Raw genomic sequence first — 102946 nt, 5'->3', positions numbered from 1 at the left:
GAACCGGAGACAGATGAAATTAAAAGCCTGCGGAATAAGCATTAACCAAAAAGGGGAAAAAAAACAAAACAAAAAACAAATATCGGAGACATGTATGTATGTATGTATAAATAAATAAATAAGAAAACTATTACAGTGGAGTGAAATAATTCAAAGGGTTCCCCCAGTCCTGACAAACTATGTTCACATTTTGCAGGTGGGCGACAGTGCCCACACCTTTGCGCTTCGGTTACAGAACAGCTTCAGTCCTGTCCTTCCACTCTGCCGCGTTCTGAATCCTCATAAACCCTTCTTTCTCCATCTGCGTCCCTTTCCCTCCGGCTCTGGACATGGGAAAGCCGGGGGAGCGGACAGTCTGAGCGGAGCGGGCAGAAAAGTCTTCAGACTCAGGCGTGGAGGTGGCCGGGGCTGGGGAGAGTGTGGGGCAGCAGCCTGGAGGGGTGGAGACAAGGTGGGAACAGCTGGAGAGCGGAACAGAGACTGGTGGGCCAGGAGAAGGGTGGGGAGGCTACAGGATGGCTGGGTAATCCGTGGCACCGCGCTCACATTCTGGTGGCGTCTTCGTCTGAAAATCTGCCTCGTCTTATCAAGAGTGGTGGTCTGGAGGAGAGAAAGGGGACATTTTAGCCTACACAATATGATACAGATGGTCATGTTAGACAGGTGTGCTGCTAGTGGCAGCCTGGGAGCTGTCAGTCAGCAGGAGTGATGTGGCTTTACCTTATCCAGTACATGCCTGGATGCTGGTAGAAGTCCAACGACCCTGATCTTTGGATGCAAAACTCATGGTCAAGCTGAATGGAGAGAAAACAATGCAACTCAATTTAAAGCATTCAAGATGCCCATACACAAACCCCCGCCTGAACCGAGGGTGACCCTAAGATTGATCTATACTGTATATAGAACACAATGACGAGAGACCTAGATTCAGTATACTTTACAGGCTATCAGCTATTTAACAAACTAACGAGCAGGGGAAATAGAGATTAAGCCTAAACCTAGACTAAAAAGAATCTTGATTGCAATCTAGTTCAAGATTTATGGGTCCATGAGTCCATCGTTCTATAGGCCTGATTGGAGGACAATACTTTCTGTAACCTGTGTACTGAATGAACTGATCTGGCAGCAGATCCCAGCTCACCGTGATGACATCCACTCCCGGCATGGTGCAGCTGGGCTTGGGGCCAGTGTTAAAGTGCTTTTTGATCTTTCCTGCCACTGACAGCTGGTGCTCATTCTCTGATAGGCCATCGTTCTGTTGGGAGAGATAACACAGTGCGGACACTTCATTACATCAGATTCCACGCTGAACAGAAAACAAAAATTACTTAAAGGTTTACAACGAGTCTTATGTAATGCAAACGGAAGGGTGAATATTTTACCAGCACAGCTAATTCATGGTTACTGTTCAGTCTTCTCAAGCAGCTATAGCTCTTTCAAGCTGCTATAGTGGGTTGGACTTATGTAAACTAATTACATAAACTAAGTACCGAAATATTATTATGAGAAAGTCATGAGGATTTATTGTTGTTTATAGAGAGTGTATCTATATGAAGTACTCACAGTGACCCAGGGATGTTCTAGCACCTGCAGAGCTGTGTATCTCTGATCCACTTCCACCTGCAGCATAGACGTGATCAGCTCCTGCAGGCACACACACACAAGGCAGAGAAATAAAAAGTGTAAGTGGTGACCCAAATGACTTTGAAGATGTTTTATATTTTATTATACTGTAGGTTATACTAGGGATTGCCAAGAGTTGGGTAAAAGGAGATGACCCAACCCTTTTTGACCTAGTATCTGATTTGAGATACATTTAACTCACCTTTGCTGAGTCCGACACATTATCCCAGTATGGGAGAGGGAATTCTAACTGGCCGAGCAGAATCTGGTCAAACAGGGCTTCCTGGTCCTCTGTGCTCCTGTGGAAAAGAGAAATGGCAGCAAATCACATTATAAACAAAAATCCAAGAAACAGCACGTAAGCTTGAATATGGTTCAAAATAAGTGCAGTTCTCCTAGTAACCACACGAGGGCACTACTCGCCATGATGTCTTACATAAGTAATGTATATTGCACTTCCTACACTGGCTAGCATACTTCACACAACATCATAATCCCAGTGTTTGCATAAGGAGTGAAACAGAGGGCCCACAAATCAACTGACACACAATCTGGATCCGACTCTACTCCATATTATCTAAACAAAGCAGCAATGCTCTACATTTTTATGTTTGACATTTTTATGTAAATAGCAATGATCTTGTTCTTTGTGCAAGTCAAACACATAGTAGTTGCAATGTCCCTCATATGATGCCAGTCTTTCTCAGAGTGGAAAATCAAGATTATAGATAATAATGCATTTAGACATTAATAATGGAACAGTAATAAACATACCCACGAAATGGTGGAAAGCCACATAGTAGGATGTATGTGATGACTCCAGCTGCCCATATGTCAACCTTAAGGCCATAACTACAGCAAGATAAGAGAAAGAGTTTAGTCTAAATTTCAGAAGAATGCTCTTTTGGTAGATGTAATAAAATGTAGTCTAAAAAATTAATAAATAAACAAAAAAAAAGTTTAAAAAAGAAAAAAGAAAATTACAATAAAATGTAGCATATTTTTTTACATATATATATGTAATTACAGTGTTACAGTAAAATATAAATGCAATGTAACATAGTGACAAAATGTTAGATGTAATAAGTGTTTAAAAACATCTAAACGGTAATAAAATATACATAAAATTAAAAAAAAAGTAATAACAAATGAAACACTTACATACAGTATATAAGTATTTCAGTAAAAAACTATGTAATATATGACCAGTCCAGGTAATGCTTTAAATATTGTGAGATGTTATACTCTTGAGATCCTATATGCATTTTTAATGTGCAGTTCTCACCCAGTCTCTGCAATGATTTCAGGTGCTACATATGTAGGTGTTCCACAGACAGTGTACAGTGGTCCGTCCACCACTGTCGCCAAGCCAAAGTCTCCGAGCTTTAGAGACTTGCTTCCATCCTGGTGCTCATAGACCTGAAGAGAAAAATAACAACAATATGTGGTTTAGTGCACAGATCACATGACTTCTCTCTTCATTCACATTCTTTCAAATCAGTGACTTGGCCTGATCTCAAACTCCCCCGACACGGTTGATAAACACAATGCAGTGCTTGCAGCATTCGCAGCATTCCAAATTCATAGCTGAATTTCACTGATGCTAAAACGGAAAGATGATCCACTGGCAACAACACATCCTACTCCTACTCTGGTCAGCTTTTTCTGTTCTGCTGGGTTACATAATATCTGTGGTAATGGCGTTTCAAAAGGGCCTTATATTGAGTGGCAGAAGGTAGAGCTGTCTCTTTGAAAAAGCACGCTTCCAGCCACACAAGCGATTATCTTCGGCTCACACAAGGAAAGAACGAGTGTGAGGAAAGCCTGCTCCACTGAGCTCCACTGGTTTACTGCCTGCATAACAACGCGCTGAGGTGCTGATTAAGTTCGAGATGGAAGTAACAAAGTGGACAAAGCTGCTAGCATATCGTCGACGTCATGCAAAAACCACATCTCCATTTTTGCTGTTTTTATTTTAGACATAATGTGAATCTGGCATGCTGTCAAAATGTCATAATGAACAGACCAATAGAAATGTTTCGAAATATGGCATGACAGTGAGAATATCATTATTATTTTGTTTATGAATGGAAAAAATCTGAAACCATGGTTCTTAACAAATTATTTTTGGATATACTTATAAATATCCCCTCTTTGCCTTGATGTAGCTTTGCAAACTTTGCTTTTGTACAGCAATATATAACCAAAGGTGATTCTTGTACAAGACACTTGAAATATTATCCCATTTCTACAGCAGTTAACAGAACATGCTTTAGATGTAATGGTTCAATAATTCACCATAATCTCAGGGATGGGTAATAAAAGATTGCTAATCATCTTGCCAGTCATGTTGCTCATTTGAGCCTAATGTGTCTGTGTAGAGGCGTTCTGTGAATAATGTTCCATCAGGAGCGCACTTAAGTAATGGCCTCTCTCTCTTAATCATCATCCCAGGCCGACTGGTGCTGTGGAAAGGGTACACCGAGTCCACACATACACACACACACACACACACACTGCTGCTGTGTTGTAGTGACGTGTGGCTGAAGCGATTTAGCCCCTGGGCAGGGTACAGTATGGTAACTGTCAGAGTGTGAGTCATGTCTCACTTCCTCCTCTGTGAAAGTGATATCACACATCCAGGCTCAGGGAAAAAGAGGCAGGCAGGCTGGCACTGTGAGTCAAAGAGTCAGCTAACTGCCTTCATTTCTCTCTCTCTCGCTCGCTCTTTCTCTGGATGTCTGTCTCTTTCTTTCCGCTTAGCTACAGCCCACAAACTCTGCAGGGAGGCTTCAAAGATGAAACACACACACACATAGACACACGTGTAAAGACACACATTGCTGCTGTGGTTGTCATGCAGTTACGAAATCATATAACGGACCATAAAATAGAACGTTGTTTGTTTTCTGATCTTGACTTATCCATGTTCTGCTTTTTTACATCTAGTTTTAATGAGCGTCACCATTCGGGTTGAATGGGACCATTCTGTATAAAGATGTCCAACCTCATAAGGGTGAGTGGAACATGGATTGTCAGTTACATTGGGACAGAAGGTGATTTATGTAATATATATATCTCCTATTCATATCTCATAGGTTCCAAAACCCTGTTTTGGGTTAATCTGCAATCAAACCACAGATCCTGGATTGATGGATGGTTGAGACAGTGATGTAACACATGCCTAAAAGAATGCTTCCTAAAGATAAATGAATGAATAAAGCTCTTACCAAAAGGTTCTCTGGCTTGATGTCTCTGTGGACAATGTTAAGGCTGTGTAGATACTTAATGGCATTGGCCAGGTTATAAAGCATGCCGCTGGCATCTCTCTCAGTGTATCTGGTAGCAGAGGTAATAGCGTCAAAGAGATCGCCTCCCTGTGGACAAAAAGGACACAAGCGCAAAATAAATTGCATGTTAAACTGTCTACAGACCAAAACCAAAAAAAGGACACGCAGTGTCACTAATGCGAAGCACCATTAATTAAGTGCATTAAGTCCACTAATAAGTACGGATAGCGCCCCTTTTGGAGTTTTTTTTTAATCCCTCTACCCTCTGTTAACACCTCAGCCTACAGACAACATTCAACACATGAGCATGAAGGTCATTAGTTTCTGCTTTACAGCAGCTTCCTGGAAATTGTGCTGATGACAAATAATATGGCCAGAGATTTTACAGTGGCCTGGTTTGCCTCTGGTGTGGCAAGCAACGAAATCCTCTCCCAGAGACAGCTAAGTGGAGCAGCGGCTTAATATAGAGCTCAGCTGGACCACGCCAGCAGTACTGTACACATCAGCCACTCAGTGAAAAGGGGCATCAAACACAAAAGTTCCTCCAAGATATCAGTGTGCTCCTTTCCTTCTATGGTTTTTTACTTCAGGCCTGGACTAAGTAATGGACACCATATGGCAGTGATTTACCTGCCCATATCACAACTGTTTCGAGCAGTTAGTCAATATGTTTGATATGAGAATCTAAACAGCCCTGACCTAAACATAAAATCAAGGCAGCCTTATTAAATCCCCTAAGTGTTCGACACCTACGAAAAATTAAGCCAAGCGAGCCCCATAAGGAGGAAAAAAAAACGTCTGTGTTGCATACCTTGACAAGCTCCATGACTAGGTAGAGCTCACTGTAGGTGTCCATCTCCTCAATCAGCAGGACGATGTTAGGGTGCTTCACTCGCCGCAGGATAGCGACCTCGTTCTGGATCATTTGCTCCTAAGGAAAGGGTTCACAGAAAAGACAGAATTTGTATTGTAGTTTGACAGTCTTTAGTTTTGAAGACTACTTAGGCTAGAGATATACTTGCTGCTTGGCCATACGTTCCCATAGGCAACTGGCTGCGTTGTGAATGTAACTGTTCACATACATGCCTATGTGCTACACTTGTTCCCTCCACTAGAGGGCAGACCACTCTGTTTGTCCAGCACTTTCCTCCATGCATGTACTTAACGGTCTCTGGTTTGTGTCCATTAATTTTTGCAGGTTTCCACGTCAACTTCAAAGATAATACTGATCTCCCGCCAGCTGTTCTGACAAGCAAGGACACAACATACAGATGTGGGTAACTTTCCACTTTTTCGATGCTGCCGAGTGCCTGCACTGCCCCTACCGCTTTTGTGCGTATTGCACCTAGCATACGCATAGCATTCATTTCTAGTGACCCGCACTACAAATCCACCAAACAGGCAAATACCTTTAGCAAGACCCATTGACTGTAAAGGAAATATCACCCAGAAAGTCATTTTCTTACTCACCTTCCCTCTGCATTTGCCTTTGTTGATGATTTTGAGGGCGTACGCTCGGCCTGTGGAGTGTTCCACACATTCATGCACTACTGCGAAGTTGCCATCACCAATCATGCGGCCCACCCTGTAGCGGTCGGAGATGGAAGCTGGGACTGCAGGGGCTGTGCTCTCCTCCACTGGCTCAGCTGATGAAAAGAGAACCAGAAAGAAATGCTCACACATACTTCGCTCATTCAGGCCTTCTGACCTCGAGAAGCTTCAGCATGTCTTCTTATATAACAAACGCTTTACGGCAGAAAGACGAATTCTAACGGTGTGCCCTAAATCCGTATTGTGTCATTGCACCCTTGCAAGGCTTGTGTCTCAAGTTGTCTAAAGATACAATAAGAAGTCAAGGCAGCCACTTTTAGACTATGTTTGAAAGGCTCCTTTAGAAAGAACCTAAAGAGCCGTGTTAAGGGTCAAAGCTTTTTTCTTTTGATGTTTATTTCTTAACCTAGCATATTCCAGAGGGGTTGTATCGTACCACGTAACTTGTGAGCAGCTCTTCTCTAATGTTGGAAGACTACAGTGTTGTGTAATGAGAGTCAGACGTTCATGCAGGGTTGTCCTGCTTCTTACCATCGCTGACAGGCCCTTCGCTCTCGTCCAGGCTGCACACCTTGGTAGAGGCCAGCGAGGCAGAGGAGCCGCTCTGGTCTGAGCCCTGAGGGAAACAGACCAGCCAAAAATTCACTCACAGATCACTTCAAATGGAGCTGGAGAAGGGAAAATGACAGCAATAATAATGATGACGATGATGGTGATCATGATGATGATGACGACGCTGTAAACAGCTTTGACATGTACAGCTCTTTCCAGTTTTCAGTCTCTCCTCTGAGGCTGGCTGTCCTAACTCGACCTCCTGGCACCTCCCCTCCTCACTCGTGCCTGTGGGCCATACAGACCTCCAGCTATTCTCACCTTTAAATCCCAGATGCAACACCAAGGCTAAGGCGAAGCCCCTTGGCCTGCTCAGGGCTGGTTGCCATGACAGCAGTGAGAGAGAGGGAGCTAGGGAGAGAAACAGGAGGTGCCGGCTGAGTCGCAAATGAGTTTTTTTCCTCTGGCTCGTCTGCTTGAGGCAGCGGGACCCCTTCGGGTCATAGCTGAGAGTAATTAGAGCTGGATGTTCTGCACTGGACCAGTCTTGCCACTGGGAGAGCCACGGGGCTGGCGTTGGACAGTTTGTGTGTACGGGAGTGACCTGGTTGGGCCCTGATGGAGGAGTACACATGTGTAGGATGGGGGGTGGACACGTGAATCTGACTGCGGCGCTAAAGGCGCATAGAGGCGGCCATTTCAGCAGCAGCAAGACTGTGTTTGCGGTTGCTTTGGGTGTGGCTTCACCAGCATAGGACAAGCCAGGCAGCAAATCCACAGTGGATGTGGAAATGACTATGAGTTTACGTGTGTGAATGCATGTCACTTGCTTAATACCGAATTCAGTTCCATTTCATTCACATCCCAGGCCGTAGTGATGGCAACACAACTCTGTTGCCATGGAAACTGCCGGCCTGCCGGAGTGAGCGGCGACGCTAGTAATATTTTTCCTGTGCGAGACAGGGTGCAGCATAAGGCAGGCCCATACAAAGCAATTTCCTGTTTCCTGCTCCGAATGCGAGGCCACCTCTCCGCTGTCCAAATACGATGATTTCCTGTGCTTCTGCAGACCAATGGTGAGTCGGATGGAGCTGGGCATTATGAAAGAAGCCAGTGATGCTGTTCCAGCATTATATGTTTGTTTGCTTACATTTGAGTAACAATATCACTCATACTGAACCTGAAATAACAGAACTGCAGCATTTCACGCAGAGCCAAACAATACAGTTCATGAGAGCGATGGGGAGTATCCATATTGACTGGATGAAGAACATGAAATGAGGCTCTGCCACTTAAACTCTCTCCCTCTCTGAGGACATTTAAGGATACAAGGGGCAAAACCTCTTAAGAGATTATTTACTTTGAACCAGGGAGAATCCCCACCCCCCCCTATAGTCCATCTACTACTACAAAATTACAGGCAGAGACTTGGGTCAACACAGTTTCAAACTCTGTGCATGATCTTAAAAATCCCATTGTTGTTTCAGGAGCTCAAATCGTGCATGGGAATGAAATGAACGTCTACGAGATTATCTGAATAAATAAGGCATCTGGCATCACAAAATCTCTATGATCTGTCTACACAATTCTAGCTTTGGGATCCAATATCGTGACTATTGGTGCTGAGGCAATAATCTGTTTAGGATAAGCCACAAGACCTGAGCCAGCTACAATAACATTCTAATAAGCAGTTTCCCTGTGCGCTCTGGGAGGCGAACGTGAAGAGCAGCACAAGCATCACGAGCGCAACAGTGACCCAGATCACAACTCTTAAGCTTGCAAAGTACGGACAGCGCTCACTGCGAGCAAGGGTGGGGAACTCGAGAAACTTGGGCTGGAGTTCTGGGCGGCTTCGGCTGATGAAACTTGAAGTCAGACCCCCCGCGTAAAAATGTCCGTCACAAGAAGGTAGAGAGGGAAGAGGAGTGGTTTTATAGGGTGTGCAAAAATGGAGAGGAGGAGTTTGGCCATGGCCCTTCTTAAGTCCATTAAGTTGAGATGGGACAAGTCCAACTTAGAAACACCCAAAACAAGTCACGTACACATTATAAAGACAGGGAAAGGCATGAAGCAATACACATACATTACATTCAATATATGCACCATGCTCAGATATACACATGAATTTATTTATTTCTTTTTTTACTAAACAAAATACAAATGAAAAGAATGGTTTTAGGCTGGGAGAATGGCAGGATTAAGACTAAGACTGGGATTCTGTTGCCAGACGGAGCATGATTGCAAGATGTAGTAAAACAGAGCACAATCCAAACGTCTTAACTAATGAAAAAAAGTGAGATGAATGAACAGGATGGAAAATAAAGCAAAACATAAAATGCAGAAAAATGAGCCGGATCGGACTCTAAGCGTCAAACATGTGTGAAGGCGAGAGAAGCGGAAAGAAATAAGCAAATGAAGACAACATCACACTGAAAGAGACAGAGATCTGAGATGACATTTCATGCAGTGTGATATTGCTCATGATGGTAACTGACTCACAAAACCATAAATAAATACATACATACATGCAAAACTATTTACACATTACAGATGTGGATGGATGACAAATGTGAACATGTATTAAAAAAAAAAAAAAAAGAAACAAAAAATAAAACAACAACCCACAAACACACACTTACATGTTTGACATAAAAATGAACAAATGACAGCTTTCAAATTTCAAGTACTAGAACATGAATGACAAGCAAACATACACACACTTAAACACACCCAGATGAACATAGATGTGAGAATGAGAAGAGCATGCAACTCAACAGGCAGCGTGGTCTTAAAAAGCATGACTGGGCAGGACGGTAAGAAAGCCTTGTAGGAAAGATACTGAATGGCTGGCTCATGGTACAGGAAGTCACAACATCCGATTCCGTGCAGTAAAACAGGACCTGCCTGTTTGAAAATGGAAGAAAAACTGAACCCTCTCTTCAGCCATCGATGAATCAAACTGAATCAGGTAGCATCAATTCTGATGAGCTGTCTAACCTTCTTTGTGACAGGGCATGGCTGTGAGCGGAGGGGGCACTTGCCAACTTGAGACAGATCTTGACATTATAAACAGATCATGTGCGTAGGAGGTCTTTACATGGATGTAAAAAAATAAATAAATTTAAAAAAAAGAAAAAAAAAAGGTGTTGCTGGCATTAATGGAAATGCAGGGTCGCCCCATATTCTAGGTAAATAGAGCAGTGGATTTGGAGAGAATCATACGAGGGTAGGAAGGTGCCCTAAGGATACAAACGCTAAATCATATACATACGGGCGAGCACACGAAGTATAGCGTGGTCTTCAGCTGGTGTTCTTGTGTAATTTGGAAAAGTAGGTCATGCTGTGTGCATCTATAAAGGCAATGCTCAGCCTGGCTATATCTGCCCTGGTGCTAGAAGAGTGATCACTCATGCATAAAGGATAATGATTTGTGTTTAAAACATTCAGCACTCCAGCTAAATTGAATATTGGCTCAGAAAGCAGAAATAACATGTTGGATATGCACACAAAGGCAGTAAATCTATGTATGAAACTGAAGCGCTGTGGAGGACCTGCTAACCTACATGAAATATGCAGGCATAAAACAGTCATTAGATGTTTTATAGAGAGAAGGAGCAGAGACCCTCCAAACAGCTATCAGGAGGAAAAGCGAAAATTAATCAGAGATTTAGAGACTGCACATCATTTTGGGCTTCTTAGCACCCAAAGTCAGTGTCTGTCTGACTCTCATTAAATACAAAGGCGAAAACAGGAACATTCAGTGCTGCCGAGTGCCACTCCAACATCGCATTTATGCAAGAGTGCTTTCCCCCTTCCTTTTCCCCATTCACAGAAAAAGGCGGCCTTTTTTCCATAGCGTGACCCACTTATGTGGCAGATGGTTGTGAAGACATCATGATTCCTCCTCGCACAGAGCCGATCATCAGTCTGCCCCAAATTCTCCTCCGGAGAGAGGCGGCAAGCAGCGAGGAGAGCAAAGCAATCCTCCTCGATCAAAGCGCAGCAAGATCATTCTGCTTCGAGCGCTCTTCCAGCGATCACAGAAACTGTGAGGAAACGTGTGGAGAATATGAAATATGAAATAGTTCAGTGACGAACTATGTGTTTGTGTGTGTGTGTGGGGGGTTGGGGGGCTGAACCCAAAGAAGTTTTTTTGAGTCTTGTTGGACAATTTGCTCTCGGTCCAACAAAATAGTCACAAATTCTCCTCCTACTTGCTGCAATGTTCCCCGAAAAAAAAACAATCTTTGGAGTAATGCCAGAGTTGAACCACCTTTGGCAGTGATTCTGAAACCGGTCCTTAGGGACTCGCCCCCACAAGGGCTGATTTTAGAACCACCACTCTATAGAAACGTTCAATGGTTGGTTCATAAATAAATAAATAAATAAATAAATACTCAGTTTATACAACTTAAAACTGCCTTTTTTTCAAAAGTGGTTCTTCTATGGTATCGCTCCGGAGAACTAAAGCGTTGTTATCTTTTACAAAAGAGCTCTGGACGACAACGTGTTGGGTTGGCATCACCCACACTTGTGTCCTACTATGATCCTCTAGCATGTGAAACTCATTCCAGGTCAGAGATGCCCTCTGTTCCGCCTGGAGCAGGCAGCCTTCAATTAATCCATCCTAGTTCAATACTAGCACGCGACTCAACTGGCAGGCTTTACACCACCACACTCTAACTACACAGCAGTGGCTGAACTGCCCGAGAGAAACCTGGCACCAGCCTGCATTGAGCTCCCAGTGGGAAATCTATACATGGTGGTGATGGAGTAAAGAGAGAGAGAGAGAGAGAGAGAGAGAGAGAGAGAGAGAAAGAGAGAGAGAAAGAGAGAGAGAGAGACAGAGAGAGAGAGAGAGAGAGAGAGAGAGAGAGAGAGAGAGAGAGAGAGAGAGAGAGAGAACTGTAAGCAATAAACAGTGAGGAGCTCAGAGTTCACACCAATTAAAGAGTTGGTCTCTTGTTTGTCCATGGGCTCCTGTTGAGTTGCATGCTCGTTCAATAGCCTGTTTAAAGCTCTAACACCATCACTATCACAGTCTGAACGTCAATGTCATCATTAGAAAAGGCAGAGGTCATTCTCCGTGGGCAAATCTGTTGGGTTTTCACGCACGGCATAGACGGCCAAACGAGCGAGAGAGCACGTGACCGTGTTCAAGGGAGAGTCGCACCAACCCCACATGCTAAAAGATTGTGAGACTGTTCAGTGGGTCTTCCTCAATGCTAGCTCCCCTCTGAACGAGTGTGTGTGTGGGGGGGAGGGTTTATGCTGTGCTTTCAGTGCCTGCCTTGTCCTTTTCCTGGAGAACACAGAAGGAACGTGTTACTGAAGTCTGGAAGAGGTGAGAGCGCTGTCTACAAAAAATGGGGACTGGAGAGATGAGCATGAACGAGGATCTTGGCTGTCTAAGCGTCATATATCTAAGCATGTAGTGTGTGTTGGTCTGCGTATGAGGGTCCTACCTTGCGCTTCTTAAGACTCCCAGGACTGGGAGGGGAGGGGCTGGGTGACTTCATGGAGTGGGGCGTGGACAGCTGGCTGGCTGGCGTCCCGTTCACTAGAATAAAAAGGAGATCGGCGGTGTTAACAACTCATAACAGAAGTACACACTGAAAAAAAAGGCTGGAGTACATAATAAATATCAGGACATTACATAATTAAATATATGGCAGTCAGAACAGCGTTTTGGCATTAACATAAGTTTCCCTCAGCATTCCATGTCAGCGAGGATCTTCAGACAGAACCTGGCTCTGAGAAAACATGTATGAGGAGTAGGAGGATAAGGAGGCATCGCCCACACAGCTACAGCTCCTTCCTACACTCAAATCCCCAAACAAATCCACCCCTACCATTCACTGTTGACATGCACCGGACCGGTACTACACAGCAGTCTATGAACACACTCCCCCACACTTCACACCACATCCAGCCCACCCACTACTTAAAGTGGGAAGCAATTACACAGAATATTAAAACTTGTGATACACACTAATACATAACTGGGTGGTCCTTATACATACTAACACATAACTGGGTGGTCCTTATACATACTAATACATAACTGGGTGGTCCTTATACATACTAATACATAACTGGGTGGTCCTTTCCACCTTGCTGGATACATCAGCATAATGCAGTGCAAAATCCTAGATAACAACCCCTGCTTAAAGACACAATGGATATGATCAGATCATGCAGAAATCACACAGTGAAGGTCTTAGAAGTCCGACATCCACATCATTCATTAGTTTAAGTCATTATGATCAATATTCCGAGCACAATGTTTAATCACTGTTTATTACTGATCTGATCACGGAGCTCGCGCTGAATGGACGAGTATGAATGAGAGGCAGTTAGCTAGCTAACAGTGTTACACTGCATTTTACAGACAGTTCGGGAAGACAAAACAGCCTCCTCTGAATAGAAAAGCCAGCAGAAATTGTGTCAAGAGCATCAGCTAACAGCTCTGCATACAGAACCGGAACCAGAATACTAGCTAACTAGCTACATTACTCCCCAGACAAACAGGACCGGACTCCAACCACAGGGTGAGAAATATTGACAGTGTTTTCACACACAGGTAGCTATCAAATGTCCGTTACTCCGCTCTCCCGTCGTAAATTCAGCTCCGCAGACTGTAAGAGACTCTGAGTACTGACAGAAAGCGCCGCTACGACCGCTCCAAACAGCCGTCTGCTCGAGCTCCCTACCTTCGTACTGCAGCATGCTGAGGACACAGTGCTTAATCCGAGAGGCAGTTTGGGGAAAGTGGCAGAGAACTGAGGCTCCAACCGCGAGCGCAATGAATGAAAAGGGCGGGAACGAGCGGAGTGGAGCGCGCGCGCGCTCGTGGGCGGCCAATAGGCAGACGGGCTGTTTGCGTTGGCAGTGACGCGCGCCGGCGTGGTAGGAGGTGAGCGCGCTGAAGAAGCGTACAGCAGGTAGTGACGGAGTCTGATTCACTTGGGCGAACCGATTCTTCCGAACGGTTCCGCTTTCATAAACTTGTTCTACGAGTCAACGCTGCCTTCATCCGAGCGCAGCTGGATTCGGTTCAGCCGGTGATTTTATGTTGTGGTGTTTTGACAGGGGTGGGGAGCTACGCCGCTGATTTCACTGCTCAAACACAACCGGTTCGACAGCCGGGGGAGATTTTTGGTGTGTTGCTGCTGATAAATGACCAAGAAGCTCCTCTTCCTGCTTTATGAAGTTGAAATGTGAAATAGCAAATAAATCAATCACATTCCCCTGAACACGCTGTAGTCGGGATGCTGCAAAAAGATTCACTCGGATTGTGAATCGGTTCGAAATGATCGCTCAAATGATCGCATGATTCGTTCACGAGAGTTTTTTTCTCAGCGACGAGCTGCTTACGGTCCACAGCAGTAAAAAAAAACAAACGAATAAAGACATAAATAATACAACCGTGATTAAACTTAGAAAAAGCCTGAATCCAATTTTAGACTGAATTAGAAACTAAAGTATTGTCGACACGGTCCAAAAAAAAAAAAAAAAAAAAAAAAGTCCACAAACCCATGGAAATAAAAAAGCTACAAATAAACATGTTTTTTGTCCATGGTCTGTGGAGGATTGCTGTAAAATTATGCTTCTTGTGAGTCATTTAGTCACAGATGTATAACTGAGGATGGGCAGCATTGCTGATGAGGAGAACACAGTGTTCCACAGAGCACCATCACTGTGAACTCATGCTGAGGTCAGAGCAGCAGGACAGGACATCTGATGATCTCTGGCCTCATGTGCAAATCATTCTGGATGTCAGTTCGTCAAGAGAAAATATTGAATCTACTGAGAATGTATTTAAGTAATGTGGTAGGCTTGGTGTTCAGCATTGGGTCAACTAAGTTGATACTTTTACATGAAAAACTGTGTGTGTGTGTGTGTGTGTGTGATTGAGGGAGAGACAAGAGAGGGCTGAAGCACACTCATGGGCACCATCTGTGTCATCCTGTTAATGCAATGCGAATGATGCATTCGCAGACAGACTTGGCCATGTTATTTTGGGTCAGTGCTCCAGCACTTTCTCTAAACATCTTGTCAGAAAAGGCCTATAATAGAGATGAACTTGGATGCTCCCTCCAATGAGTCTCTGCTTGGACCCTACGCAACCTTAGACCTCCACGGCCATATGGAGTGTGTTCCAGAGAAGCTCGAGCCAAGTCTATGTTCAAAACTATGAGTAAGCGCAGGAAAACAGATGCTGTTTGGGGAGTAGATCTGAGGAAGCTGACACTGAAGGGCATCCTGAGAAAGAGCCAGTGTGGGTCCAGACTTGTTCCTATCAAAGACGTCTTGGTTGATGATGACCAGTTGGGTCATGTGTGCTATTTCTGCTGGAGCAAAAGCCTAGAAGCACATATGGAGTTCATGATACAAAAGCCAGAGATCAAGACTCTGGTTTAAGGACTCATGTGAGTGCGTGTGTGCGCTCGCAGAGTGTGCATCGATTGCATCGATTGCTTTAAAGCACATCCATTCCCATGGCTAATTGCATGGCACTGTCCGTACCACAAATCCCCCAAGGCCACCGGAACACACCCTAACTTAACACATACATTTTGCTGAAGTGGACATCAGAAGCACCCAAAATCAGTCCTGGAGACCCCACACACTGCACACGTTCGCAGATGCTTTTCTTCTCACCACTACTGTATGGACTGCTTATCCAAGTTACCATAGACTTTTTTTATGTTAGCTCAAACCTGCCTGGCCAATTCTGTTGGCTTCTCTCTTTAACAAGGTGTTTCTGTCCACACCAACACCAACAATCATGACACACTCAAAATCAATGAGATCACAATGTTTTTTTTACTTCGCCTGTTGGTGAAGGTCCATATCTGAATGTATATGGATTCAAGATACTAAAAGAAGACTACCACAACAACCACTTAGCTATCCTTTCATATTTACAGCAAATAGTGGTTTACATGCAAAATATACCCCCATAACTCATAAAACTGGAAATAGTAATATAAAATATAAAATAAAAAAAATAAAAAAAAATAAAAAATAATAAAAAGTGCACGAGAGAGAGCGAGTGTGTGGATTAGCATAGTTTCTGCCGTTCTTGCAACATTAACATTCCCTTGATACAGCGTGATTAGCCCAGTTCCAAATGGTGCTTTAAGCCCCACAATCCACACTTTGGTGACATGAACAACCTGCAGATCTATAGAGCAAGAAACCTCAAGGGCACTTAGTTTAAATGCATTTGGGACAGGCGGGCAACAGGGTCAAGTGTTACACCTAATGCATTACCAATAATGGCACAATTCAGATTACAAACATAATGCAGTTCAGTTAAATTAATAAACAAAAATGTATTGTTTATCCACATCTGAATATCCTTCCTTTTACAATGTTGGCCAGAAGGCTGTAAACAAACCCTTATAGTCTGATTAGCTCTCACCTTTAGCTGTTCACTGTTACATGTATAAGATCCTAGAGGAACATCTCCTTCCTCCTCCTCCTCATCTCCTTGTGGAGGAACATCTTAAAGTGCCTTGTGGAACCTTTAAGAAAAGGTTTTTTAAAAAAGGTTCCTCGAAGGTTCCTCAAAGCACCTTAATAAGTTCCTCCACAGTTTCAAACTGCAGAACCTCCAAAAGTTCCTCAAGGATCTCATACGCTTAACAGTGTGTGGTTCTCACATGCACATGCCAGAGAGTCTGGATTGTGTTTGATGTGAGTTTAGTGTGTCATGTACACTGTGCTTCTGCACAGTTTGAGAATCAGGACATGTTTGGACAAGAAAAAATAAAAAACACAGAACCTCAGGTGTGAACTTAGGGGAACCACTGGTCTAAGCTAAGCCTTTGAGCACTGCTAGAAATCTACTGGGCATGGGTTCAGTAAAGGTACAGACAGGAGACAGCAGAGTGAACTGTTTAGTGGCAATCACTTGTGCAACAAGCCAAGCACAGGAACAGGAGTGTCTTGGGATCAATCTCTTTCTCTCTCTCTCTCTCTCTCTCTCACTCGCGCTCACCCACCTCTTCTACTCTCTGCACCAGGTGCAGTTTACCAGGCAGCCTGTGTTTGTCCACCCTTACTCCGATGGGAGTGAGGGCAGAGGGGCAGAAACAGAAACTGAAAGAGTCCACCGTGTTCTCAGGCCACATGTCCCCCTATGTCCTCAGTGAACTCTGCAGCTGGGTGAGGGGCTGCAGCAATCACACATTTGACTAAAGAAAAAAAAAAGGCTGGCATGGGATAGGATGGCAATGGGATGGCATTCTCTATGATGAAAAGGTTTTTATATGGTATATCTGCCTGGAGTGATACATTTCTATGTTGATTACTACCAGTGTGGAAATGTAATCAGAAACAATTGACCAAATATATGACACACGTAACACAAGTATAATACACATTGATCAAAATCAATTCATCCATGAAGTCACACAAGAACCCTAAGGAACTGCTAGGCTTGCTCACCCTCAGGTCATTGGTCAATGGGCAAAGTGGTCTCTATAGAAGCAAATTGAAAACCACTGCTGACCACTGCAGATAATCATAAAGGCTCGTCTCATATTTGCCAAAAACAAACCCCCCCCCCAAGTCTTTTGGAATAACGGTATTTTGGTTCTGTTGAAAGTAAAACTGTTCTGGAGTTCTGTTCCCTACCAGTCAGTCATCAGTTTTTGATAAGAAGCTCAAGCGCAATTGGGTTATGCCGCAGGACAATTATCCAATGCAAAAGTCTATATCTGAATGACCTCAAATGTAGTAAAGTCAAGGTTTTCCACTAAGATGCTGCGCCAGGACCATAAACAGACAGTTCATGCTCAAAAACCCAATTCAGTGAATGAGTTAAAGCTAATCCGCAGAGATGAGTGGGCTAAAATTCATTCACAGCAATGTCAAAAACTGATCTTCAGTTATTAGAAGTGTTGGGTAGAAGTTGCTAATGGTTGCGTAACCAGTTATGAACTTTATGTGGGCAGTCTCTTTTCCACACAAGTGATTTATGTGTTTTTGCCTTCAGTAAATGAAACGATCAATTAAAAGCTTTTTTGTTGTTCATTTCTTATAGTCAATTTTGTACGAGGATCTAAAACCATTAATTGGATATAAAAAAAACAAGCAAAGTAACTGGTCTAATCTTTATGGTCTATGCAGTTGTTCAGTGTGAAGAATCAGACAATACCAAGGTAATCATGATGACATACATAATCACAAAAACATCATGTTGTCCACCTCTACATCTGAATATAACGTCTGGCCTTGTATCTACTTTGTGGTTTTCTGACTTTTTGACAAAGTAAATCTGTTCTTTACATCGTTCCTTACATTGTATCAAAATATTGTGATAAATGGACCAAAAGAGATGCTCCAAAATGACTCCTAGTATGTCATGCCTGAGCTGGATGTTTACACACATACAGAGATGTCATGAATTAGCGGCATGTCACCTAAAGCATAGGTGAAATACAGTAATGACAAGCCACAGTTTTTAGTTGAACTCAGCCTCATAGGAAAAAAGGCTGGAGAAAGGAACTGAAGCAAAAAGGCCACACTGATGTTTACAACCCAACTTAAGTTGTCAAAGGCCTCCAGGTGAAAACTCCCCTTATCCTGAATGACCGCCATCTCACCAACAACCTGAATAAGTTCTACTGCACCCCACGCAGGCTATTTTATCTCTGCCCCCTGCTCATCTCACCATCATTGAGCAAGATGTTACAAGGCTCTTCAGAAGACAAAAAGGAAGGGAAAAGCATAGAGCCCAGATATTGGCTCACCATCAGTTTTCAGTTTTAACAAATCACTGGAACTTTGCTCTGTTCCCACATGCTTCAAATGCTCAACAATCATCCCAGTCCTCCCAATTCCCCGACCTCTGTAGTCATGAAAGTCTTTGAACACCTGGACCCCTTGCACTTAAACATACAAAGCAAACAAATCTATTGATGCAGTAACATTGCCCTGCACTTCATTCTACAGCACATTGACAGTCCAATGACCTGTGGTAGAGTTCAGGTCTAGCACAGTGTCAACAAATGTTAGACTACCAAAAACCCTTAGGACTGGACTACCAATGATTGCATCTTGATAATCTTGATGTTTATGGACAGAAGTGATCCTCATAAACAACAGGGACAAACGTGCCTAAAGAGAGGAAGTTGAGCAGCTGGTGTTCTGGTGGAGCGGCAATCACCTCCCCAGAAATGGGAGGGGAACACGGCCTGCATAGCCAAGACAGCATAGCAGAGGACGCTCTTCCTCAGGGAGCTGAGGAAATTCCACAGGCCATTAATCAGGCCCATAATCAGGACGGCAGATATGATCATTGAGTGTAGTCAGTCGATACCTCAGGACATTTGAAAAAGCATGGTCATGAAATGTGCTGTCCAGATTATAGCTGACCTTCCTCACTCTGCACATTAGTAAGACAATATTGATACACTTGAGTATTACAATATTATGTGGCACTGTCAATTAATCCCTTTCAACCCCCTTAGCTCTAGCAATGCTCCCGACAATAGATGGGGGGAACTCAACACACTTTCTCTGATACAACCAAAACCAGCCACCGTCTTTTTTCGGATTGCACTGGGTCCCCAGATCCGCCGGACCAGCTAACAGACGCCTGTGCTGGCCAACACTGCTTGAGAGTGGTGAGGAGAGAGAGGGCCAGAGTGGCTTGGGATTTGAACGTGCAACCCCTGGGCCATAGTGGTAGCGTATTGGAGCGCTGAACCACCCGGAGCCCACAGTACTCATTTTTAATAAACGGTTTACATGCAAAAACTGGTGGCAGACATGGTTCATATTTATATGCATATGATAAAGTGTATTTTTATAAAATGACAGTTTTTCCTATGTGTTAAAAGTACTATATTCACTTTTTTACAGTATCGCAATATATCGCAATACATTGAATTGTAACCTCTGCATTATGATTCGTACCGTATCACCAGGCTCTTGCCAATACACAGCCCTACTTCACATCACCTCATCCATCCATTTGCATAGAAGACTCAGGACAGTCAAAGCTCTGGCCCTTATCAACACCAGTGGACAACTCACACTTTAAATAGAACTTTACGACCCCTGACTGTGACCCAGAACTATACGGCCCCTTACTGTGACCCAGAACTTCGCTCTGTGCCTTAAACGCACCTTTGCACAACATCATATCAGTCATATCATTCTGCAACACACAGTAAACACCTCTAGATTTGCAGTTTCCTCAGACCCTGCATATGAACATACTCACATATTCTATACATATTACATTCTATACCTTTTCAATAGTCATGTCATACATGTGGGCACTCACTAAGACCCATTCCTTGTATGCGTAACATAACAGCTGGAAATCATCCTGATTCTGATGCTGCAGCCATAAATCATAAATCACGGTGTCAAACGGAAGGAGCATATCTGTCACGTTATATGATATACATCTCCTCAACACTGTATTAATATGTATGTACCACACATTTCATGCATGAAAGGAAAAGATTTATGACATCTCTTCAGTTCTGCTGCATTAAGCTGGGTTAATGCATACAGAATCTTGTACTGCGTGAGGGAGGGGGGAGAGAGAGACCGGGAGGGAGGAGAGAGAGAACGAGAGAGAGAGAGAGAGAGCGAGAGAGACTCAGCCAGCTGCTCCGTGTCATGGTGGATATCACATTTAATGAAATTTCTATTTGGGAAGCATCTGTGTGACACGCACAACAGACTTTCGGAGGCGAGTGCAGTGAGGAGGGGACACAGTGTTACCAGCTGGATTCCTGCAGAAGCAATAAAGCAGGACTGGCTGATATGATGGAGGGAAATGTCAGCAAAAAAGTGGACAGTCTTAAAAGGGTCCACAGCAAAGACTAAAGCATAGAATAATCCTGTCTGGTTTTAATACAGCGCTGTGTATTTTTAAAACGGTCCGGTTTTAATATCCTGCAAGCCTAGGATTTTGCACAAAGACGACTGTTGGAGGGAATGGTACTGATAAATTGGTTCTCTGGCATACAGATGCCCTATTTTCACTGTCATTTCGAAACAGCATTAAATATAATCATATTCAGCAACATTTTTAAATCCTGTGGGTAAGGTTACGCTACAGGAAAGCACGAGCCAAGCCTGAAAGACGAGGGAGAGAGAAATTTCTGGGTCAGGAGATGCAGAAAATAATGGATCCAGGAAACGAAAGGTGCGGAAATCATTGCAAGTGCGCTCAAACAGCAGAAAGTACTAAAAAAAAAAAAAAAGAACAGCAGCATAAGTAGCAGAAAACATAGGCTGGATACACATGCATATACCGCTCGCTGGCCTGTGACAGCCGTTAGTCTGGATAGCTGTGTAATAAACTGCACAAGTTAACAGGAGTGGATTATAATGAGTGAGGCTACTGAATCAGCCGTGTGGAAGAGGTGCTCCTAATGACTTTCAGTGGGAGCTTGGACGCGGGCCGTTCCGAGCAGAATAGGTTCACTAATTAAATCCTTATATTCTGAATAAAGCGGTCCGGGTCAGGAAAAGGTTCGTTTGGCCATGTTGTAATTAGACTTGGGTGCCGGGCTCGGCTGTTTAATTTAATGAGAATGTGGACGGTGGTTTAAAGAGAAGAGGAGGCTGACTGTAGATGGGGAGGCAGGGGTTCTGGCTCTGAGTGGCAGCTGCACCGGTGCCTGAGATACAAGTAAATGAGAAAGTTGAAGGTAGAGGCTGGAGACGACAAACACTTGGCAGAAAATCACTTCTACCCAAGCCTAAAGGTGGTACAGGGAAGGCACATCTAACGCAATTCACTGTTATATCCAAAAGTATTCACACATCCCTTCAAATGAGTAAATTCAACTAGTTAAAAAAAAAGATTCACTGAAAAAACAAACAAAAAAAAACAATGTTCTCTGTACAGCGTAACCAGGAGGTATTGGACATCTACATCACCCAATCTTTTTTTTTCTATTATATTTATCCTAGTAGTGCCACTGTAAAACTGAAGAAAGAAAAACGGCAAACATGACATGGCATTTGGGGTACAGGGGGAAAAATGATACAAATCTGATGTCATAGTAACCCAAGGTGCACCAATTGTTGTCTATGGTTGTCTATTATCACAAACCTAGTGATGTGATGCGTATCACAATACAGGGTTTACAATTTAATATACTGAAATATATTGCGATACTGAAAGTAAGACGATAAACTCTCAGGAAAAAAAATTAAGGTGGTAGTACCATCAGGTTCCTGCAGGTGGCACTGCACGAGGGTGTGTGACAGGATTCATAGATGGAGAAGGAGGTACAGTGCAGTGATGATGTCTTGCTCGATGTGTGGAAAATGGGTCGCAAAGCAGATGCTAACGATTGGCAAAAAAGAGTGATTGCAAAGGCCAAGGTGTGATGAAAGTAGCTGAATTTGCAGGTGTACCAAAGCGTACGGTCATACAGGTCTACCAGCAGTGGCAAAAATCCCAGTATACAGGAAATTCTCATGAGAATTGTGGCCGAAAAACGAAACTGACGGACAGGGACCACCAGCGAGTTTCACGGCTTGTTAATGAAATTGCGGTTCCCTGTGAAGTGTTCCTTCAGAAACTGGTTGGGAAGGACCTGCATTGACTTCTAGAAGCAATTCTTGCCTTGAAGTGATGCAATTTTACTTCACAAGCCTTAAAATAAGTTGTGCCAGTTTAATCTTTCTGCAAAAGTTCTGATGAGAATTTCCTCTCAGGTCCAAAAGAGTAAAGGCTGGGTGGGGGGGTCTACAAACTTTTGGACATGCAGTGTACGCAGAATTATATTTGGGAATATTGGACACAGTGGACTTCTCATAGCGGCAGACATTGACATCAAACCCAAAGCACAGAGACACAGAAAGACTGCCAGACGGCAGCAAGACAGACTGACAGAGAAGTACATAGGTGGTCAGACGCAGAGATGTAAAGCATCTTTTTATGTGTGTGTATGTGTGTGTGTGTGTGGGGGGGGGGGGGGTCTGAAGTATGGTCAGACAAGGAGACCACTCAAGTCTGTCTGCAAACAATTGTGGCATTTCTATAAATCATCAGCACAAAGAGGTGTGTGTTTGTGTGCATGTGTTTGTCTGTATGTGTGTGCGCATGCATGCGTGTGGGCTGCTGGGCGCTCACCTTCATACATCAATCTGCTAAACTTAGCCTGGCTGCAGAAACATCACTGACAGGGTCGGTTATATAAACAGCCTCTTACAGCGTGGAGAGCTGCTGTTCTATCTTTTCCTCTCTCTCCCTCCCTCTCCCCCTCCCTCTCTCACTTCCTCTCTCTATAAAGTCTCTCGACATAGATAAACAGGATCTCTGCATATATTAAAATTCATATTTGTCCTACATCTATTGCAGTCCAGTATATTTCTGCCTGACTGTTGGCTTGTTTCAGTAACATCTGCCAGTTGGGATGGATTTCAGTGCTTTTGGCTTCATGTCCTGCATTTAAAAGAGGTAGAAATGGAATTCAAAAGTTATATCATAGCACTTTCAATGACTGATGTCGCAACTCGCCTTTAAAGCATTCCAGAAAGCAACCTAAGTAAGCAAGCCAGAGGCAACAGTGGCAAGGAAAGACTTCCTCGAAGCGGGAGGAAGAAACTATTGGAGAAACCAAGACTTCCAAAAGGATACTCATGCTCCTCTGGTCAAAACTACAAAACTAAATTATTAATAAATGGTGTAAAGTCACCTTTAAACCTATACATAAGTGCATTGTTGTGCTACTGATATAATCACAGATGTGCTCTGCAGCAGCAATAATAATAGCATCACTGTATTACTGTAAAAAACAAGCCTGTAAAGTTTACACACACTAGTAGGCTAGGACTTGACAAAGCCAATTAAGGACAGAAACTAAATACTGGGTAAAATGATCAAGACATAGAAAATGTTCACCCCTTTCCAGGGCAGTCGAGGCAAAGACGGGAAGGGGGGGGGTCTTACATGGATACATCTCCACTTTGGAGTCCTTCCAGATCATCCCACATGTGATAGACTGAGAGAGCTGTCAGGAGAGAGACAGCAAGACAGGGAGGTGCAAGTTGGAGAGAGGACAAGAGACAGTAAATACAATATGTGGAGGAATAAGAGTCGCCAGGCAAGAGCCAGAATGGTTTTGCAATGCAAATACAGTATGCAGATTAGGGCGGTGACCATCAATAATTATAGTAATCAAGTAATCAAAGGATTCTTTTGAGGCTTAGTAAAGTAATCAGCTTTTTTAAAAAGCCAAAAATGAAAAAAAAAATGTACTTCACTGAACTAAAACAACCTTGTAAAAAACACTGCAAAGATCCAAAGCACCGTACTGGAAGAGAAACTAAGGAAGGCCTCGTTTTAAAAGATCTCAAAAAGCAAAGGGCTTCATCATTAAGAGTGACTTGTGATTTGACTGGGACTGAAATTTGGGACCAAAACTACCATCTTTGATGCAGTAAATTATTAAGAACCTTTAGTTTCTGCCCTTCTGTTCATTCTGCTATGGCCATGCAAAAGTGCAGTGCATCGTGCATACCGTGGTGAATTTATCAATATAACCACAGCAACAGCAGTCAGTGCCACAATGTGAAAAGCTCTCCTTTTGCTTTCCGCTGTTGTTGTGTTCCTTATATTAAACACACCATGTAGCACTTTAGCACTTTAGTAAATTACATGAACTGCACTTTTACTGTTGAAACATCACACTTGGCTTCTCGTCCCCCCCTGCGCAGTAAGCTCACTCACTGAAGCCAATCTGAGAGACATTCTTGGTCTGTGAGAAGAGGGCGGGTTTACCAGTTGAATAGGCGGACAAATTTGGCTTCAATTCTATAGAATGGAAGAGAATGTTAACCATGGCGTCCATGTTTTCTGATATCGCTTTGTAGTGGGTAACAGCACAACTCAGCCAGGAAATCAAACTCCAGTCTACCATGTGGCAAACACAGCACACCACACCAGCACGAGGCAAGAGTGTCAGCCAAATGTTGTAAATGCGTGATGGAGAGACATAGTTAGCAGATGGGAATTTGCCAGGACAAATGGCCATCTAATATGGACTTTACATTATGAAAACTTTTATTCTCTCATGCCACAACAGCAGCTGACAACGTCTGGTGAACCTATTGAAAAGAAGGCACACTGCATGTTTTCTAGAATGAACCTAAAAGAACCGGTCCTACTCCTGCTCCTCCTCCTCCTCCTCCTCCTCCCTTTCCCCTGTTTCGCATTTACATTCTGCAGCGGTGTACCTGTGCTTTGGGCACACCGAGGCTGCCGTTCATTCATGCAGCCTGTCTGCGAGCGACCGAGCTGTCTGGAGGAACAAAGCGGCGTGGAGCTTCCGAGCCCGCCTGCCAAACAGGAACCCGCGCCCATATATGGGCAGCGCTATTGTCTCTGAGGCATCGGCTTCCTTTGCCTGAGTCGCCATGGCAACGGCGCCGAACTTCAACTGGCCGACTACAAGCCTCTTCGCGCATAGCTTCAGCTGGCACAATTTAAACCAATCATATCGCAGTCATCTCCGACAGCGGAGAGCAAAAGGGTAAAAAAAATAAAATAATAAAACACCTGCTTCTAGAAGACGAGACAAAAGGAGTAGGCTTTATAATATCTGTGCACAGATGTCAATATAGGAGAACAACAACAAAACAACAACAACAACAGCACAGCGCATTAGAAATGAATATTATTGTATATCCTGTATTTTATTATTGTGTGCTCTTGTTTACACACAGGCCAACATGTGGCAGCAAATTATTACTGTAGCAGAGTTGGAGCCCAGTTCATCAAAAATGCTGTGCTTCATATTTGTTGCAAGCTGAAGACTCCAAGATTAAAAACACACACATGCACATAAATGATAAACAAGGTCAATATTGCTCTCATCCCATTCGCTTGTATTCGATGCAGAAGTTATCAGGATCTGCAAGATTGAGTCACTGCCCCCACCCCTTTACACTCTCTCTCTCTGAGTCACTATCCTCCCCCTTTACACTTTCTCCCGCTTCCCCATGCTTTTCTGGCCTTTCTACCTCTTTCTCTTTCTCCCCCCAATACCTTTCTCCACATCTCCTTCCTGCTTCTCCATCTTCCTCCCCCACACTTTCATTTCTTTTCATCTCGTTCTCATCTTCTGCTGTTCTTCATCATCAGATGCCCCTGGTGAATAAGGGAGTCATAACCTGATGCAATTCTGCTTACACGTGCCCTGCACACGGTCCTGCGGCCGCGCTGGTGTGTGATGTGGTAGAAAACTAGCGTCACGTGACGCCTTCAGCTAATATCTGCTTCATCGGTTAATTATTAATATATCCACATGAGAATACCCTAATAAACACACATCAGCAAGGGTGCTTAGTCCCACTGCTGTAGCCCGTTTTTCTGGTTGTCTTCAATCATGTGATAGTGCCACCAGCATAGGAGGGCAAAGGTGAGTATTTTTTGCTGCATGAAGCCAGCCCTGACATCTTCTTGAACTGCAGCATCACTAAGCATCAGCATCCTCGGAAGGAGAGCGATAGCTGATTGACTGCCCTATTGGTTTGCACAGGTTTAATGATTGGCAGTGTTTTTGCATAATTTACAATGCCTCGTTTCAGTTTGATGTTGAGTTCAGTAGCTTCGATAACACAAACAGCTCATAAAATCATGAACTGCAGAGAGACTTCCCTTCTTTTGAGGTGGAAACGTGATGAATGATGAATGGGCAAATGAGATTGTGTTGGTTTTACCAAAGCAGATCATTTGAAGGCAAAGTCTTCTTTTTCAGATTAATATTTTATAGAAAGCTATTGGTTTGTGTGTGAGTGCCAGTGGATCTGTGTGAGAGGAACAGAGAAAATGAGTGGCTGACACTATGCCTCCTGCAGTGCTAAAAACTCTCAGATGGCACGCTCATGCCTGGAATACGTAAGTAACTTCCCGCGAGCTTAGAACAAACAGAAGCCACTCCTGCCCTGCTTCTGAAACCTGCATGTAGGTACATGTCCAAAAGATTCCTGACAACCCTTTCTAATTGGTGGAGTCACTCATTGTTGACACACGGCAGGTATTTTAGGTAATTTGCATACTTCACAGAAACATAGCACACATGGCCACACATCTTTCTATGATCACCATACTGCATGCCAAGCGGCAGCTAGACGGGTACCAAGCCCCCCAGCATTGAGCTGTGGAATTGCGTTCTCTGAAGTGATGGAGCTTTTGGAGATCTTTGGGATGAGTGGTGGAGCTGGTGTGGTGTTTGTGATCCAGAACTAACTATCCAAAAGATCAGCACCAGGGTAACTCTAGAATGTCTTCCAGATAAACCTTTTGTTATTTTTCCAAAATACTGGCTTCATAAAACATGCAGAAGCTGCCTGAACTCCAGCCCAAAGTTTGAAGAGGTCTCCTCCCAAATCATCACATGCTGATGGCATGGTCTGAACTAGCAAATATTTATGTCATATCTGCCCCAATGTTCTGGCCAACTCTGTTACCTCTGATATAAAACTAAAGAAAGTCTGCAAACAGTTAAAAACAACATGTAAAAAAACATGTGACCTGTACCCAGTAATGTCATTTCCCTTGGCAGGGAACATCTGGAAGGCAGTTAGACAGTATATCAAACCTCTAATCTCATTATTTTGTATAAAACGTCAACAGAATCATAATTACTGGGCAAACCTTTATTTGTGATATTGAGTAAATCTCCCATTCAATTATTAATAAGTGCTGAAAATCCATAAAATTCTGTTTTCAGATGGGTCGTGAGGAATCTAGTTTGAGGTTAGCACATGGAGTTAGCACAAGACACAAAATGGTGGTGAATTGTCAGCTCTGTTAATGGTTTATCTGACTGATGAGTCTAATCTTTCCATACTTGGCAATTCTAGATTAGGCCACCAGCAATGTTCCAACATCCTTCCCAGAAGAACAGAGGCTGGGGGACAAACTCCCTATTAATACCCTAAATTTCAGAAGAAATGGTAAACAAACAGGTGTCTACAAACTTTGGGATATAAGCCGAGTCCTGGACTACAGCATTTCGAAAAGAGGTTTTCCATTGAAAAGAAAATATAGTCCAGGGCTACGCTTAATCCCTGTCTGGGAAACTGGTCCATGGTGTAACATGATCTCCAAACGGGGTTTAGGCTGCTCAGTTAAGCACATGTAGACTAATCTTTTCATTATGAAATTGCTTATGTTATGCAATTCATTGGTTTGATTATGTTTCCAATCAAGCCAGAGTGGATGACAGAGCAATTCGATGTGATGGATGTTATGTAATTACTACATGCATTCCCCAGAACACACACACACACGCACACACGCGCATACTCAGATGCTCATATTTTACCTGATCCAGAAGGAGACTTGCTGTGCCTGGCCAGCACCACACTCCTGGGAGATCCTCTGCTTAAAAGACTTTTCCCATAGGGGGATGATTTCATCAGCCTGCATTCTGTTACACAAGAAGAGCCAGAACGTATAATTAATACATAACCTGACAAAGAGTGATTTTCCACACCACACTTATAATCCATTTTTTATTTATGGAATATATTAGTTAATGAAATCCCCAAAGACATGGTCTGCTACAGTGCCTTCCATCCAGAATCATTGGCGCTGGTTGGTGGAGGGAAAAAATTTATGAGAAAAGGTACAGTAAAAATGTATTTGCAGTTTATCAGATTGATCCTATAGTGAAAAATACATAAAAAAAAAATATCGGTGATGTAAAGTTATTCAAAGGTACTGGTGTCAATTATTGTGACTTTAATGTAAGGGTTAGATCTCCCACAGTTTCAGAGGAGCATCAATGCACTGTAGGATTTCATATTATAGGTGTCGATAACTGTGGAGGGAGCTGTAGCTGTGCTATATTATGCACTTGGGGGGGGGGGGGGGGGGGTGCTGATTCATAGATGCATCTCGATGTGGAGGTGGACGATTCTGAAATGTCAAAAATCAGATTTTCTAAATGTTAATTGATAATGTAATGTTGATGGCACGCAAAAGGCAGAACTCAGAGGTGCGGAAGTGTTGTGTCCGGACTGTCTGTGAAGTGCACATAACAGAGGCATGATGGATGTGCAAAACAATCTGACACCTGGGACCTGAGCATTTTTTCTTTCTTGCTTCCAAACATTTATTGCCAAGGATTTGCATCCATATTCAGCTGTATTGAGAGCCAGAGCTTTCGTGCTATGTTTTGCACTTTGGAGCCGAGATACAGCAGGGTCCTGTCTCGAAGATATTTTACTGACACAGTGATTATGGAATCACTGAGAAAAACAGGTAGGATAGCTGTAACGTGATGTGTGGACATCCTCTGCCACACAATCGAATGTCACTATGTACTGCACCCTTTATCACCGATGAGTGTCAGCTAGTGCCTCATGTGCTCTAAGCAAGAGCAGTGATTGAGAGCCACACGGATGCAGATCTGGCTGAGCTGTTTAAAGACTGTAGCAGAGGAACGGCACTAATGATCACTAATAAAGATCTAGTCTTAGTTACTGATAAGCTTCAACATGGCTGTTGCTGGTGCTGAATTGGGTAAGTTCTTACAAGCTACGGTAAAGGAGGGCAAGCCCTACTGCAGAACCCTCCAGTTGACTTGCCCCATGGCTTCCATTTGATTAATTAATAAATGATACTGGAAGTGAATTCATTGTGGATCATTAAAAATACTCTTGCTTTAAAAGTACCAAGAAGAGTCACACAGTGAGAAACAAAAAAATGATCTATAGGAAATAATATACTACCTCGCAATGTGATTGGCTAAGAGGCATTCTACAAGTGGCAATATTTCACAATAACGGCACTCTGAACACATCACTGTAACTGTATCGCCTGTAACCTAGCACTGACATTTCTGGCCATTAAAACGTAATAGCCAAGCGTAAAAAGTCACGGGTAATGGCCTGTTGGAAAGAACAAGCTTTGAATGAACTAATACCGTGTCTTAACATGAGCTGTCTGAGCGAGCGACAACGGCAAGCTCAAATGCTCCCATTTCCAACAAGGTCTGTCCACCTTAACACAAACACTGAGGTGAATTCAGACCTCACGGAAATCTAAGAACTAGGGTATAGTCCCAATGCTTGAGCTCATGCCGTTAAGAGAGCTGATCTACTTGGCTTTTGGCCTTTTTTAGTGTAAATCGGTGCTAATATTACGCAACGTTTGGTGTAGTACACATATAGTTTTCTGTTTATTGTAAGTTCTTGATAACTTCCATGTTTGATCACTCAATTGCTCACTAGGGTTGGGTGGTATCAACTTTTTCATAACATCGTACCATCTTAAACTTGGAGCAGGGAGTACCGTAAGCTGCGCAAGTAGCACAGGAGGTTCTACATTTACATTTCTGTTCTGCGTTACTTTAAAATCGTAAAATTATCAAATACAAAATTCTGTTTGCTCACAGGGTCATGGACTAAGCGAACACTCCACACATTTTTAAATCAATCATTTAATAAATGTTAAACAGTCAGTCTGACAATTCGCACATAGTCCCCAATTCGCAACAACGGCCACCCCAACATCGGCCACTTTCACGTAGTGCGCTCTCTCTCTTTGCCGATCGCTTGGATGAAATTCCAAAAACATAAGCTCTCCCCTTCGAAAGGTTAGCCTTAGCTTAATTAGCATGGTAGCATTCTGTTCCCAACTTCCAAACGTTTAGACGGGGATGACTCAGATCGAGACTTGCGACTTCTGTTGGAAGCACAGTATGATGAAATTAGAGTTCACTAAATTAGTTAGCATTTGCTTAGCTAGCTCGACTACAGATACACGGAGCGTCAGACTGCTCAGTGCAGCTGCTGTGAACTCATAGTTAGCTAGCAGGCTAAACACCACGGCACCGATCGCCACATTCCAGCTAACTGGAGGCTCAAATCCAACATGTTTACATGATACAGCTGAGAGCGCATGAATAGTCTTAGGGGTGTTTTCGACCCTTTTCAGGCACATTGAGTAGACTGGTTCATGCAGATTTGCTTCCTCTCCTTTTTTTTTTTAGTCAAACTTGTAATTACGATGGGCTTGTTTTTTTCCCCAATCAGTGAGCTCGCACAGCGCCCCCATCCTGTGGCCATTTTTAATGGGCATGAATGAGCTTATTAGGCCGTGTACACAGAACAGAAATCTGACACATCAGACTGGTGGTGATTTTGGAATATAATGCTCATTTGGAGATATTGTCAAATGTGGTATACGGTATTACCCGTTTCTCACATTCTGGATTTCTACATGTTATATTTCTCATTAATGAATCATCTATAGCTCGATTCACCATTTTGGACACATCTAAACATTTCTTTTATTATTATTATTATTATTATTATTATTATTACAGCTTCCTGTTAGATATTTGTGAGGTGTAGAGTAGCAGCAAGTGACTCCAAACATTTGGAAGGTTGTACAGGTTTTTTATCTTCACTGCGGCCTACATGTCTGCTGCTGCCGGTGCACTGCCTTGACCATGGAAGTTTGATTAATCCAATCCCCTGGAAGTATGTTTGAAGAATTTTACGGTGAGACTGCAGTGCACGGGTGTAATCCTCAGCCTGGGGACTAATTTAATCCCTCATTTGAGGAAAAACAACTCCTTGTTGAAGGAGATTTACTTGATCCCTGAAGAGCCTGATCAAAAAGAGTTGAATTCCTAATACGGAGAAGCATCGTTTTAAACAGACTCCTAATCCTGCAGGATCTAAAAGGTGAAGGCTGAGTCACTACTCAGTACATTAACAGCACCAAACAGTAACTCTGGTAACTGCTTGTTATTTATTTAAATTCCTTTATTTTCTGGGTTTGTTTATTGCACCCGGTTTGTTTTTCCCACTTGGCTTTCTGCAGCTATCACTTTGGGGAAGTAATGAATTCAGATGAGAACGCATTAAGTTTCTGACACCGTGTAAGACAGCAAATGTCACAGTCAATTAGGAGGGAAAGCTTGAAGGGCATGGAGTTACACGCATCTCCCAGAACGTACTGCAGACTTCTGTTTTAACCCTCTGCTGACCTGCATGTCTTAACTGTCTTAATGCATCGCGCCAGTACATGTGAGGCCACTGTCACGTCTCAAAGGATCCTCGTTCTGATATTTAGCGCAGCCGCTGGTCGAGATACCCCTGCAGTTTCCAGCGTGAAGCGCTGTGCTTCATTAAGGAAAAGAAATTGCAGAACTTCAGACAGTCCAGCGGACAAAAGTGCAATAAGATGCAAGCGCCATCATGCTGTAACCGGTTGCTGTTTGGCCAGAGCAAAATAAGATTCCTGTAGGGAAATAATCATCTTTGTGGGCTGCCATTTTGGCTCCATCAGTCTTGCCATCGGCATGCTTCATATGTTCCTCGCGTTCCTGATCATCAAAGCTCATTAGATGCGCACGTAGCCCCATGCTAATGCCTTTTTAATTAACTTTCCCTTTATGATTGACTTCCTCCCTTTCCTCCAGCTCCCCACAATAAAGCGCCTGAGTGGCTAAAACGGAGTAGCGGCAGACGTCAGAGTGGAAGGCTGGATGAGTCGGTTGAGTAACCACAACGTGCTCTCCAGATTTGATTAAGCGCGCAGGGTGCAGTGCATGCTCTTTTGTTTTACTTTGTTCAGCTGCAGAGGACTGTGGGATAGTGGAGGACTGGAGGTGAAGAAAGGTGAGAAGAAGACAATGAACATCCGTCCTGCTCTCACACTGCAACAACGATCCTGCCGGTACGCCGCAGAGCACAGGGGGGAGGGCACAGGCACTGAGGGAGAGGGCTGAGTGAGTGAGCGAGTGACTGCTCAAATTTGAAGCTGTTAAGCTCAGAAGAAAGAGGAATGATCCAGAAAAGACCTCTGGGAGGAAGAAGTGGGTATTGAGGTAGAGTGGAGAGAGTGGGGGAAGTGGCAGGTATTTGGAAGTTGTCTAATCCGTTCACCTTATTTCACCACGGCCACTTTACAGAGTTCCTTCCACTTTTATGTTAGAATTCACAGCCATTTTCAATCAAGCGGTGGTATTTATGGTCGTATTATATTTAAAGTGAATGCAGTCTGAAGAACCCGACATTACAACAGGCTATTTAATGTTATCTAGAACTATTTATATAAAGCCCGCTAACTTCTAAAGAAGATGACCTGCATCTATTGTTGAAGGTGCTACATTTAAAACATCCATCCAAACGTCCATACGTCTGCTCTTAACGAATTGTGGAGGGGACACACAACAACCAACACCAGAACATCCTTACCCAGAGAAATGGCTCGGTTATGAAGCTCTGGTGAAGCATATGTGGCGGATGCTTTTGAGGCTGTCAAAGCTACGAGCCTCCCATGAACCCGTTGCATCTAAACCGAACCATTGCTCTGGGTATGGATGTTCTTGGGTTGGTTTCCCCTCCACAAATTGGTAAGAGCAGACGAAAACCTTCAACCTCTTCTTTCGAAGGCAGATCGTTTTAAGGTGCTCCACAACACTCCAATCTTTTTTGTCTAGTGTTCATAACACTGTTGTTCGCACAGCATACTATACTACTCACTGTATGCTTATAATCACTGTGGTTGCAATCTAAGGCTACGTTCAGACTGCCAGCTCAAATCTGATTTCTAGATTGTATCCAGATTGATTTTTGAACCAAACCACAGGATCTAAACCACGGTCTGAAATGCATTTACAGTTAATTACAATTGATTACAATTGATTACTACGCTCTGTCCACTCAAATCACTCAAAGTTCATTTAAAGTTTTTTTTGTTTTTTTCCTTCACTCAATGCGACCTACACCGCCCACGTCAAATTCAGAGAGATCTTAATCTCTACTGCTTCTGCTTATTTATATTTACATTTAAGACATTTAGCAGACGCTCTTATCCAGAGCGACTTACAAAAGTGCTTTGCTATTTACCCAAGAAAAACCTCAGCTAGTTTGAATAGGCTAAAAATTCAAAGATACCTCTAAGCTTTAGACATTACTAAACACAAGTCAATAAGGTGACCTTAGTACTCTGCTATTCGCCCAAGTATTCTCGGAAGAGGTGGGTCTTCAGTCTGCGTTTGAAGACAGCGAGTGACTCTGCTGTTCAGACACCCAGAGGTAGCTCGTTCCACCACTTTGGAGAAGGACAGAAAAAAGCCTGGACGCTTGTCTTCCGTGAATTTTGAGGGATGGCGGGTCGAGCCGAGCCGTACTTGAAGCTTGAAGGGCTCTTGGTGCAGATCAGCTTTTGACCATTGCCATCAAGTACGGAGGGACTGGTCCTTTCTTGGCTTTATAGGCCAGCGTCAGGGTTTGGAATTCTGATGCGGGCAGCAGCTATAGAGAACGCAACAGTGGAGTGACATGGCCGAATGTAGGAACATTGAAGACGACCTGTGCCGCTGCGTTTTGGATAAGTTGCAGGGGCCTGATGGTGCACAGAGGAAGACCAGCCAGAAGAGAGTTGCAGTAGTCAAGTCTTGAAGTGAAGAGAGACTGAATGAGCACCTGGGTGACCTCTCTAGAGAGGAAGGGTCGAATTCTCCGGATGTTGTACAGGAGAAATCTGCATGACAGAGTTACGTTTGCGACATGACTTGAGAACGATAAATGCTTACGAAAGCAGCTCGTTGCAACCCATGCAGACGGTCATCTCACCAGATCTGAGAAACAAATTTGATTTTTCCGTAGTCTGAACACTAGTCTGTTCTACACAAAACAAAGAAAGACGCCTTTCCCAAGACTCTGGATCCAACCCTAATCAACCCCCTCCCTGATCTGACTAATTACTGCCTTCAGATGGTCTTGATTGGCTGAAAGCTGGTATGTTAGATGTGGAAAGATAGATGATAGCTGTGTTTTTTGTTTGTTTATTTAAATCAGGGTCCTGTACGGAGCATTGTTCTTACGGAAACGCAGGTCAGTTCAGCAGTGTGATCCGTTCAGACTAACGTCAGTTAAAAACATATTAAAAGGTAAGGTGGACAAAAACTGACCAAACACATTTCAGCAGTAAACCGGACTTGGACCTAATTGTACCTGCTGTGTGAACCTAGCTAATGTCAAAAGTAATATAGTCATATTACTTTTTTATATTAATAAATATAAATATAAAAAATGTTTACCTGCAGACTGAACAAATGGTGAAAGAAAATACTGATATATCAAAGTATTGTGATATTACGTTTTGCAATACTGTTTCGCCTCTTTAAAACAAAGTAATTAATTAAATAAAAAATGTAATGGATAAATTGGTTGTTGACAGCGGTTAATTTAGTGTGCTGTTTAAACCCTGATTGGTAGATGTTAGTCTTCAGATCTCACTGTTCTGATTGCATTAAAAGTCAACTTTTCTTTTACTCAGATGCAGATTTTATGCAGATGACAGTTTTCCTAAAATTTGATTTGAATAAAATAATAATAATAATAATAATAATAATAATAATAATAATATATTTATGTATAATAACTCCTGTATTGTGTATCATACTGGCTGGTTCTTGTCAATACACATTTGTAGACTGAGCACACCTTGACATGGATTAGTGTAGATAGTCAAACAGTGCAAGTTTCGTTTCATCAAAAAGCCCCTAACTCCACACACACACTTCCATAAACTAGGACAGCTGCCCATCAGTGCGCTCCCATCAGCAAGCCAGGAGGAGCTGGAGCAGCAGCTTGGCTTTGTTTCTCCACACATTCACACATGCACGCACACCAGGTCCACATGCTGCTGCTCATTTTCCTGACCTGTCAAAAAAAATAATAAGAACAGCGGAGAGGACAGTAGCGGTAGATTTGTTGGAGCTCAGAGTCTATTGAAAGAGAGAAGCCTCAGCTTTGTGTCACCCAGCACATGTGGGCTAAGATGAAGGCCGGGTTAATGGATCTACACATGAGTGTAACACACGACTTGGAGTGAGAACTAATTGGAACAAGGTTTTCATTCGCTTGCTGAGGGTGACAGTGTGGGCGCAGAGGAGGGCATGAACAAGCCCGCAAGAAAAAGAGAAAAGGGGGGACAAAGAGATCAGACAGGGGTAGAGGGAGGCTTTAACCCACACACACAGCCTCCGCTGATGAGCTCCAAGTGTGCTTGAAGTGGAAGGAGGGGCTTTTCTGAAACTAAGCCAAAGTGAACGGCCAGAGAAGGCTCAGATGGGTTTTTATTAACAGAGAACTCTTATTCAGGGCCAGAAACAGAGATTATGAAACATGCCAATTCCCCTCACCGCTCTCGTCCAGCAGGAAATCGTCCTGGTAGCGGAACTTCTCAGGGCCGCACGCGATGAAGATGTCCTCGTCGCCAAAGAAGTCCTGAAGGCAGGTGACCTATAGCGAGAAAAACATGAATTTACATCAAATGCACACAACAGAACTCATACCAGACAGATTCTTTAAACACATACGCTATATGGACAAAAGTATTGGGACACCTGTTCATTGATTCATTGATTCATTGTATCCTGCTTTTGTTGGAGTAACTGTCACTACTGTCAAGGGAAGGCTTTCTGCTAGATTCTGGAGCATTGTTGAATGATGCACTCCACCTCATCCCCAAGTGCCCAACCCATCCCAAACGTACTGAATGGAGCACAATCATTCCCTCTAGCCAAAACCTGGCATTAGGCATGGTACCAACAGGTTCATGTTTATCTGCTCCAGAGTTCTATTCTATTGGCAAGACTTATCTACAGGGACTAGACAAGCTGTGTGTGTGTGTGTGTGTTCATTTGCACAGCAATAGGTGCGACTCAAAAACAACTGTATCCTTTAGAAGGGGTGTCCACAAACATATAGCGTAGACCAAGACTGAAGGCAAAAGAACAGTGCATCCTGTGAGGTAACCAGTCTTCACTGATAGTGTTGGTGCTGTGAACTGCAAAGCCTTGACTAGATCTATATCTAAGCGCTTGCAAGGGGGTTGCACGGCTTTGCCTGGCGCCCCACGCTGCACACCCACTTAAACAAACGCTGCAGGCAACACACATGCCCACAGCCTTTGGGGGAGACAGAGAAAGTTAACAGAGAGCTAACATAAACCGGAACGCATGTCTAGACGTATGCGCCACTTTAACCATGACTGAAATGAAGCAGAACTAGAAACATTGCAAAACAAAACAAAATATGGCATTAAGTTGTATAAATACTGTCAGCTGATACAGTATATCACTTTATATCAGTAAATATACATGTATATCAGTAAAACATTTAATAATAAAATTTAGTCTAGTGAGGGATAGTTATATACTCTCACAGCAGAAACTCAGCAGACTACCTTAAATAGTGTAACACGGGGGGTGTATTACTGTTATACAGGTGGTTCCTCCCACTGGGGTCCTCAGTGATACAGATATCTAAGGTTTTACCCTGCACTCCTACTAAAGTCCTTCAAGGCAATGGTTTTTAGGTAGAATTCTAATGCATAGTTCTTTTCCATGGTTAAATGGTTCTTCTATATGCTGGAAAACCTTCGTAGATGTCCCTCTTCTAAAATAGTTCTATTCAGCATCAAAAAAGGTTCAGCTTTTATGAAAGAACCAGCACTGTATCTGCTGGGAGTGTATGGTCCCTCAAAATAACAGTTGGTAATTAATGGCATGTGAAAGTTGTGTGATTGGCAGCATTGCTGCCTGATAGAACAATGGGTTGTCAACATCCGGCAATACCAGTCAGGCCCTAATGAAAACCAACCTCAGCAACAGCACTGCGCATGATACCCCTGTACCAGCACATGCCACTACCATGTCGATGCCCCTGCAGTATTAAGAATACCGAATTTCCCAGCCAAGTAATATCTTTTTGTACCTGTGGTCTGAACCTGACCAGTGCTGAGATGGTAGCCACAGCTTGCAATTATGCACCTATTTAATGCAACTCTAATGCAGATGCAGCTCATAAAGCGGACAAAGTGGAAGTAAAAGCGGAAGCTGCTTCTCATAAAGTGTGTGCTGAAGTAGACTGTGGAGATTTCATAACACTCTTCATTTTAATCTCAGAAACCAGCCGAATGCAACACCTTTCAATTTCCACGCCTGCAACGGCTTCAGACAAGCAACGTGACTTTAAAGAAGCATAGTGGAAGTGATGCAGCGGTAGTTATCGTTATCCACGGTCAATTTTACGCAGCATGAGGACGTCTTTCTCTTTTAATAGAGCAAAGTTAAAACGGAGCAGTTGGTTTTAAGTGACTCATTAGAACTGGCCTGAAGGTACAGTTTTAAACAGAGAGCTTAATGATCAAAGAAGAATACATTATAGAGGAGAAAAGTGCCACCCTCGCTGCATGAGGCCGAGAATAAACAGAATGAGGGAGGTATCTCGGCTGCGACGGACTGCCAAAAGGCACCAGAATCCTGCTGTAATGTCTTTTTAAGGTGATTCACAGCACAGCAGCTCTCTTCATTACTGCTGATCGCCTTTGACACAGGAGAGTTTAAGCCAGCGATGGAGGCTTCTCTTGCTCTTCCTATCTGTCTCTCTCTCTCTCTCTCTCACTCACTCACTCACTCACTTTCTCACGTCTCTTTCTTTCCCTTCCCGTGGTTGCCTTCAGGGACGCTGCTGGGTGAACTCCATTTTACAGCTCACTAATTACAAACAATGAAAGGAGCGGTAAACAAGTTCTGCATGGCAAACGAAACCCCATTCGGAGCAATCGGTACAGGCTTGCGTAACCGGCTAAGTCCCACGAGGTGGACAGGACAGGCCGTTTCAGGGAATGAGGAAATTATTCTTGTTTCATAATCTATTGAGCCCCCCCCCCCCCTCCTCATCATCATCCCCCTAAACTCAAATGAGTTTACCATGAGGGAGACGGTCCGAAAGCAATGCAGTCGTTTCTTCTAATGAAGACGAGGCCCTGTGTTTACTCGCGTGTCACAGTGGAAAGTGAGGAGCCATTATTTGCTCTGGTTATCTGGCCAACTAAAACGCAGATAAGACTGAGGCTATAGCATTCAGGCGAGCAAGCAAGAGTTGAACTGAGGCCTGTATACTGGTGGCCTTGCAATATCTCAAAGGCTTTTCTTTAAGAGAGCAGTAAAAGCACCAGACATTTCAAACAAATGAGGTAAGGTTTGTAAAGCAGAAGTAAGAATTCAAAGAATGGTGTGGTGTGGTGTACTGCTATGCAGTATGCTTTTAATATTTTCTCATGGTCATATCCAATCATCAAACCCCATTTTTAAGGGTTTCTCTAAAATACCATTTAAAATCTGCAGCAACCTTTTTTAATGTCTGAATGTTTACGAAGACAAGACCACTACTAGAATGTCCAGAATTAAATAGTCTTAAATATAAAAGGTCCCAGAAGGGAACCACCAGAAGGTCTTAAAGAAACTATTAATACATTGCTTTAAAACACAGATTTCCAATAGTTTTCTACTATTATTTTTCCCTCATGCAGTTTCTGACACTTCAGTCAACAACATTATGACCACCAGCCTAATATGAGAGTAACTGTTCCGGTGGCTTTTTCCAACGGACCCAGTTTGACACAGAATACTAACAAACCGCTTTCTTAGCAAGGTTAGTTAACTGTACTTGGGGCCCCAGAACCCTTCAATTCATTGTTCCAAGGTCCAGTTCTGACACTTGCATGCCCATTGCCGGTGCTTTCGATAGGTAATGACGATTTTCCTCTCATTACCAATGAACATTTCTGAGAAATGGGCCAGAGTAGCCTTTTTTGTTGGTTTGCTGCAGAGGAGACAATTGACCCTTCAATTGTCCTCCACGAGCCTTTTGGGGTTTGTCTCTTCTCAAATCAGTTGGTAGGTACTCCTGGGACTGGGAGCACTCTAAAAGCCTTGCCATTTCAGAGATGTTCTCCCACTGCCCCTGTACATCGTATGCTAAATTTGGCAGACGCTGTTGTTATAAGACAATCAACTTTACTAATTGCATCTATAAGGTAAACATGTTTTGGTCATCAGTGTAGATATAAGGTTAGGGTCAGGGTTAGGTCTGGGTTTTCATTATATGGGCACACTGACGGAATACTCTAGCATACTTCAAGAACCGATTGCCAAGGACAAGTAAGACACTATACTTACTAAAAATCACTCTATGAATGGTTGCAATCTATGAATGGTTGCGTCAACAAATTCAGTTCTTTTCCTCAGTACAGGAAAAATGTCTTAATCATTATCCATGATAAGCGACCTTATTCCACAGATAGGGATTAGCTTGCAAAAAAAAGGGATATGAAAAGGAAAGAGAGATATTGGGGGGGTGGGGCTGTGGGGGGGTAGAACTTCGAGACACCAAAGCAAGCGTTTTGGCCTGCTGGAGAAGGCTCGCTTTCCCTCAGACACAAAAAGGAGCTTTGATGTCTCAAACGAATGTAAAACGAGTCCAGTTATGCAACACACACATTCAGAAGTTCTCCGTCACTCCAAGTGGAGCGCAGGAAAGGATTGAGCTGGCACACACGACTATGGGGAGCTATCAAAAAGAAAAAGGACAAGTGAATTTAACATGAGGATGGTTTTAAAGCTGGTGGTTTATTAGTGATGAGGCCACACTAGACTTGTCTTGTCACTTATGTAATTGGAGCTTGAAAGTCAATGAATGAACACCAGCTGGGGAGACTGGCATGGAAAACTGCAGATACTGGAAAACATGAATCGAGACTTATGTATATGACGGTTCTGCTTGAGGATCTTTTGTTTGCCGTTCCTATTGATTTGAATCATGTTTTTTCATTTTGACAGAACACTGATCCAAGACTCCCTTGCTAGGCAGACTCTGTACTGGCCAGGCTTCTGGTACTTAAATTCCTATGAGCAGACAGGCAACGGGGTGCAGTAAATGCAGTAACACTGCCATCTAGAGGAGAGGACATGAACCATTATAGGGGTGCAAGTCTGTGTGATGAAGAATTCTCACAGTACATAAAGCAACTTCCTGAAGTCATTTTTGACCCTGATAACCCACCTAATATTTAATAGGTCCCTCTTGTGCCACCTCAACAGATCTGACCATTCAAAGCATGGACTCCACAAGACCTCTGAAGGCCTCCTGTAGTATCTGGCACCAAGACGTTAGCAGCGGATTCATAAAGTCCTGCAAGTTTTGAGGTGGGGTCTCCATGAACATTGTCCTTCATTGGACCCCTTTTGGTAGGTACTGACCACAGCATTTCAGTTACTTGCCAGAAGACTTGCCTGATGCTTTGGAGATGTTCTGACCTATTTTTTTTTTTAAGTCTGCTGTCACTCTTCTGAGAGTGAGAGAGTTGTTCCCAGGATCCACTAGATGGCAGTGTTTACTTGCATTTTAAGGCTCTTCGGGTGGCTGCAGTACGCCACTTCTGTCAACACCATCTTGGTCTACAGATCCTAGACTTGTAACCTCTCTACATAATGACACAAGTCTACAGTGTGATATACAGATAAACATTAGCACCCCCCCCCCACAATTTCCGTATCAGTGCATCCCTAGTTAGCTGTGAGGCTTGGACATAAACATAAAGCAACCCTGAGGAGCTGACATGCTGGCTATGCTGTAAACAGGCCGATTTGTGCCTGTATTTATGAAGACAGTAATGACAGGTCTTAGGCTGTCAGACCGTACAGTTCTGGGACAATAATAACCTGTTGTGGTATTGGGTTTGACAGAAGTGTGTGTATATGAGTGTGTTTGCCTGTCTTTGGACAAAGCGAACATGTTTAAAAGTGCTGACAGTTACTGAACAAAGCATGCTGGAGATAGACACAGCCATGTACTCAGAAAGCAGTGCATGTCTCATGCTCTTGTTCCAACTAGTTTAACTACTTACTAGTTACATTGTCCTGCATTGTTGTTTGTTTCAGCTAGGGTCCATTTGTAACCTTACAGTAATAAACGTTTAGGCTTTTTATAATACTATGCCCTTTAAATGGATTTATGTAAATGAGCTCATTCAAAAAGAAGAGGCTAAAATACATGTTTTTAACAATAATTTACATCTGTCAGATCATAACTTGGACAAAACCAACTCTTCCACCCCCCCCCCCCCTCTCCTATTTTCTATTTCCAATTCCCACTTACTAGTTTAGACTCCCATCACACAATGCTACCAGTGCTAGAAAGATGAAGGCTCACATTTGCTTCTAACGAGTTACATGACAAGAGGCATGGCATCGTTTCAAAATGTTGCGAATTAAGGTTGGGCGTGTTAATAGTAACACCGTATACCACAACATTTAAAAAGTATGACAGTCTCTCCAAATAAGGCCGGTATTTCAAAATTTCAATTTGATCATTTTCATACCACAATGGCTTGTTCGTTCATGTGCAATTAAGAAAGCCACAGGGTTGGGGCACTGTGGGAGTGCATACTGTGGTAAGGTCATGCTTTGAAAACAGGTGGGAGAAAAACCAAGACTACCGTAGGGGAGAGTTTAGCGACATGCTGAGTTCGACTGAAAGGGAGAGCAAGCAAACCTGGATGAACCAGTCTACTAAATGTGCCTGAAAACAGTGGAAAAACACGCCTAAGATCATTCACTCGACTCTGTGCTTTATCCTCTAAACATGTGCGATTTGAGCCTCAGTTAGCTGGAACAACTAAGCTACTTTAAGCCTAGATTGCTGGCTACGAGTCCAAACACAGCAAAACAAGGTCTCTCATTTCGTCACTCTCAACACCAATAGCTCGACTTTTGCTCTATCAGACACAAGTTTTAATCATTCAACACTTGATTGTAAAGTGTCCACATTGTTTACTTAGTCTGTGACCCTGTGGCCCCCATCATTTTTCGGTTTTCAAATTTCTCTGTCCTTGGTAATACTGTATACAATATTATATGATAATACTGTAATATTTTGAGATGATATTAAAAAAATGGATACCGCCCAAACCTACTGCTCATACATCATCACTGGACAACTGAACATGCTTAGAAAAGAGCACTGTCAATTCTGTTTCACCAACTAACAGAAGCCTGCACAGACTAGCATTACTGAATGTATGAGGGTGATGGAGGGCCTACCCACCCAGAAAGAGTGAGGCCAATTATGGCTCTCCGACTCCATGCCACAGGTGGCTGTGACATCTCTAAGGATTGAAATGGCAATTTCATGATTATTGAGCCAACTTTTAAACCCATTCTTGGTTAAACCTTAGAAATAGAAAGGTACCAAACTGTCACTGAAGTGAGTACAACTTCAGTACCGTTAGATAATGATTATAATTGTACCATATTCCTTTGCAGTTTTACGTTCATCATGTCCTCACATTTATTTTTATCATTTATATCAGTGTTTTTGTGCCAAAACTGCCACTGGCAAGCAGGCATTTGAATGTGAAAGACACTTCACACTTCACAGTGCAGTGTCACACAGTTGTTGTTGTTATTCTAATGAAACAAATTGATATTGAACTCCTTGAGACATGAATGGTGTTTCTGAATAAGAGTACACACACACACACACTACCACAGTGCACCCTACAACAGAGCACACATACACACTGACATCCCTCTCCCACCCACACACGCCCTCTTATATGCACTCGCGCCCCCTGCAGCGCAGTGAGTAACGAGTGGTGGCAGCACGACCGGCAGGGCCAGAGGGAGAGGAGGTGGAGGGGGCTCCACGTGCAGAGCACAGAAAACCGGAGGGGTCTGAGGGCTGGACACATGCAGCTCAGTGAGTATGTGTGAGGAGGTGTGTGGTTGGGAGGGGGATGTACTGTACTGTACTGTACTGATGTGTTTATGTAAAAAACAGGGGGTTCATGCTTCATGCCTGAGGTGCCTGATAGCGTGAGTATCAAAACTGGCAGCGGGTGTTCTCCTCCAAGCGTTTGACAGAAAATGATCATAGATTTATTATCAAAATGTGCAAACATTCAGCTGTTTGCAACAAACCAATCAAATAAGACCAAATAAAGAGCTCAACACATCTAAAAGAACAAGTGCTTTCTCCAATTTAACACAGAATGACAGTTCTAATGGCTACTCTGGTCTCTAAATTATTCAACCCCTTCATGACAAGTGTCCTTACTACTTAGTAAAGAACCCTTTTGCTGTTATGAGCTTCTGCAAACGTGATGCACAGCCAGACACCAACTTCCGGCAGCAGAATCCTCCAGGACCTCTTCTGAAACTTAGCCTTAGTGGATTTTGAGGTATGTTTGGGATCATTGTCCTGTAGAAAGGCCAAATGATGCCCAAGCTTCAGCTTCCTCACGGATCGTATGACTTTCTCTCCTAGGATTTCCTAATACTTAATTTAATCCATTTCTCTCTCTATACACTTGAATGTGGGGAAACCACTTGTTCTATCAGTTGTATTGAGCTATTTTAACTGCTCTTGTTTGATTGGTTTATTGCAAACAGCTGAAAGTTAGTACATTTTGCTAATAGACCTAATTTGCTAAGGGGGGGCCGAGTTGTGTTGACTGCAACTGTAACTTGAATAACATGTTACCCTTCATCCTTCCAGCACTGGTGGCAGTGTGTGACAGGGAGTCCGAGCTGGTGAGTGGGAATCAAAGAAAAATGAGCTTTATCGTTGCACTGGTAGGCAAAATCTACTTATTAGGCTATTGCCTTATTAAAGCAGCATTATGTGAGAACTGGCATTTTTTGCTAGTGGGCATGTCTTTTACAAACTGCACTTTCCATGTGCATTTGTTGACAAGCTGACAGATACAGAAGCGGCATCTGAAGTGTAAGAAGCATGTAGGCTAAGGCGGTAGAGCAATATTACAGAATTCTCCACAAATATGACCCAAATATGACGTTATGCAGTTCTTGCAAGTGGTCTCATAGCATAGTACGGTAGCAGCATTTCAGGTCTGAAGTGGCAGTGAACGAGATGCTACTCTCCTTGTTACAGTTCAGTGGATCATCATCATGATCTTGGAGCTGTTCATTTAAGGTAAAAAAAAAAGCTACATATTGTTGCTTTAAATGCTTCAAATGACATTATCTCTGATACATGCATTTACTGCAATATACAATGAAGTTATTGTTGTCCATCAGTCCTTGGATGCTTTCCAACAACAGTATTTACAGTAAATCAACTTTAAAACATGTTTATTTATCCACACAACCAGACAACACTTTTGTTTGTTATCAAAAGCAGTAAGTATGATCTAATTCATGATCTAGTTTTTGGCTTTTTGTCATCACTTGTGATCAGCTGTGACCTTCAAGGGTTAGTGGGCTGTCAAACACTGTGAGACAGTCATTTAGACATGCACTCGTAACAGCCGCTGTGCCAGCGGATGCGAACACGTTAAATATTCCTAAAGCAGCGTTCCGAAATAGAGCGAAAGCATCCGCTTTCCCAGCGTGCAGCGTGCCACAGCAAACCTCACTCCGGAACAAATCAAATCCCTCCTTAGGAAGGAGAGCTGCTGTGCTGAAGATGCTTTCTAAAATTGCAATTCATAGGTTGTCTTGTTATTATCCGCAGCTCAGCTAATTCAGCAAGTGTGTGTGTGTGTGGGGGGGGGCTTGCTATTTTTGTCAGATTTAAAAAAAACAACTGCTATAGACTCAGAGAAGTTCCATCTGCGGCAAAACTATCTCTAAAAAAAAGTCCTTCTTGGCCTCGGGGAGAGGAACAGACAGTGAAGGAGAGAGGGAGGTGCAGTCTTAAAGGACAACTCAGAAAACTAATCTTCTTCAGAAAGCATCAGGACTGGGAGTACATATCAGAAGATGTTAGCATATACAAGTCTGTTTTAATGATGCTATGCCACAACACACATGCCTATTTTAGCATCTGATTGGCTAAATCCAGGGCTGTGTAATTGTAAGGTTTATTGTAAGGTTTAAAAAATATATATAATGCACAGTCTATGTCCAAATGACCATCACTCTTCCCTCACTGATGTCCCTTAACAAATGCATGTAACTGCGGAAAGTTTGTGTCAGTTGTGTCGTTTCAATTAAATACGGCAATTTGAGTCAACTTAACCTGACTATATTATATATGACTATATTAAGTTATACTACACCATGATTATTATATTATGCTTAAGAATATGTTGCACACCTGAGCAGTACAACAGCTCCCCGCTTGCCGCAGCTAGGGCAGCCCACCGCTCCAGGGCCATGTTTTCACTGTCCCCTAGTGTGTGCATGCTCACTAGTGCATGTATGGGTGTGTTCACTGCACAGACGGGTTTAAGGTGGAGGTCAAATTCATGTGTGTGCACAGCACAAATGGTAATTGAGTGTTTTTTCCTTCCTGTAGGAAAGGCTGTCATATATTTTTTTTTTACAGTACATGCACACGTGGCATCGCACTGCAGTGATGCATCATCGATTGCATTTTAGCACCCTGTTCTCAGAGGCTGGAAGCTCCAGACTGAAGCTAGGTGGTGTGTAAACAACACTCTGTGATTTTGACAGCTGGCTACAGTGAGAGGGACCAGTATTGATCCCCAGCTCTCTGCCTTTCTGTTGCTCACCTCAGTGTCCCAACATGACTTAACTCACTGTTCTAGCTTAACTGCAGACCCATCTGCTAACAGGCAGAAAGCTAGCTCTGGGGACAGGAACTGGCTGATCTAACGTTTTGGGACCAATAACGAGCTTACGATTTTAATAACGGATAATGAAAAAGCAATTTATGTGGTCACAATTGAAAGAAATGGCTCTACGAATTTTAGTCATTTTTGGTGTCTAAATTGGACTAATTCTCTGTTAAACTGGAGCTACGAGTCTAATGTTGCTAACAAGCATAAGAAGTCATAATCTTTCATGTGCTGTCCTGGTCTTCTCCATGAAGAAAATACCAGATGAATTAAAAACATCAGAAATCGAGTATACGTGCTAGGCTAAATCCCAAGCTAACCAGCTGTATTCTTCAAAATCATTTCCTTCAGGATATCCTGTGATTATTAGCGAAGCACACATCAGAAAGTGGGCTCAGGAATGGCATATTGTGCAAGGAAACCAGACCTGAGAAGTTGAGTGTGTGCTAGACATGGGGAATATATCTTAAAAGATACAGAGATATTTAATTTTTTTTAAATAAGATATAAAAAATGCCATATTCGTAATATCGCACCTGTCACACAGGTTGCCATCTGTGTTGAGCTTAATTCCAATGATAATGTGCATGGGTAGTGGGTGTGGAAATGGCTTGTTTGTCGGAGGGATACATACAACAGACTGGTGAGTCAGTAAAATACCACGAAGAGTGCAGCTGTCTTATGTTCATTATTTAAAAAAATACATTACTTACCCACACTGTTAGATATTTAATATTTCAATATTTAGCATGCCATGTTTTTAGCATTCTAAATAAATACCCCCGTGAGACCATCATAAAAGTAAAATCAGCTTCTATACATTTATGCTGAATAAACCTGTTCTATACCTTAAATAATATGGTTTATTCTTATGTAGTAACAGAGGGTGGAAATCTCTAAATCTGAACATAGGAGGTGCTTGTCTAATACAATATAATACAAGCCATCCATTTTCAGTGCTTTATCTTCATGATTTTTACCCATACCGATGAATCAGGGCTGGGCTGCCGATATCAGTTGAGGCCTACTCTTCACAGCAGAAGGGTGATCAATCATCAACAGGCAGACAAACAGCTAGCAGACAGAAGGAAAGATAGAACTGCCAGTACACAGAGAATGTTCAAAGAGCAAGCAAGGCTCACGAAGACACTGTTGGGTAACACACTATTGACAGACTGCTTGACAAATGCTAGCAGACTGAAAAATGAGACCAATTAACATACATACAACACTCAGCCATGCTGCCACATGATGATCAGCAAACAGGCTGACAGAGAGCAATACCTACATCCCATAGCAATCAATAATAGAATCACGGGTATAATTCAGTTTCCGTCCGTATTAACGGAATGATGCATCGGTCAGTGTGAAGTTGCTCAGTAAAATACTTTAGAGATAAAATGGCATTCTGAAATCTGCAAGAGAATCTATGTGGTTCCTTATTCCAGCGTTTTACTGACACTCACAAAAAGTATTGGCTTCAGTTTGTATGTGGAGCTGTCCATGGTGCTGAACTCCCATTCGTATTGTTGCAGTCTAAATGCAGTCAGGACCAGAGGGGTCATATTCAGAACCACAGCGTACATTTTAGCAATTTTGTTCAAACGGCCTGGACGGCTCTTGTTAAAGAGTCTTGGGGAGGATTTATTTCTACTTTCCGAACACCTCTGGGCACGACAGAAATGGCTGAAATATAATTCACTCTAGGGCTGAACAATTTTGAAAAAAAACTGACATTCCAATATTGTTTTTCTTTTCAGTTTATATTGCAATATTAAAATACACAGGGGGGTTTCACCAGAGTTCACCAGAAGTCAGGGATCCAACATCAGCATATTAATAATGTATTGTGTATATTCAATACTGGAGTCAAATAAATGAATGTTTTGCAGGTATAATGTATGTATGGTCACAGAAAGTCACAAATTGTGAATTTTTCCATTTGTATCCAGCAACATGATCCATTGCATATCCTGCAACGTGACTATTGCGCATGTTCGCATTACGATAACGATGCTGAAACAATATATTGCATCATTTTGCATGTTATGAAAAAGATAAAGGAATGAATGCATTTGCATGCCTGCATTAATTCCAACTCTCTCTCTCTCTCTGTACCTGTAATATGTATATCTATGACTAATTGTTTTGTAATAGCAAATGAAAGAGCAAATGACACTAAAATGACACAAACGAGCAACACAGTTAAGAGCCCTACAGTTACACAGAAGATCTTATTACAATGTAAATGAAGCGTCTCTCTGTCTCGGTCTCGCTCTCTGATTACAATCTACTCAGCCTTGTTCACCTGGCTTTCTCCCATGCTCATAACCACAGGCAACAACAGATACAAGAGCAAGAACACTGGAAAAGTATCTCCACACAGCAACTCAATCAAATAAGGACAAATTACTTTAAATCAATACCTTTCCACATGTGGTGCCACAACAGTCTTCTCAATAGATTCAGTGCTGCGGCGTGCATTGACCACCACCTTTATGGGGCTAGATGGAGTCACTTCTTTTTCAAACTGCCGCTAACACAACGTCAGGCTTGGAGGTCAAGCTAGCGAACTGCTAGTTCCATTGCATCAGCTAACAGACTAGGCCACTCTGGCTAGTATCACTTTAAGTGCAAAGGGAGAGCCATTTTTCCCAAAAGGCGGGCACTCCAGTCGCAGTCCAGACGTACCTGGTCATACACAGCAACGTCAAAATGTTGAAACAAACTAATTGACATGTGGTTATAATATTTTCATGGTGACAATACCTCCACACAATCACACCCCAGCTAGCACATCCAGTAACATTGCATTAGATCTGGCAGCACTTTACATGTCACCCTTCTGGCTGTGTGCTGAGAGGAACCTATCTAGAGGGAGGATATGACTAAATTAGCAGGGGCAGTAAAAATCAAACAAATGAATGAATTAATTAAAGAAAAAAAAGAGACAGCTAATTTGTCACAGTTGATTAGCAGTGCCCGGCCTATTGCTGAAAGGTTTGGAAGGTGAGACAATGATCCTTGATCCAGGAGTATCCACTCTGGCTCGTGTTCCACAGCTTGAATTACCAGGGCAGCAGGTAATCTGCTCTGAGTCCAGGTGAGATTGGGGTAGGGAGAAGCGCAACATGACGCAATAGGGTCAGCTGGCGACATGCTGTGCGACTCGCCAAGCCAACACACTCATACATACATCCCACAACCATGTGGAGACTCACCACCAGCAGGTTTGTGTGTTTGTTTGTGTGTGTGTGTGTGTGTGTGTGTATGTGTGTGTGTATGTGTGTGTGTATGTGTGTGTGTGTGGGCGCACATGTAGGTGTAGGGAATGAACTGACGTAAGGACGTTATAAATTGCACCAATGTCAGCCCACACTTGTATGTGTGTATATGTATGTGTGTGTGTGTGTGTGTGTGGAGGTACAAAATCATGCCATATGAAGCGAGACATCATGCAACTCATAAACGTAGGTGGATGCCTCATCATAAAGGCTGGCTTTCTAAGCAAATGGAAGGCATCAGCCAAAAAGACCAGGCAGATTGTACCACTGCCCACCTCCATCTTCAATATGCTCCCACACATTCCCTCCACACAATGCCCATCTTAGTTTGTGAAAATTAGCTGAAGCCTTCTTAGCACTTTACAAAGACTACCATACCACACTGGCCCATGAATCTAAGGTAATGCTCTGTGTTGCAGGACAGGCAAAGTAGTGTCAAATCTGACAGAGTAATAGAGAATGAGTAAACAGTCAGGCTGGACGGTGGAGCTGTCCGTAGTGCTGAATCCTCATTCCCATTCTTGAGTGCGAACTACTACAGAGGAAATTCTGAACTATGCAGGGCAATGATACTCCAGGACCAGGACTGGCAACATAAGTGCCTAATATGCATATATGCATATGGAAAATGGAAAAATGGAAATGGAAAAAGTAAGCCCACTTGGTGGCCAGTGTACAAGCATTCCAATGCCAGATGCAAATTCAGCCAACATACGCTTGCCCTTATCCTATATGACCAGGTCCACTAGAGTCAGATTTACTAAACTGTGATTACTGATTAGATCTGTTAAAATTCTTTGGTTGCCACTGCATTAGCTAACAATGGATGTCGTAAATCTAGCCCCAGGTAAAAAGACATAAACTTTTAAAAATGTTATCTGCTAGGTAATTGAATGGTCTAGCAGTAACAGTAATATTAAACAACAATGGACTTGTGCAACAGGGCTGCACAGCACAGTTTTGTCACCTTTATCATGACGTTAGCCTTTACAGTATTGATATTGTGGAGGTCTACAAAATAAATATGATCTTAACCAATCACTGGATGTCTTAATGCCCCATAAGCAGCAAAGCATGATCATTCTTAGGTTGTGTTTTAAGTAATCCAACAAATGTACACTCACTGTAGACCAACTCATTCACGCAATTAAATTGAATCTAATCAATCTAATCATCAACCATCAGAATGAGGGAAAATGTGATCTCATGATTGTTGATATGATTTAGACAACAGTAAAAGTCCACATCATTTTCCACTTCCACAGTCAGCCAAGAACAGAAAGCTGAGGCTGCAGTGGGCACTGGCTCACCAAAACTGGACAGTTGATGAATGGGGAAAAAAAAAACATAGCCTGCTCTGATGAATCCTGGTAGAATCAGAATTTGTCATCAACCTCTTGAATCTATGCACCAAATCTGCCTTGTGTCAAAAGTCCAGGATGGCAGGGTTCTTGTAATGGCATGAAGAGGCATGAGGAGCCACAGCCTGTTTTCTGACTATGTGAATCACATCAAGCCCACAATTTAACCCTCTTCTAATGTCCAGCACGCGTCCACGCCACAAAGCAAAAGTCGTCTCTAAGTGGTTTCAACAACACGACCGTGAGTTCAGTGTCCCTCATCTGCCTTTTTGCAGTCACCAGATCTGAGAAACCTAGCTTTAGCATGTGATATGCTGTTAAAAGTGTAAGATCCCTGAGGAACTTTTGGAGGTTCTTCAGTTTGAAACCTCTTATGGTACTTTGAGCAACCTTTAGGGGACCATTTTCTTCTAAGACTCTTTTCCACAGTTTCAAATTGAAAAACCTCCAAAAGTTCCTCAAGGATGTGATACTTCTAACGATGTTGAAAGGGAGATTTGCATGAATCGCATGATGCAATCATGTCAACATGGACCATGGTCTCAAAGGACGTTTCCAACATCTTGTGGAATCCATTCCACGGAGAATTGAGAATGTTTCAAGAGACAAGGGATGCCCTACCCAGTGAGTGCACATAAGAGCCTCAGAAGTAAAACATCTGAAGGCGCTCCTTCAAATGAAGACAATGTCATCTTGCTCTTTTAAACTAGGCCTGCTAAATGCTGCGCAGACGAGGAGAGCAGTTACGCAACATCTCAATTACATAAGGTATCCCGTGTGCCAGCTTGGGGAGAAGCTTATTTTTTTATCAGTACAGCAGTATTACTGCAGTGGTGAAGAAAGGCAGAGAAAGAGAGAGAGAGAGAGAGAAAGAGAGAGAGAGAGCTCACAACTCAGTATCTCCCTCTCTTTACTTCTCTCTCACATGACTCTTCTTTCACTGTCATGCTCTCCTTTTGTTTTGTGCTCCGTTCCTCTCTCCACTCCCGAATGAACAAACAGACAGAGAGAGACAAAGAGAGAGAGAGAGAGAGAGAGAAAGAGAGAATGAAGGGATGCATGTAGGAGGGATGAGTGGAATGATCAATAGGGGGGCGTAAATAAATGATGAAGCAATTCATTAGACGGATTACTTGAAGAAGTGTGTATTACGCAACACCCAGAAGCGACGATCAGAATAGTCTATAACCTACATACAACGAGGACAATGCACGGCTGACTGTGAAGCAGACTTCTGCAGATTTTGCACAAAAGCTCAACACACGCATTACACTCAACCCAATCTGCAGTGTGTCTGACTCCAGCAAGTGTACACTAAACATCTGGGCCAGGCCAGACCCAGTGGGGTGTTCCAGACAAACGTTTCTCTGAAGTCATTAAGGAAACACATTAAAGGAATGGTGCACGAACGCAGATCACTTAGCAACAGACTTTAAAAGAAGAAGATGGTGATGATTAAAACGCAGACACATGGTCTATGCTATACTCTGTGAGTGTATGTATGAGTGTGAGTGTGTGTGTATGAGCGAGAAGCTTTAACAAGTGCTACAGACACTTTTTTTTTTCTCCATATGGTGACAGCTGTGTTCCAGCTTTTGCTTGATGAGTTTTCACAGGTTTTGGAGGCGGGAGTAGCTAAAGGAGGCTGGTGCAGATAAGGCCTGAGGATTACAGCAGTGAGAGTGAGTTACTGATACTGCAGCTTCTGAGTGCTCAGTGTTTGCTAGGTACAGTGCGTTGGTAACAGATGCTGGTGACAATAGTGCATTCTCTCTTACACACACACACACACACACACACACACACACACACACAATACAGGCTCTTTAAAATGTCTATGTCTCCCTCTCTTTTCCTGCTGCTCTCTCTCTCTCTCTGGTATCTCTTTGTCTGATGACCCCCCCCCCCCCTGTCTCTCTGACAGTCTCTTTCCGTCTGTCTGCTGGTCTCTCTATTTGACCCTCTCTCTCTCCCAGTCTGTGTCTGACAGTATCTCTGTCTTACTATTGTTCTTGCTGTTTTTCTACCTGACAGTCAGCCTCTCTCTCTTTCTGACGGTTTCTCTGTCGCTCTTTATTGGTCTGCCGGCTTTTCCATTTGTGCCACTCTATCTGTCTGTCTGTCTCTCTCTCTATGCCTGACAGTTTTTCCGTCAGTCTCTCTCTCTCTCTTTGCCTATCCAACGTTTTTTCTTGCAGTCTCTCTCACAGCCTCTTTCTCTCTCTGATAGTCTCGCTCTTTCTGTCTCACAGTTTCTTTGGCACTCTCTTTCTCTCTGTCTAATGGTATCTCTGTGTCGGTCAGTCCCTCTGTTTGAAAGTCTCTTTGTCTGGTGGTCTGTCTCTCTCTCTCTGTCAGTCTTACTCTCTCTGTGTCTTTCAGTATCTGCCTCTCTTTCCCTGTCTGATTCAAAAAACACAAAAACACTATCTTTTTCAGACACATATTCTCTTTCTTTCACACATAATCACATAAAGAGAGAGAGAGAGAGACACACATACACAGGCAAGAAAGCACTAGCCCTCCACCTGGCAGCAATGACTCAGCAAAGCAAGCGCAGCAGATCGCTCAGAAACCGGCTGTAATCAGACTGTGTGCCTGTGTTTGGGTAGCAGACACTATTCTAACTGAATTAGTGCAAACAGACCAGCTCTACATACACCAAAACAACAGACTGCACTTCAAAAAACACCACGACTGAAAGGACGAGCTCACTACTTCTTCCAGCACAAGCCAAAATGAGTGATTGTAGTCAAGCTTTGGCTTGTGTCGCAGTTTCAGACTGGGCTTTTACCCCTTAAACTCCACATTCAATATTTGGCTATTAAAGGAATACTTCAGCAATTCTCAACCTAATCCCGGTCCACCACATCTGTAGCAGACAGTCCACACCACAAACAAAGACACATTTCCCTACATTTATATAAGAATAGTATCAATAAAACATACACACATACCCTTTGGCTGCTATTTTAAGCACAATTGGAGTCAGTTGCAGCAGATTAGGGTAAGAATCACTGGAGTATTTCTTTAAGCTTAAGGTGCATCACTCAGTTATGCAATAATACACAAGAGGGAGTTTTATATTGTGAGATATTGGCACTGGAGTGCTGCGGTCATGGGTACTTTATTAGATGTATTACAACTATTAGATGTTCAGGCGCTGAAGCCACAAAAGCTGATAAACAAGAAAGTTTACGCTCATCCATAAACAAACATACCTGGATTCAGTGAAAAACCAGCAAACATCACATCATCTGTAATTAAAAAACTATAGTGGCTGAAGATGAATAGAGACTGGATTCTACAGCAGGATAATGATCCTAACCACACCTCAAAATTCACGATGGTTGAGCCAAGGCATTTCTCCATCAGCGACCGGAGCATAATTGGCCGTGCTCTCTCTGGGTGGGTAGATGGAGCTTTCCCCCCTCATTCAACTCTGTCGGCTGCACGGCTAAGCCGCATCGCCAGCAGTTGGCTTTGCCTGGAGAATTGCTAGTGCTAGGAGAAGCTATGAACGGGTGGGTTAATTGGCAGTACCAAATTGGGAGATTTGGGAGACCTGGCACTCAGAACACTTCACAGCCAACCTGTCAATCTGTGAGGTCTGCAGTAACTAAAGTTAGTTAGTATAACCCTGGTTTACTGGTATATTAACCAGTATAGAACTAATCAGTAAAGTATGTAGTTACGAGTGCAGAAAATAAGCCTGGAACAACCCACGGCAGCTCCCTGGGAGTTTAAGAGGCTTTTTTATTAAGCCTGATCTAGGCATGGAAAGCCTCAAATTAGGGGGAAGCGAATACTGCTGACAAAAAGAGCCGAGGAGATCGGGTCCATATGTCAGAACGATGTCCGAACGTCTGCCCAGCAGGGGGAGGAGGCTGGCCCGGGAGTGCTGATTAAATGAGGGACAAATGGTGATCTAAACAAAGGCCGGCTGACGGGGGAGACGGACGCAGCAGGCCGCTGCACCCCTAATTAAGGGGAGGATGTGTATGCATAAGCAATGGGCCAGCAAATTAGTTTGTGTCCAGACAGTGCACGATTCGACGCCAGCGAGCACATGACTGACCACTGATTAAAGCACTGCCCTCAGTCAATGTCTGCTATTCCTGCTTATGGGGACCATAACAGTATGTTATTGTTACTGTAATAAATTACATTAATCATGATCTGTGTAATAATTGACTTTCTCCACCCCTAACAAAACAAACTAAGTAGTTATTTTACTGTATTTAAATCATTCTACACTCAGATCTATCCCTTTTTCCTCAGCCATCTCTCCCTGACAGTGCCTGACAATGTAGTTCAACACATAGCTAGCAAGTGCCAGATACACAGACTCCCCTGCCCCTCCCGTTTCCCCACCCTGTGCATGAGCACGAACAAGTCCTCTTGCTGAAAATAGTCTGGCTGGAATAGTGTGGCTCGACTCTACCCGCTGTGTTTGTTTCCCCAATTTAATATTCAGTCCCACCCAAATTAAGAATAATTAGAAAAAAAATTAATATAAAATCAATCACAGAACCATAAATTCCAGAAAATGAGTAGACAGGGGCTCTAAAAGTCACACTACTGCTGCAATTTGTCCGTTCCAATCTCATTGACAAAGCTCAGAAATACTACGCCGCATCGAGAGTCATGAAAACAGCTTCTTTATTTTTACTCTTCATGAGTGTGCAGGTTTCAGCAGTCTAAGCGCTTGCTCGTGTGGTTCCTAGAGGTAAATCGAGGCTTAGGGGATAAGAATAGACTAGCCATGGCCGTGGCCTAAGCCACTTACCCAGTTTCTACCTTACCCCAGATTGACACGACTCCCTGTAGCCACACACAGGGAGAGATGCCCCTAGTGACGTCATCAGTGCTCTGCCCGTTCCTAAGCAACTGGATCACATCGTCATAGAAACTGCTGGGGGGGGGGGGGGGGGGTGATTGGTTTCATTGGAGGCAGAGATCATAATGGATCAGCAACGTCAGGCTAAAATTAGCGCCCTTCACATCCACTTTCAAACAGAAGCCACACAATGACTGTCCTTACTTTCTTAGTCTCGGCCTGCCATACATATAGGAGTCCTGTCTCGGCTGACAAATGAGCGGCAGCTCATGAGCAACAGAGAGAGAGAGAGAGAGAGAGAGAGAGAGAGAGAGAGAAGATTGAGAGGAGGAAAATGAGAGAGGACAAAGACAGAAAGAGAGAAAAGAGAGTGAGAAAAAAGTGAACTAGACAAAGAGACAGAAAGAGAGAGACTAAGAAGGAAGGAGCTAGGAGTGTTCGGTCGTTCTAGTAGAATGCTTTAATGGAGTTTAACTTGGCTTAAAGAAGCTGACACATTTCCATTATTCATTTCAGCTCCATGCTCCATCTATCCCCATCTGGCACAGGACAGCCTGTCTCGCTCGGTCTGCTCTGACAGCTTCGTACCACCAAGTAAACGTAACATCCGGAGCTGTCTGAGCACAGAACACCCCAGATTTAGCCTCAAACTCCAGAAAGTTCTGGAAGTCTCTGAGGAATCGGTCTCAGGCAAATGCATGTCTGACAGCAAGTGCGGCAGACAAAACAGAGGCCAGCAAAAATAGCAGACAGATGACAGGAGTTCAGGTTTTAACACGTAAAAAAACAACATTTATATAGCCTACAAAACAGATATATTACATAGTCAAAAGTATGTGGACACCCAAACATCTGTTTATGATACGCGCAGTGTGCAGCTTGATTTTGGGCTTGTCAATATGTCTTAGCAACAGCTCAAAACACGCAAAAGGCATGTACAAAGTCTCTTAATTAATCGTGGGTGTGTTTTGAGCATAATGTGCAATAAACCAATCAGCGTGTCACTTCTCATTCCCTTTAAGGTGCGGTCTGACTTTGACAGATTGCTATTTCAATGTCGCATCGCACAGAAATCTACCTGAACACACCTTATTTTGAGACCACCATTGTGGGTATATCATTGTAGGTATATTCATAAGCACCGCTGCCATTTAAACAACGCAGGCAGAAGATGTGAAAATAGACTGTTGGCGGGGTGTAAGATAGCAACAAGCATCGCGATGCACCTTGCGCAGGGTGTAAGATTGGGCCCAAAGACTTTTAATTCAGGATCAATGGAAGAATTGTATTATATTTAGTGTACATTTTGATGCGTCATCCAGATTCTGTACAGTATTTCACTATACTAACTGTGACATTTTTCCGGGAGTCTCTGGTGAATTGGCTCACATTGAGACAGGAACGAGAATAAGGCCTTGATCTACTGTCTCCGACCTTATTATGGAGGTTAACAGCATGATGCCCCTAGACACTGAGCTCTACTGCAAGACCTAAAAACCCAGTTCTTCTGATCCATAAGCTTTTTGAATGTGAAAGATGTCATCCTATATCCGAAAAACACATGAAGTGGCCTAAGCCACATGGGGCCAACAAATTATTGGGGTTTTGGGCCAAGTTGAGGCCGGTTTTGCACATACAACATTTGGCACTGGCTTTGGGTCTGGTTAGTAACCCTACTCCCTCGTGAGTATTGTGTTATATAGGGAGAGACTATTTAGTTTACTAAGTAGCTGCAGAAACACAAATTAATTCAGACACTTCCTCATCATCAACACACCTCAGAACCAGTTGCATTAACAAACACGTGAGCAGCAGAGTCTCTGTACACAAACTGAATTCTGAATTAAAGTTAGTAAAAGCATTGAGCAGTGGCAAGACCACCATATTCAGCATTTCTGTGTTGGACACAGACAGAATTTGGTCTCCGCCTTTAACCTATACTTGTGAGCAAACACACACAGTGTGTCCACGTGCCCGGAGCGGTGGGCAGCCATGAAGGGCCTTGCTCAAGAGCCAACAATGGCAGATTGGCAAACTCACAATGCTGCCCCATGGCTTGCTTATATGAGCAAACGTTGTTGGCTCCATTTCATTCCACTGTCTGTTGCATAGTAATAGCTACGATGTTTACTATAAATTACAAGTGCATTGTGGGTGATTGCAGTGTCCTGCTGTGTTGAGAAAAGCCAGCAGTTCGGGAAACCAGGGGATAAGGTTCAAAAGTACAATATTAGTTGCACCATGGTAGACGAGAGAGATAGGTTGGTGATCAGATAGGTAGGCCAGGCAAGTAGCAGCAACAGCGACCAGAGGAGGGTGGTGTGCTGTCAAGGGTAGAAGCGAAAGAAAATAAAGAGCTGTCTCTGCAATAATGATGGTAGAAACACTTAAAGCACAAGACTACTGATGTTGTCTCTTAATCTGCCCAAAAATGAGTATTTGAAGGACCACTGAGCCAGGCAGTGATCCCTCAAAGTAGTTCTTGGGTTATTCCACACAGAACCATTTCCTGAACTAAATATATATGTCTTGAGGAAGCTCCCTTATTAAGGGTGTAGCACTGACATAATAGAAAATTGTGATCCAAGAGCCATATTCTCCCAATGCTGACAATATAAAAGCTTTTGTAGACGGATCCTACAGCTATATGGATTCTCGTGTCTCCCAAGAACTGCAGTGTGGAAGCGGTGATTAAACCACAGCTAATGGTTTAATAGTGATCAGTCTGTAAACCCCCCATCTGCAGACCTCAGACAGCCATAAAGAAATTACACAATCAACTACGCAGTCAGAAAGTGAGGTCAGTTCTACTTATTCTGCACCATCTGGGGTACGAGAAGCCTGATCTCCTTAAACCTCTTTCGTATCAGTATTTCATGAGCCATCTATGTTCCTCCGCACTTCTCTCTCTCCATTTCTTTGTTCATAATTGCATAATCAGAGGGAATTCTAAGCGGGGCCAATCTGCTTCATTACGCTGTGCCTTCAGGCCCAATCGATCTCCGCGCTAAAAATAGCACTACCCATAATGCTCTTAACACACTGGAAAGGCGAGCAGGACTGTATTGTTTGATATCTGACTTTAGCTTCGCATTGAGCATGTTAAAGAGCAAAGCGGCTGAAGAAGCTACAGCAGAACTGGACCCACTCCTCATTTGGCTCCTTTGGCTGATTGTCTTTCAGGTAGAACATCAACTGAATGAAGGTTCCCTCAGAAGTTTAGACCACTTAATTAAGCTCTTATGTAGGCTTTCATACCATGTACCATGGTAAATCCAAGGCTGCCATTTTATGAGTACAACATACACGTTGTGGACAAAAGTATTGGGACACCTTGACATTTGTTGCTTATTCCAAAATCAATGAAGTAACTGGAGTTGGAGTAACTGTCTCTTCTGTCCAGGAAAAGCTTTCAACAAGATTTTGAAGCATTGCTGTGGGGATTTTTGGGGATTTGATTGCATTCAGCAACATGAGCGTTGTAGTGAAATAGGGATGTTGGATGATCACCACCTCACCTAATCCCAACTCCCAACTAATCCCAAAGGTATTCGATGGACTCCATCTTTCATGAGAACACTCTAGCCCAGCCCTGAGCCCTTAAGTATGGGTTCATATTTATCGACTCTAGGGTCCTTTTCTATTGGCAATACTTCCCTACAGAGACCGGACAAGCTGTGTGTGTGTGTGCATGTGCACATCTATGTGAGCAATGGGTGCAGTTCAAAGTAGCTGAATGCACTCATTACAATGGGGTGTCCACAAACAGTTGGACATATTGTATTTTGAGGCTTTGCTTCACTTCAACTGTGTGAGCATTTTATGATGAATGGGCCAACAGAAATGGTCCAAAATGACATAGATGTGCATTAAACCTGTGAATGTTTTACTAGGCTTTCCTATGACAGCACAAGTTCAGGGTGAAGTAAATGAAGGACAACACTGAGCGGTGTTATGAAACTACGGCTCCTGCTCTCTTGCTGAAAAGCTGCTGAACGTCACAGTGGCTTCAGTGGAGATGAACTGGCACAGACTTCATAGAGAGCGCGGCTCTCTGCACCATCTAATTAGTGTGCTGATGAATTTCAGACAGATGGCTTCCACATATTACCTGTTTGAACACATGCACATCAGAGAGAGAGAGAGAGAGATGGAGAAAAAGACAGACACATATGGAGACAGAGATGGACACAAAGACAGGCCGATGGGAGGGACATAGAGAGATACAGAGAAAGACGATAGAGAGAGACACACACAGAGATGGAAACAGAGACAGAGAGAGAGATGGAGACAGAGAGACTCAGATAGACTAAGACAAGACAGAGATGGAGAGGGAGAGAGAAAAGGAGGGAGAAAGACAGACCCAAGACAGAACAGAGATGGAGACAGAGAGACACAGACAGACAAGACAGAGAGAGAAAGCGTGTGAGCGTGACTGCAAGTGTGTGTTGCAGATTGCTTGCAGAGCTCTGTGTGTGTGTGTGTGTGTGTGAGTGTGTGTGCTGGCAGATGTGTGAAAGGTACAGAGAGGTGGGAGGAATTTAAAAGAGGGTGAATGTGGAGCTATTTCTGTGAGGTGAGAGCGAGCGGCTGACAGATTTGGAGTCTGCGTGGGAACAGACACAGACTCTCATTCATAAAGCCCTGCATCTCTCCCATCAGAGAGGCCTACAGGTCAGAGCCAAGCTTTTTCTGCAGTGTTTGACCCACATGGATCAGATCTTAATATAAACACTCCTTTAGAAACTGGACGAGTGGGTTTACTGTAAAAGATGCTCCTGCTAATACTGGACTAAACTGATTCCTGTTTGAAACTTACAGTAAATAAAAATAATAATTAAAAAAATACAGGAACTACACTGTAAAATGTGTTGTAGGTATCATACGGTTGATTACCAACAATTCTAACGTTCTAATGTTACTTTGTACCAACAAAAACTGTGACTCACTTTTTTAATGCCAAATTCTGTCCCTTCTATCTCAAAAAGCCAGTTGTGCAGATTAGGGCTATCGTTTCAGTTTTGTTATCTGGGCATGCACAATAACCACATGGCAAGACACCCAATGTCATGTAAGGCAGTTTAAATAAAAAAAAAACAATTGCTGCTTAATGCAAAAAGAAAATTCTATTCTTCTTGTGTTCAATGCCATTTCTATCAGAGGAAGATTCTCTGTTCAAAATCATAAATATGGTCTTTATTTTAGTCTTGGATTCAGAGATTGCATTATTAATATCATGCACACATTCTAGTGAAAATTCATATTTATATATTGGGGGGGGAGGCAACCATGTCAGTTTCTTTCTCAAATATCATGCAGCACTAGTGCAGATGGAGTAGATAGAGAAGAGGTTTATATAAAAAACAAAAAAAAAACAAAAAAAAAAAACACCTATAACCCTCCTGTTATGCTCAACAACTGTAAGAAACAGCAATAATATGTCTGGGTCAAACTGACCAGGTGCATGTTTAACCATCCTGAAGTACAATATTAATATTAATGTCATCAATATTTAGCGTAATCTTTTTTTATTTTAACGTTAACATGGTTTACTTATATTTACTTACTAATTCTGTCATTTTTTTATTTTCAATCATTGTCTTAATTTTAAAAAAAAATTATTTTTATATTTTTACCCTTGTTTTACATGACCTGAACAATTGAGGGGAGGGGCGGTCAATTTGACCAGCAACGTAAAAGGGAGGGTTAAGGTTTGCCAAATATTAAGAGTCCAGGAATTAATTACATAGTTATTTAAATACTTTTAAAGACTATTTTTGTTATTTGCCTCATCCAGGACTAGAAAATAGAGAGCTTGAGTGATATATTAGTTTGCTTTAAGCACCAGGTTCAAAGATCACCACCGGTTAAAGTCCACAGCTGATTGGTGAGTGATCAAACCTCCACTGATTAAATTATACACAAGACTGATCTTGGTCTAAATCTCATCAAGCAATTTCACTGAATCAACAGGATGAACGATAACACCAACACCCAGCAGAAGGTTTCCCCTGGCCCTTTTAGATGATAATTATGCAGTATTTCTTCAGAACATCAGCGAGGGCATCAGAGAGCAGTGCAGTTCGTCTAAAGCTAAATAAACAACAATCGGAGACTTCCTTACCTGCTTTCCTTCCAGGGTGTAAATTCTCTTAACGACACCAGAGTCGAGCTTTATGGCGTCTGTGATGTCAGTGAGCACCTGCTCGAACGAGTGCGCCGTCTTCTTGTTGAGCAGGATGCGCACGGCTTTGCGCGGCTTCACCCCGCTGCGTACAATGGTGACCAGTTTGGGCCTGATGAAGTCTTTGCACTCTTTGGCTTCACCGGGCCCTGTTTTGGAGCTGGACAGCGATGGAGGGCACCTGGAGGTGGCGGAGGCCTTCACATTCACGGACCAGTTGGGGTTGACGTTCTTGGTGTAGTCAAGCTTTTTGAAGGCCTCGATAGACCCACACACATAACTTTCTCCTGGAATGAAACCAAGAAAAAACAGTGGCTCCATAACAATTTCAACATTATATCAATATCAGACTATTGAAGACAATCCTATGACGAAATGTATCACAGACACATGCGGTTTCTAAAGTCAGACTTGTCACAGCCAGAAAACTGGACAGAGAGACGTCCCAAGTAGGACATTTCAACTGGAATGCCTCCACAAGACGGATTTCCTACGTAGAAAGTCAGGAGAGCCTCACCGACCCGGTGTTCCAAATCCAAGATGGACGAATCATTTAACAATAATAATAATCGTATAATATAAGCAATAAATTTATACAGTTTATTAGCACTTCTATCTATTGGTACCTCACTAAATCAGACACAGTACTGCCCGTCTTACTTCTGTAGATGCTAAAAACGTTTACCTGGGACATAAAAAGTGCGACATATTTTGGTTACAGTAGCCTTTAACCTTTTTTCCTTAGGGGATGCAGTTTTTCTCTGAATTTAATTGACAGAGCTTAGCATGTTAGTTGCCTGCCTCAAACAATAACTTGTCCAAACATGAGCTATAGACAGGATGTACAGCTCAGGTGAAGATGCTGCCTTAGTTATGAAATTAATGGCCATTATTTGCCATTTCAGTCAGTGTACAACAGACTAAAACGAATGAAAATGTGTGAAACTGTTAACAATACCTACATAAGCCTGACCTTTACATGATATTAAAGCCTTAAGGCATAACAACGACTACATAACAATGTAATCACACGCTTCAAAAGAGGCGTCTGAGGGAAAGCACCACAGGCAATACACTCGGGCAAAGTCAACAAACACTCTGCCAGGACCAACTGATTGACGTCTCCCAAATCGTATCGATTTGTCCCAAGCATTTCGACACTCCATCAGAATTTAATGGACCTGTCAATCAGCCGTGTGTGTGGCTCAATGCATGCAGTGCTGTTCAGCTGTACCGGAAACTGCTCTGTACCATAGTGTACTTTGTGTACGTGATTAATGAGATGGCTCTGTGTAATCATCATGAAAACTCTTCTGCTCAGTGAGATATAGCAAGGTACATCAAGACATGACGGCCTACTGGACATTCAGACAACAATAAGCCCCTTCACTTCTCACCCTCCACCAGCTGCTCGATGCTGGTGATCTTCTTGGAGCCATCTATGGTGTAGATGGTCCGGACCCCTTGGGGCAGGTTCACGTTGTCAGCCAGCGTGCGCGTGAGGTCAGCCAGCAGGGCGTCGAATGACCTGAACCTGTCGCTGGACACGGCGTACACGATGCCATGGAAGTAGCGGTCGCCATTGCGATAGAAGCGCACCTTCTTGGCCCTCTTCTCCGAGCTAAGGGTCCTGAGGGTCCGTGTCCGGTAGAGGCTGCAGTGGGCACTGTGGGTGGGACTCGGCAGCCCGTTCGCCCGTGAACCGCCACGGCCTTTCCGCTCAGCCTTGTCTCTCTCATCAAAATGCTCCTCCATTTCGTCCAAAAGGTGAGAGCCCTAGCAGGAAATAGACAGCTATGTTGATTAATTTTTTTTAATAGCAATTTTACCCTAAGAGTTTCAAAATCATGTTGATGGACGTCCTCCATTGCAACTCTGGACCGGAATGCAGTAACTTTGGTGGAGCTGCACAAGAACCCAAGACCATAACCCGAGCCATATTAGTGTTAAGTGCTTTAATATTACTCTACCGCCTTAGTCCACATGCTTCTTTCACTTCAGGTCTCAGGTCTGTATCTCTCACACATTTATAGTCGTCCATTAGGGGGAGCTCAAAGCATGATTTGTGTTTACTGCAGTGGTGTAAAAGTAAAAGTACACTCGCATATGGCTGCTTTAAAGTAGGAAATCCTTGTACAGCCAGCCTGGGTATTATTTTGCTATAATTATAAGATTGCTTAGGATACATTTGTACAAATCGGTTCAACTTTGTCTTTGTCATAACGAAACCTTCTATTATTGAAATGGTAACGTGAGAGGAGAAGCTTTTCAATGCAGGTCCATGTAATGAGAGTCACTTTAGAATATGTTGGTCTATTCATTACATCCAGTTTCTACAGACATGTAGATAGACACAGCCACAAGGTTCCTTTGGTAAATATTTATTCAGCTACTTTTAACTGTGTGCTTAAGCTACATTCATAAATTGGACATTTGTATATCATATATAATAACTTATAAAGTAAAAATGAATGAATGATTAATTGAATGAACATTAAGGCTGATTTTAGAGCCTGTTAAATGTGTAATAACTGGGAAGTTATTGCATCTGTGGAGACATGTTTAGGCAACTCTGCCCAGGCTTAGGCTGCGTTTTAAAGACTGCGTAGGTAACCTGGATGTCAGAGCTGTGCCCCCCTCTCTGTTGAAACAGAGGTAGCCTGAGTTTAAGCCACTCATTAAACACAGGGGGCAAACACTGGCGTTTTCACAGTCTCAGAGAAAAGTGCATAATGGCATTTACTTCAGCAGACCTAGCTAACAGCCCAGCCAGCAGCAGCAGCAGCAGCAGCAGCAGTACACCTCTGTTTACACTCAGCCGTGGTGTAGTTGTCAAACAGTCAATGCAGCAGTCGTGGCTAATAGCCTATAAGTGTAATGACATTAGCTTAGAGAGTTTAGAGAGCAGCTTAGCCACTGCTGCTGTCTCCAACACTGCAACTACGATTAGTAAACGTTAAAGCAGCCCGTCCCGTCTGCCCCACTGACCACGACTTTCATTTACTCCACCGCAGCTACTTCAGAATGACGAAACGGACTAATTTACTTACTTAAAACACTGACAGAAGGTTAAACCAACAAATACGAGTTTCTTCTGGGCGGCCAAAATGCAGGTCGTGATCCTGGCCGGTCCGAAAGCCTGTGTTCACCTCTGCGGCGTCCCTCTCTCCGTCCTCCTGCGCTGCTGCTCGGAGAGTGAGGAGGCTGCTGGTGGATCCTCCGCGTCGTGTCCTCATTTGCATTGGCCCCGCCCCCACTGATTACGCAGCTCTCACACCCCCGCAGTGTACTTGACGGGATTTTCCCGCCTGTACTCCGACACGCCCCGCCCACTGCGCTCGGTGCAGCTTCTTATTCAAGTCTAAACCCGAAAAAAAATTAAAAACGTAGGTGGGTAAAAAGAGTAAAATCGTGTCAACAGTAACACGCAAAAAGTTAAAAGTAAAAAAAAAAATTAATAACCTAAAAAGTAACTAAAAAAAAAAAAAAAGCAGACTGTATAATACAGCGGTACCTACCACCTAGCCCAACGCCGTAGGCGGAGCTTGGCGGAAAACGGGTGGGATGCCCATGCCTCCACCCCGTCCTTCCAGCCTCCTCAGTGTCAAACTGCCCGCGTGGAAAGAGGAGGAAAGGAGCAGAAGGCAGCCACAATAAGCAGCAGATAACACATCTTTGCAAGGATAGATCAATACAGCACACTCTGTTCTGCTGGAGATCCGCTCTACTCACTTATACCACTCACAGTAACAGAGTTTTGACCAGGCATGCCCAAACTTTTGCATCTCTCAGATACCTTTTACCAAGGTCTCTTACTAAGACCAGGTGATGCAAGTGCTTTTATGAATACCTTTGACCTTTGACTCATCAAACTCTGTCCCAACAATCAGCAGCCATGTGCTCCTTAAAGCATCTGAAATTTAAATGATTGATGCCCATAAAGCAGGAGAAGGCTGTAAGAAAACGTGCCATAGTGTTTTCAGGTAGCTGCTGTCTCAGTTTGTGATGTAATGATGTAATTTAGAAATAGCGGTTAACAGGAGTGATAGAGGCCAGCTAGAGGTCTAGTCCAAGAAATGGCCAAATGGTTACTAAGGCCACGCTGCACCGCATGTCTCGTAATAACTTTGCAACAGTACTACAATACAAGGCTAATGTAGCTAGCTAATTTACTGAGGCCGTAATTTACCTGTTAGCACCGTGTAATGAACTTAAACAAGTCTGTTTCACATGAATATGTGGATACTTTGGTATGCAGTAGGCACAGATGGCTATTGGTATGCAGTAGGCACAGATGGCTATAGGGGAGTTAGCTACATTAGCCTCACAGACCAAGATACAGGTTCCTCCATTTACTGACTGCACTGTCCCGGATCTCAGAGCACGAAGGTGGCGCAAGTGTGTAGCCGAAACGCGGATCCCTACATTATTAAGCCCAAGTGCGGTTAGCTAGTCGTGCTGAGAAAAGCCGGCTTAGCCCGGTTCGTAAGCGTTCTTTGGCGAACCGTGTGTTAGAAAAGCCACCGGAACAGTTCCCCTTCCGTGCTCAGAACCATTTGGCCTTGCAGTAAAAAAAAAAAGAGGCCAAAGAGCAAAAAAAGAGCTTTTAAGCAAATTTAGCAGACTCTGGAGTGGTGGTGCACTATTCTACTGTGCAGCAACACTTGCACAATGATGACCTTCATGGAGGAGTCATTAGAAGAAAGGTTTTTTTCTGCAGCCTTACATCAAAATTAAGTAACAAATTAATGAGAATCATTAAAAATGACCAAAGCTATATTGGTAAAGAATAAAGAATGCAGAATTCTATGTCAAGAACACCTTTCCAACTGTTATGCGTGGGACGGATGGATCATGCTTAGGGTTTGTGTTGCAGCCATGGGCACCGGAAACATTTCACAGATCAAGGGAAGGTTGGGGGTAAATAACAGCAAATTCTGGAAGCAAACATGGTATATGTAAATAATAATGATCATCATAATAATAATAATAATAATAATAATAATAATAATAATAATAATTATAAAAAGGGTTCTGCAGCAGGATAATAATGCTAAACCCACCTGAAAATCCACAATGGACTTCCTCAACAGGCACAAGCTGAAGGTTTTGCCATGGCCCTCAAAACTAAACAAAAAAAAAAAAAAAAAAAAAAAAAAACAGACCTTGAAAGAGCAGTACATGAAAGACAGTCCAAATATCTCACAGAACTAGAAGCTTTTTGCAATAGGTGAAGATCCCAGGTCCCCCAGAAATCTGTGGTGTGGGGTTCTCTTCAACCGGACTCTGGTGCGGCCCACTGCAAGAAGCTATCTGCTCCCAGTGCCGCATGTGGGGTTGCATGATTGGTTCATTTTGTCACATGCTTCGACTTAAGGCCTGCATAGCTAACAAACTTCTTCTACGAGTGTTCCTGCATGGTGAAACGTCACGACTGCAGAAAGAAAAAATAATGAAAATGTGGAAAATGAAGATGTGTTTGCTTCAAATATTTATGAAATGTGTCCTATTTTATTAGCTCAATGATTCACAGGACCAGCTTTTTTGACATTAGTGGTCAGAATTACAGCCATTTCTCTGCATATGCTGCAATGATGGTAAACATGACGCATTGCAAAGCAGGCTTCCTGAGCAGCCTAATCACATTCCTAAAGGCAAAGTAAACTCAATAATAATTTAATGCAGAGGATGAAGATGAAGACTCTGAGTGCTCAAAACTCATTTAAACTTCACATCAGGAATGATTTATTTAACTTCATGATTTATTTAAAGGTTCAGTTTCTGGATGAGGACAGTGTGATCAAAGACTGACAGTACACTAACTGAGCACTTCATTAGGAACGCTATACTACTGCTGGGTAGGGAAAAGTTTTTCTTGGCACTCAAAACAAGCTCAATTCGCCATTGGCATGAATTCTACAATACGTGGAAAGCATTCCTTTAAGACTCTGGTCCATGTTGACATGACGGTCATGCAGATCTGATGAATACGATGGCCAATAAAGAACACTGAACTCACTGTCACATGGTGCATCATCTTTCTGGAAGTAGCCATTAGAAGATGGGTAAATTGTGGTGATGAAGGGACGCACAGGGTAAGCAACAATAACCAAACAGACCATTTAAGTGTCCCCCATACCATTACACCACCTTCACCAGCCTGGACTGTGGACACTTGCAGCTATCCAGTATTGGCAGGCCTGTGCCCACTGCAGCATCAGCATTTTGTTCTTGGCTGACAGAAATGAAACCCTTGTGGTTTTCTGCTGATGAAACCCATCGAGGTTTAACTTGTTGTGCAGTCTGAGATACTGGTCACTATACAGCAATTGTACAGAGTGGTTATCTGAATAACTGTAGCCTTTCTGGCAGCTCCAACCAGTCTGGCTATTCTCTGTTGACTTCTCTAATCTACAAGTCACTTCTGTCTGCAGAACTGCCATTCACCAGATGGCTTTTCTTTATTAGGACATTCTGAGTAAACTCTAGAGACTTCACAGCAGAGTGTTCTGATGTGGACTTGCTCATAGGGTGCACTCATTAGCAGCCTTGTTGGAGATATTAAAAGAAATGCGACCCACCTAAGCAAACAAGGGGTGCGAGGGTTCGAGTGTAAGTAATAGGACAAATGCCCTTATGAGTGAAAAAGCTTTGCTAGGTGGCATATTAGTTAGCATCAGCACACCATTATTTCCCTTCCACTGGATGGGCCTTGGACGGTAACACACTTAAATAAACCCACTAGCCAGCCTTTAAAAACTGTGGAACTGCTGTAGGGAGGCAGAGCTGCAGCTCGAGGAGACTGAGATTACTGAGAAACCATTACAGTAGGATCAATCTTATGAAATTCAAACCATACTAATCAAATTTGAAAGTGAGACATTCACTACTACTCAGCCTGCAACAGCAAAGTTTGGTTCCTGATTACTAAAGCTTCCTATGGGAAAAGTTGCTTTTCGAGTTATTTTCTCTTAGCCTCTCTGAGTTTAGGAGAGCGGTTGAGTCGAAGCTAAAAGCTAAATATAAAGTCCAGACTCCTGCTGAGGCTGGTGATTAACAAACTCATGATGTACAGAACTCCCAGTTCCACACGTCTTTGTCAACACACCCTGCTGGTTCTTTCCCCTCGAGTTGATCACGACATTATTTCTGAGAAAGGAGATGACAGAGTCGACGAGTACAAGCATTTCACTCTCTCTGGTGTTGGCCATGAAGCGACCGCAAGCATCAAAATCAAATAATAATCAAAAAATAGTGTGTGCATGCCTAGTAGTGCAGCTACCCTAAAGAGGTGACTTTGAGTCAAACGCTACACATGCTACATGCTGTTTGAGTCATAGTTTGCTAGTGAGTACATCAAATATAAGTTTGAAACGTGTCTGGGGTTTATGTTCAGAATTAGTCCCCTCCAATGCAAAGAGAAACGCAGCGTTCGGAATGGCTCACTGTTTAACTCATTCACTATTCACTATACATCATTTGCTACATAGTGAACTGACCTGGGGACGACCAAAAGACACCACGTTTGAAAACACTGCTTCATAAAACAACGACGGACATTTGTGCGAGGCATTCCTTTTCACTGCCATATGAACTGTTGAACATATGTTGGAGAATACATGCTGTAATTAGGTTAAGTTTACAAGACAAGTCAATCATGTTCATCATTAGTGTTGAAAACAGTGGCAGCTTGCTGAGCCCAGGTATCGAACCCACAACCCCATGTGCTTCATAAGTAGGCACTGTCAATTCACTTTTTTAATATTCACTATTAAATATGATATATAATTCACTATAATATACTATAATATATACATTTTATATATTAAACTGGCATCTTGGGTCATCTGTGTATTGCTGCCCCTTCTGGGACACGTCTGACACTATTCTCCTGTTACAGTTCACATATAATTTGCATAATGTACTGAACATTCTTCTCCATCTGTCTCATGCTGTCTTGTCCTGCATGTTTATTATACCACGTTGTTCAGTTTTGCAATGTTGAGTATGCATTGTTGGTATTGTTGGCACTCTTGTTTTATTATAGTCTTGTTAACACAGTCCCTGAAAAAAAAAAAAACACTGTATACTGTTATAGGATTGGGGTGACAGGGCATGTCATCCTGATCTTCATTCTCAACATGGCCAGCACTTCCTCTATCGTTTTGAGCCCCTCGTATCAGCGCTTTAATCTCGGCAGTCGACTCTGTGTGACGTCTGCTCTGGCCGGACCCCTCCTTCCTTCTGATCCCCTCTGAGTCCCCTGAGCTCTATTAAAAGCATGATAGAATGTTTAAGGTTACAGTTAGTAACACATTTCCACAGATGAGGCAAAACATTGCTTTTCTTATAACAGCAGCACAAGTCAAAGTCTGGGATATATAGTATTACTGTAAACAAACAGTTAGTTCTCATATGTAACATGTTGTAAGTGGAGAAATGGGCAGGTACAAAGACCTGAGCAACTCTGACGAGGGCCTAATTGTTATGACCATATTTGCACAGGTGAGGCCAAACATGTTTTGTGGACAATAACTTCATATCCTATTCAGAGTGATGGAAATTTCTTCCAAGTAAAATAAGGCATTTCTGTTTCATTATATTTAATTATATATATATATATATAATTTTATTTTATTTTTTATTATTTTTTTTTACATTAAAATTCTGTCACTCAGAATTGAACATGCTCTGGAAACAATCCACCTAAGCTTTGAAAGGACTAACTGCAACCTACGAGGGTCATTAAGTCACGTCTAGTATGCCAAAAATTCCCCCAAAAAGAAATATAATAATTTCTCTACAATCCAGATTACATGCTTAGAATATTACCTTCTCTCTGGACTCTGAAACTCAGAGAGTGCAGCTTTCCGAGACTGACCCAAGTGCTGCCTTCTGGTCAAATCAAATGCAGAGGACACCTGAAGACATGTAAACAACAACTAATTTTAGAAGAACCTATAGAACATCTAGGCAAGCATATTGTGCTAGATCTAATACATCCTTTAATGTAGGTTTTATGCTCCAATATCTCTTGATATTCCTCTGTACTGCATTACTGTCACCTAACATCCAGCACTGAATGTCTAAATGACACACAAATCTGATGATAAACCACCAAACCCACCTTGGCAATCTCTGAAAGATAGGCTCGTCTCTCGTCATAGGCCTTCTGGTATGCCTAATGTGAATGGAAGCAATGGAAATAAGAACAGCCGCTGCACATCACGTAGGTCTGCGCAACCAATCCTTCATGTTACATTGAGCGAGGCGGGGTGATTACATTTAATTCCCCATTCCTCTCCCATTAAAGACGTCTTTGGCAGTATCAGTGTAAGATAATTGCCATCGTGTCTCAGGGGATACAGAGCGGTCCCAGTCACCTCATTCAATCCACCGCCTCAATGAAAATGACATGCCTCAGTAAGGAAGACGCTGCAGATACTGTAAGAGAACAAGCAGCTTAATATCTTATCCGTACAGGTATGACACCTGGTTCAAATTAACTGAGCTTGTGTTTTGTTGCATTGCTTTCTTAAGATTGGACTGCGTTAAGGGTTAGGGTAGGAGTTTTAGGATTAGAACAGGGTTTACGCATTTGCTCCCACACAAAAGCCCTCAGGTACCAATAAGAGATGTAATAAACAGGAAAAGACCTTGCCCTCTTGGTCGATCCTCAGGCGATGTTCCAGCAGCTGGTTCTGAAGGGATGTCTTCTCTGTGCTCAGAAGTTTGAGTCTGTGTCTTAAAGCATCCTGAGCAAATCAAAAGGATAAGACAATGCCCGAGATGAAGAAGTCCACACTTGTGATTCACAGTTTCGCTTAGGCTCAAGCTGATATGATGTATTTTCTAAAAGTATACCTTGTGATGTAACTCAATATTACTGCAAATGTGCAGAGACACATACGTCCAAATGTTTGTGGACACCCCTTCCAATGAATGCATTCTACTACTTTAGGCTGCACTCATTGCACACACCTTGTCTAGTCACTGTGTAAAAGTATCACTTATAGAATAGGACACTCTGAAGCACATAAACATGAACCTATTGGCACCATGTCTAATGTCAGACGTGGGCTAGAGGGGTCTAAAGCCTCCCAACATTGAGCTGTGGAGCATAGCAACAGTGTTATCTGGAATGATGGTGCACCATCTATTTAGGATGAGCTGTGTAGTTGAGGATCAGGTGTGGTGTTGATCATCCAACATCCTGATCTCATCTAATGCTCTAGGTCAGGTCCCTGAAAGCGATCAAAGAGTCTTCCCTGGACAGTGGAGACAGTTATTCCAACAAAAGCAGGATAAACTCTTCTTCTTTTTTTTTTTTAAACAGCCTTGATTTCAGGTGTCCCAATAGTTTTGTCCATAAACTGTATGTATTGTACTGTTTTTTTTGTGGGACAAGCCGTTGTAAAGAGCTCATCACATCTGTGTACTTGCTCGAAGGATCATGTGTGCCCTCTTTCTCAAACATGCAAGCACACTATATGCAAAACCACACCGAGAGCCACAATGCCCTTTTTAGTGGACTTTTTAGTGCCCTTATCAGTATAGTTAAATCAGACCCTGGTTTCTTTTCACCCTTGGTGTGATATGTTTGGGCAGGTGTGAATACAGTAATCACACTCTGATTCGGACCAAAACAAATGTACCCTTAAGAGGTAGTCTTGGTGGTTTGGTTCCAAACAAGCTCTAAAGCAGTTTATTTGTGGTGAGAACATGATGGCATGTTGCCCAGATATTTACTACAGATACAAACTGATCCCATCTCTGCTGTTGCTCCATGTTAAACTGCACAGAAATCTGCACTAGCCCAGAACCCAAGACCTTGTTCCAGTATTTACTTTCTAGCTCCCGGCCCACCAATAATTGGAAAGAACATTCTCATGGTTTGTGAATTTTTCCCTGTGTGAAGACAAACCAAACCAAGGGAAACTGCTCTTAAGTTTACACACTCAGTTCAGACCAGAGCAAACCAACAATAGGTGTGAAAACGCCCTAAGACAGCTTCGAGCCATATTTAGGATAAGGTGCGTTTAGAAAGAAGAAAGAAAAACATACACACAAGCACACGAAACTACAAGAGTGACCCATGGCACGTGTCTTGATGTTTGATGGATGTCCCCTAGTGAGTTGAGCGCTAGCTAGCTAATGAGGTCAATCTGGAACCTGTACCTTTTGCTATTTCAATAAAGAACAATACGAAGAACAGAAAATCCTAGCTAACTATGTAGTCCATGATGATCCATGATGAAGCTGATGGAAGCTTCAGAACAGCCTCTAAACTCACCGGTTTGTATAATATATGTTGAGATTGCAACATCACATAGCCAAAATCATACACTGTTAGATTAGTACACAGTATACTGTTTACCTTATAGCAATGGTAAAGGTGCATCTACTCTGTACAGCGAAATGTGTCCTGCGCATTTAACCCATCTGTGGTAGTGACCACACACACTAGTGAACTAGGGACAGTGAGTACACACACACCCAGAGCGGTGGGCAGCCAACTCCAGAGGGTAAAGGGCCTTGCTAAATAAGTGGCAGCTTGCCAAGCCCAGGAATCGAACCCACAACCCTGTTATCGATAGCCCGGCGCTCTAACCGCTGGGCCACCACTGCCCCTGAATGGTGTTTAATATACACCTGGGATCTAAGCCTGGACAATGCAATCAACTGACCACTCACATAAAACCTTAAACTTAAAGAATTCATGACTTAGTAATGATTTATTAATCCCTAACGACTTGCAGTCGAGCAAACAAAGCTGCAACTGCACCCTTATCTCTTTTTATAAGGCATGCTGGAATGTCTGAGACTGCATGTTCACTGCTGACACGCTCAGTGTTTACAGTGAAACCGCGCTCAGCAATCTGCGACTGTAATCCTGCTTTTCTGCTCATCCCGCTCATGCTTTGTGGCTCGAGAAACCCCAGGCATGTTCACACTCTAAACCATTCTATTTATCACTCTGTCCTCCTGGGTCCTCTCGCTCAGCCCTTCATTAGGCATTAGGCTCGGTGCTCATTCTACCCTCCCCTCATCAACTGATTGCTGCTCACTGATTAAACATTTTTTCAGCAGGATGATTTTAATCTGTTCTTGGCGCGTGCCGGCTCCAGCGATTTTAAAGGGAAAGTTGCAAATGGAGGATGCGGCTTAGAGAGGGCATTATGTGAGAATGTAATATGGGTTTAGGGGGTGTAATTAGGCCGTTGTGGCCAGCGCCATGAACGGTAGCAGTAGTAGCAGCAGCAGTCTAATTTAGCGGTGATTAAATGTGATGGTGTAAGCTGGATTTCACTCACCACCGTCATTTCATCATATGACCGAATGGAGGCCAGTCGATCTGAAAAGAAAACACATCAGCCTTACAATCAACATTTGAATTTTCTCAACAACTAATGCAACAATATCAATTTAGACATCAATCTCATTATTTTGCATTAGACAAATGCAGATTTGCCATATTTATATTTACTTTTAATAATGATAAATAAATTTAATGACAATAAAAAATAATAAAATAATGATAATAAAGATAATAAAAAGCTCTGCACTCACTGGTGGAAATGCTTGATTGACTGCACTTCATTACTGTAAGTAAGCATTGCTTAACTCAAGTATTACAGAAACTCAATATTAACTATGCTTAGAACCGAAAAAAACATACTTATCAAAAGCCAGATTTTATATGCATATTAACTTGTATTATTTTATGTAATTGGTGTTTAGATGTATATACATTTTATGAACATTTGCTTGCCTAATGTTATCTGTTAACCCCTTTACTTTTTACTATTTTTTTTTTTCCGAACGCAGATAAGATTTATTTCCTTATTTTGTTATTTTTCTCCCACATGTATAAGAGAATCCATTGGTCCACTTTTAACTGAGTATGACTCTGAATCTGAGAAACCTTTAATGTCCGGATACGTAAAACCATAGAATTCAAAAAGGCTGTACTTTTTTGTACGTTTTTCACGACTGTGTACTGTAATTACATCTACGCCTTAATACGCCTTAAAAGCCATACAGTTACATTCAATACACACATCTGCAAGCATAAGCCATGTGTGAAACGCCAACACCTGATAACTAACAGACACACAATGCACAATGCTCTGTACCCATGGGATTTCCGCTGAGGCCCTCAAGTTTCTCCTGCACGACTCCAATTTGCCTCTCCAGCTGCCCGTTCAGCTCCAGCTGGGTCTCGTATCTGGTTCTCCATTCGTTCCCTAAAGAGGAGTGCAGAGAAAGGCCTTAGGCACTGATCTACAGCCGGCTCATCCTATAGGATGATCCTATAAGGTGTACCCAACCCCACATTTCAGGCACTTCACATCAAAACACTGGAACTGATTGTAGACCTGCAGCAAATGGCAACCTCTCTAACATCCGATCCAACATCTCTTCGCCCTTTCAACCAATCTCGTTCTGTCATTCATCACACCTGAGGTCATTTCTAAGGTCAGAAGAAATGTTATGGAAAGAGAGAGTCCTGTATTACCTTGCCCCTCCACACTGTGCAGTCGTTGTTCCAGGTCAGCCAAAGTGCTTCTCAGGTCAGAAACAGAATCTCGCAGCATCTCTCTTTAAAGGTCGTCCCAGTTTCAGACAAGAAACGAAGTTAGGAGCACAGTGAGCTGAGGTGGCGGTGAGTGGCCCAACAGTTCTGTGTGGTCTCTAAACAAGGGGTCAGCCATACTTACCTGACCTCTCTCTCCTGCTCGAGTTCCGCCTGCAGTCGTGATGTATCATATCTGCTCATGTCCGCATCTCCCATCTTCTGAAAGTTGTGCTATAGTTTACACCGACGCCCCTGTGAGCACTGTTACCCTGTAACCAATGGAAACGTGAAGTGAATCCTAGGAGGAGGAGTCGATTCTCCGATGCCAGCCGTTTGTCTCGACTCTGAAGCTTTGAACTCGATTCCGCGTCGTTTGTCCGACGTCGTTCGTCCCCTCAAGTAATTTTCCGATCTGAAACTGGCTGTATTTTGGACAAATTAGGGGAGAAGTAAACTGAAAATGTTGTACGAAAGCAGTTTACCGTCAGTATTTTCGCATTTATGGGTTAAAAACAAAAGGCCAACAAAAGTTTCATGACCATCAAAGTCATTTCCGGTCCTAAAATCATGTAATCGAGCCATTTCGCTGTTAGTTCTTCTTAGTTATTCACTTGAATAATCAAGACAAACTCTTACCTTTAGAATTGAGCTTTTCTACCTGTGGCAAAGTCGTCAATCACAAGGTCCTGGGGGAGGACATTTAACATTAACTAACCGCTGAAAGTCTCAAAATCCAAATTCAAGGATGTCCCGCTAATCTAATCAATAGTTAAAAAGACGTTTAGGAAATGAAAAACAGCACATTTATGTCTTTAATGTTTTAAGATCTACGGACGACAAGCATCCAGGCTCGTTTCTGTCCTGGCACCGAAGGGGTGGAACGACCTCGCCCGGGGTGTCACGGTCAAGTCCGTCTAAGCTTAGAGGATCTTTTGGATCCTGGTCTATACAAACTAGCTAAGGGTGTTTTTCTGAGTAAACAGTGAATCAGCTTTTGTGAGTAACATTTCTTAAATGTTAATGTAAATGTAATATAACTGAAGTTGAAGCACTGCTCTGCCGCAAGGGGCGCTGTGGTGAACCCACCCATTTACCCACAGTTAGCTGAACACCTGTTTTCTCCACCCAGAGAGTCTCTGTCGTTGGATTATAATACAATATTAGTTTAAAAAAAATAATGACTTAAAAAAAATAAAAATAAAATAAAAAACAGGCTAGTTTTATAAAGAAACGGAGAATGGTGACACACCACCGTTAGCTGACTAACTAGGACAGCGGACTTAGTATTATCCTACACACACACACACCCCCCTATGGTATACGGTATTTATTATTTCCATAAATCACAATTAGCTGAGGTTTCTCAGGTTTTGCTTGTTTAATGTTTATTCTTTAGTTCTAGTAGTTTTAGAGACATGATAACAGCCTCACCCCCTAACACGCCGAGAGGTAGCTATATCGCACACTGCTCAAGGCTGGATGGTTATAATTAAACCTCTATTCAACTCACAACTTCTGCCTTTATCAACTATTCAGCTCTCCATGTTTAAGAGCTATTCAAATTTGCCCCCTACTCCCTGTACAGGGCACGACTTCACAAAGGCACGGTTTGTTCACAGTTAAAGCATCATCGCTACATCAATAGGACACTATGGGCGAAACACAAATGGCTCTAGATGTTGTATACAGTGCATTACGTGGAGAGTCCTAAAGAATACAGATTTACCTTAGATTTCCTCAATGTAAGAAAGTTAGCTAGCATAGCTCCCCTGTGAACTTCAGCAGCAAACAAATACATGCCTGTGTACGAGGGCATGTGTGTGTTTTTGTTTTGTTTTTGCAATGGAGGATCGAAAAGACAAAAATCAAACATAGGAATCGATTCCCATCGCTTTGATTCATCGCCCGGATGACTGTCCTGTGCTCAAGCCCCGCCCAAGTGCGCTGTGATTGGCCAATAGTTAACGTTCATTACCAGTCGGGACTCGCGAGAGTATAAACTACCAGCTAATTCCAGCGCAGGTGGGCGGGGCAGTACGAGGGCTACTTGGTAAAGGGGCGGGGTTTGGGGTTTGTCGGAATATAAGTGGGGAGAGCTGATGCTTTGCAGAAAGTAGAGGGAAACCAGCAGAGTTGTAAGTCGTAAACACGCTACAACCAAAAGCCCGGAGCCAACATTGCTTAATTCTGTAGCCCCCCACTGGAAGCCTCTACAAAATCAAGACCACCAAGACCTCCAGGCTCATGAGCATGACCTTCATATATAGCTGGCCAGTTGAAATCATCTGCTAGACCACCATAGCTACTCCTGTTTTTCTCCAGATATTTATTACACCCTGCTTTACATCCATAACATTGTTCACCACAATTATATTCCCTACTGTTGTTTGCACTACCACACACAGTGTTTACTGTTTGTCCCTATATAATCTGTATGTTGCATATTTTTTTGTTGATGGGTAAGATTATGCACATTGTATATATTGATTGATTGTCCTTATACAGTCTGCTTTTTGCTCGTATACTGTGTATAGTCTGTAAGTTATATGTACGTTGTATGTATGCATGTATGTATGCATATAGAAAATACTAGAGAGACACCAATGGCTGAAACCAATATCCTCATGAGAGTTGGCCAATAAATCTGATTCTGATAAAAGGAATCAGGATAAAAGGGAGTTCAGGTCTGACTAAATTAGGTCCCAGAAAATTATCCATTTAACATTTAACAAAAAGATGCCTTTTTCTTAGAAGGTGCAACCATGATACATATCAGATACCTTTGTTGGCCATTAGTTCATAAGTACAGCAGTAAACAATACAAATACGGTATCAAAATAAACGCTTTGTTAATTAACGTATGGATAGACCCTTTAGGCATAAGATCCCACATCTCCAAATGATTCCTACTACACTGTAAGAACTAGTAGGTAAGTCTGTAAAATACATTGATGTACAACAAACATTTCAGTAATGGCCATAACTCCTAGAAGTAAAGGAGTGGATGGTGTGCCATAAGGGGTAGCTTATTGTCCCTTTTTCTCCTCTCTCTTAGTCATCTTCTCTGGCTGCTGTTGGTTGGTGGTGTTGTCATCTTTTGTTATTTCATTTGAGGCCTGCCTTCCTGCACCCTTCAGAACAGCCTTCAGAGCAATGTTGTCCATGTTGAAAGCAGTGACGCCCACATTGACCACTGATTGGACGGCCGTGTCTGTAGCCTGGCTGGCCTGATCCCCATACCTTAATCACATACAACCAAGAGCAGGTGAGATGACCTATGGCTTTGACTAGCTGCAGTTAGTGGGAGTTAGTGAAAGTCCGTTTGAGGGGAAAAATACTCCAAAAAGTGCTGGGTTGTCTTTTTTCTACATAGGTGCTGGGGCTAGCCTGTGGGTTTATGTTTTTTGTTGTTGTTATTTCTGCAATACTGGGTCTAACCACTGGGTTAATGTGTGTTGTTGGGTTATCTCCACAGTGCTGGGCAGTGTATGAGTAGTTTAGCCACTGTATTACTGTCTGCAACAAGCCAGCCAATGGGTTAAGGATGCTATTGAGAACAGAAATGGTATGGATGATTCTTTTTTTTTTTTTTTTTTAAACTAGACCACTTGGGCCTGGGGCACCAGGGTATTCGAGAGCACAACTCTCATTCGCATTGAGATATATTTGTTTCAAATTTCTTTTAATATTTTTGTAAATGTTAGCCAAACAGCTGCAGAGCTAGCATCTCAGTTTTCTCAATGTTTCCACACACAATGTGACAAGACGTGTGTACATGGACGATATTTACTTCAATGATTACCCAGAATTTAGCATTTAACCCCTTTAACCACACAGAAAGGCTTATTACATACCAAGGTGTATTATTCAGTAACTACAGGCACTTCTGTACAAACTGGTGATGTTGTTCTTTAGTAATAGAAGGGATCCATTGTCTGTTTATTTTTACATTTTTAAACCTGTCCAAGACGCCCAGCAATTTTATAGAGTGTAGAAACAGTTAAAGGTGACATTGTACCCCTTTTCCATAATTAACTGTGACATGAGTACCACAAGGATTAAGCGCCGCAGCCTCCTTTAGACTGATTGTTCAGAATGACTGGTTTGAGTGGCTTTTCTTTATATCATCAAATGAGTACTGACATATTCTTGATGTTGGTAGTTTTAATTTTTTTAACTGTCTGCAGTTCAGTTTTCTGGTGGCTGTAGTACATTTTAAAACACATCACCCAAAAAAGAGCTAAATGGGAGCCTTCTCATTCAGGTTAATGGTGTCTGTCCCTGTAGCTTGTGAAGTAGAAAGCATAGTCAAAACCAAACAGCATGTTGAATGCTCTGTTTTCTCTCCTAAGAACCCTCAAAACCTGATCTTATTCACAGATTGTGAGTTGGTAGGCACTCCATATGCCCAAATGCAGGTGCACACCCACTGATGACTGATATGTCCCCTTTACATTAGGGTTAGGTGTGTTGGTGATATTACTACAGGGAAAAAGTCAATAGAGGAATTATGTGCCTTATTAGCATGTAACAGTTAATTGTGAACAGCACAGAGAGAGCAAACACGTCATTATTCAATTTGTCTGTTTATTGGACACGAATTATGGTGTAATTCACAGACAAATGCATGGGTAACTAGCAGGGTGCCTTAGAAAAACAGACACCTGTCATATAACTTTTAGAATGGGAAAATACACTGCACAATAAGGCACTTGAGGCCAGAGAGTGTTGGTTTATGCATTTTTTCCACTTAGTGTTATTACGTTCCACCAGTTAAATGTTGCTAGGGGGGTCCAGGATGCTTTCTAGACCCTTAAATCTGAAAAGCAAGATTAAAAAGAAAAGAAGAAAGAAAGACAGAAAGGAAGAAAGAAAGACAAATTAAGAATAGATTAAACCACATTCCCAAGCAGTGCAAGTGAGGCAAGCGCATTGAGTGAGGCACCAATCTGAGGATCAATCTTTGAAAGGACAGGTAAGCAAATGTAAAAGATCATAGAAGATAACAGAATCTGAAAGTCACTCAAAAAATGGAGAAGCAAAAAACAAACAAACAAACAAACACCTACTTGTGCTTGACAGTCAGCACTGTCTCTGAGCTTGCACTTTTCCCAACTGTCTTTGCTGCTGTCTCCAAACCTGACCATATGGTTGACAACCCTGAAGTGTATATAAACAGTATACATCTGTATACACATAGTAGGAAATACCCAATTATTAAATACTTGAAAAGAAAATAGGCAAAGCTTCTGTGAAGCAAAGATACACTAACCTTTTAGGCTACTTGCAGCCACCACTTTGGCTCCGTCCATGTTGGTGCAAGCGTCTTTATTTTTCTTTAGGGACTCCGGGATGAGTTTGCTGCCATGCTTCTTTACGTGAGGCGTCAGCTCCTTCCCCACACGTTCGACCACAGTGGATAGGCCATCAACTAGACCATCACACACATTTAAACCAAAAGACATTTAAAAGCATAACGAAATGGACCGAACACAGGGTAACCCACTAACTGACAAAGGCCCAAATTCTCGAAATGTAGGAGAACCAGAGAAACCTTTTAGCCTGGATTTCCAAAAGCTCTGCACTGTTTATACTGAGGTGTCACAGTTGAATAGTGAACTGACTATCCAGAAGCCACAAGTGCAGCGGGCTCTTTAAGTGCCTGGACTAAAATCTTTGTTTTGGTGCATGGTTTTACAAGAGGGCACAGAGAGTGAAATTTAGGCACGTCCCTGGTGAGGACAATTTTTAAGTGGCACCGATTGGACATTTGTCTTGTACTATGTATTAGTTCACAGATAATCCTTGTTTGTCTCTGTGTATAAGTGGTCCTTTTGTTTGTGTTTCTTGTCTGGTCCTATGCATCTTTCGTGTCAGTTCATGTTGTGTTAGCTTGTCCTGTTTGTTCCTATTGTTAGTTTCGCTATTTCTCCAGTGTATGTTTTCTAATAAATAAATAATAAATAATGTTAGAGAGTATAAAGAGTTGCAGAAAATACCACACAGGGTACACACCACTGAACTTTCCTTAATCCAGCACACTCAGTAAAAGGTTATTGTAAGGTACACTGCCCTAATCAACACCTCTGTGAATTGACGCAAATGGATTTTGAAAAACTACTGCTTGGAAAAGTGAAAATACTGAACTCCAGCAGGAGGGGTAAAACAGTTCTGGTCCTAGAGGGCAACACACTTCATTCAGCTCCTGAGTTAACTAAGGTTTAGTAGGTGTGTGAGTAAGGAAATGACCAAGCTACGTTGGTCCTCCAGGACTCAGGAATGGAACCAATGACCCCTGTTGTGAGCTGGGTGTCCTAAATGATCAATGTGTTGCATGCCAAATCCAAGCCTGCTTATTTGGCTGGATGAACAGAGGTGTTTCATCCTGCTTCAATATGCTATGTTCATTCTATGTCAGACAGCTTACCCAAAAAATGACTGACTTTGGCAGCACCCCCTGTGGCCTGCTTGGCCACGTGCAGGCCCCTGGTGACCCTGGGGCTGACCTCCGCTGGCGTCTCCTCTGGGGTGATGTGTTCGCGCAGTTTGATCGCACCTTTGTGAATGGCCTTGCCTGTGACCTCTGCTCCCTGCACAAGTCCTCGACTGAGCCACGAAGCCCCTGAACATGCAGAGCAGGAGTTAGAAGATGCAATAAATCTTATTTAGCTTAATTATCAGCAAACACACCAATTCTGCAAGAGGATTAATTATGGTGATATGACATCATGCAGCTCTTCTTTTAATGACAGGGCTCATCCACTTTTAAAGAAAGGGCACCTCCTGGTGGCTTGATTTAGTATGTGCCTGTGGGGTATGAGGCAAACACACAATGCCCTCTGCTGATGAAAAGTATATCCTGCACAAGTGTTGTCAGCTCCACTGTTGCACTACAGTTTAATATTTCACCATGATTATAACACACTTGATTCAGCTGATGCTAATGGCTATGCTATAGAAAAGATACTTGTCAGTGCGGGGAGGGAAGCAAACACTACATTTTTGTGGTGAACAGTTTCTTGGCATACTTTGGGCCTGGGTTAAAACCTATCAATCACACTGCAAATGTTACATCTATTTGGAGTACTGTTGCTGATATGCATTCCTTCATGGTCACAATTTACTCATCTTCTAATGGCTTACTATTCAGCATGATAATGAAGCATACCTCAAAGCAAAGGTTGTTTCAAATTGGTTTCATTAACATAATAATGAGTTTATTGTTCAGGGTTCTGCAGTTCTGCCTTTTCAGTCACCAGATCTGAATCCAACAGAACAGCTTTGGGATGTGTGACGCAATCAACATAGGTCAAATCCAACATCTCATGGAATCTATGCCACAAAAAACTGAGTAACAGGATGCTCTATATAATATTAGCCTACCTGTTTAAACTGTTCTGTGAGAGTATATATACATACATATATATTTTACTCTCTTGTATATTGTTTACCATTTGACATGCAGTAATTGTATACACTACTTAAATTTATGGTAGCACCTGTTAAGTAGTTGATATTTAGAGAGGATTTAAAGTGGATGTTTATTTGAGAATGTGACCAGAAAAGTGAACACTGCCCAACCGCCAGAATGTCCATGGATGTCTGTGAAAAGCAAATGACTGGGCCGTAAAAGTAAAACTGCCTAACTGCGCCACAAAACTCCAAAATGAGTCTCTGAACGCTTTCTTGCCTTTATCTTTATAAAGGAAGTACAAAGACAATGTAAGTTTGTTCTCCACACAAAGAGCTGACCTAGGGATTTTTGTAATCATGGGCAACCGATACACAGATAAATAATACAGCCTTGGGGACAAAGATAATTTCTTGTTTCGATGGCTTTAAAACAGGGGACTGCCGGTTATACAAGAATGAGAACAATAAGTGGCATCATCATAACTTTATGAGGTGCTTATTTCCAGCAGCGAGCAGTTGCTCCAAGAAATTTACATACATAGAAAATAGAGCCAGGAGAGTGGCCCACCCTGCAAAAGTCCATGTGATCCTAAGCTGTGATGGCATTCTAGTTACTTTGACCTGTTTTAAGCATTTAAAGCCTTTCATACAGCAATGACTAATCTCTGTAATTTAGAGAGGTTAATATTCATGGATGCAGACCTGCCAGAATGCTCTGGGACATCTTCTCACTCCATTCAGGCAAGACCTTCTCCTCTTTTCCTGGAGATGGGGCTGTCCCATCTGAGGGGTAAATGGGAGCCTTCTCATTCAGGTTAATTGGGTCTGTCCCAGTAGCTTCATCTGATTCTTCCTCATCTGCAGGCTTCAGTGGGGTGAAATCATTTCGTTTGACATCAGTATGCAAAACCATCCATGCAGAACATACATGATCTGTACGGTGTAGTTAAACCCACACACTCTGCTCTTCATGATGAGTTGCTTAGTCATTTTACTGCTTCTATGGATACAGCAATACTGTTATCTTGGGTTTGGACATAACATTAGACATAACATTTATACCAAACTATGTAGTTCTAGAACTACAGACTGTAGTCCATCTGTTTCTCTGCATACTTTGTTAGCCTCCCTTCATTAGTGGTCACAGGATGCTGTTGGCTGGATATTTCTGGTGGGTGGACCTATTCTCAGTCCAGCAGGGATGCGGAGGTGTCTAAAAACTCCAGCAGCAGTGCTCTGTCAAATCCACTCATACCAGTGCAACGTGCATTACTAACACACCACCACAATGTCAGTGTCACTGCAGTGCTAAGAGTGACCCACCACCCAAATAATACCTGCTCTGTGGTGGTCCTAAGGGGTCCTGACCATTGAAAAACAGGGAAAAAGGAGAAAGTATATGAGGAGAAATATATGGACTGCAGTCTGGAATGATAGAACTAATCCCAATCCTAACCAGGTTTATGTTTTAACCTCAAGACGCCATTAAAGGACATTATTCCCAGTAAGCAGCACTGAGGAGAGTCCTAAATTAACCAGTCCAGAATGTCTCATTATAGAAACTGACTTTACTTCAGTATTAATCAGCAGTACTTCTTTTCTAAACTGTGTGGCTGTATCATTTCTACTAATACAAAAATCAGACTGGTATCTGCAGATACTCAGCATTAAGAGACTCGGATCGGGGGGCCAAATAAACTGATTGGGACATCCTAAGACATGACATCTATTGTTCTAATGGCACATGCACTTCTTAACGTTTAGTAAAGGTCATGTGTCATTATGAAAACTCTGTACGGTTCCAAAGATACATTACTGTGTGTTACCTGTACTCTGAGCTGTGTAAGCACAGAGAGGTGCTCCTGAAAAAGAGCTCTGTCTGCTGCAGGCAGCTCTGAAGACAGCACCACCCCGACATAGGACCCCGGCACTGTTGCCGTGGTATCAGGGAATGTGAACACTCCAGTGTTGCTAAGCAGGACCGGTGAGTCAGGAAACAGTGGGTAGTGCCAGTCACACACCTGTTAACACAACAGAATAACTGCAGCCCGCATGTTTCACATATTTAACATGCATTTACATTTCAAACCCCTACAAGCCCGTTTCACTTTGTTCAACCAAAACATCTCCACACTACTGTAAAAATGTGTCTCAGATTTCAGGCTGCATATTTATGAACTCTTTGGACATCTGGTTCCGGTCATCACCACTGAACAATTCTGACCCTGAAAGCTTCTCTAGAAAATTCACACCACATTGAATGACTAATACTAGTAGCTGTTCTTTTAACTGGGGGAAAAAGAGCTGTACAAAGTCACAGGTTCTTTGTATTAATTAAAGGTTTGGTGAAACACTGACATACTGAACTCAAAGAGCACAATTCTGTAGGGCAGGGCAGGCTTTCAGCAGACCAGGCTTTGTCCCAAGGGGCTAAAGTGGGACAAAAGGGAAGCTGGTTGCCACACACACTCTTGTTTTTTGTACTATGGGGGAATGCACACACATTTGTGGATCTATGAGTGTACTTTGTTAGTGCTTGCAGTGTGTGTACATGCCTACATTTGTGTGTGTGTGTGTGTGTGTGTGGTATGCTTGTGTATGTAATGTGGGTTCATGAGCATTTAGCATGCTTGTGTGTGTGTCCTGGATCAAGCCCCTATGCTGCAGTGACAGTGGACAGCTGGCCTTCAAAAGGGAAATGTGCCAATCGAGCAGTGGTGTCTGCCAGAGTCACTCAGAGGGATCCGAGCTGACATGCGTACCGGCCAACACAAAGCAGCGAGCAGCATCTGGAGCAGAAAGCAGCCTTACCAATAAATGGCTTACACCCTTAACCTAAATTAAAAATAGTTTTTGCTTAATGATTATAAAAACATTTGAGCAAGATTAACAATTGCATGGTCTTCACATATCTGCTACAAAAGTGTACCTGCTTTTAATAAACATTCCAGACAAGCGGAACATTAGAGAAAATGTATAATTAAGAATACAGGCAGGGTCGATAACGGACATAGTTACAGTAATAGTTAATGCAAAAGTTGATGGTACATTAATACAAAACAATCAATTAAATATAAAGCTATTTATAAACCTAATCCAATCTAAATACATTAACATAGTGAAATTTCTCAAGAACCAGTGTAACGGCCAAAATAGACCTAAATACAGCACAAAGCAGCATTTTCTATAAATTCTCACTGTGTGCTGTTCCAATAGCAGGTCTCCATAACTCTAACTCATACACACTCAAAACCTGATTTGTCACAAATAATTATTTTAACATTTCTGTGGCTGCGCTGCTGTCTCAGAAATCATCCACACACTCCTGATCAGGCAGAAAAGTGGAGTTTTTGTACTCAAAATGTGAGGGCAGGACTTTCAGGCACAGAGTAATAAAACAGTAGAGAGAAACTCACCCCAATATTTTGTTCCAACTGCCTAGGCAGCTCCAACTCCTACAGCTTAGTTTAGGGAATTAGAACAAAATGATGGGGTGGATTACTACTTTCTAGACCTGATTTGTCCAAAAACAGTAAAACCCCAGAACGTAGAACTGGGTAGACATGGAGGGACATGGAGGGACATCACAAATGACAATCCAACAGTCCAGCAATGTCTAGTCAATGTGTTTGGGACACAAACGGTTAACAGATCTCATTGCTAACATCAATGGCTTTGCAGTTTCTTGTAAACATGAGAGGCTGCGGCTGTAAGAAACGCCAAAGCTCTGTCAACTAGATTTGCACTTAGAAACACCACTGAACAGTTTCGCACACAATACTTGCTATTTATCACACGATTTTTTCAGGTGACAAACACTAATCTGACAGTAGCTAAGACAGAAGAGGCAGGTGGGGAGGCAGAGTCACATGTAAAGTCAAATGATGACTGAATTCAGTATAGACTAAATAGCCCGAAAAAAGCTCCCTTTATGAGTGTGTGGTGTACGATATCTATAAATAAAGTCTAAATAAAGTATAAATGACATGAAATCTCGGTTAGAGGTCTATCAGAAAGGCAAAAGCTCCAGCTTCCAGGGGTTCCTCTGTAGACTGCTTTTGTGTCCCTACCAATGTCAAAATCGAACCTACACCTTTGGTAAAACCAGTCCTTAGTCATCCACAACCACGCCCAAGTTAAAGCCATGATGTCAGCATTTTCAATAAGACGTGTTTTGCCCATCCACAAGACAACAAGAGTTCTTAAAAATCTCCACTCTGGAGAGCTTTTTCAAAAAACCTTGAAACAGCATGTTCGTGTGGACAGGAGGTCAACATGGGAGCTCTTTAAAAAAAATAAGGGTTGCACAAGAAAATAGACAGAACAGAAAGTTTACATGTAAAGATTGGTGGCAGACAGTGGTTCACTTAGTGTCGTGTTAAAACCCTGATAGCTATATAGCAGTGTTGTACTGTCTTCAGATCCCACTGTTCTGACTGCATTAACAGTTACCTTTTCTTGTACTGGGATTTCATGCATATGATGGTATTTTTATACTGGCAGTTTTCCTAAAATTTGATTAAAAAAAAAAAGAAGCACAATATATTGCCTTGCCCACAGTGTCGCAGCATATCGATAACCCTTGTACACTGAAATGCATTGTATCGCCAGTTTCTTGACAAAACACAGCCCTCAATCTCAATTTCTTTTTTTTTTTCAATCTCAATTTTTTTTTTTAAATCAGTTACCTAAAACATTTGAGGATTGGATGAAAAAAGTAGAGAAAAAAATGAATTCTGAACAGTCTCCAGGGCAAACCTTGAGAAATATCGAAATAAATGCACATTATAAAAGTTTACACCACAGTAGGTGGTGTTAATTTTTTTTTTTGTAAATATCCACTTGCTATAAGAAACAAAAATGATTACATGCTGTCATTAGTTAAAAAGTCAAAGGAAGCTCTAATACTAGTACTTAATTTTTAATTAAATGGCCATATTCCTTCAAAATTGCAGTTTTGCCTGGCTCACAACAGCAAAATATCTGCCCCAAAGTAATCCACACTCATAATTACTTTATAATAATAATCATAATTTAAAAAAGTTAAAATGTTTCTGTGTCAACAAGCCTCTCAACATACCAACAACACAGGAAACCAAACACACAGTTTCTCTCATTAGATTTAATAGGCCTCAAAGCAGGCAGGTGAAATGTGAAACTGCAGTGAGGGCTACACTACAATGAATGCTGATAGAACCTTCTGGTCTTCCTCCCTCCATCCCTCTTTCCAGAAATTTCTCTGTGCCTTTCAAATTGAGCAATATGCTCCATTTGACTGAGACTTTAGGTATTTAGGGAAAAAGACATTTTCTAGGGCAATTTCCAGACCAGATAGAAGCTTTTAAAGGGTAAAGACTCCCGTCTGTCATAGCAGAGAGCAAGAGATTATTGAAATACACTACACACAACAAGGCAGCAACTTATAAACAGTGTGGAAACTGTGCCCCACTGTATTACCAATTTTTATGCTCATTTAAATTTTCAAAGATGCAACATAATGTAATTTATTCTTTAAATGTGTAAATAAACCTAATATTTTTACATAGGTAAACAACATGAAAAGCTAATTAAAAGCAAGAGCCAACTGCAACACATAACTGCCAAAATCAAAAACTGGTCGACTTCTGGAAAAAAGGCTTATTGTAAAACAATGCCTCAAGTGTCAGGCAGCATATTTGTAACAACATTTTGTCATAGCTTCCTGTAAGTGGGCTTTTCTATGCAATATGATTGAGGTGTCACCACCACTGTGACAAACAATTCTGACTCAAAAAGTCACACCAAATCACTCTGAATGACCTTTTTTGTTTGTTTACATTTCAAACAAATGTGGTAGATTTTCCCCTTAAGAACAGCCACCCTGGACTGTTATATAGTTAATTAAACAACAATACTAATACTACAGTCAGTTTCTTATACACTATGTTCAAATGTTTGTGGACACACTTTCTAATGAATGCATTACAGCTACTTTAAGTTGCACCCACATGTGCAAACACACACACAATCAACTTGTCTAGACCCTGTAGAAAACAACTGCTAATATAATAGGGCTCTTTGAAGTAGATAGAAATGAACCTATTGGCACCATGGTTAATGCCAGGTGTGGGTTAGAGGCATATAAAGCCCCACCAGCAGTGAGTTAGGGAAATGAAATGGGGTAGTGATCATCCAACATCCTTACTGATGCTCTTGGCGCTGACTGCAATCAAATCCTTAAATCAATGCTCCAACATCTAGCAGAAAGCCTTCCCTGGACAGTAGAGACAATTACTCCAACAAAAGCAGGATAAACTTTAATACTCTTAATACTTTAATACTCTTGATTTTAGAAGAAACAATGAATGAGCAGGTGTCCCAATACGTTTGTCTATATAGTGTAGTTACTGCTCATATTCATGACAGTCTATTTAAGCATATGCCTTCAATGTAAAACTACTCACCTGTAGGTAAGCAGGAGGACGCCTGCTATCACTGAGATCACTGCTACGGTAATTCTGGCTGCTGTTCAGCATGATGCGCAGATACCCCGGATACGAAGGAGCGCTGACCCGGCCATCAGCCGTCACAAAGAATATCTGCACCCCATGGGGCAGGAACAGGAGATCCTCCCCACTTTCTGTCAAACTCTGACTGCGGGAAACCTGCTTTGGTCTTGGTAGCGAAGGCCAACTTTTCCCTTCCCTGTAAGAAAGTGAGAGGTGCCCGTCTGTGGGCTGAGGGGTGTATGCTGGGGGCAGCTCACTGGGTACATCAGAGGCCGTGTTTGGGGTGGTTGGCGGATAAGGAACGCCTCCAGAAGCCGTAGGAAACAGCCTGCAGCTAACCTGAGACCTCCTGGCCTTGGCTGGTCTCCAAGGCTCCTGGAGGACCGGCAGGCTCGGATAAAGCGCTTGGGCCCCTGTGGCCGAGGTGGTCTCCAGCACAGCCAGCCGAGCGGTGATGGTGCTGAGGCTCTCCCTCATCTTCTGCTGCATCTGGCGAGCACAGTCCCAATCCTCTCCCACACACCGCTCACCATGGGTGCGCACCTCCAGACCCTGGAGGAGATGTCGGCGGCCCAGGCGATACAGCACCACAGCTCTGCCTTTGTTCCCGGACTCATCTTCCAGCAGTCCCATGTTAATGCACTCAAACGCATTCTCATAGTGGTTCCCGACGGCCTGCAGCTCAGAGGCCTCAGGAGCTTCCATGTCTGCCTTAAGAGCTCAAGTGTTTTCAAGGGGCGAGACCTAGACAACGTTCATTGGAAAGGGAATGACAGAGAGCTTCATGAATGAGGAAGCACACATTACCATAACTAAACACGCTTAGGTCATATTAAATAAAATAAAATGAAGGTTAAAGAATGGTTAACGATGGTAAAACAGCAAATTCACAGGCTATTTATAGAGTCACCTGTTTGCGTCAGATCAACTGGTTCTACCTGACAGACAAGTAGCCTTCGGCATCTAGTGCGAGCTAAAACCTACAGCTAGCAGTGACCAGAAGCATGTCTCTTAAAAATAGTTAACGGGTTCAATTTTGTATCTTATTTAGCTACATAGCATAACCCCACAGTGGCGCTGGCGTAGCCGCCACCACCCACCTTTAGCACGCGCAGGACAAGCGAGAACCAAGCAAAACTTAGACGAAAACTTAAAAAAAAAGAAATAGAAAAACTTCAGTGACTTAAAATCGTCAAACGAGCATCATAAACGCCACTATTTACCCTGAAACTGAAAACGTACTCAATTAAAACTCCTCAGGGCTGGTCTGTTAGCCGGCCATCCATCCACCCACCCGCGCGCGGCCTCGCTTTCAGATGACTAATGAAGTTTGAGCCGCACGTGCGGAGAGTAGGAGCCGAAAAACAGCCGCTCGAGGGCGCCAACAAGTCACTGATCAGCAGCAACGCCAGCGCGCCATGCATTAGCCACAATGCTCAGACCTGCGGCTGCGTTTGAGAGAGATGCATGGGTCGAATGTCACAGTATGTACAGAAGGACTCGGTTAGAGGCGAATCCGCGGGCTGTTCAATTCCTGAAACACGAATCGACTCCAGAGCCGAACACAGGTTAGAGTGCAAAGAACAACGTAGGGTCAGGAAGCCTGGATTACTCCATCAAAAAAAAAAAAATAAATAAAAAAAAAATAAATAAAAAAAACAAAAAAAAAAAAACCAAACCACATCACAGCCATTTTAAATAAACAAGAATTATATATAAAAAAAACTTAAAAAAAAAAAAAAAAAAAAAAAAAAAACTACAGCTTGTATTGACTGGTTTCCAAATGCCTGGAACCACATTTCTCAACTGAGCATGACTATAAGCCATCCACTAGGAATCAACTCGTGTGACTGAAGCAGAATAAAAAAAATAAAAGGCAAAAAGACAAGGAGTGAACTTGTTCCGTTTATTTACAAGGCACAGTCTGACAGTCCCATGATTCAGCAAGAGTGAGACAGCAGAACATAGTGACAGGGTGGGAATCAATTAAAAAAAAAAAAAAAAAACTTCATACCTCACTTCAGTAAGTGAGAGTACAGTAACAGACACATCAGGACACATTTCATTGCTTAAAAACCTATAGGAAACAAGCAGTCATTTTATTGACTTGATAGCTTTAAAAAGGTACTATGATAAAAATCACACAACCTATTAGTTAAAAAGTTAAGACAGTTCATGCAATATTTACAGTAAGACAAATAAGCGCTGTAGTTCATTTGGTGCCCTTTGTAAGGGCAGCCACTGGGCATCAGTGCAGAGGAAGACTCTCCACTGGTTTAATCAGGGAGACGCTGGAGTACCTGAAAGAGCAAGGAAAGCACTTCCTGTATTCAACCAGTACTGCACAAATCTGAATTTGCATTGATGAAAATGTTTAAAGACATGTCGCATAGGAGTCACAACCCCTGAGAAAGCCAGCCTATAGACTTACTCTGCGCTCTTGTACTTCTCACAAATGGCCTGCTGGGGACGACTTGCAGCACTGAGGTGGAGCTTATGTAGTGCGATTAAACACTGTGCAATCTCTGCCAGAGAGTAGCCAGTGAAGGCATACAGGGCATCAGGCTGTGGGAAGAGAGGTCAGAACATTGCAAGGCCTCAGTAAAGTCTAAGAAACCCTTCAATACATGCAATTTGCTGCAAGACAGTTCCAGAACAGATTCCTATAGTAAAGCATGGCCAAGTCATGCATCGATCAAAGCAAGGACTGTCAAAGGTCACATGACCCTTAAAGGGGTGCCAAAGGAGCCTCCAGGTTGGCACACAGACTTGACAAGAGTAAAAGCACATTTGAGAAGCTAAGGTACAGACCATGGACACCTAAGCTATTAACTACCAATTTGCTGTTTAAGGCAAAGATCATGCAACATCCTTGGGAGACTACAGTGAGGCCAATGTTGATAAACTCCAAAAAGCAGCATAAAGCCCATAAGGCACTGAGATGTCTGACTAAAGGTAACTACACTGTGGCAAGACAGCCAGGTTACTGTCTCAAATTATCCTTAGCAAAACTAGATGCCCAGAGCAAACACTAGCCAAGCCAGAGTGGCTACCTTCAGGGAAAGTCCCTTCTAGTTCAGGGAAGTAGTGAGGAGTCCTACCCATAGGGCCCTGTTGAGTGTGTAGTTAGCCAGACAGTAAGCTGCAGCAGCAATCTTGGAAGGAAGATACTGCAGAAAGGGGTCCACCTCAAGCAGGGTCAGCTCTGAAAGATACTAGAGAGACAAACAAGGCTCAAGACCCAGTACAAGCACCACATGTTGCACAAACATTTGCGGACAGGCTTACCAAGGCAAGGTTTGCCGTTTCAGTGCAGACACGCTCTACCAAGACATACTGCATCAAGAACTGGTGACTTGTAGGTGCAGTCATGTCAAAGGACAGCACTTTGAGGATGAGGTGCTCCATTCTCAGCAGCTGCTTCTTGCTGTAAGTGTCATCAGTGATGTAGACAAACTCATCCACTTCTGGTGGGTAGATCTCTTCGTATTTCCTAAAGAAGAAGAGACAGAGTTAGGGCCACCCTTCAAGCAAGAGAAGCTTCCTTCAGACCTTCACTTACGCAGCCACAAGTATTGCTGCAGTTCCCACAAGCTGCAGCTTTCCACGGAGCACGGACATGCAAGACAGGAAGCGATCCAGGTAGTTCACTGCTAAGTAGACAGTCTCAGAGCACAGCTTGTACTCTTCAGCAACCTCCACCAGCCAGTCAATCAAGATGACCCTCATACAGTTGGTGATGTCTGGCTGCTTTCTCATATAGCCAGGCTTTGGTCTGTACCTCAGCTGGAAGAGAAAGCAGACAGTTAATAGGGCAAGGAACAGAGACCAACACAAATTTCTCCCCCACCCCAAAAGCAAGACTTTAGAGCATCAACACTGACCTCACTCTCTCTAAGGTGCCTGTGGATGTCCTCAGCATATTCAGACACAGAGAAGACATCCTCAGAAGAAGCCACTTCCTCCTCTGGCAGGGACTGCATTGAAGCATCCAAGCATGATCCTGCACACAAAACCCCAGCTATAATTTGGACACTCAGACAGCCCAAGCACACTCCCGCAATAGACACCGCCAAAAGCTGACCTGTGCTGAAGCCGCTCACAGTACTCAGCATCTGAAGCGCTGAGGAATGGATAAGCAGATCAGCAGCTTCTTCTCCTGTAGGTTTGGGTGCTTGTACAAGCACTGGCTCAGCCACCTGAGCACTAACTGTAGAGTTGGACTGGTGAGAGGTGTTGATTCCAAGGCCAGACACATTGTGAGGTCCTGATCCACGTTTAGCAGGAACACCCTTATAAAGACATATTTGAACATATAACTCAACAGTTGCAGTTAGGGACATGGACATGGACAGGGGGGGGGGGGGGTGTAGTTTAAGCAAAGCCTCACCTGGTTACAAGCCCTGTTATAGTGATCATTTTCAGTCAAGACACCCAAAACCACTCTTTGCCCAGCCTTCACACGAGGACCATCCATCCTTGCCTGAGCAGAGATGTTCTCTCGGCTGCTGCGGCTGGCAACCAGAGCAAGGCCACTAGAGCTCATTTTCCAAAATAACCAGCTGGGAGTTTAGTAGTCACTTGAAATTAATCTCAAGCTCAGCCTTCATGTGGGAGAAACAGAGCCAGTGATGTAGATAAATTACACAACTTCAGCCACACAGTTTCCTTCTTAGCTAATACAGCCAGGACATTAAGACTTCACCTAAAAGAACAACACTGCTAACAGCTACTGCAGCAAATTTAGGCCACAGTGCTCCAGGAAAGAGAACAAATGATGACAAACCATAAATAAACAAACCTGTTGAGCCTCAGTACGAGCAGGAGAACCAGATCGATCCAGCGAATAACCCTGATACTAACTGAGCCTCTCTCCAGACACTTTATATCTGCAGGTCGTCATTAGGGTCAATCGCTTAACCAATCAGCGAGACTCATCACACTAATCAGCGCCCTACCGCAGGTGTTTCCAATTGGGGCAGAGGTTAGCTAATGAAGGACGGTCACGTGGCAACGGAACCACGGCAACGCTAGACGCTGAACACCGGAAATCCTTTATTGTCATTTCGCCTTTAAGGGCTTCTTTGTGACAGCGACGATTTGTGGCACCAACATTCATGTTCAAATGAATTTATAACTAATTTAATTTAACTAATTTAATAATTAGTTATGTAAAATCGAGTGACTCGAGGCTAATAGGCACTATAACTCATATTTAAAATGTTTTTGGATGAAAAATGCTGTTTTTGGATAAAAATGGCCAAAAATGCATCCGTTAAATATTTTTTCTAAAATTATAATTTTATAATTAATAATATTATAATTAATATATAATTGTCATATATGAAACTGGCCAAAAGTGTATCTGTTAAAAATATTTATAACAATTGTCGTTTATAAGAGATACATTACATTCCATTACATTATCCAATTGCATCTTTACTGTGTATCTGTACCTATAAAACTTGTTTTGGGCATTTTTTTTTATGTATGTATTTGTTAATACATAACTTTAAGATATGCTACATAGGCCTACCTGTGTGTATTGTTTCCCCATATATGTTCAAATAAACGTAGGCTATTTAAAAAAAAAAAAAAAAAAAAAAAAAAAAAAAAAATATATATATATATATATATATATATATATAATGTATAATTTTTTCACTGAAGTATGTGAAATGTAGAGTTAGTGTGGAATGAAATGCAATGTATTCAAAATGATGGGACACAGACTGCGGTGAGACACGCATTGTACAGGTAATTGTCCCTGGCCGATATATTGTTATTTAAACGTGGTAAAAAAAGGAGAATGTACATGTCACTCTGTGTTGCCTTGTTAAGACAAATATAGTTTAATTTAATGTTTTATCTAATTTTCTAATACTATTGCTAAAATGCTATTCTGTTAAAGTTCAAGCAGAATAGCACAATTTCACCCCTCTATTCAAGTTTCAAACGCCTCTCTGTTTAGTTTAAAAAGCAGAGACCTTACATATGTAAATGAAGTGAAAGATATTACAGAGGTTAAAGAACACAAGCCAACTGATTGTCCCCCAGGCTACAGAAAACTGGGGTGGCCCTTTCTCTTCCACCAGGTTAAAAGGGGTAAGGGTAAAACCCTTGGTGTGTGTAAACAAATAGCAACAACTAATAAGTGGATTTTGACACCTCAAAACTTATATTGATGGTGTGCAATATATATCCCCCTTATTTTTCCCCCTAATTGGTTTAGGCTGGTCTAGTGTTGGTCAGAGGCAAATGTTACCAGTATACTGACTCAGGTGCAGACAGAGCCACCCATAGAGGTTAGACTGTGCATCTGAGCATCTCCTCAAGTTCCTACATTGCAGTAACACACACACACACAGTGCAATAAGACAGAATCATTTTACAATTATTATAAGCAACATGAAGAGATTAATTCCAAGTAATTGTCATTACATCATGTTATGCATTGCACTGCTGCCACATGATTGGCTGATCAGATTGCATAAATAAGTAGGTGCTTGTGAGTGTATACATACACAGTATTTACAATGCATTCGTAAAGTCTTCAGACCCTTTCACTTATTTTGCTGCTCTAAAATGAGAAATTAAAAACATTAAAAATGTAGATTTTCTTCTTGAATTGTATTAAAAATTAAAAACTAAAATTTCACATGGGCATATATGCAATAACCAGTCCCTTTGCTATGACACTTTAGCCACTTAGCTCAGGGGGGCTCCTATCTTTCTTGGTCAAGTTTGATTGGGGTCCACCTGTTGTAAATTCAGTTGATTGGACATGATTAGGAAGGACACACACCTGTCTATGTAAGGTCTCGCAGCTGGCAATGCAATCCTCTGAAACAGGATACTGCTGCACTGTCCATGAGGCTCTGGTCCGTGATCATTTTCTGGATTGTTATGAGTTTTTTTTTTTTAGATCTTCTATATTGCTTCTATTTGCTCCATGTGTTACATTTAGTAAGCATTATTATTATAAACAGTAAGCATTATATATATAAAAAAATATTCGAATGTTGAATTGACATAAGTATTTAGACGCTTTACCCAGTACTTAGTTGAAGCACATTTAACAGCAATTACAGCCTCCAGTCGTCTTGGGGATGATGCCACAAAGTTTGCTGTCTGGCTGTCGGTGGACAGGCATTTACAGGTCTCTCCAGAGGTGTTTAACTGGGTTCAAGTCAGGGCTCTGGCTGGGCCATTTAAGGACATTCACAGAGTTTTACCTAAGCCACTCCTGTGTTGTTTTGGCTGTGTGCTTAGGGTCATTGTCTTTTGGAAGGTGAACATTTGGCCCAGTCTGAGGTCCAGAGCGCTCTGGTTTTAGGTTTTCTTTAAGAATATCTCTGTATTTTGCTCCATTCAGCTTTCCTTCAACCCTGACCAGCCTCCCTGTCCCAGCTACTGAAAAAACACTCCCACAGCATGATGCTGCCACCACCATGCTTTACTACAGGGAGGGTATTGAGCAGGTGATGAGCAAGGGCCTCCATGTGACTTTTACTGAGGAGAGGCTCCTGTCTGGACACTGTGACACTGACTCACACTGACTCGCATTTAACTGTGATCTAGTATTTAATGTCAAATGCAATGCATGCGTTTCCCCAAAGGTTCTATAGATTCTATAGGTTCCTATAGCTTCACTTTAGCCTTCCAGATGCCGGCCAAATTTAGTTCTGATATGAATTAGAATATATTGGGTAAATATATTCTACCCCTTAGTCATGTTTATATTCTCATATCCTGGCCTGCCTTTATTGCCTTAATCTTGTGTGCCTTGTCCTAATGGTTCCCTGTCGCCATTTTTGATAGAAGACAGAGACCCGGGCAGCTAATGATTGACACTTGGTCAGTAAAACTGGACAGCCGAGCAAGGATTCCTCCTAAGTAAACAATTTAAATGGAACTCAAAGTGGAACCCTTCATTTATTACTTCTGTAATCGATCAGCAGCCTCAGTCACGGTGTGCACACTCTGCAGTAACTACTGTCCTTTAGGCACTGAATTCTCTGCAGATGTTAGACTTTAGCTCTCCAGTTTTCCAGTCAAGAAGTCATGGAAGAACATGCATTTTAACCTACTGGATACTGAATTTACTGGATCAGCAACTGGATTTCTTTCTCAGGTTCCTCAGGAGCACTATTCGGATTCACCTTATTATTAATCTTGCGACAGTAAGCTGTGGAGACGTCCACTCCAGCCCAAGTCGCTCGGTAGGTATGAAATCGTCCCCTGCGTTGCCTCTGCGTCCTTGATCGACTTTAATTTAACTACATTTCCATGAATAATCAGAGTGTAAACGGAGGGATGCAGCGTGAAATGAGAGAAGAAATGAAAGGTTCAAGCAGCTGTTGGACTGCTGAGATTAACCAGAAAAACGTTGCTTTGTACGCCAAAGTTGGAAGGATGGATCTGCCTCAGGTGTTTTGCCTTGCTTTTCTTTTGCCTCTCATGCTGTTCTTTCTGTTACCATAATTTATTTTCAGCACATAGGTCTATATAAAGTTTAGGCAGGGCTCTATAAGCCCATTTTGGGAAGCCTCCATAAACTGTGCGATGGGAAATGAAGTTGGGCCTGTGCCATTCAATTATCTTGATGTATTGGAGCTGACAAGCAGCAGGCCGCTGAAATATAGCTTTGGGTTTTTACACTTTCATATATAATGCAAGCTGTCAAAGGCGTTTCTACAACGTCAGCCAGAGTTTCCTTTATGGTGCAAAACTGCATGGTCCAGTGGTCTTGTAGTCTGCAGTTACTCCAGTGATAAGATGCAGGGTTTTCTTTTTTTTTCTCTCTTTACAAGCTCTTTACAAGTCCCTGGCACCTGGAACGTCCCTGTCTTTTGTCCACATTAAATTTGATCAAAGTAGCATGAAGAAGCTCATGCTTATAAATGACTGAGATGTGTAATTGGGATTCAGCTGGTGTGTTTGTGCTGCTAGGCCTCTGTGAGAAGGTAATTCTGTCTGCACTGCCAGAGACATCTGGAGACCTCTGAGCTTCCGATTACCATGCAGAACGCATCGGCGCAGAAACGTGGCAGTTGGAGGAAGAGAAAAGGGAGCTTTTGAGAAACTGAAAGAGTGAGGAGAGATGGTGTGTGTGTGGAGGGTTGGGGGGGGGGTAAAGAAGAGAGGAGAGGGAAAGATCTTTCCCTGGTGGATTCTGCCGACATGCTACGCTGTGTCAAGCTCAACCCCAAGTATTTTATATTGTAATCCTGATTGACGTGTCGCCGTTTTTCTGTGGCAAAGCCTCTGTGAACATGCCATTCATGCTAAAGCCGGTGGGACGTATTCAAGCAAAGCGGGACATCCCTTAACCATGAATCCTTCTTTTGTCTAATATTAGTTCTAATATAATATCTAATACGATCTGATCAAAAAAGATCCTACAGGCCTGTCAGTTGGAATGCAATGGAACAGCTTCCCCATAAGTGCTTCCCTGAGTGCGCTGAGAAGGGACACAAAAGAATTAGAGGAAAAGCAAATGAACCTCCTGCCAGTTCTGTTCTGCGTGGGATTAGCGGGAAAGGCCAGTTGAGACTGTGCTCTTATCAGCACCCCTCAGCACTCACACGTGTCCCCGGCACTGCCGCAAGACCCTCAGCACAGGGTTAAGCCACTGCGGGAAAGGAGAAGGTTACCCACAATCCCCAGTGGCCATCACAGCTGGCACTGGAAAGGCAGCTCTAAATGCCAGGGGGGGGCAAAACGCCCTCTATGTGTCCTTGTCCTTTTGCCAGGACAGTCTGTTGCCTCTGAAGCTGAGGCTAAACTCTTAAAAATAAAGAGTTAGAAATGCTAGTTGGTTTGGATGCATAATTCCAAGAAAAAGCTTTAATTAGTCTAGAATAGAACACACACACACACAAACACACACACACACACACACACACACACACACACACACATGCAGACATATACAGTATATAGGGAAATAAATGTGTTAATGTAGTGTTAGAGCCCAAAATCCACTGCAGCACCATTGTTTGCATTACAAGTCTGTGATTCATAGACATCACTACATGCTGAGTATTTTCTCTGCTGATGTCTCTGCCATGCCTCTAATGCAGTCATCTTCAGTTCATGCTTGTTTTAGGGTGTGTGTTCTCTTAAATCCCCCGGGAACCTAACTCTGAATTTTCTTTCTGATTAAGTTAATCTGGCTCCTCGGGGTCCCCAGTGTAAATGTACAAAGAATGTCTTATGGAGATCTTCCCAAAGTCTAATAAATGTCTGCTGTAGTTCACCAGTATTGCTCCACTGTCAATGTATGTCAGCATAACCCTCACCAATCACAAGGTTAACATGGCTCTGTCCTCTTATCAAGGCGTAGCAACCTTGCAAGCTAAAGCTTACTTAGTTAGCATCTTAGTAAGCTAGCTTGCGGATCAGCCCTCTGCGTGTTTGGTACGTCTGTGGTTCATTCATTTACTGGAAATTGAGCAAATATGATGTTCCTTTACACCTCAGAATTCATTGAGCTGCTGCCTTCAGCAGTTACATCATCAATAGTACCGGAGCAGCCATACGTGTCTAAGCCATGACACCTTTTCTGAAGATCAGTGAGGATGAGCAGTCCCTTTGTGTTTAATGAGTCATACTTCATCAATTTACAGAATTTTACATAGATAAGACTACAGTTACACAGCGTTATATAATTCCTGTGATAGGGTTGTTCAAATCACTATGTATGTATATTACTTTTAAAGTCTTTCAGCCATGTATCGAAAGGTTCTTTAGACAACCAAAAGTGGTTCTCTGATAGGATCAATGCCAGCAACACCTCGATTGGCACCTCTATTTTTACTCCAAATAGTGTTTCTGGCAAACTGTGCAAAGTGCCAGCACATACAAGAGCCTCTGTTATTACTGGCAGTCAAAGCAGCATCCAAGCATCACCCAGAACAATGAGAGAAATTGATTTCTGCATCCACTGCTGTTCCTTTGCGGCCGGGCTGAGATAACATTCTGTGCAGTCTCTCTCGCCAGTTTCTCTCATGGTTGCCCTGAAAAGATAAGAGCTTTCCCAGGAGGCCCAGGCAGGACGTGGCTGCTGCATTGATATGCACAGCTCAGCTGCTCTGCTTTCCTTCATAAAGCCTGATCCACATGTCAGCCAGCAGGAGCATCTGCGCCACATCAGGTGACATGAAATTATGAATGATAAATATGTTCATGTTGGTGTCTGGATTCATAGTTGCACGGTTGTCCTTGTTGGCAGTGACCCTTTGGAGGTTTCATTTAGCCACTAGAGATGTTAGGGTGGACTTTACGAGCTTAAAAATAAAGGTAGAGAAACCGCATTCGGAACCTTACAGAGTCTTTCAGGAGAGTTTTTAACTTCAGTCATGGCCAGAATTTTTAAACAAAATTATTGGCACCCTCAACTCAATATTTCTATTCTTAAACCATTTCTAGGTGCTTTTTGAGGTATGTTTGGGTCTTTGTCCTGCTGGACAGAATGTTCTCCCATTGTGGTTTCCTAAATTACTTCAGTCAGGCTTTTTTATGTCTCTTTGTCTACACAGTGTGTGGTCCTCCATGGTGTCACATTTCATTCAGATGGCTGATAATGTGAGCTAACACTCTAGTTTGAGCTGACATTCAAACAAGCCTTCTTTGGAATCAATTCCATCAATTTTTCTGTTCCATCCTCATCCAGGGAGGTTAGCTACAGTACAATGGTCTGTGAACATCATAATTATGTTGCACACAGGGGACACAGGAACAATAATATCTCGGGAGATGGAATTGTGACCTTGAGATTGGTTCCAGAATTTTGGTTCTCCCATCTTCAGACAATTCTACGCTCTTCATCCTTCATTCCTTATTGAAAAAAATGAAGAGTAAAGAAAGAACGTCTAATAATATGAGAACCAAAATTGTGGACAGACACAAAGACTGAGTCATCTTTTCTCCATTTAAACTGGTTGAACATGTAATATCTATATTTCCAGCACCAGTAACTTGCCAAAAATATAAATTACAGGAGCATCACATGATTGAAATCCAGTTATTTCTTACAGTTTACAGTTCTTACATTTCTTCCAGGTGCCAATAATTCTGAGTTCTGTCTGAAGTAATAGATTTGTAATTCTAATAAATTTGTAACCTAAATAAACATGTGAGGACTAAAGCCAACAAACGTCTGGGAGCAGTTCAGGGGTGCTGACATTGTTGCTGACAACAGTCTGTGTTGTAAAAGCAGGTTTTTTTAGATCTTTGGGAAGCGACATGACAAAATTGCATCACATACCTCAGGCAGTGCAGCAATGTCCTCCCCATTTACTATTCTCTCTTTTCCTAAACTCGGTGTCTACAGCATATATCCTCCAGACTCTGTGGTCACAAAAAATGAGAGATCTTTTGTCGACTCTTTGCCGCCTAGGGGCAAAATGGTGTATAGCTTGTGTATGAAAAAAAAGATGAAAGCTCTGGAATATCCCAGTGGCTGAAGGGGGGCACCCTGTGCCTTGGAAAAGATGGTTATATCATAAATATCAAACATGACATACTATTACTGAAGATTTGAAACCTTTGGTCTATTTTTTTGTCATTTCTGTCCTACATATAACAATAAAGATAGAAAACAGCTGTTTTCTTTCACTCTAAGCCAAAAGGAGTACTGAAAATGTTTTTTTTTTTACTCACAGCAATGGTAGAACCTTTTTTAAAAGAGGTTTTCCTTCAAATGTAATAGCTGAAGATCCATTTAAGCAATCAAGTGGTTTTTGGAGGTGCCCTGTTTATATATAGAACCACCGATTTTATTAAAGAAACCCTCTTTTTAAAGAGTGTGCTTATCTCAGTACCCACTGTACAATCAATCTAAACAAAAGCCCCAACTGCAAATAAGAGCTATGATATAATAGGAGCTATGGCCACTTAGAAGCAGTGCTACAGAGAGTGGGACTGTTACTCTTTCAGGCCTTTTGCCTCCCAGCACGCTCTCTCAAGCAGCACTCATTTTGGCGGGTCTCGCTGTCGTTCCGTCTGTGAAAATAAAGGCCGTTGCACAATGCCAGTGGGCTCAGAGTGAGGTCCCTCCACTCCCACTGCTGCCGAGGGTGGTTATTAACGCTGTCAGATATGAATGACTGGGCACAGCGCGGCACATCCAGCAACTACACACACACACACAAAAGAAGAAAGAACATTTTCAACATGGAGGACTGCTGTTACTGTGTAAAGCACATCAAATGACCCTTATGAGTAATGCCAGCCTAAATATGGTCTGGGTAATAATTTTAATAAATAGGCACGTAGCTCAACTCTGTGGGTAAAGGACAGGAAAGGTTGTGAGAGTGAGAGAGCAATACAGAGAATGATAGAGTGGCCCAAT

The 102946-nt window shown here is 42.6% G+C and overlaps 4 protein-coding genes across 9 annotated transcripts; all 4 read right to left on the bottom strand.

Annotated features, from left to right (window-relative positions):
* Positions 1-445: 445 nt before the first annotated feature.
* On the bottom strand, positions 446-65249 carry dclk1a (doublecortin-like kinase 1a). Of its 3 annotated transcripts, XM_072658746.1 has the most exons (17): positions 65160-65249; positions 63507-63885; positions 62050-62396; positions 36191-36290; positions 28343-28447; positions 12482-12576; positions 6996-7080; positions 6384-6559; positions 5725-5844; positions 4854-5000; positions 2909-3042; positions 2398-2475; positions 1826-1922; positions 1564-1644; positions 1142-1255; positions 721-794; positions 446-600 (listed from the first exon to the last, which is right to left on the bottom strand). In XM_072658746.1, exons 2-17 carry the CDS (start codon positions 63862-63864, stop codon positions 543-545), a joined length of 2169 nt encoding a protein of 722 aa, XP_072514847.1. In that variant the 5' UTR covers positions 63865-63885; positions 65160-65249; the 3' UTR covers positions 446-542. The 3 variants fall into 3 exon arrangements, with proteins under 3 accessions (XP_072514847.1, XP_072514848.1, XP_072514849.1); XM_072658747.1 differs by lacking the exon at positions 28343-28447; XM_072658748.1 differs by lacking the exons at positions 28343-28447; positions 36191-36290; positions 62050-62396; positions 63507-63885; positions 65160-65249 and adding an exon at positions 13730-13867.
* A 4605-nt stretch (positions 65250-69854) lies between these two features.
* On the bottom strand, positions 69855-77585 carry ccdc169 (coiled-coil domain containing 169). Of its 3 annotated transcripts, none has more exons than XM_072659018.1 (10): positions 77415-77585; positions 76325-76374; positions 75831-76110; positions 75629-75711; positions 75246-75356; positions 74424-74464; positions 71766-71864; positions 71237-71290; positions 70942-71030; positions 69855-70379 (listed from the first exon to the last, which is right to left on the bottom strand). In XM_072659018.1, exons 3-10 carry the CDS (start codon positions 75902-75904, stop codon positions 70289-70291), a joined length of 642 nt encoding a protein of 213 aa, XP_072515119.1. In that variant the 5' UTR covers positions 75905-76110; positions 76325-76374; positions 77415-77585; the 3' UTR covers positions 69855-70288. The 3 variants fall into 3 exon arrangements, with proteins under 3 accessions (XP_072515119.1, XP_072515121.1, XP_072515120.1); XM_072659020.1 differs by having other exon boundaries at positions 75831-75957; XM_072659019.1 differs by lacking the exons at positions 76325-76374; positions 77415-77585 and having other exon boundaries at positions 75831-76316.
* A 409-nt stretch (positions 77586-77994) lies between these two features.
* Positions 77995-90901, bottom strand: sparta (spartin a). Of its 2 annotated transcripts, none has more exons than XM_072659016.1 (8): positions 90832-90901; positions 89545-90333; positions 84928-85122; positions 83804-83966; positions 82116-82310; positions 80961-81119; positions 80758-80848; positions 77995-78928 (listed from the first exon to the last, which is right to left on the bottom strand). In XM_072659016.1, exons 2-8 carry the CDS (start codon positions 90292-90294, stop codon positions 78715-78717), a joined length of 1767 nt encoding a protein of 588 aa, XP_072515117.1. In that variant the 5' UTR covers positions 90295-90333; positions 90832-90901; the 3' UTR covers positions 77995-78714. The 2 variants fall into 2 exon arrangements, with proteins under 2 accessions (XP_072515117.1, XP_072515118.1); XM_072659017.1 differs by lacking the exon at positions 77995-78928 and adding an exon at positions 80259-80507.
* Positions 90902-91799: 898 nt separating this feature from the next.
* On the bottom strand, positions 91800-94162 carry ccna1 (cyclin A1). The gene is made up of 8 exons (XM_072658841.1): positions 93980-94162; positions 93674-93881; positions 93474-93592; positions 93152-93375; positions 92878-93082; positions 92691-92804; positions 92021-92154; positions 91800-91889 (listed from the first exon to the last, which is right to left on the bottom strand). Exons 1-8 carry the CDS (start codon positions 94133-94135, stop codon positions 91838-91840), a joined length of 1212 nt encoding a protein of 403 aa, XP_072514942.1. The 5' UTR covers positions 94136-94162; the 3' UTR covers positions 91800-91837.
* Positions 94163-102946: the final 8784 nt, after the last annotated feature.

This window comes from Salminus brasiliensis, chromosome 16 (assembly GCF_030463535.1).
Source record: "Salminus brasiliensis chromosome 16, fSalBra1.hap2, whole genome shotgun sequence".
NCBI classification, from domain to species: domain Eukaryota; kingdom Metazoa; phylum Chordata; class Actinopteri; order Characiformes; family Bryconidae; genus Salminus; species Salminus brasiliensis.
Note: the sequence above shows the minus strand (reverse complement) of the source record. Positions and strands in the feature narration are given on the sequence as shown.

Bases quoted from the DNA above. Each gene is read 5' to 3' on its own strand.
- dclk1a (XM_072658746.1), bottom strand. From the start codon at position 63,864: ATGGAGGAGCATTTTGATGAGAGAGACAAGGCTGAGCGGAAAGGCCGT. The intron at 6,560-6,995 runs GTAAGAAGCAGG...TCTTTTCATCAG, and splicing joins CGAAGGGCCTGTCAGCGATG to CTGAGCCAGTGGAGGAGAGC. The intron at 795-1,141 runs GTGAGCTGGGAT...CTCTCCATTCAG, and splicing joins CGGGAGTGGATGTCATCACG to CTTGACCATGAGTTTTGCAT.
- ccdc169 (XM_072659018.1), bottom strand. From the start codon at position 75,904: ATGGGAGATGCGGACATGAGCAGATATGATACATCACGACTGCAGGCG. The intron at 75,357-75,628 runs GTAATACAGGAC...ACTCCTCTTTAG, and splicing joins GCACAGTGTGGAGGGGCAAG to GGAACGAATGGAGAACCAGA. The intron at 74,465-75,245 runs GTACAGAGCATT...TTTTCTTTTCAG, and splicing joins CCTCAGCGGAAATCCCATGG to ATCGACTGGCCTCCATTCGG.
- sparta (XM_072659016.1), bottom strand. From the start codon at position 90,294: ATGGAAGCTCCTGAGGCCTCTGAGCTGCAGGCCGTCGGGAACCACTAT. The intron at 83,967-84,927 runs GTAACACACAGT...ACCCCACTGAAG, and splicing joins TTACACAGCTCAGAGTACAG to CCTGCAGATGAGGAAGAATC. The intron at 80,849-80,960 runs GTTAGTGTATCT...TATACACTTCAG, and splicing joins GGCTGCAAGTAGCCTAAAAG to GGTTGTCAACCATATGGTCA.
- ccna1 (XM_072658841.1), bottom strand. From the start codon at position 94,135: ATGAGCTCTAGTGGCCTTGCTCTGGTTGCCAGCCGCAGCAGCCGAGAG. The intron at 93,593-93,673 runs GTCAGCTTTTGG...TTTTGTGTGCAG, and splicing joins TGTGAGCGGCTTCAGCACAG to GATCATGCTTGGATGCTTCA. The intron at 91,890-92,020 runs GTAAGTCTATAG...TTGCTCTTTCAG, and splicing joins GAGAAGTACAAGAGCGCAGA to GTACTCCAGCGTCTCCCTGA.